This window comes from Physcomitrium patens, chromosome 23, assembly GCF_059467195.1.
Source record: "Physcomitrium patens ecotype Gransden chromosome 23, ASM5946719v1, whole genome shotgun sequence".
Classification (NCBI taxonomy): Eukaryota; Viridiplantae; Streptophyta; class Bryopsida; order Funariales; family Funariaceae; genus Physcomitrium; species Physcomitrium patens.
In genome coordinates, this window is record NC_143432.1 from 12,539,485 (window position 1) to 12,641,225 (window position 101,741).

General features: G+C 34.1%; 4 protein-coding genes and 1 long non-coding RNA gene across 13 annotated transcripts; 4 read left to right on the forward strand and 1 right to left on the reverse strand.

The window, feature by feature from the left end:
* Nucleotides 1-44,059: 44,059 nt before the first annotated feature.
* On the reverse strand, nt 44,060-53,190 carry LOC112276167 (dynamin-related protein 3A). 2 transcript variants are annotated; one of them, XM_024507251.3, is made up of 23 exons: nt 53,053-53,190; nt 52,811-52,923; nt 51,981-52,210; nt 51,386-51,619; nt 50,893-51,175; nt 50,539-50,567; nt 50,258-50,359; nt 49,983-50,051; nt 49,574-49,633; nt 49,085-49,198; nt 48,526-48,574; nt 48,209-48,318; nt 47,929-48,021; nt 47,411-47,503; nt 46,917-47,054; nt 46,529-46,630; nt 46,222-46,326; nt 46,055-46,103; nt 45,648-45,814; nt 45,290-45,436; nt 44,966-45,018; nt 44,716-44,815; nt 44,060-44,340 (listed from the first exon to the last, which is right to left on the reverse strand). In XM_024507251.3, exons 3-23 carry the CDS (start codon nt 52,143-52,145, stop codon nt 44,317-44,319), a joined length of 2,286 nt encoding a protein of 761 aa, XP_024363019.1. In that variant the 5' UTR covers nt 52,146-52,210; nt 52,811-52,923; nt 53,053-53,190; the 3' UTR covers nt 44,060-44,316. The 2 variants fall into 2 exon arrangements, with proteins under 2 accessions (XP_024363019.1, XP_090102646.1); XM_090246520.1 differs by having other exon boundaries at nt 50,539-50,589.
* A 17,736-nt stretch (nt 53,191-70,926) lies between these two features.
* Nucleotides 70,927-71,862, forward strand: LOC112275672 (uncharacterized). Its single transcript, XR_002967789.3, has 2 exons — nt 70,927-71,206; nt 71,318-71,862. It is a non-coding gene; the product is annotated as an uncharacterized LOC112275672 (long non-coding RNA).
* Nucleotides 71,863-73,418: 1,556 nt separating this feature from the next.
* Nucleotides 73,419-82,182, forward strand: LOC112276257 (filament-like plant protein 5). 4 transcript variants are annotated; one of them, XM_090246597.1, is made up of 12 exons: nt 73,419-73,557; nt 75,266-75,767; nt 75,964-76,201; nt 76,491-76,807; nt 76,923-76,994; nt 77,240-77,453; nt 77,722-78,054; nt 78,416-79,011; nt 79,272-79,790; nt 80,057-80,277; nt 80,497-80,596; nt 80,825-82,182. In XM_090246597.1, the coding sequence occupies exons 2-12, from the start codon at nt 75,636-75,638 to the stop codon at nt 81,545-81,547; spliced, it is 3,465 nt and encodes a 1,154-aa protein (XP_090102723.1). In that variant the 5' UTR covers nt 73,419-73,557; nt 75,266-75,635; the 3' UTR covers nt 81,548-82,182. The 4 variants fall into 4 exon arrangements, with proteins under 4 accessions (XP_090102723.1, XP_024363173.1, XP_090102722.1 ...); XM_024507405.3 differs by lacking the exon at nt 73,419-73,557 and adding an exon at nt 73,589-73,850; XM_090246596.1 differs by lacking the exon at nt 73,419-73,557 and adding an exon at nt 73,624-73,857.
* Nucleotides 82,183-92,679: 10,497 nt separating this feature from the next.
* Nucleotides 92,680-96,140, forward strand: LOC112276261 (uncharacterized). Of its 2 annotated transcripts, XM_024507411.2 has the most exons (4): nt 92,680-93,060; nt 94,095-94,198; nt 94,311-94,381; nt 94,947-96,140. In XM_024507411.2, the coding sequence occupies exons 1-4, from the start codon at nt 92,900-92,902 to the stop codon at nt 96,066-96,068; spliced, it is 1,458 nt and encodes a 485-aa protein (XP_024363179.1). In that variant the 5' UTR covers nt 92,680-92,899; the 3' UTR covers nt 96,069-96,140. The 2 variants fall into 2 exon arrangements, with proteins under 2 accessions (XP_024363179.1, XP_024363180.1); XM_024507412.2 differs by lacking the exon at nt 94,311-94,381 and having other exon boundaries at nt 94,963-96,140.
* Nucleotides 96,141-96,895: 755 nt separating this feature from the next.
* LOC112276258 (uncharacterized) lies at nt 96,896-99,691 on the forward strand. Of its 4 annotated transcripts, none has more exons than XM_024507409.3 (4): nt 96,896-97,760; nt 97,983-98,186; nt 98,322-98,714; nt 98,881-99,691. In XM_024507409.3, exons 2-4 carry the CDS (start codon nt 98,040-98,042, stop codon nt 99,637-99,639), a joined length of 1,299 nt encoding a protein of 432 aa, XP_024363177.1. In that variant the 5' UTR covers nt 96,896-97,760; nt 97,983-98,039; the 3' UTR covers nt 99,640-99,691. The 4 variants fall into 4 exon arrangements, with proteins under 4 accessions (XP_024363177.1, XP_024363176.1, XP_024363175.1 ...); XM_024507408.3 differs by having other exon boundaries at nt 97,015-97,597; XM_024507407.3 differs by having other exon boundaries at nt 97,091-97,760; nt 97,993-98,186.
* Nucleotides 99,692-101,741: the final 2,050 nt, after the last annotated feature.

Below are 101,741 nucleotides of genomic sequence, written 5' to 3' on the forward strand. Positions count from 1 at the left end.
TAATTTCATAGAAAATATCTCTAAAAGACAAAAAAAAAAAAAAACCATCTATGATTTCTATGTGCATGATGTTGTGATGTAATATGACTATATGGTGAAAATATAATCAAAAATAGATTTTTAATTAATACTCGATTATCTTATTTCAATAATAATTCAAAATATTTAAACATGGCTTTTATAAAAGCCTCTTAGTTTATTTTCTTGTCTTGATAGTTAGTAGGTTAAAGGTTGATTAGTAATTTTATCTTCTAGGCTGTAGAGACTCTTTTATTACCTTAGAAAGACCATAAATTAGTAAAATCAGATTAAAAGAAATAAATAATTAGCATGGTTGATACTAAGGTTAAGTTGATGATAGAATTGGACTATAAAATCCATAAGATAGATTAGATTGATACTCGAGGGTCGACCATTTGTGAGATATGGTCAAAATTAGACCTCCTGCCACTATAACAACGACCTAGGGCAAAATAGGATTTTATTTGAAGATCAAAGATTAGAATTCAAGAACTAACTAAGAGCTTATTTTAGAAACATAAGACTTGTTTTGATAGGATTTGTTCGGACTTAGCAATTGTTGTTCAAAATCAGGATTTGTATTGGTAACTTGAAATTTATGCAATTCAATTAGAGCTAGTATTCTTAACTAGTTCATAAAAATGGTATCACATCTATGATAAAAAAATTTGATAGTACTTGGTTGATTGGGTGTGCTAAGTGCATGTAAAAATTTATAAAAATCTAACAATGTGATAAAGAAATATCTAGGTTTTGGTACAAGAAAGTATCAAAAATTAGCAATTTGGAGTTGGATAGAATTTCTATGATATTTGAAGATTTGCCAATTGAATCAAGGTGAAATTTGGCATAGTATTAGAAGTCTTAAAGATCAAGCAATATACCAATTTTGAATTGAAGTTAATAGTTGGAATAGAAGAAATCATTACTGGAACATTTGCATTAACTTTCAAGTTGGCAACCGATTAACATTAGTGTGGTTTTTGGGCGTTTTCTCATGATTTGTAATTTGGATTGGAATGAATTCTTTTTGAGCACATAAAAAACTTTTAATAGTACTTATATGCAAAATTTTGCTCCAAGTGGATAATTAAATTAGAAGCTATGGTTTGCTAAAGTTGATTGATTAGAGTTAAGGTTTGTAAAGAAAATTCAAAATTACCTAATTATGAAAGTAACAAGGCAATTGGAGCTTATGTATGGTTGAGATTGCTAAGAAGAGTGTTTTTGAGTACTTTGTATTGGAATTAAGCACTTTTGAATTAAAATTCAAAATACATTCTTCTTATAAGAATAAAACATATTATGATTTTTGGATACTTGTAAAACACAATCCCACTTTCCACAACTATATACCTAGTGCATTTTCAAATAGGACAACACATAGTATGACATAAGTGGTGAATCTGATGTAAAAGTTTGAAGTGGAAGGTATTGGATTGTATTTGTGGTTATTTGAAATTGATGGTACATGAAGGCAAGAAGGTTGAATTTGAAGTCTTTATTGGAGCTTTGGATGGAGCTTTAAGTAGAGCTTCAAGTCCATTTTTTATTGGTGAACAAGGTATGCACTTTGATCCAAATAGTGCAAAAATATTTCAAGCATTTACATTATTTATGCAACAATAATAGGACAATGATTGCAAAGAGGCTTTGGCAACCAAATCATTACAAGCACTGGTTAACAATGTTGACTAAGTTAATGAGAGATATTTCCAAATATTTAAGATGTTATGTCTCAAAAATAGAATTGAATCATGTTTTTGAGAAGGAGATGATTCAATTATTTGAGCTTGTTATGGTACTAGAGATAAGAGAGCATATAAGTCTATTATAGAGCAATTTAAAAGTTCATAGGAGATATTTTTACATGCATTGAAGGATGAATTTTTTTTAGAAGATATTGATTGAATTATGAATAAATAATTCTTAAAATAGATTAAATGACCTAATAAGAATTTAAAAGCTATAGAATTATTAAAAAAATTTAAAAGGTAATTTTTTTGATTATTAAAAATAGAAAAGTTAACATTGGGACCAAACAAGGTTGAATTATTTCTTCAAGCTACTGATAGAAAATTACAAGAAAAGTTAGAAGTTCTTTTTAAAGACAAAGAAGAGGATGAAGGATTAACAACAAAGTGGAGGGCTGTTGAAGTTGCTATTGGATTGCTTGCTAAAAGAAAAAAAAGAAAGGATAGGCTTGGTACTTAAAGAGTGGTATAAGTACCAAGGACTCCAATGCCTACTACATGATTGATTATGCCTATTATCAAACATCTACTAGCTATACCAAAAAAAAAAGATATGGGACTTAAAGAGATTGTACGTGGAATGTAGGATCTTCAAATCAAACTAATAAGGCTTGAGAAGAAGACTTCTACAAAAGTTCAAAGGCTACTTTTAAAAAAAGACATGTACAAAGATGTATTTGATATGATGATGATTTTCATTCTCAAAAAGATTGTAGTGAATTTAATGAAATGGTGTAACAAGACATTTTTTATTGAAAAGATGGAAAATTTGCATTAAAGGATACTGGTGATCCTCTCTAAATCAACTTTGATAAAGGAGGAATGAAAGCATTGATTAAGGATTATTTGGTAATATATGGGATTGTAGCAATAAAAGGTGCTTATTATGGAACTAAGATGGATAATGATGGAAAACCAAATTTTATTGGAAATGTTCAACTAAGTGAATTTTGGTCTTTTGTCATTTTTACAATGCAAAAAGAGAAGCTATTATACAAAACTTTGTTAAAAACTGCTGTGATAATTTGTAGTGCTACAAGCTAGGAAGATCCTATAGAAGTTTTTTTAGTACATGCATATATTATTAAAAGCCAACATGAAGCTTTAATGGAAGAAAAGAGGAGAAAAAATGTTGATGATAGAAGATAAGAAAATTCTTTCAAAAGGCAAACTTGAAGAAATAAGACTCATAAAGCAACTTCACAAGAATTACTTATAAAAATTACTTCAATTATATTGGAAGAAAAAAAAAAGAAAATAAAAGATAAAGATAAAGATAAATTGACAACTTACAAATTACTCTTTGATATTGAAGTAGCAACAGATTTAAAAGAAGTGCTTGAGGAATATGTGCTCAATGCTAAGGTTGAGTTTATATTAAAGGAGATTTTAGAAATTATCAAAAAAAAATTCTATGATATTTTTATTAATAGTATTAAACAAAAGAAGCAACTAATGGAAGAAGTTGGATGAAGTCATGCTATTGATGCATGCATATATGAAGATGAAGAAGATGAATTTGATAATTGTTGCAAACAATTAGCAAGTGAGGAGAAGAGTCACAATCAAAGAGTATGTTTTGATGATGAAAGTAATAAAGATAAAGAAGTTTCAAGTCATTGTATTTGGAAGCATTAAGCTAAAGCAACTATAGAGATACTAGTGAAGGTTGGAGATATAGATGAGCCAGTTGTTACCTTCATTAACTATGGTTCGGAGATAAATCTTATGTTTAAGAAACTTTATATAATACAAACATGGCTAATTGATATGGAGCATGGATGGATAATATATGTAGCTAATAATATAAAAGGTGAATTATATGGTGTTTGCTTAGATGTAAAAATTTGAATTAATGATATTGCAATGGAACAAAATTTCTTTATTTAAGATGTAACGTCTTATCTTCTTATTTTGAGGTAACCATATAGTATTGCAACTTAGATGGAAACAAAGATACTTGATTATGATTCAGCTTATGCACAAATTTGTGATAAGGATGGAAGGAGGGCAATACAATTTTTGACAGTGGCTCTAAATCATAAGTAGAATTGAGATAAATTGAGAGAAAATCCATTGCCAAGGATTGTTGAAGAATTCAAGGATTTTTTTGGAGATATTGCTATAAAGCAAGATTATGTAGGTACAAAAAGAGAGGTACTCTCGCAAGATGTAGGTGCCTTAGATGCATGATTTATTAGCATTTTTGAAAATGGAAGTATAATATATAAGAAGATTAAGGACTTAAAAAGAAAAAAAAAATTAATTATGTACTATTGAAAAAGAATTGTGTGGATTAGAAATATTAGAAGATAATAAAAAGATTACTAGTATTTATGAAGAAAATGGATTGAAAGATCTTTTGAAATTGATTGCATCTATTAGATTAAGAAATAATGATAAAGTTATATAAATTCTTTTAAAAAACGTTTATGATATGATTGAATCTTTTTAAGCACTAGAGGTTATAGTTGAGACAAAATATAAGATAGTAGATAAAAAGATGAAACTTGTTGGTCAACCTTTGCTAGAAGATTGTAAAGAATAGATAGAAGAAGCATCAAGAAAAAAGAGCTTAAGAAATCTAAAGAATATTAGGCATAATTTTACTAAAAAGACTTTTGAAGAATTGAAGATTGATTCTAATGGTTCTTTGTTGCTTGATGAAGTTGTTTGCTTCAAAAAAATGTTGGCAAAATGAGATAGATTATTAGCCTTTGAATCTCACAAAATTAGGTGTGTGGATCCAAATATTATAACCTCTATGGTTATTTTCACTATATCACATATATCTTAGAATTTAAGGCCAATTCTAGTACCAAGGGCATATTTACCAAACTTAATAGAATTATTGAAAGAAAAGATGAAGATAAAGATTTTTGAACCCTCTTTTGCACCAAATTCTGGTTGATAGTTTATAGTGCCTAAAAAAAATAGATCAAGATGATTTATTCAAGATATGTAGCTAATAAATGCGATAACTATCACGAATGTAAGAATTGGATGAATAGTGGATAAATTTGTTGAAACATTTGTAGGAAGGACAATCTATTCAATGGGTGATTTGTATTTAGACTATGATCAATTTCAACTTATAGAAGAGAATAGAGATATGACAAAAATGAAAACACCACTTAGACTAGTTAGAATGTATACACTTCTTTAAGGTGCAACTAATTTAATTATACATATGATGAATGGAATGAATAAGGTATTGAGGGATTTTATTTCTAAAAATACTATGTCTTTTCTAGATGATGTTCCTATTAAGAGGTGCAAAGAAGAAAACAAGGAAGAAACTTTAAGTAAGAAAGGGTGTCATAAGTATATTGCTCATTATATACAAGATTATTAAAAAATATTGACTCAGCTTGAGGAAGTTCATCTTACATTATTAAGTGTGAAATTTATATTTGGAATACAAGAGGTCATAATTATTAGACATTTATGTGGATTTTATAGAAGAAAACCAAATCTAATCAAAGTTGATATAATTGAGAGAATAAAAGAGGATTATAGTTCTTTAACATAGGTTTGTATGTTTTTAGGTGCATGTGTATTTTATCGTATTTAGATTCTTCACAACGTCCACAGAGCAAATTCATTGTATGAACTCTTATAAAAAGACTATTGGTTTAAATGGGAAGAAAAGTATATTAAAGCAATGCAAAGATTAAAGAAATTATTGACATCACCTCAAGTGTTGAGAAAAATTGATTATAAGTGCAATAGACATGTGATTCATAAAGTGGATACTAGTCTAATTGCCATTGGATGGACTGTAGGTCAAAATGATTTGAATGGATATAGATTTTTAGTATAATTTGGAGCTAAGGTTTTAAGTAGTCGCCAACATACATATTCATAGGTAAAAAGAGAACTATGGGGAGTTGTTTCAGTTATGAAAGCTAAAAAAGATTATTTGAATAGGATAATGGTGGTAATTGAAATAGATTGCTTATATCAAGTCATTAAATCTAGAATTCAAGCATGTTGCGAAAAAAGACAATTTAGTCGCAGATATGTTATCTTGAGCAATATGTGATAGAAAAGATGAGATGTTTGAGGATATTAATGATGTGGATACAAAATTTTATTTAGTTGCACAATTGAACAAGAAAGATAAGCCATTTCATAAAAAAATTATGAAAAGGAGTTATTGGATATTAAACATCATTTGAGTACATTAATCAAGTATGCTAATTGATCAGTTGAAAAATTTAAACAAATCAAGAGAAAAACATATATGATCATATTACAAGGAGGATTTCTATGGAAGAGACCAAAATCAAATATTACAATGCCACTACAAGTAGTAGGTATTAAAAAAGAACAACAAAGACTACTCAAGAAATTTCATGATAGTCTGTGGGTAGAGCATAGAGGAATTTGGGCTACTTTTGTTAAATTGAAGGAACGATATTGGTGGAAGAATATGCAACAAGATGTAGCTTCATTTATAGAATCTTATGTAACTTGTCAGATTTATTCAAATATACAACATCGAGATGGTTTATATCTGACATACCTTTTGGCTATTTATTTTAAATGAATTGTGGATTTGATTATTATGTCAATGGAACTATGGAAAATAAAATATTTAATTTTGGCTTGTGAAGATTTATCAAACCAAGTAAAAGACAGGGCATTAAGAACAAAGTCTATAGAGACAATTTGGAGGTTTTTACTTAAAGATATTATTTGTCACTATGAATGTGTAGAAAAAATCACTACAGATCATAGAAAATTGAATATCCATGAAGCTTGTGAATTCTTTAAGAAATGTGGAATTAAATTATCATTAACTTCTTCTCTAGATTATAAACAATGTCTATATTATATATCATCCACCTTTAGTCGATCGCTAATTACCTTGAAATAAGCATCTTATTGTATAGCTTCCTTCCATTCTACCTCTTTAGTTAGATCTAAAATGATACTACTAATGGTAGTGACTTCTATCTTGTCTTTCAATTTGTCTTTCAAGTCATGTTTCTATGATAAACTATTTGACATAGTATGTTATTGCCTTTGCTTGGATTCAAGCTGGATATCAAAAAGTTACAACTATTCTTTCCAACGATGATGCCATGATTTCATATTTTTCACATACAAATCATGCAACAAAGATGGATGGTTAGTCCAAACAACTACTCGTTTTCTCAATAGATAATGTCGCTACATCTTTATGGCATGTACAATTTTTAATTTCTCTTGATCACATGTAAAGTAATTACACTTAGCTCTTTTAAGCTTGTGTGATTCATACACTATAAATTGAAGGCCCCTACCAAAGTCTTGTTGAATGACTGTTCCAATAGCAAATTTGGAAGCATCAATGTCAAGTGTACAAGAGAGATTAAGATCATATGGTTGAAATATTGGAATAGTAATGAGTGCCTCCTTTAACTTATCAAAGGCATTTTATTGCTCGAGTTTCTATTTAAATTGGGCACTCTTTTCTAATAGGCTTATTAATGAGGCAGTAATGTGAGCAAATCACCAAACAAAATGGCAATAGTATCCAACAAGGCCTAAAAATAAGTGAACTTCAGAAGCATCTTTAGAGATTGGCCAATCTTCCACTGCTTTCATCTTATCTTACTCCATACATGCGTCTTTGGAAGACACCACATGCTCCAAAAAGGTGACTTCTGACTTTTGAAGTTCACATTTTGATTGCTTGCAATAGAAACAACATTCTTGCATTCAATGTAGCACCTCCCGTAGTTGTTGCTCATATTCTTCAAGGATTTTATTATATATAAGGATATCATTAATGAAGACAACTACATATTTATTCAAAAGATCTCAAAATAATCTGTTCATGTGATCCATCAAAGAAACTGAAACATTGGTAAGACTAAAAGATAAAACTACCTATCCAAAATGTTCATGTCACATATGAAATATCGTCTTTTTTACATCCTCTCTTGCAATAGATGTTTGCCAATAATTCCTTTAAAGATCCAATTCATTAAAGATGATTGCACCTCAAAGTTGATTAAGAAGATCATCCATATATAGAAGTGGATATGCATTTTTAACAGTCTTTTTATTGAAACCTACATAGTTGATGCAAAGGTAAAATCCACCATCTTTCTTAGGTGCAAAGAGTACAAGTACTTCCTATGGTGATGTGTTTTTTCAAATGAGTTCTTTTTCTAAGAGTTTGTCTAATGTCTTCTACAGCTCTTTAAGTTCTTTTGGTGCTAGGTGATAAATTGGTCGACTTGTTGGTTGGGCTCCAGACAACAGTTCTATTTAGAAAGAGGCACCTCGATTAGAAGGTATGCGACTAGGTAGGTCAGTTGGAAAGACATTGTAATATTTACGTATAAATTGCTTTGCCTGTTCTATTCCTTAAGCTATCTTATTTACTAATGATGCAAGATTTAAAACCACCAAATATAATAGTTGCTTATGTTGTAGTTACTTCTTTATAAAGGTCATTCCTACAAATAAGACTTTGGTTACAGATTATTTTTTCTCTTCACTTGATGTGGAGAAACAAAGAATCACCTTGCATCCTCCATCTTTGAAAGAGATTGTCCTTGCTATCCAATTAACTTGCTAATTTTTCATCTGAAGCCATGGCAAATGAAGGATAACATCATACCTTAGCTTTGTCACCTTAAATCTCTCTCTTAAGATGTAGGTGTCTATTAATCTCAAGGGTTCTTTTTTACACATCTCTTTCAATATATTCTCTTGGTTATATACAAGGTATATACTTCTTCCTTTGATTTCTTTGATTTTAATTCTAAGTCAATTGCCGATTTTAATTGAAATGTAATTTTTTGTAGAGCCGCAATCTACAAAAACTTGACATGGTTGTCTTCTTAGTAGTCCCATCAAGTGTATTAATCGACTCTTTTTATAGTTGTTTGATACTATGTCATTTATCTCTGAGAAACAATGGCTACTTCTAGTACTAGCCCTCGGCGCCTTTACTAGAGAGCCCCATTTTTTTGCTATGATTTATTATTGACTTGGTGAATTTTGAGACTATGAATTTGCCTTCTCTTGCTGGTACTTATACTTTGATGTTTTGAACAACCTTTGATCTGATGGCCTGACTCCCAACAATAGAAATGTAATTCTTTTTGTGATATCAATGATCTTTGTACGACATCAATCTCCATTGGCATTGGTTGTTGTGCTGTAATATTAAATAGTGGCATAGAACTTTGTGCTATAGGTTGTGTTCTACAATTTTGGAAATCTATAGCATCGACCCTCTCTGCAATCCAAATTACCTCTTTGAATGTTTGTGGATTCTTTAGCTCTACTTCTCACTAGACTCCAAGTTTCAAACCTCATAGGAATTAATCCATGATCTTTGCCTCCAAAATATTGTCAATTTGGAGACATAGAAATTTGAATTGGGAGACATAAACTTGCACCAACTTAGCTTATATAAGATTTGCCAACTGATTGCGTGCTATCTTTTTTACATTGATGGACCAAAATTGATTCCTAAACTTGGTTTCAAATTCCTTTCAATCACAAAATCCACCTTAAGTTTCATAACTTTGAATTCAATGCCCCCACCAAATGGCTACCACATCTCTCAAATAGTTGGCTACTTATATGATTCCTTCAATGGTATTTGTCTCAGATAGTTGGAGGTATTGTCGCATGTTGAATAGCCATTGACATACAACTTCTTGTCTTGAAGTTTTAGAGTATGTACTAGACTTATTCAATTTCAACCTAGTAGATGTCAACTCTCTTGTCCTCGAGGCTTCTATTTGTCCTTGCAAAGTAGTTATTTAACCTAAGAGGTGTTGTATTTGAATCTCTATTTGGGATTGCTCTACTATATCTCTCATATTGTAATTTCTCCTATGGACTCTACTATTGTAATGCCTTCTCACCTCCTGATTATTATTTTTTTTAATTTTTTTTTAATTGTATCTTGTAGTAGCCTCAACACAGTATCCAATGTGACTACAATAACTGACCGTGGACTAAATGATGACTTTTGACATGCTACTAAAAATAAATAGTCTAAAACTTGCTCTAATACAAATGAAACAAGACTAAACTCTCTCAAAAATCCAAGATCCTTCTAATCTATAACAACATAAGGCCTTATCACAAAATAGGACAAAAAAAACCAAAAAAAAACTAAACGGAATTAAAAAAAATAAGAAATGAAAGACAAAATTGAGTACACAAAAACAAAAAAAAAACAAATCTGAATACAAAGATGCAAAACCAAACTTTACTAATTAAAAGGGTCCAAAGCCATACCTCACTAGATGCCCCAAAAGGCCCTGACCAATCCTATTTATATCTTATCCTATCATCCTAGATCTTCTAGAATATTTCTAAGTGGTGGATTCTATTTAGACAATCATCTTAAACTCTTTTTTTAGAAGATTTTGTGATGGATCTCATCTAGACAACTGACCTAAGTATTTTCTAAAAGTTTCTATAGTGGACTCCACTTAAATAACCACTTTAAATCTTCTTTAGAATGTTCCATAGTGGATCTTACTTAGTCCACTAACCTAACCTCAATTCTAGAAACTTGCATGGTTTTAATTATCTATATAATTATCTTATCTATACCATGTTACACCATATATAATAATAATTCATGATAATACCACGTATTCATTAAGGGAGTAAGATGGTATTAGGTTGAAGATACCTGTTGTTGAGAAGCAAGTGAAGATTTTCAAAAGACGAGATGGAGAAATTAATATGAAAGATCATGCTAAAGATATCAATATTTTTGAAGAAGATAATTGTTTTGAAGTGGATAGTGAAATTAGTAATGAAGGATTTGATGCACAAAATGAAGAGATAGTATGATGCCAATTATGACATATAGTTCATTTGGAGCATGCTGGAGGATGCGTATGTTAAGAGAGGATAGATGTTGTGATATAATATAATTATATGGTAAAAATATAATCAAAGACAGATTTTTAATTAATACTTGATTATCTTATTTCAATAATAATTCAAAATATTTAAACATGGCTTTTATAAAAGCCTCTTAGTTTATTTTCTTGTCTTGATAGTTAGTAGGTTAAAGGTTGATTAGTAATTTTATCTTCTAAGCTGTAGAGACTCTTTTATTACCTTAGAAAGACCATAAATTAGTAAAATCAGATTAAAAGAAATAAATAATTAGCATGATTGATACTAAGGTTAAGTTGATGATAGAATTGGACTATAAAATCCATAAGATAGATTAGATTGATACTCGAGGATCGACCATTTGTGAGATATGGTCAAAATTAGACCTCTTTAAGAAATAATAAAAATAAAAATCATAACTAAATTTTTTTTAAATCCTAAGTAATTCCTAAGAAATTTTTATCAAATCTTTAGCCAAATTCTAATCAAATCCTAAATCCAAAATCAATTCTATTACAATCCTAAATCTTAATTTAATTTTAATAAAACCTTCAATTTTAAATTAAATCCTTAAAAGAATCTTAATATAATTATAATTTGAAAAAAATTACTAATCTATATTTTACCAAATTAAAACCTCAAAAATTAATAATTTAACCATAGATTTTGATAAAAGAAATTTATTCTTTTCAATTACTAAGTTGAAAACATGAATAATTTTTTTGAAGAAGATCAAACTTACCAAATAAAAGATGAATCCTAAAATTTACTTGGGTATTGGCTAGCTTCTTTTTCTAAACTTGATGCTAATTTCTTACTCCTAATATCTCATAATTTTACTATCTAATATTTTTAAAAATTTACTTAATTATTAAAAATCAAGTCTATTACTATCAATCAAAATTTTATTTCAATCTAACTTACAGATTGTTGTAAAACTTTTAAATCTTTACTAATCTTTTAAACTCCAATTTTTGAGATTCTAATATGTTTGAATTTTAGTAATTTTTAAACAAACTTATAGATTAAATTCAACCTTACAACAAAAATTTAATATAAATTAAACAAAAAAAAATGATCACTTAATAAAAAAAATTCAATTGTAGATCATCTATTAGTTTGACAAAATTCTTCAAAGTATAAATTCTTTATATTTTTCAAAAACTCAAATTCACTACAAAATAACTTTAACTTTGTAAATCCTTTACAAAATCATTACAAACTCAATCACTTAAAATTAATGCTCTAAGAATCTTTCTCTATTTTTATTTTTTATTCAAACTATATTCTTTGATCAACCATATAACCACAATATTATTATAGATGTATAATTTTGTATCTAAGGATTTGATTTCTATCTTGATTTATAATTGATCTTCTCTCGATATCAATTTTTGATTTTTTTAAAGTAACTTTTGTTAAAAACTACTCTCAATTCTTTTTTAAAGTTTTTAATATTATATATTTTTTTGATATACTTTATTTTTTTGTTTATAGCCATATAAAGAGGCATCATTAGCTTCTACATTATTAAAAATGAGCTTTTACTTACTTTACATATATATAAAGAGGCAATATTAGCTTTTACAAGATTTATTATCTCTTTGATTATTATCTATATTTTTAAGATAGTTTGTTGTAGTATTTTCAATTGAACTCTTCTATAATATAATCTTTTTTTTTTCTTTCACCTAATAGCTATGTTACAATACAACAATAGTTCCTATTATATTTGAACAAACTTGTTTTTTATACAATGTCTTTTTTGGTAGCCATACTCTTCATTTTGTGATTATATTACTTCTTTGGACAATATTGAGTAAAATATTTAGATTCTTTATAATATAAGCATAATCTTTGTTGAAAATGTCAAATCTTTTTTTCATTTGTAAGAAATTTAAAATATTTTTTATCAATTTGTATAGGTTTTGACCTTAATAAATAAGTTTCTAAAAACTTTGATATTGGTTTCGTGACTTGATTTCTTATTGTTCATGGTGTAGTTAAAAAAATTTATTTTTATATGCAAAGACTTAAGTAATAAATTATTCTAATAATTTTATTTCAATATTATTAATAATAGATCTTTAAAATTATCTTTTAATCCATATTAAAATTCATTAATGAGAGATTTATCATTTCAATATATGGTGCAAGTCTAGTTTTAAAAATCAATAACATATATGATATTTAATTGTGATTATTTTTGTAAATATTGGAATTTTATTTTTACTATCATTTTTTAATTAGTTTCTTGAAATATCATTGTAAATACTTCTAAAAATGGATTTAAATCATATAGATATTAAGAAGGATGTAACTTTAAATAGAACTTGACTTGTTGTAGAAATCTTCAAAAAATTGATTTTCTTCTATTAAACTTCTTTGACATCCTAATCTTTACATCTTTTATATTTGTAGTAGCAAAACTTATTCAATATTCAATTACTAAGAATTCCGACCATGCTAAGTTTATTGCCAAGCTTTGTTTATTATTTGGGATGAACTTCCAATGCAACATTGTTATTGTCTTAAGACAATTGATTGTTCCTTTAGAGACATTTGGGATAATGATTGCCTATTTGAAAGAGCTACAATAGTTTTTTGTAGGGATTTTTGCCAAAAATTGCTAATGATTGTGAAAGAAATTCAAAAAGAAATTATAACATCATCTTTTTAATGTTCAATACTTTGGCCTTAAATAAAATTTATACATTAAAAAAGAATATGAGGTTGAATTTAAAACCAATTCAAGCAAATATCAAGTTTTCTAATTGGCTTCTTTACATATAGAATGCACATACACGTTGTATATATGGATGGTGGTGCATTTGAATTCTTTATAGTTATGTTATTATTGACTATTGTTTTTATTTGCCACTTGCCAGTTTAGAAATGATACAAACTTATTATCTAATAATATAATTATACTTTCTAATTACATGATTATTAATCAAAAATTAATATCCTCAATTGATATTGTTTATTAAAGATTGGCAAAATATAGTATAGCAAATGATGTCTTTTTTAGAGATAAAATTATTTTATCTACATGGAATGAAGATAAAAAAAGGATATTAATTAAAAGATTATGGCCATATTTTCTAGAGAAGAATAATAGTATTTAAGCACCAATGAAGTTGTTATCAAAGATGGTATTGACAAAAATAATGTTTATTTTGTCAAATTCATCAAGTTGCTTAATCTATCTGGAATGGCCAGATCAATGCTTTGTCTTAAGATTGAAATTCTAGTGAAGATACTAAGAAATATTGCTCTTTGTCAAAGACTTTCCAATAGAACCTGATTGATAATTATATGACTAATCAATCAAGTTTTTGAAGCAAGAATTCTTAGAAGAAAATTTGCTAGAAACTTGGTATTCATTTTGCGGATTACACTAACTTCTATAACAAAAGAATTTATGGTCATTCTAAAAAAAAAAGCAATTTCCAATTTGTCTTGCATTTGCAATAACAAAAAATAAATTCTAAGGACAATCAATGAAGCACATTGATTTGGATCTATGACAATCTATTTTTTTCCATGGTCAACTTTATGTAGTATTTTCTTAATGCACTTCTTCCCATTTTATCAAGATTCTTCTTCCTAAAAATGATAATTTAAATTCTATATTAAATATTGTTTTTTCTTAAAGTTTTAATTAGATGAATATTAATGATTTATTTTTTATATTTTGTATTTTAATTAATCAATTTATTAACTTTAATACATCTTTGAATGTCTTAACATACTTTTATAAATTTTTAATGTAATTTAATGTTTTTTTTTATATTTTCACTAGTATTTCTTTGAATAAAATTAACTACTTATTTTGCATATTATCTGTGATATCTGCAAAGGTTTACCTATCCTACTTCATAGCTAAAAGCTCCATTGTATAGTTTATTTCTTTCAATTTGTATTGTATTTGTATTTGAAAAATATTCTTTAGCTCATATCTTTCAAAAATAGCTTCATTTTAGTCACACTTTCCATGACAACTACACGGGTTCATCTAGTGTGTAAGAGTGAGTGAATGATTGTGTTGCGTGGCCTTGGACTTGGACGTTGTGTAGGAACTGCCACCATCACGCACCTCTAAGAAATTGGCCATGAAGTCCACGGAACTGGTGGCGACATCCTGCATCTGTGGAGCATCCATCGCCAACTGAGCCATCGCTCTCCTCAACACCAAAAAGGTCCCGAATGTCAAATTCAACACTAGGCACACTCTGGTCAATTTAGACCCAAGCGGCCGAGACTGAGATGGACCCACTTCAGGATCGTCACCAACAATGCTGAAAGAGGTCACTGGGTCCATGAGTTTAGAGGCATGGAAGGACGAAGCGAGCGAGGGAGCAGCAAGGGAGCAGCGAGTGAGAGAGAAGAATGAGAGGTAGAGCGAGAGCAGATGCAGAGAGATACGTACAAGTGTGGTGATTGTGCAGTGGAGTCAAAAAAGTGGAATACCTCATGAGATTACGTATACGATCAGGTGGTAGAACCAGGGTGGTGTGAATCTGTTGCTGACCAGGTTGCCCTTGAATGTTGCAGGAGGAGGCAGGGATGGTGCGCAGCCCCTTCCGAGACCAGGAGCGGCATTCAATCGGGTGGCCTTTTTGTGCACAACAGTGAAATCAGGCTTCGGTCAAGTGCTTGTGCGTGCTGCGGACGGAGGGAATGACGAATGCCCCCCCCCCGGACAGTGACCTCATCCGCTGGGAGGATGAACGATGGGACTGACGCTCGGATGCAGTGATGCCACCTGCGGTTCCTTTCACGAGAGGAGCTTGCATTTACTGGTCCCCATTTAGACTCTGGTGGAAAATTCGCAGCGACGCGTTTCTGAGTGTCGTCCCGACATGCGGGTGTCAGCAAGCCTGTCTTGACCAACCAGCCTTAACTCCCAAGTATTCTTCTGCATGGAGAATGGAGGAGAATCCTAACTGTATAAAGGAGTAGAATGGCGTGCAACATACCACAACATTCAAGGGCAACTCATTCTGCGGTGAGCTCGACGTCTTTAGCTAAGTCGAAGCTTGTTAAAAAAAAATCTTTCGGTAGGGTAGTGATTGAGTAGAAAGCTAGCATTTCGATCGCCAGCGTTTGTTTGTGTAGTGGAGTTTGGAGTTGACTCCTGCCGAGAGAACTTTGTCTTCTGCGATCGCCGAAGCATTCATTCACATAGCTATAATCCAGCATCTGTATACATTGTGAATACGGTAGGAGAAGTTTGTGATCTTTGGCGACTTCCGCGAGCGAAAGTAAACCTGCAAAAGAGTTTGAGTGACTCCCCTGCCATTTGAAATGGCGGATTTCGAAGGAGATGGTGGTGCCACAAAGTGGAATCCTTCCTTATGCGGCAGTGATTTTGACTATGAAGGAGATGGTGGTGCTACAAAGTGGAATCCTTCCTCATGCGGCAGTGATTTTGACTATGAAGGAGATGGTGGTGCTACAAAGTGGAATCCTTCCTCCCGCCGCTGTGATTTCGACTGTGAAGGAGATGGTGGTCTTACGAAATGGAATCCGTCCTCACGCAGCAGTGATTTCGACTGTGAAGGAGATGGTGGTGCTACAAAGTGGATTCCTTCCTCATGCAGCAGTAATATCAATTACGCTGGTGATGGCGGGTGTTCTCGATGGAGGCCTCCCTCGTGTATCGAAGAAGGTGATGGAGGCTCTTCGAAATGGAGGCGAGAAATCTTCTTCTGAGACCCTCACCATCACATCGATCCACTTCGAGTATTTTTGTACACATTGAACAGCTCATTACATTGGCGGGAGCGAAAACTACATTCGAAGGCAATAGAAATATTGTTTTTATTTGATTTTCCTGCGACGTTTTTAGTTTAATTATTCAAATATTCATTAGTTGGTATCGATCAGCTTATCAGACAATCCAACTCTCCTAATAGACCATACAGAACCACTACTCCGGACCCTCGTGGAGCTCCTAGAGGGCGGCCTTAGGTAGATTACGACTCATTATTTTGAACCAATCAATTTCCCGATTCAGTACTGTTGTAAATAGACCATGATTAATGCAGTTCACCGCTTCCTTGTTTAAATCTGCCTCCTCACCGACTATCATCCATCAGGAGCACTTCCAGTTGCAAAGACTGTCACGTCAGGACTAACAAATCTGCACGTGCATGTGATTTTTTTTATGAAGTTTGTTTGTTAAGAGATTATTGTACACGGTTCTTTGAATTCAATCAACACTCCAAACTCGAAAGCTTAATTGTTTCCGCTCACTGAAAAACTATAATCGATAGATCATGATGTGGTCGTTTTTTTTACTACAAGTCATGTTTCAAATCAGGTTAAGCCGATGCTTTCACTAAGTGAGTCGACACGGGGCTTACAGTTGAGAGTGAAGAGTGAGAATTTGTTATCGAATCCAAAACTTCACGACCTCTGGAACGTAATTAATCAAGGTTCTGTTCGCAGCGGATTGAAATGCCTGAAACTTAACTGTCGGTAGTGGTACTCCTTTATGTTCTCTTGAGACTAACCCAAAATCAACTTCAGAACACCAGTGCTTCTATTTTTCTCGTAGACCCCGAAGTGAAAAGAAACTGACATCCAGAGGAGCACGATTCACAAAAGGTTGTTGAAACATATAGCGGGAACAAACTGTCGAAGAAACGTCACAAAGTCGGCAGAGTCAACAGAGGTGAACAGTAGAATCTCCATTAATTGCACAGAGAATGCTATGCTCTTGTCGGAAGGAATTCGGGTAATCCTGCCTCGCAATGGATCGGGTTTATCCGGAGGAATTCACAGGTACTGCAAAACGGCTTGATTTACTGTTAGCAAAGGGTCTAAGGGTTAGTACTGTGTGAACTCGTTCAGGCTAACATCTCGTGTCTACGACTCTGGTAGAAGTTTGGGACAGGAAAACGCAAATGTCTGTAGAGTTTAAAATAAATCACTAATCTCAGAAATATCTAGTTCACTGAGGTAGCGGCCATGAGTTTTACCAGTTCGATTTCAGTAGAAAATTGTTAGAATAATAAAGAGTGACCGTGAAGTAAACTTTTGGATTGGCTGTCAAGGAACATTTAATGCCCTGAATTCAATCTAACCACAGTCTGGGATTGGGATTCAAGAGTCGAAGGTTGTAACCCCTTAAAAGTCTTCACAATTAATCTTCGCAGACACCGCTAAGGCAACGGATTAGATGCAACCGATTTGGATGCTCAGGGTCATATACTATTGCAGCGTCTGTATGGGCTCAAGGGAAGACTTTGGGACCTCGATAGTGCAATAAAATCCCCAGATTGTATTGCGTGCAGTGTCGGAAACCTATTATTTCGTTGAGAGAAGGGGATTAAAAGATACGTTCAAGGCCACCCTCTCTCGAAACTGCTGCGATGGAGCAACCGAGCCAATATCGGACCCAGTTCATACTCAGAGCTCGAACTCCGAGGTCAGAAGCTAAGTCAGGCTCAAATCCAAAATCTCTGTATAGCTGGGAGCCTCTGTTTGTATCATCAGCAGTGTCTGAATGTCTGTCTGTCTGCTAGCACTTCGAACTCCCAGGTTGTGTCTGTACTCTCAAAAAGTTCAACTGTTGCACACACCATGTAGCAAAGCTGGGTCCTTCACTCCTCCTTTAAACTGATACGAAGAGTAAAGTGGCAGATTGGATTGCTGAATTCAAGCCCATTCTGAGACAAGATTCAAAGGTGCCCACCTGGAACCGAGGTCAGCACAATCTTCTGTTGCCGGATCCAACTTCAGAGTGTGAGCTGAAATCAGTTCAGAATCTCTGCAGATGACGGCTCATTCATGTCGGGGTTGGAGTCCCGGAGTCCACGGGAAGCTTGAAGTTTTTCTCATGCACAATCAGTATATAAAACAAATCCTCAGTTTTGTAAAGCAATCGACAAGTTGTAGTGAGTTGTTAACCTTGAGGTTGTGCTTTTCAGGACAATCACATACTCTCTATCATTTTTTCTGTCTTCAAACAAGTATTTTATTCTTTTGAAAATCTAGTAAGTTGTTTAGATTTTTTTTTATTGTTTTTTGTTGTTGTTGTTTTTGTATATAAATTCTTTTATAACTACTAAATCTATAAAATTACAATCATAATATTTTAATTTTTTCTTGTAATTTAAGGATATCATATAATGCAACATAATGAAAAATTAAATATAAAAATTATTTGGTTTTTTCAAAGTACCACAAATATAAGTATATATATATATATATATATATATATATATTAAAAAATCGATATTATTTTTAGATTTTAATTTATTCTTTGCATTCAAAAGTTCTAAATATATTTCAAATATGTTTATTTTTTATTTTATTATAATAAATTTTAAATTACATATAAAATATTTTTTAAATTATTAGAGAATAAAATAAAAAAATATTGATTAAAGTTGAATAAATATTTTATTCTTTTGTATTAATAAAACATACAAATCAATGCATTCTAAGCCTTTAAAACATGTATAATTCCTAATTATTACTTACTTTAATAATCCGTAGTTTATTTCTTATCTCTAAAATAAGAATTTTAAATTTTAAATTTAGAATAGTTAATACATAGTGTAATCTTTGTTATAAAGAATGTACAAGTTTCTAGTATTATTTAAACATTCTTTTTTTCTATTTATTTTATAGAAATATGTAATAAATAAATAAATAAATACCAAAAAAAACAACAAAAATCTATTTTATTATATAAAATTAATTCAATACTTAGAATTGATTTATAATGCTATTAATATCTATAATTTTAAAATAGTCAATCATATTAGTTGAAACTAAGAAACTTTACTTGATTGGCTTTATTTTTATAAAAATTGATTAAAAGTCTATAAGAAGAAAATGTGAGGTAGAATATACTTTTGTCCTATATGTCATGAACAATATTGTGTCTTGGAATTTGCATCAAGTTCTTAAAAGGTGTTATTTGGATAAATTTAAGAAGCCATGATGGACATTCATGTTAATGCCTATAAGTTGTTTTTAAAAAGTTAGTTTTTTTTTTTTTTTTTTTTTTTTTTCCGTTTTTTGCTTTGGTCAAATATGAAACATGAGTTATTCAATCTAGAATTAGTTTAAAAATGGTCCACTTTACACCATCTCCAAAGGTCAAGGCTTTCAAAAAGGAAATAACTTTAATTTATTGAACTAGAGATCTTTATAAGACTTTTACACCAAAGTTTCTTAAAGTAGGTTCTTAGAAGTGAAGATCTCTCATCTTACATTCATTCACATACCATATATTTTATATGCTTATACCATCAAGTTGCATATACCTAAGCAATTATTACTTTTACATCATTGTAATTTTATTAATTCTACTTCCTCTACATAATTATAATTACTCAGCTTTATAAACTTTTGTCTTGAAACTTTTTTTTTAAAAATAAAAAATATCACTAATTTTTTTAAAAAAAAAAAAAAAAAAAAACAAACAAACAAACAAACAACAACAACAACAACAACAACAACAAAAAAAAAAAAAAAAAAAAAAAAAACATCTGTAACTTCTATTTGAACAAAATTTGACTTTTACCATCGTTATAACGATGTCAGATTGCAGTAAAAAGTATGTCAAAAGTTGTCAGATTGAATCCCTCGTTTATAAACCCCAAATGTCGTTAAACTACCAAAGGATGCCAACCTGACCAAAAAAAAAAAATATCTCTTATAAGTTGTCGGACAGAACCCATCTGCAAAACCCCAATCCTGTCAGACGGATTGTAGCACTGGAATTTGGCATCTCCTGAAATAATAATAATAATAAACACATAAATAAAGATAGAAAGAAGGAAATCCGTATGGTAGGTCGATGCTTCCTTTGGGGCACTCAGTGGGGCAGCACCTGTCGGTTCAAAACCGGAACCAAAGTAAAATGTGCATGTGATCAGTCAACCCGGCGCCCCTTTTAACAACCAAAACTGCCGCGTCTCCGACATCCACACCTTATTCCTGATCAAAAGTTGCAGTTTTAACTACGAATCATGCATCGTGACGAAGGAGAACCGGAAGAAGCAGAATCAGATGACGATGATGATGAGGATGATGATGATGCTGTTTTCCACTGCGTATGTGTAGGCGATGGGGCCCGAGGATTGTTTGAGTCATGGTATGTGACGACTGTGTCGTTGTGGAATTCGATATCAAATGTCTGCAGCAGTGTGATCAGATTTGTGTCGAAATAGCGAGGTTGGGTCTCAACATCGTCTGCACTCGTGAAGTTGAACGCGTGTGTAATGGTTTCGAAACTGTGTGGCACGTCTTCGATGAGAGATTGAACATACGAAGATATGACTTGGCGTGAAATCCAGCATAAGGTACTGTGTTATATTCACAGAAAAAATAGTAGAAAGAATAAGAAGAATAAGAAGAGAGAATGCATCTTTTCGAGTCATGCTTGGGGAAACATGATCCTGGTGGAACCCCCGAAATCTCCAGAAAGCAACCAATCTTGTCGCTTTAAACGACGACCCATGTATCTTGGCACGCAAGACAAAAAGAATGTTTCGGCACGTACTGGCCTTGCTTTAATCAGCGTAAAATATTCTTGCGCCCCAAGGAACTGGATTCCTATTTCGGTACTTGGTTCTCTTGCAGGGAAATTCCTGCTGTCTGTAGGTTTGAAGACTGCCTTGCTTGTCATGCTCCTTCACCCAATTGACTTAATTCTCGCAGGAAGTTCAAAACAATAGCGGCCCCACTTTCTCAGACCCCATTCCAAAACGCCATGTGGTGGACCAACTATTCTCTTGGGAAGTGTTGACAATAGTGCTTTTTTCATTGAATGATTGGCTGCTACAGTCAGTTACTCAGTGGCCCATCGTAGTTTCCTGGTTCGCTGGTTGACTGTTTCTTAACAATTGATAGTATAGTAGCTGAAATTCTCAAGAAAATTCCTTCAAACATGGTCTTCGAAGCTCGTGCCTGGATTCTAAGCTGCAACTTCCCAAGCAGTAGTTGTGTAGTTGATACCTTGATAAACTAGTTTAGAGCTTCTCCTCGGCATCTTCTTGAACAATTTCCCCGGGACTTTTGCTGCAAGTGCCAGAATTGCGAGCTTTAGAGATTGACGTTGTTGACACTGGGTGAATACTTGCAGAGCACAGAACGCTTGTTTACAAGTGGAGGATCTCGATTTTTCAAGAGACGCTCCACTTGTCCCAGCACAGCTCATATCGCGTTGCAATCGCATATTCAACTGAAGTATTTTATGAATAATCAATATCACCTGTTAACTACTTTTTGAACAGTCGAATTTCTTCAGTTCCACGCGATTAGCTCTGACGATTTTCCACCAAAGCACTCTGTCGAAGGAATACATGCTGCATCCAAGCTCAATACCACGTAGTCTCAGGATGTAGACATTCTCTCACTTATATAAAAGGAATTCCTTTGCAAATGTAACACAACATTCCATTCCTGATATTGCCATCAAGCGATCACTGAAGGGACGCTTCACAACGCTAGTGGAAAATTTCAGCTGCTGCTCAACAGACCAACTGCTGGTTTCGACGCTCTTTGAACCTGTTTCCAGCAAAGTCTACATTGGGTTTAGCTATTAACGAGCCATCGGCTTGGCTGTGATGGGTGATGGTGGAGCATCGAAATGGAACCCTCCGAAACACCAACAAACTCTGGGGGACGGAGGGCCGTCGAATTGGCGACCTCCCCCGGCGAAACGTGAAACGATCATAAACTTGGAGCAATACTTTGAAGATATCGTCCATTGAAAGAGTCTAAATTGATGCTGAGGAGGCTTCTACGTTTGAGACTTGTACATGAGGGGAGCAATCACTGCTTCAAGCAAGGCCAGCAGATTCAATTTCGCCGTTCTTTAGCAGCTGGGTTGATGTCTTTCATTATTTGTTGCCATCAATCCTTACCCTGAAGGAGGCGCACGAAGTTTACGCTGCAGCTATATTCTAACTCTTGTAGATAATTAGAAAAACGACTGATTCATTGTACAATTAGGTGCGAACCGGCAGCTTACGGTTAAACATGCACAGCAACATACTGCTATCAGCAACAAAGCGTCGTTTCAAATGCGATCAACCCGAAGAGGTTCCAACTAAGGTAGTTCCATGCTGCGTTAGTTTATGTTAATACGTCTTTGGCACCACTGTCATTTGTACATAGGCTCTGTCAAACTCAGAAATTGAACTGGATCTTTGTCAGCCATGAACTAAGAGGCTGATCATTTTGTTATCCTGGATTCAACCAGTGCGACTGAGCTAATTATTAAATTTTTCTATGATTATTTCAGGGCAGGAGGCAGCTCGCTGCTCGCTTTCCCTCCAAGACCTGCATGAGTGAATACATTTTAATTCAATAAGAAATTAATCTTTCATTATAGATTGACCTTAAAATTTTAAACCCAACACTGTTATTTCTGATTCATCATGAGTTAATAAGAGTTGTAACAAATTGATTATCTTTACTGAATAATTTTATATCTATGTGATAGATTAATAAATATTTTTCAAATGATATCATTTACTTTATATTCATAAACACAGATAATCTTCAAAAGATTACAGCCTTGAAATCTTTAAAATCATATGTGGATGTACTTAAAGGCATATAACTATACATAAATGTACTAACACTTGTTAATATTCAATTTGTGTACTTTCAAACACTATACACATTTTATTATGTAAAATAAAGGGTACATTCACCGAAAATAGGTGTGAATTGGATGATATAGAAACTAGATATATTCATCTATTTGAGAAGGATGACATCCTAACAAGAAGATGGAATCTTAATTAATGGATGGATGATGGTGCCACCAAAAAATCCTAATCTTAGATAGATGAATATTGGATGAATAGTATCAATATCTCCTCTTAGACTTGGTCTTAAGTAAGTATATAATTTGTATTCTTCTAATTATTATTCAATCATTTTTATTTTTTTGTTCTTGGTTGTTTTAAGGTGCACTATCATTGCTCAAGTTGTCTTTGATTAGCTAACTAGTTAACCACTGAAGAAAGAAACTAAGAATTGATGTAAAAGGATATATGATCAAGTTGAATTTTAGAAAGATTCACTTAATTTGTGACTTATGTTACTAGATTTCCTTTTGATTTTGGTGATGATGTAATTATATTGTTGTTGAACTAGTATTCTTCTCTTTGCCTTGTTCATGTAGTTTTTTTAAAAAAAAACAAAACAATCTATCAGGATAGTCTAATTATGAAAGTAAATGAAAGTATGGCAACAGATTGACTTGTACATCCAAGTTGTTGGAATAATCGAAAAGTCAATGTCCTATCTTTTTAAAGGCAAGATATACTATGCATTCTTTTGAAATTAGACATAATGAAAAAATCATATGCTACGTCATTCTTTGTGGTAAGAAAGCCATACAATTTTTTAAAAGTGGCTTGAAGATAAAGAAATATAAGTTATTGAACTGCAACTTTCATGTTCATGGTAAATGATTTGGCAAAGAACACCCTATTGCTAAACATTTTTGAAAAGGTAAATTTTTTTGTTTGTTTGTTTTGTTTTTTTTTGTTTTTCCACTGATATTTCAACCAATATTTATGTATGCAAATTGATATTTATATATATTAACATTCAAAAAGATAATCTACTTATAGTAAGTAGTTTTTATTATAATTTTTTTTTAAAAAATGACTAAAATAAAAAAAACTAAGCAAGTATGCAAGATTTTGATACTTATTTTTTGATTTAATAATAGTATTAGGAATAATTTTAATAAAATTATTAATAAAAACATTAATTAAAAAAATAAAACCAAGATTTTTTTATTTAAAAAAAATCAGAATTCAAGATGAATGTGTTTATTTGTAAATATTTAATGAAGATAATCTTTATGTCCCAACAACTTAATAATAGAGCTCTAATTTAATTTGATCTAATGATTTAGTAAATAAATCCATTGATTATTTATTAATATTGATGTAAAATAGTATAATTTCACCTTCAAGTATTTTTTATATATAAAATGATAATAAATTTTAATATATATTTTTTTAGCATAAAATACTAGATTTTGTTTAAATTTAATTGCTCCTTAATTATTACAATATATTTCAATATTCTATGTAGTTGAGTCATCCAATTTTAAAGTAATTTTTCTATTTCATAAGAAATTAGAATAATACTTCTATTCTAAAATTTAAATTTAGTAAGTAATTAATGTACCAAGACAACTTCTTGTGCACCATCATTGAGAGTTCAATATTTGGATTTTGTCAAGGATTTCAATATTATTAGTTAGTACTTACCTTGCTAGCTAATTGATCACCCTCCTATTGTAGATATGTATGCTTCCACTAACCTTCATGTTCTTGAATAAAAGCCCCAATTGGCATTTGTATACCTTGTTACAATACAAGATCTTTCTTTATGATAATAAATTCTATAATCTATAGTATGTTTTCAATATAAAGTAGGATATATTTTGCTTCTTCCAAGTAGGTGTCTTTTGGTTTGGACATAAACTTGCTCTAACTATTCAATGCATAAGCAATGTCTAGTCTTGTAATAATTAGAAATATGAGTTTTTCAACTAATTTACAAAAAAAAGTCACATTGCATAAGGTAGATTTTGTATTATTGACTAGAACTAATCCTTCTAGTAGTGGTGTGTATGCAAATCTAAATCCTAATATTTTGAATTTCTTTAAGATATTCTCTACATGTTTTGTTTGATGAATAAAAATTCCTCTTGATATTCTTTCTAAATATTGTTGAATGATTTCAAGATCAATCATAGCAAGCATACTTTGAAGATAATTTTTTAACCAAATAATAAGTTTGTTGTTACTTCCAATAACAAATAGATTATCAATATATAATATAAGTAAAACAACATTACCATTATTGTGCATATAATACTTATTTGTATCAAAATTATTTTTTGACATATGTATATAAAACCATTTGATTGAATCATGGACACTATTCAACTTAAATATCCACTTCAATAACATAAGACACTTTCTTTTAGGTAATTCTTTCAATGTCCAAGTATCATTATTTATGATAAAATCTATTTTTTTTCTATTGGTATTTTCCAAACTAGATAATTATAAGCTTGTATAAATTTGATTTTTTACCTTGTGAGTAGACTTCTTCACGTTTTGTAGAATGAGCATTGAAACTTTTCAAATTCAATTGATACATGCCATAATCTTTAGTTGAGATATAAACATGATAATTATCTAATTTGATGTTTGTTTTCCTAGATCTTTTGGAATTGCAAATAAGAAGGGCCATTTCGAAAAAAGAATTAAGATTTTGTTTATCAACACAATTTTGATCTATTATTCTTAGTATTGAAATGCTTCTCATAGACTCATTCTTTTGTATATTTTTTGCTAATGTTGTTATTGTCTATTTGGTAGGAGGTGGATTAGAAAAAATATATATATTATTATATTATCAGATATTATATTATGATTAATGAACAAATCAAAGCTTCTTTTTAATAATCTCTAATTTTTCTTCATTAAATATAATATTTCTAAAAATATTTATCTTTTATCTAAGAAGATCATAACAATAATATGCTTGATTTTTTTAATCATAGCATATGAATAATGTTCATAAAGCTTTTGAATCTCACTTATTTTTATAAAAATGTTAAAGTCTAACTTATTGTTATAGTATATAACAATATATCATAAAACCAAAAATTTATAAGTGAGATAGATTAGGTTTATGTATAGTAAATGCTTTCTTCAGAATTAAACATCTTAATGCTATAGTCAAGGATTTATTTTGTATATAATTTACAATTTTTGCAACTTCCTTCAGTAGATATTTAGGTACTATTATTTTGATAATAATGCTTCTTACTCCCTCTAAAATAGACCTATTTTTTCTTTTTGCAATATTATTTTATTGAAGATAATAAGTTAAAATAAGTTATTTCTTAATCCCTTCTTGTTTATAATATATTTGAAATTCTTTGAATAGATATTCACTTCTATAATTTGTTCTTAAATATTCTATTTTTTTGCTCAAATTTTCTACTAATTTTTTATTTCTTTGAATTTATCAAATATTTCTACATTTATTTTAAATAATATAATTAAGTCTTTTTGTGTAATTATTAATAAACTTTAAGATAAATCTTTTTTTTTTTTTTGATAAAATAGATAAAGGACCACATAAATCAGAATAAACTATTTCTAATTGTCTTGTTATAAACCAAATTCTCTTCTTATGAACATGTTCACTATATAACTTCTCATACATACAACTTTCACAAACTTCTTTCTATAAGAGTAGTTGTGGTATTCTACTAACTAGTCTTTGGTTAGATAAGTGATACAATGACTAAAAGTTAAGATTAATAATCCTCTTATGCCACAATCAAAATATATCTTTAGCAAAATGAAGTGTTTTTGGTCCATGTACCTTGTTTATTTTTATTTATGCTTAGAATATTGTCTTCTTTTAACAATGAAGTAACCAAGAGTAAGTCATTTTTTTTTGTGATGCAATAAAGTTTATTCCTAACTTCAGTAGCTTATATATAATAATTATTGAATTATCTTTATTAAATACATAACAAGATGTGGAATTTAATAATATAATGTATCCTAAATTTGTAAATTTTTTAATTGTTAGTAAATTTATTTTAAGATCAGAAACATAAATAAAAAATTTGACTTCATTTATTTTTCTAAATGAATTTTCAAGAGATATATTTTTCTATCTCTTGAAGGGTTTTCCTTCCAATGGTTTTAAAATTAAAAATATTTAATTCTTCTATTCTTGATAGCAATTTTTGATTTCTAATTATATGTGAACTTGCTCTAGAGTTCAAAAATCATTTGTTGTTAGAATCAAATACATTAAAAAAAGCATTTATTATTGCTACAATTGAAAGGTCTATTGAATAATATTCTTCATCATCATCTTCTACTACATTAATAAGGTTTTATTTTATTTTATTCTTAGTTGTTGCAATTGTAGTTATTCAATTAGATTCTCCGAGTTCTTGACATCACATTCTCAAGCAAAATGGCCTAGTTTGCCATATTTGTGGCAAGTGACATATTATTTTGATGCTTGTTCTAACTTAATTGTAATATTGTTTATTGTAGATAGGTGAATTAAACCAACAATGTCTTTATCACATATGGTAATACCTATCATAGCTAATTGGTTAATGTTGTTCTCGTTGTGTTCAAGCTTCAGTATACCAAAGCAATTGAACTAATAGAGGTAGGTTCAAACACGAGGAAAGACTGGTTATATGGATTGGGTCTGTTAGTGTCATAATTGATTGTATTCTGGCTATCTGAAATCAAGTATCAAACTACAAAACACCAAGGCTTACTACTTCCATCTTGATTCAACACTTAATCCATTCTACAACTATCAATTCAATAATACTTCTCTCGATCACAATTCTTCATAAGCAAATAATAAAGAAAACAAAGAAGTAGTACCAAGCTTACCTTGGCTTACGACTCTCACAGTCTGGCTCTCGACTTACGACTCTCATAGTCTGGCCCTTGGCTTACGACTCTTACAGTCTGGCTCTCGGCTTACGACTCTCACAATCTGCCTCTCAGCTTATGATTCTCACAATCTAGCTCTGATCTTTCTTTCCTCAACCTCTTTATCCTACCAAAAAGATGATCCGTTGGCCAACGGATTCCAAAGATTATGATCCTTTGAATTCTTAACCATTTATTCCACTAACAACCTACTGTTACTAACTAAACTGCCTAACCATCACTCTAATTCTCAAAGTTATCAATAACCAATCAGTAACTTACCACAAAGTTTATTTACATATTCTACATAGCTCCACTCTTAATTATGCAGCGTCCTCACAAACATTATTTACCCTCAACTTATAAAGACGTAGCAGCGTTGGCTTCTTCAATCAATGGCGTTGGCTTACCATCCTTTGAATTCTTGACCTTCTCCTCTGCTACATCTTTGTCGTCTGCCTCGGTGTTTGATGGTTCTCCATCCAGACCTGCCATCAGATCTTCATTCAATAAATCCAATTCTCGTACCTGAGACTCAAGTCGGGCAATTTAGTTGTCATACTCCTCTAACATCTTCTGCCATTCTTCTGTCGGTTTCAAAGGTATCTCCGAAAGTGTTGTTGCTAAAACTGGCATATTGGTCCGCACTAAATTATTGGCCTTCTTTGCTAATGCGGCTAGTTTAGTCTACAACATCGTAACCTCTACTTGCAGCCGTTCTTGTTATTCCTTCCAATCGGTCTCCATCCTTGCTTTCTCAGACACCATGTTTGCCATCTTTTCCTTAACCACAAAAGAAAACATGATGCTTATCAAGAGCCCCCCTCCTACTTCTTACTATGGTCCAATCAATTGGGTCGACTCCCCCTTTTGTAACAAAAAATCCGTCTCGGATTTATGTATAGTAAAGTTTAAGCCGATTACCATTGATCTGTGTCATAAATTTAGTACCCATAAAATCTTCCAATTATATTGAACCATTTGGAAATCCGTCAATAACTCGATATGGCCTATGCCATCGAACTTGAAATTTTCTTGAAAATTTTTTAAATTGACTATTATAAAGAAATACCAAATCATTTGGCATAAAAGCCTTTGGTCTAAGCTTACTATCATAATAAGTCTTCCTTCGTTTTTGTGTAGTTTCCATGATCATTAATGCATTGGCTCTAGTTTCATCTAATTTTTCCAATTCTTCTAAACGGTACCATAATGAATCCTGACCTCCCAATCTATTATCTATAGCAGTTTGTAAACTTTGGACTTCCAATTCAATAGGTAATATTACTTCCTCGCCATAAACCAATTGAAAAGGGGTAGCATTGGTAGTAACTTTATATGCAATACGGTATGCCCATAAAGCTATGAACAACTTAGTATCCCAATCTGTTCCCGCTCCTGAAACTGTTTTTGTTAAGATTTTACATAAAATTCCATTAGTCTTTTCCATTTGTCTATTGGCTCTAGAGTGATACGGTGTAGTCTTTCGATATTTTATCTCATATTTAGCCATGAGTGCTTCAATTGTATTATTTATAAAATGAGTTTCTCGATCACTAACCAATTCTCGTGGACAACCGAACCGTGTAATAATATTTTCATACGAAAAGGTTGCTACTGTACTTACACTATCGATTTTCATAGCTACGGCTTCAGAGCATTTTGTTACATAATCCGTTGCTACCAGTATATATCGTTTTTGTCTATTTCTCGAGGCTGATGTAATTGGTCCTATAAAATCACTTCCCCATTTTTCAAAAGGCACTTGAGCCAGAATTGGTACCAATGGCATTGCTGAAGTTCCAATAAGTTGACCCATTCTCTGACATGGATCACAATGACAGACGAATTAGTGGACATCTGCAAACATTATTGGCCACCAATAACCAACTTGTAAAGCTTTATGAGTTGTGCTATCCCCCGTAAAATGTCGACCACAATTGTCCAAGTGACAACCTTCCAATATAATACGCACTTCAGTCTGATAAATACAGCGTCGCAAAACTCCATCCTTGCCTTTTTTATATAAAGTTTTACCAATCATTGTATAAAGTTCACATTTTAATATTAAGCATCATTTAAGTTTTTCATTGAAATTGGGTGAGAAGGTTTGAAATGTCAAGTATTGAATTATTTCACTATACTCTGGAGTAATTACATCTACCGTAAACAGTTCCGCATCAGATAGTGCATCGTTAATGGGTTCATTACCCAATATATTGGATAACTGAGATAAATGGTCCGCATTGGAATGTGATTTTCTTGGTCTTACCTAAATAATAAAGTCAAATTCTTGCAAGAGTAAAATCCATCGTGTAATATGACCACTCAATTGAAGCTTATTAATCATATATTTTAAAACATCATGGTCGACATGGAAAATAAATTTATAACCAAGAAAATAATGTCAAAACTTTTGTACGGAATAAATCATCCTCAATGCTTTTTGTTTGGTTATTGTATAATTTCTTTCAGCTGCTACCAATTGACCACTTACATAATAAATAGGATGATCAAAACCCCAGTGATCTTTCTGGCTTAGCACAGAATCAATTGCAACATTAGATGCATCCACATAAACTTGGAATGGTTTTGTCCAACAAGGTGCCACCAATATTGGTGCTGAAACCAATTTCTGTTTCAATGTTTCGAATGAAATTGTACATTCCTTTGTCCAAAATGGACTGGTTCCATCAATTGGTGGTTTCTTTAAGAGATTTGTCAAGAAAAGACATATAATTGTGAATAGATAGATAAATCGTCGATAATAATTGACATCACCAACAAATGCTCAAACACCCGTAACAGTGTTTGGTTGCTTTAATTCTACTATAATCTTTATTTTATCCAGATCTGTAGCAATGCTTGCCATCGAAACTATATGATCCAATAGTTTACCAGAAGGCACACCAAATTGATACTTTTTTAAATTTAAAGAAATTCCATATTTGGCACATTGATTCAAACATTGATCAAGACATTCTAAATACCTGGCTCTCGTACTAAATGTACAAAAATCATCTAGAAATATTTCCATTAAAATTTGTAGATAATCTTAGAACACTTGCATCATTACCCTTTGAAATGTAGCTGGTGCATTACAAAGCCCAAACGACATAACCTTATAGGCAAAGGTCCCCCAATCCGTAGTAAAAGTAGTTTTTAATTGGTCTTCTTTTGTAATCTTAATTTGATTATAACTGGAGAATCCATCAAGAAATGAATAACATTCATGACCAGCAACAACATCCAATATACTATCCCTGAATGATACAGGAAAATAATCCTTCTTGGTGGCCACATTTAATTTTCGAAAATCTTGACACATGCAAACTTTTTCATTCTTTTTTGGTACCATAACAATTGGTGAAACCCATTCATTGAAAAGAACTGGATAGATAAATCCAACCTCCAAGAATTTACCTAGTTCTTCTTTTACCATAAGTGAGTATTTTAGATTAAGTTGATGTTCTCTTTGGCGTACTGGTATAGCATTCTCCTCCAATATAATTCGATGCTCATAAACTTCAACTGAAATTTCTTTCAAATCTGCATACGACCATACAAAAGTAGTTTTATGCTATAAAAAGTAATCTATCCAAATTTCTTTCTCCTTGCCTTTTATACTGTCGTAAATCTGAATGATTTGGGGAGCCTCCCCTATACATAAATTAATTGGTTGACATTGTGGAATTTTAGGAGTCTCTAGAGTAATGTTCTGCTCAATTCCAAAATCTTTCATAAAATCCAACACATTAAAACTTTCCAACTTCAGTTCAATAGTACTAACATGATTAACATCCTGTCTATTCATTCAATATGCAATCATATGATCAGAATTGTCAATAATATCTAGAGGAACTAAGTACTCTCCCAGTCCCTTGTACTGGTAGTTCATTCTAGTGTGCTCCACAACTTGCCTTGTATCAACATAAATTGGAACAGGTACACTAATTTCTTCTTCTATAGATTCATCTTCACAATCCAACATGAATTATGAACTAGCAACTTAAGTTTTTCCATGATATTGGACAGGGTACATTTGAAGCACAATTTTATCATTATCTTATTCAATTGTCAATGTACCACGACCCTAGTCATTTTGAGCTTTAGCTTGATACAACCATTGTCGCCTCAATAAAATTGGGTATGACAATATAGAGCTTCGCAATCGAAGAACAATATAATCAATTTTGTAGGTAATTTCATAATTACTGTATCAATACTTCGTAAAATATCCATAGGTTTAACTCGACTGGAGTCAACTATTCTCAAAACTATTGTAGTAGGTAATAAGTGATCCAAATCCAACTCCTCTATTGTAGAGACATTCATAAGATTTACACTAGATCCTCTGTCTACTTGCATTCTTGATAGTAACACTCCATCAATTGAGACATCAATCATTGGTGCACCTGGATCGAGATTCAAACTTACTTCTCGGATTTCTTTATTTCGAGATCTGTGACGAATTAATGAGGAATTCAAGATAGTTTGGCACTCAGGTCCTACCGCCAATAGTTGTTTCATAGAGATCGTGGGCTGTATGGTGTCCAAATCTTTTAGAATATCATATGGTTCTGTATTAGTAGTAATTTCCAATTTTTATTTCTTCTTCACAGTCCTAGATACCAACGCAGGTAAATTGGTTTTTTTTATATTGGAAATTGGTAAAGCTACTGGAACTAAATTTGACGTAGCTTATAAAATTGTTTCTTTCAATGGATAAGATTGTTCTCCCAATTGGGTTGATATTGGTTCCTTGGAATTCACGCCTTTGAGAGGATCTTTCAATGGAAAGGATGTTTCCTGAAACTGTATAGAGAACGGAACACCTTGACACAGAATCGAAGCCTTCGTAATTGGTATTTCATTGGAGTGCACAACTGATTCAAGTCTTATACTGAGTAAGGGGCCCATGTCAGGACCTGGATTGGATGTCCCCGTAATTAGATCCAATTGGTCCTTCGCTTCAAGTTCACCAAAATGTTGAATTGGTCCTTTTCCCTTTTCTTGACTTCTTATAAGGACAGCTTGGACTACTTCTACCTGATGAATTGGTGAATCTTGAGGACCTTGATTTAAATCCTCCATTTTTCCTTGGCTTTGGATCTGCTCATCTTGATTATTGAAATTGAACGGAGCATAAGAATGCTGATAAGTATGTCCCGACTGCTTACAATTTGCACATACTAGTGCATAATCATCACTAGCTCTAAGATTCGGACATTCACTGGCATAATGACCAATCTGTCTGCAACGAAAACAACGAAGTGGTCTTCTTGCACCCCCATCCAGCATATTGGGTGTCTCCACCCCGATATATATCTACTAGGCTTGTTCTATATAGGGTTAAAAAATGATCCTGGTTGTCCCGTTTGTATGGAAGATACTTAATTCGATGTTGCCGGTGGAGCATATTGCTGATACCTCTGCTACTCCTTCCCCTAGTTTTGGGGATTTGATGCAAACCCCTAATTAAAATTGGAACTTCGAAAGTTATTGAATGTTTGATTTTGTCGATTAGATCGATTTTCATTCCATCCATATATATTTCTCATTTGAACTTCATTGACTTCCCATTGAGCCGGTGGGATCATGGTCTAATTACTGAATTGTTGTTGCTTTTGTAAATGTCAACAATTTTGGGTAGGGTGCTTTCCTCCACAAAATGTACATTGAACACCCGTTTGTTTGGGTGATGGACATTCCGTATCAAAATGACCTTGTCCCTTACAATTATTACACCATACATAAGATTTCATATTAGAAGGGTTATATCGTTTCTCCTTATCTTTAGCCAAATTCACTGCCAATTCTTCCATCTTCTTTGTTAGATTTAATAACAAGGCTTCATTTGGATCTTTAACAGCCGCATTTGTGAACAACTCTGATTGTTGATAGGTTGGCGATGTAAAATAAGGTGTCATTGTTATTGGCACTATTGCTTGGAGTGGTGTAGCATTAATTGGTTGTTACAACATAACATTCTTCACATTGGAAGCAGCCATTTGTGGATAATTATCCATCCACACATTTTTCGGTTGTATTTGTTGGCTTCCTGAAAATAGAATCATTGTGGCTCTTTTTGTTAATAATTGGTTATAATGACATTCTTCCTACACCTTTGCTCGTGCCAACGATGCCTCTACCAAAGCTGGTCGAGCTTCTTTTATAAACATTTTCAATTCTGGTGGATGCAAACCGTTAATTAATATCGACAATATAAATGTATCTAGCATTTGATTATTTGACCATTTACGAATTATATCCGCGATCCTCCCATAATATGACTCTACAGATTCCTCCACAAACATCTTGCTATTCATAAAACTTTCTCGAAGTCGATCTTCAAATCCAATTGGTCTAAAATGGGTTAAGAAGGCATTCCTCAAGGCCTCCCAATTGAGAAATCTACCCACTGGTTGCCGAATATACCATTAAAAGCTGTATCTTTTAAAGTTGCTAGCAACCATCTCAACCAAATGTCTTCAGTTCTACCATTATTAGCCACGCATGCTGTCAAGAATTGAGATATATGGTGATCGGGATCAAAGCCCGACCAACCACTAAAAGTAAGTAATTGTCACGGCCATAATCATGTAAGCTAATAATTACATATAGAAATAGGTAGAAGTAAGTAAAAGTAGATAAAAGTAAGTTAATTCTATAATATTTAATATAGAAGCTTCCTAGAAACTCCCTAGACGCTGCTTTGACTTCATAGGTGTCTTTAATTGACTTTTTGGATTAGAAACGTGGTCAACAAGTTGGCCATGTGCCACACATGTTGTTAGCTTGAAGATCAAGCTAACTATGTGGCCCACACGTAAAAAAACTTGCCTTGTAAGTCAAGGCATGTGTCCTACAAAGTCAACACATATTGGAGGTCCTATAGAACGTCGCCATGTAGCCCCTAATTAGATAGTATATATAGAGACAAGAGTGAAGGCTTCTTCACTCTTGTCAACTCCTTTCTTGCTTCTAGTCCAGGTTCAAGAGTCTTTAGTTTCTTGTCTTGTGGCAATAGCCATTCCAGTTTCCTTTTAATATACCTACTTGTTTATATTTTGACTTATTATATCGAGATAGCCTTTTTGTGTATATTTTCTCTCATCGAGTCTTTATCCTTGACAGATTGACAAGAGTACACTTACAATATCAGAGCTTTGTTTTTTCTTGAGTAAGAGTGGATTACCTCTTTCTCTTGACAAGACATAAGCGTATTAGAAGTTTGCGGATTATCCACTTCTAAACTGATATTGTTCTTAGTATCTTCTTTGTTATCAAGTCTTTCTTTTCTTTTTTCTTGAGCAATATCAAACAAATTTTTCTTCTTAGTATCATTATGGCAGAGCTTGTTGAAATGAAGAGTACAATGGCACAAATGCAAGAGCAAATGAGGGAGTTAATGCTTGCGATGCATCAACTCAATTCACCAACACAGGAAAGAACAAGAATAGCAGAAAGTGGAGATATTGAGATGATCGGAGCTACTTCAACATCTACAACAAATCACGTTCCTTCTCCAATTGTACAACACCCTATAAGCACTAGAGAACCAAGAATTGCCTTACCTGAGAAATTTGATGGTACGAGATCAAAGTTTCGAGGGTTCATCAATCAAGTACAATTGGCAATTGAACTTCAACCACAAAGCTATCCAACTCCAAGATCACAAGTCAGGTTTATTGGCACTCTACTTTCTGGTTCTGCATTATCGTGGTTTTCGTCTTTTCTTGAACAACGAAATCCAATATTGGACAATTTGGAAGCTTTTTTGGCAGAGTTTCGATCTATGTATGGTGAACACGATGCAACTCGTGTTGCAACAAATAAGATCCGAATTCTGCAACAAGGAAATCGCTCAGTAATAGTATATGCTTCACAATTTTGACAACTTGCAATTGACATCAAGTGGGATGATGCTGCACTCATCACTCAATTTCTTTATGGATTGCAATACGAAGTAAAGAAATTGATGCTCAACTTACCTGATTCTCAAACTTTGAGTCAAGAAATCGATTTTGCGGTAAAATGTGATAATCGACTTTTCGAATTTTGATCCGAGAATCATTCACGGGAACCTCAACGTTATTACTCAATGGCAACATCAACATCTTTGTCAAACGTACATTCAGAAGTAGAAGACATGCAAATTGACGCAGTACGTTTTAAACCCCTAACTGAGCAAGAAAAGATTCGTCGTCGTCAAGAAGGATTATGTTTATATTGCGGAGAACCTAAACACACTGCTCAACATTGTCCAAAGAAACGACGCAACTATAAAATGAGGGGTACGACGGTCAAAGAAGACAACATGTCGGAAAACGGATTCGTCCAGCTACAATAGGGACCGTGCAGCTGGAACCTTGTACAATTCCTAATGAAGGTCCTATCCTCTCCTCAGAACCCTCTCCTTGTTTTATAATAGACTTATATTTAGGACCTAAGAATTACAAAGCCTCTGCTTTATTAGATTCGGGAGCCTCAGCATGTTTTTTAGATGAACAATTTGTTAAAAGTCGTAAAATACCCTTTGTACAGAAACCTAAACCAGTATATGTAGAAGTCATAGATGGTCGTCCCTTATCTTCTGGAGATGTCACTCATGAAACTCATCCTATAAAAGTAACAATAGACGGTCATGATAGCTACATAGCTTTTAACATAATTAAATCCCCGTCCAATCTAGTTATTTTAGGTTTATCCTGGCTAGAAAAATATAACCCTCGAATAGATTGGAATTCACGTAAACTTGACTTTTCCAAAAGCGTTATTAATAGTTCTACCAATCAAGTAAAAAATTATAAGTCTAGTATAGTAAAACCCGTACTGATAGGTGCGAAAGCATTTATACACGCAGCAAAAAAAGGATCAACTTTTGCTATTTATGCTGCACCTATTTTTGAAAACGTAAAGACTTCAATTGGCATTCCAAGTCAATATCAGGAGTATTAAGACGTTTTTGAGAAAAAGAATGCAGATATTCTTCCTGAGCATCGCCCATATGATTGTTCAATCGACCTCAAGGAAGGAACTCAGCCACCATTTGGACCAATTTACAGTTTATCGCAAGATGAGATGGCTGAACTCAAGACATATATTGACGAGAATTTAGCAAAGAATTTCATACGCCATTCAAAATCTCCAGCAGCAGCTCCAATTCTATTCGTAAAGAAAAAAGATGGATCTTTACGAATGTGTGTTGATTATCGAGGACTCAACAAGATCACAATCAAGAACAGGTATCCATTACCTTTGATATCAGGACTCCTTGACCAGTTGAATCAAGCTAAGATCTATACAAAAATAGATCTAAGAGGAGCATATAATCTAGTACGGATCAAAAAAGGAGATGAATGGAAGACTGCGTTTCGAACTAGGTATGGACATTTCGAATATAATGTCATGCCCTTTGGACTCACGAATGCACCAGCTGCTTTTCAACATCTCATGAATGATGTATTTCGTGAATTCTTAGACAATTTTATCGTCTGCTATCTAGACGATATCCTGATCTATTCTAAGAACGTCGAAGAACATGAAATACATGTTCGTCAAGTATTACAAAAACTTAGAGATGCAGGATTGTACGCCAAGATGGAAAAGTGTGTATTTCACACTACTCAAGTTGACTTTTTAGGATACATCATTTCAAATGATGGTCTCATGATGGATTCTAAGAAAGTCCAAACAATCATGGATTGGAAGATTCCAAGGACAGTAAGAGATGTCCAATGTTTCTTGGGATTTGCCAATTACTATCGGATCTTCATCAAAGATTTCTCACGAGTTGCAGCTCCACTTACACGCTTGACTAGTAAAGATAAATTCCAATGGAATCAAGAAGCGGAAGCAGCATTTGAAGCCTTGAAGACATCGTTTGTCTCTGCACCAGTCTTATATCGTGTTGACTTTTCCAAGGCATTTTTTATGGAAACAGATGCATCAGATTTTGCCTTGGGTGCAGTTTTATCACAAATGGGAACAGATGACAAACTTCATCCGATAGCTTTTCATTCAAGAAAATTCTCAGCAGTCGAGATCAATTATGAGATCCACGATAAAGAACTTCTTGCGATCATGGATTCCTTTCAAGAATGGCGTCATTATCTAGAAGGCGCTTCTAGTCCAGTCACTGTGTATACAGATCACAAGAACCTCGAGTATTTCATGTCAACACGCGTGTTGAATTGTCGTCAAGCTCGTTGGAGTATGTCTTTGTCAAGATTCGAGTTCATTATCACTTATCGGCCAGGAAAACAACAAGGTTTGTCCGATGCATTGTCTAGACGTTCTTATTTTGCACCAAAAGAAGGAGATGCAGCTTTTGAGCAACAAAGAACGGTCCTCTTGAAACCGGAGCAATTTCATCTCCGAGCAATGAAATCAACATTGACTGTTGATTCAACTTTTCTCAAGCAAATCCAGTCCAATATGTCCTTAGACCCTCTTGTTTATGATATCGAGAATAATTCTTCCAAGTCTCATGATCCTTCTAAGTTCGAGTTCAAGAATAATCTATTATATTTTGAAAGACGCCTATATGTTCCAGAAGGAGAAGCAAGTTTATGTGTTCTTCAAGCACGTCATGACTTTCCAGCAGCATGGCACTTTGGATATAATAAGACTTTGGAACTCATATCAAGAGATTTTTGGTGGCCACAAATGTGGAAGTCAGTCAAAGACTTTGTACAATCATGTGATATTTGTTCAAGATCAAAAATTCCTCGTCATCGACCTTACGGACTTCTTCAGCCATTACCTATATCAGAACAACCATGGTCTTCTGTTTCTATGGATTTCATCACAGATCTTCCAAGCTCAAGATCTTATGATTCTATATTTCTGATAGTAGATCGTTTCACCAAGATGGCACATTTTGTGCCATGTACAAAATCTATCATAGGTGAAGAAACAGCTAAGCTTTTCATTGATAATATCTATCGCTATCATGGATTACCTAAAGATATCATATCGGATAGGGGAACTCAATTTGTGTCGAGATTCTGGAGGACTCTTTTCAAGATTTTAAAAGTGGACATAAAGCTATCTTCAGCTTTCCATCCTCAAACTGATGGACAAACAGAGCGCGTAAACCAAGTCTTGGAGCAATATTTAAGGTGTACTATCAACTACCAACAAGATGATTGGACAACCCTTCTGCCATTGGCAGAGTTTGCTTATAATAATATGGTACATTCTTCCACGCAACAAACACCTTTCTTTGCCAATTATGGCTATCATCCACGACTTGATACTTTTGATTTTTCAAAAGTTGATAATCATGCAGCAGAAGATATGGCAAATCGGTTGTCAAAGTTATATGCAATAATGAAGACGCAATTGAAGGAAGCTCAAGAACGACAAAAGATAAACGCAGATCTATATCGTAAAGAGCAACCACAAATCAACGTGGGTGATAAGGTATGGCTACTCCGTCGCAATATCAAGACTACTCGACCTTGTGACAAGTTGGACTATCGTAGGCTTGGCCCTTTTTCTGTTTCTGAACAGATCAACCCAGTTGCATATCGGTTACATCTACCGGAGTCAATGAAGATCCATCCTGTATTTCACGTGTCTCTTCTTGAACCATATAAGACAGTGGATATACAAGGAAGAAGACAAATGCTACCGCCTCCTATAGAAGTAGATAATAATGAAGAATTTGAGGTGGAAGAGATATTAGACTCAAGGCGGCGCCGAAATAAGCTGGAATATCTTGTTCATTGGCGCGGATATGATATTAGTGAACGCACATGGGAGCCATCCAGGAATCTAGCAAATGCATCAGCTAAAGTCAAAGTTTTTCATCAACGACATCCATCAAAACCAAGATGAAAATCTCTCTTATAAAAGAGACAAGATTGAGGCAAGATAACATTCAATTTTTTATCCTTGTTTGTAACTTCTTTACATTTGTGACGCTAATTAGATGGAGAGCCAACAACCAGCGGATTCAACTCAAGAACCTTCGTTTGCTGACCTGCCGGACGAGACATTACGATTGTCACAACCTTCAAGACGACGTAATCGAGATGAAGATCTTCAAGAACGACATGTTCTTCCTCGAATAGATGGTGAGATACAACGCGTTTGGTATCACGATTTGGGAAGGGACTCTCGATGTTTGGTGATTTCGCTAGAGGTAGGAACAACTCCTGATGGTGTTCCGAATATTCTATTGGAAGGAAGTTACGAAGGCCTCAACAATGATCAAATAAATGGGTGGTCTTCCCGCCCTGGTATGGGACACTACCGATGGTTGAGAGGCCCTATCAATCATCTTCGAAGAGAACAGAGATCAGAGTATGTGGCGAATACAATTCGTCGCATCATAGATTTCCTCAACATATGATGACCGCTCCTCATGGAACTCGTCTCTAGAAGGGAGGATAATGTCACGGCCATAATCATGTAAGCTAATAATTACATATAGAAATAGGTAGAAGTAAGTAAAAATAGATAAAAATAAGTTAATTCTATAATATTTAATATAGAAGCTTCCTAGAAACTTCCTAGACACTGCTTTGACTTCATAGGTGTCTTTAATTGACTTTTTGGATTAGAAACGTGGTCAACAAGTTGGCCATGTGCCACACATGTTGTTAGCTTGAAGATCAAGCTAACTATGTGGCCCACACGTAGAAAAACTTGCCTTGTAAGTCAAGGCATGTGTCCTACAAAGTCAACATATATTGGAGGTCCTATAGAACGTCGCCACGTAGCCCCTAATTAGATAGTATATATAGAGACAAGAGTGAAGGCTTCTTCACTCTTGTCAACTCTTTTCTTGCTTCTAGTCCAGGTTCAAGAATCTTTAGTTTCTTGACTTGTGGTAATAGCTATTCCAATTTCCTTTTAATATACCTACTTGTTTATATTTTGACTTATTATATCGAGATAGCCTTTTTGTGTATATTTTCCCTCATCGAATCTTTATCCTTGACAGTAATGGTGCCACATTTGTAGTTCGGTCTCCTACTGCTCCCATTTGTACCGCAATTGGTACTTCTGGCACTCCCGTGGCCATTGGTGTTATCACTGGTCTTCTTGCTATTTGAATTTGAATTTTTCTTTCTTTGGTTTTTCTTGGACCTGCAATTCCTTTTTGTCGTTCCCATAGGATATTCCTTATGCATAATTGCTCCTGTCTTTCTTTCGCTTGTCGATTAATTCTTTAATAATCCTCCCCTTCATGATTATCACTCATAATCTTTCATTCTTTTTGGCAAAATCAATACTGCCTTGAATTATAAATCACATATTTGTAATCCTAAAACTAGTTCTTTTCACGTTCTCATTCAACATATAATTCCATCGTCCATACAATCAATTTCTAACATTTCATATTGTTATCATTTCTCCGACAGTGGTGCCAAAATGTTGTTTTCATTGTATTCAAGCTTCAATATACCTAAGCAATTGAACTAATAGAGGTAGGTTCGAATACGGGAAAAGACTAATTATACGAATTGGGTCTGTTAGTGTCACAATTGACTGTATTCTACCTATCTGAAATCAAGTATCAAACTACAAAACACCAAGGCTTACTACTTCCATCTTGATTCAACACTTAATCCATTCTACGACTATCAATTCAATAATACTTCTCTCGATCACAATTCTTCATAAGCAAATAATAAAGAAAACAAAGAGGTAGCACCAAGCTTATCTCGGCTTACGACTCTCTTAGTCTGGCTCCGATCTCTCTTTCTTCAACCTCTTTATCCTACCAAAAAGATGATCCATCGGCCAGCGGATTCCAAAGGTTATGACCCTTTGAATTCTTAACCATTTATTCCACTAACAACCTATTGTTACCAACTAAACTGCCTAACCATCAATCTAATTCTCAAGGTTATCAATAACTAACCAGTAACGTACCTATTCTACAGTTAAGTAAAAAATTAGTTTCTTGCAAAAAATTGCCTGAATTCTTTTTTTCTCGTAAGCAAAGTGCATACAACTTTTTTCTCAAAATAAGCTCTTTATTTGCATTTTGTACATCATACAATATCTGTAATTGTTTCCAAATAGCTTGTGGTTTAAGAATACCAATAACACAAGGAATAATAGATTATTGTATTATAGAAGTGATAATACAATAAGCTCTAATATAATCTTGAATTATAGAGACTAATGTATTTGTCTTGGTTTGATCTTATTATATTGCGGTAGAGTTTGCAAGTGCACATATGTTGGTAGATGAATTTGTAGACTATTTAGTATTGATAGGAATAGATGCAGATGTTTCAATCAACTTCCACAAATTTTCTTACATCAATATCATGTGAATTCTATAGCTCCATAGCATGTAGTTAGATGCTCTCTCTAACTTCATATAATCATTGAAGTCTCTCATAAGTAGGTCCATAATTCTATATTGTAGATAGTATACACAAAGACAATACTAGAAAGAACAAACTTTCTCTATTTTCCTTGAATAATTCTGCCTATTCAAGAAATAAACAATTCTACAATATTCTCTCAAAAGCCTAGTTCTAATACCTTATTTATATTCAATTTGTATACTCTCAAGCATTGTACACATTTTATTGTGTGAAATAAAGGATACATTCACCTAAAATAGGTGTGAATTGGATAATATAGAAACTAGATATGTTCATCTATTGAAAAAGGATGAAATCTTAATAATTAGATGGAATCCTAAGTAATGGATTGCTGTTGGTGCTGCCAACAAATCCTAATGTTGGATGAATAGTGCCAATAACACTAAACAAGTGGAAATGATCCAACTTAAATATCCAAATATACCGATTTGCATATACAATCTCAAGAGAACAGAGATAAGTTTAGTACAAAGACACAACACTCAAAAGACTTAAAACCTATCTATAGACATTCATGTGTTGACCTAATGAGAAACAAAATTCATTGGAGCCACAATGTCCTACTACAATCACTATCACTTTGCACACCACAAACACACCAACAAAACTAAGAGAATTAAATCTTAGAAAGGTTCCATGCCACACCATTTCATACACAATATAATATCCCATTAAGATTTAATCCATGTATAAATTTCGAACATCTGTTTCAATTCATGACATCCTAAGAATCATCCTGAAAGCAACTAGAGTGAAATTTGTAGACTACCCATTAGAACAAAGCAGCGAATAATAGAAAAAATAAAAATGTAGAAACATGCTTTAATACAACCGGTCCTTAAACTCGCAGGTTTTCAAGCAGTGGTTTGTGTGAGTTAATGGGCTTGCAGTTCATTGACACGAATTCAAAGTTGGGATAAAACAGTTGCAAGGTTTTTTGAGGCAGCATGTTTACATTACATGTTTACATGGAGAAATAGAAATAATTTGTTCGTCCTCTAGGGAAAAAAATGTTATGTCATCTCCCAGAAATTCTTTAGATATTCTATTGACGTTCAAAACAACATCTAGAACTTGTCAACTTCTAGACAAGTTAACTATCAGAGGCTTAAGTAATTGAGATTAGGACATGCCTACATTTGCAGCAAAAGTATGTTCGATATGAAAGGACCTTATAGATTTCGAATATCTTGGTGAACCTAAGAGATCTGAGCTTATTTGAGATTCATCACAACCACCATCGATGAAGGCATACAACGCTGGAGTAATCGCACCACATCTTGAAGAAAGAATGGGTAGTCCTGTTGAACCAAAGATGGAGGCAGATTGTGATGCCGCATGGAACTCTAATGGAAGTTCTTCCAAGATCTGGCCACACATCCACAAACATCCAAAACTCATATTCTGCCGAATGCCCTACTTGCCTAAACAACAACCGTATCCAGGACCAGTGAAGGACCATTAGTTTGAAAAGCCTACATTTTAAGTTTCACCACATGACTTGAAACGAAACCAGTCAATTTCACAATGAACGGGAAACGTCGTCTGCATGAAAATGAAACCATGAGGCTTTAAAAAGCTCTCATATGTTCTAATCAAAATTTAGTGGCCATGGGTTTTGACAAAGCATTCTGATTGGTGAAGACCCCAATCAGAACTTTAAAATAGGATACAAATAAGTTGGATCTGGATAATGTCATTCAGACACAATTGTTAAAGAAAATCTGATATATCAAATTCTAAGCTACGTTTAATACTTTAAAAAATTAGCCTAAAGAAAAATTGTTGTATTGACTCCAAGAGTCAATAAAAATTGGTGTCCAATTCCTGCAACCAAAGCGGTAAAGGTCAGTCAGCAATGGCATGACATCCATCCACATGTCTGCCACACGGCTTGCCTATAATTTCAATCACATATCAAACGTGAAGGGTGATGTTACTAGTTCTAATCACGAATAGCTACAGATCCTATCAATAAAACTACTGGACCAACAACATGGCCTGCATGGTAATTAAATCAAGCTGGAAAATAAAGCAAACCCAAAAAAAAACAAAAAAACACAAACCCCACATGTTCCTTTCAAGGAGAAAATGAATTTATATCAATTCTATAGTTGGTTATTCGAAGATCGAAAAAACCTGATAGATCATTTATATTATTTGCAAAACAAAATTATTGGAGAAAGCGGGAGAACTTAATACCCAGGCACCCTGCTGTAACACTCGTAAAATTTCTTTACAACGCTTCCTCTTGACTGCAATCTCTTCCTTTTCTTGGAGCACCTCTTCAAACAGATTCTCCCTAAAGGAGATTGTCACAACAACAGACTTTGATGTGAGACCAGAAATATCCCAGCAGATATCAATAAACAACATCCATACAGAAAAACATGTATACGAATGAAATACAAAATGATTTAACCAAACACAAGTTCCCAGAATGTTAAATCACCTGTACAACTTTCGAATAAATACACTATGCAGTTCCCTTTTCACGTGATTAACCTGTAGTCTCAACAAAACAAAGTACATGAAGCTTAAAAATTCGGCAAAGACGAAAAGTTGTCAAACCACGAAAAGGAAAACAGATAAATAAGTGCCTCCAAGTCTAACTCACAAACAGAGCTACAAAACTCAACACCAAAACATGCTTCTATTTTTAAAAAACCTGAAAACACTTTCTTGTAAATTGAAGTAACACTCTTGACACACACACACAAATAAACAAAAAAAAACACAAAAACAAAAAAAAAAACAGGAAGAGACAATGACAAACCAAGAAATGCATGATAGCTTTCGGCACCAAATCTTGAATGTTCTTCCGCACAATATCATAGTAGGACTTTAGTAACAGCCGAGTGACAGCAATTTCCACGCTCTCCTGCTCGCCTTGAGCATCACTCGCTCTAAGAGTAGCTGGTGGCTGTTGGACATGCACAATCATGTCACAACTCCACAACTCTATATGTTTCAATAAAAAACTGGTTCTACAACAGTGGTACTTGGGATAATTCTCAAGAATGCAAACAAACACCACCCTCCATAAAATTGGGTATTTCTCCACTTCATCGAACCAACGACTTGAACTTGCATACGACCACAAAAAATTGCAAATTCAAGGTAAAGACACCCACCTCACGCAGCTGAATGCCTGAAAAGGAAGGTTCTAATGAACCTTGTGCAAGTTCAGAATAGATTCGAACAGGTGCGTGCTCCTTACTGCTGCCATTCGCAGGTTGACGAGCTTCACTGCTAGAAAATATGGAGGATATTCCCCAGGCACTTCCAGATGTAGAACTACCTGGACCCGCAAGAAAAGAAATTTAACACCAGTACTTGCGATACTAGTGATGTATTCCAACAGTGAATCTAATTCATAGATAGCGGTTCCCGAATCTACTATGTCGCAAGTTACTAACATAATCAAGCATTTCCATTCTGTAACATGGCTAGTAGTATCATGTCCTTAGCAGTATGCTAACACCTCAAGGACTCTTCACAATCAACAGGCAGTGGACGCTTTAAGTATACAAACACTTACTGGGAGTAGTAGCCTTCTCTTGAGGCACAGTTGAAGGCCTTGGTGTAGCCTGCACACCAAAACAAGAAGGATCTTTCTACTTACAGCGAACTGGTCCAACAGCAAAGATGCAGATCTCCACGAACTAAAGATTGGTCCACAGAACATACAATATGAGAATGACATACCTGTTCATTGGAAGCAAGTGATGCGGCATTAGTTCGAGCCAAGATTGCACGTGCCTTGGCTTGCTTCTCTGGCAAGGACGGAGGCCGCTCCAAATCATGCAAATCCTACAGACCCATGATGGTAATACATGTAAACAATAAGGTCAGCTATTTCAGTTGTTAATTAAAGGAGTGAACCAAAAGACCGGCGAAAGATCTCAATATGATCCATTTCTGTGGTATTGAGATGCATTCAGTCAGATGGTGACATCATGATATGGCTGTCAGAATATAAACCAAAAGGGTCGAAATGTTTACAAAGAGCAACCTTAAGAACCAATGCCTTAGCACTCCGTTGCTGATTCAAAGCCATCTCCACGGCCTTGCTGCCACCTATAAAGCCAGGATGCGACGTGTTGATGTAATCCATCTGCCAGGAAGGCCACACACCCTTGAGATCAACACATCCGACAAGCTCATGATGCATCGGCATAATTGTAGGTTTCAATCCTACTTCCTTGCCATGTCTCTGTCGGAGATTCAGAAGATTAGAACTCTTGCCATATACAACAAAAAAAAAAATATTAATCTTTTAATATACCCAAAAGTAATCTTATCATTTTATTAAGCAAAGAACGAGATAGTTTCGTAACCAAATTCATACAACAATACTACTAACAGCCACAACATAGGTCCACTAACAAAGCTTCACTTACCTCCATTTCAATCAGATGACCAATCATGGTTTCTGCAGGGGATAAACCTTCACGAAGAAAACTTCCTACCACTTCCTCGATGCGCTTTCGCAAATGTGGAAACCGTTGCAACTCATGTGATTCACACCTGTGTGAAATCTGCATACAGCAAACTCCACCATATCAAAAACGTCTTCATGATTAAACAAAGATTCCATGTATATGAACAAGGCATTACGCACGAAGAGGACAGAAAAATTCTCTTGATAATAGAAAAAATATAACTATCTACCGTGATTGGTACAAAGCATTGTGTACATACATGTGCAATAAATTATAAATATTCATTTTTTTATTTGTAAATAAATGTCTGCGGGAAAGAGAGTTAACACGACAAACTCCTACAATCAGTTGAAGTTTTTCTAGTACACATTGTGACAACTAATTCTACGAAACCAATCACAATTAGACTTCAAGTATTTGAAGCTATAACAAGAAGGGACTCCAAATAATACCTTCACAAGCTCATCGTAAATGAAGCGAGCACACTGTAAACTAGGCTCCAGTAACCGAGCGATCTGTCGGCGCACTAGCACCTCAAATGGTACCTATACAAACCAAACGACAACATCTGAAACACGAACAGATATTGTCCTAAAATACTTTCACAACCGTAGAGATAGACCATCAGGAGAAGGAGGTCAAATTTCAGGACATAAGCTCTCCTAAATAAATACTTATTCCTTCAAAAAAGATTCATCATACGCCCTGGATTTTGCATAAAATGTTTCCTCGACTATTTAAAACCTGACGAAACATGCAAGTGCTTTCAACAAAAACCTAAAAGAAACGACTTGCTCGAAGGTTTTCACATTTTCAAGATACGAAATACAGTGCAAAGCTCAAAAATATACTTCTTAAAACCCTTTATGTACTCACACCAACTAAAAAGATCGGATACAAAGCTGGAAGTCAAAACTGCTGTCACAAGGCCAAGGTTACGATGTAGAGGATAAGGTGAAGGCAATCATACCTCAGGTACGAAAAGTACGTTTTTGGGCCCAGATGCATTTTGTATAGCTGTTCGTATATCACTATCGTGCAAACCATCGCATGGATCTACCTCCTGTGTTGTCAAAAATTCGAACAGTCAAATGTGCGAGTCACATACAGACTCCACACAACTACTTACAAAAACACGTACTCAGTGACATTTTCATAAATACCATGTGGAAATTTGAAAGCATCACCTGAATCAACTGCAAACAGTTCATCAAATTCAAGCCAATCGACATTCTCAAAAGTATGATTACCTCCAAACTTCTCACAAAAATAGCTTGAAAAACATAATGGATGCGCGCTCCTCCAGAAAGCTCTGTGGTTGACATCTCTTCATTCTTTCCATCAACAACAGATTGAAAGCCTGAAACCATCAAAATCAGCAGCAATAAAGCGACTGCTTGATGTTATTAAAACGAATTAGGCCTTGTATAATGAACAGGAAAGACAAAATAAAAATATATCTTGTTAAATTATTTGTTGCAAAAAAGCATGATTCTGTACGAAGTAATATTCAAACCCCTGCCAAGGAAAGAATACAGAACCAGCAAATACAGGGAGATGCACACACCGTGAGAATACTTTGTGAGAATGTTCAGCAGCAATGCCCCTTGCCCTGACTGTACAGCACACAAGTCCATCTCAGTAGTCAGCTTCTGACCAAGGATTTCACATTTTCAGATGCAGGCGCACTAGCACATACAAGAACATCGAACTCAACAATCAAACAATGTTCTAGGATCGTGATAAATTCAACAAAAAATACACCACAAAACTATTCAGAACTCTGCTGCGTACACTAATAGGCGCAGCCATCACTCAAACCCCCACTAGGTGTTGTGCAAACAGTTCATGAAAAACATTCAAGCAACTCTTATGAATAATTTTCTCTCGATCATAATTATAGTATCAGTCATTTAGATCATCAACATTTGTCTCAAAAAGCACAATCGTATTCATGGCATCCTCAGCACTGCTATTTGAAACAGCTGGCATACTCAGTCGGACCAGAGTAGAACCATATTACGAATGAGACAGTCAGAAACGACGAATAATCATTTAACTAAAACTAAATGCAAGCACGGATCTGAAGGAACATCAGGACAATAAGAGCAGAAGTTCAAAGATACCTTGGATTCTGTGAGCTCCCCATAACTAGCAAGCTCTTTTTGAATATTGATCATCTGAGTGCTGATGCGCGCTTTCAAATCAGGAAGTATTGCTCTAATGTGCTGCACTAAAATCTGCCAATCATCGAGTGTAAGTATCACAAAAGTTAACACTCAAAGAAGCTCAGCATTCAAAATGAGAAAGACCAAACTCAAACTCATTGAGACTAAAATACATACCAAGATATTGGGAAAATTAAACGCAAACATACTGGTGCAATCACTGTGCTCTGAAAAACTAAAAGTAAAACTACCGAACGATAAGATCTATAAAAATCTTGTACTCCTTTTTGAACACAAAGGAAAATACAATTCTTGTTTCGAGACCAAAGACCATCATTGTTTACATCATTAAGCTAGGAAATAAGCACACGGACATCTGGGAACTTCACTCAAGAACCATATATCACCCAAATATCATCAAATAAAACTTCAGTTACAGGATAGTACCGTATTCAACCTAATCGCCAGCTGAGGAATGCCACATCTGTCAGCCAAACTATGATATACCTGTAAACATACAAAAATCTTATATCATCATTCATCCAAACAACTATCGTACAATATGGCGCAGGGTTACCCACAGCAAGGTTAAATTGTAAGGAGATATTCGAACGTAAGAAATTCAAATATTGAAGTGCAATCTTCTCCTATGGTACATGTAATATCGAAATATTCGTGAAAGAAACTGTTGATTAAAAAAAAAAATTAAAGAAAAATACTTGAGTACCATAAGCTTTTTTCGATCTGAACAGCATGATATACTATCACCATTTTAGTAGACATCACAGACTTCACGCATTCCCACTCATAAACAATTCGGATCATGGCATAAGTAAGATACGCAGTGTACACTTACAGGCTTACTTCTGAAAAAGCTCTCTTCAAAGACAAGAGCATCTCGAATGCTCTTGTTTGCGATAACATCCTACAGGAAGAAAACAAGAAACCCATGAGTTGAAAATTCTCAACTACTTGCATTTCGTCAACACGGAACATCAGGCAACGCAATCAAAAACCACAGCAATGGCTTGATATAACACAAAGTTTTGCATCATCTCCACAATCTTAGCATGTAGAGCCAGATGTGTTCGTTACATACACAAACATCAATCAAAAAGCAAGTAGAAGTACCTCTTGGCTCCTGTTTACAACCCCAATATAGCCAAGTCGTAATGGAATGACATTTCCTAGAAGAAAATTCCGCGCATCTGTTCCTCTATCCATAATATCCAACTGCACATTCAAGTTAACCAATCAAAGAGCTCAAGATCAAGACACTTCGAAAAGGATAAAAAAATTGAAAAAATCAAAAGTCAAAAATCAAAAGCAAAACTTATTTCAACCCTTCTTAATGTGGGAAGGAAGCACCAATGCCATAGTAGGGACAAAAGAAAATAGAAAAGTCAGCTTACTTTGGTAATAACCCCAATGGTTCGAGATCCTACAAAAGAAAACCATGCACACTGTGTAATAGTTACATGATGACAACTACTCAACTTTCAATCCATGACGGAAATATCTATTTTAAATAAATAATAAATAAAATAAAGACTACGAAGCTTGACAAGAGAATCGTTCGATGCGTATATCCTACAGGCTGACATAAGATACATTTCACCTTGTGCATGCCAAGATCCAGATTCTCACTAAAACTTTTTTCACTCTAACAGATCTTGTACAACACTCACAGTAGCAAGCTAAGTTGATGAAATACAACTTTTGTTGATGCAATAAAAATTCGATTATACGAAAGAAACAAATTATACCATCAGGATCAGCGATGCGCGCCATTTGAAGAGCGTCTGAATTTGCCAGATCCGCATTTGCTGGAGAGACAGCCAGGATGATGCAGGTGTCATGCTTAATATAGGATAGAATCATAGTCCGAACACGGGCCTCAATGTCATTGGGTTGATCACCGACAGGTACTTTGGTAATTCCAGGAAGATCCACAAGCGTAATGTTCAAAACATTAGGTGAAAAAATTTTCAGTCGAATCTGCTTTTCAGAAATCCCCTTGTTCGTTCCAAGCTCCCTGTCAGTTTCAGCCTGCAACCCGAGAAGTGGCACCTCATTTAGTACGCCAAGAATGAACTCCAACGATACTCAATTGTCTTTGACAACGAATAATTCGTGCAAAAGAAGCAACAATCGAACAAAACAGAAATGTTGTAAGACACACACAGCCCATGAAGTATTGTATCAAAACAACATTTTTGAATATCCTTTTTCTTGGAAAAAATTTAAAACAAACTTCACCTGAATCTCTTTACGGATTGCTTCGAAATCCGTAAAACGCCGGCCAGGGATATGTAGAAATTCGCCCCATTCTACCAATTCCGCCCGATCCTCAGGCCTTCGTGAGGTCTGCACCAGCTGTAGGACAAGAGGCCGTCGAGTGCATACATCTGAACCTCTTGGCAAAAAATCACGTCCTACTAGAGCCTCCAATACACTGGATTTTCCACTGCTTTGACTCCCAACTACTGCTACCTGCAAATCAAAAAAATAAATAAACATAAATAGAGAGAAAATAAAAAGTAATATCGTGTGCTACAGAAATCGTACTCAATCATGCACGTATTTTTGCAAACTGTTAAGTATCATTTCAAAAGATACAATGTAACAACGTTCAGTGCTTGATGATCAAATATCCTTTGTCGTCACTGAATATTGTTTGTATCTACTAGACCTTGTAGAACGTTTCTAAACACTCAAGTGATTCAAACAGAGGCCATGAAGCCGGAAATGGTGCTGCGCCAACGTGACAAAGTACACCCAAGGCAAGAAAAAGTCAAGTGTATCCGATTAACATACAGCTGGTGATCAACGATAAAGGAACATGCATGCTTACTTGGGGTAGATCGATAGTGGAAGCACTACCCAGCTGAGAGAATATGTCTTGGAGCTTGTTAACCAATGGAATCACGGCTTCTCCCAGAAACGGAAAGGCATCTGATGTGGGAGATGGCGAAAGTAACCTGGACGGTGATCCAGGAACCGAACCTGCCGGCTCCATAGCTGCAGGATGCGCCGTGTTGGACGAATTACCTTCCTTAAGAATAATCAGACTCCTCTGGAGAGCTGGATGAATGGTTTGTTACAGATTAGTTCTAAACGCGGGCTTAATTTTACACCCTCGCATTCTGAAGGACACGGTGAAGTATGTCATTCTAGACAGAGTTGTTACAAATCTCTACAGCTCATAGACATCTTTCTAACCATCACGTCCGCAACTTCCAGCTCCAGCGGAAAACCAGAATTCACCATAATTCATAGTTCTCGGTTCAAACACGTGATCGTAACCGAAGCATACAGATGCTAGAATTACATTCAAACGATAAGAAAAAATATACATTTATTCTCTCACTGACAATTTGCAAATCGAAACAGCACTTACAATTCAAAACAATAGGCACTCAACGCGCAATTACGCCGCGCAAAACCTCTCATCTAAGCTTCTAGACATCAATTCCAATTAATCAGTAACCTCTTCAATAGACCTAACGCCGAGAACCTACTCCAAACTCGCTTCCGGAAGAAAATAAACACAACCAAATCAAAACCAGGCTACTAAAACTAACCACCAGAATCCGGCCAAATCCTCTCTCAGGCCTCGCAATTCTCCTACAGACCAAAGTTAAATCGCCAAGAGAAACGCAGTAGAATAGTCGATCGACAAACCTGGCTGGGATCGGATTCAAGAGCTCCCTCCTCCTTTGAACTGACTCCTTCTCCTTCCTCCTCAAGCAAAACAGAGTGGAGCTCAACGCTTCTACGAATCCCTCCCTCTCTCCCTGTGCACACCACACCGCTAATTAGGGCTTGGAAATCGAGGTCTCCGTTCCAAATTTACGAACGAACGAACGAACGAACATTCAGATCCAAAGTACTGAGGTGGCGTCCATATGCCTAGCTGGACTTACATTGTCCACGTGGACCATTTTCCTTGTCATAAGAGGGAGCTGGATGCTGACTCACAACATCGATGGTGGGCTCTGTTCTGCACGTGGTCTCATTCACACTTGCGGATGCAACTGGTCACCGGCAGTAGCCGGTTCGCGCGGAGGTTGCGAGGGGTCAGCGCCCCTCCTCACCAATACAAGCGTCGACGCAAGGCATGGCTGCTGCTGGGTTGCTGTTGCAGAGTTGCTACAGCAAGCAGAGCGAATTAGGGGTTGGAAGGAGTGGGGGGAGAGATCATGATTTGGGATTGCAAGGGTACGCACTTACTCACTCAAGGATGCATGCAACCTCTTCCCTCCTCCTCTTCCCCGGCGGAGGAGAACAGTACAGAGAAAAAACAGTACAAAGCACAGCTCCCTCATAGATGCCCCCCACCTCAAGAGTCTGTGCCAGCTTGCTCCCTCCACGGCATAGTATCTATACCAAGTACATGGGGTTTCAATGACAGCCCAAGGACTGATCCTGACACTAACCCACTTTCTTCACACTCATGCTAACTCTAGGCCAAGGACCCCGCGAGAAGGAGAAGGAGAGAGAGAAAGACAGGGACAGAGACAGAGAGAGAGAGACTGACTCTGCACACTCGTGGGCTTCCGTTTCGCAGTTTTCTAGCACGGTGTGTTTGTGTAAATCTGCCAATCCCAGGGTGTTGACCTTCCGCACCCTCCCCCAGCTCTCGCATGAGGAAGCTGCCAGTGCTGATCATCAAGTTCAAACACTGCAACTCTCAAGGAAGGATCACGTTTGCTATGGAATCAAGTATTAATCCATTTTTGGCAATATTGTGTTTGTGTGTGAGAGAGAGTATGAGGGACACTTGTAGGGATTCACAGGTTTCAGTGATTTCAGTGCTTTCCGGCCACGGGGAGTCGTATGAGGGGTATAATTCCATCCACACGAGGCCCTGGAGGGTGGTAAACAACCCCCATGCAGATGATCATGGAACAAGTGGCCGCATGCTAAAATTATGCCAGTTGGGTTGTACACACAGCTTTAGGGTTAGGATTTCAATGATGAGAGACGTGTATGCTACGTTTGCATGTGCGCAATTTGATCGTATCAACGTACTACCCTCTTCGGAGCGTGAACTGGGTTCTGCCAAAAAGCAACTCTACTCTCTGCCTCGGAGAATCTTTTCGTAGGTCTGTTTATTTTTTGTAATTCTCCTTGAGAAGCAATATTTTGCTTCCTATATGAGACTTTAATGAACTAACTGGTGCACAGTTTCTAAGTAAGGGCTTCATAAATACACATGGACCATTGTCTTAAGGGATCAGTCAATCAATCGAGCTTTGAAGCACACAATCAATGTCTTGCTTTGCAGAATCATTACAGACTGTATAAAGCATTATAGACTGTATAATGCTTTGGACTCAGAGTCTCTAACTGACTCTTATGACCTTTTTAATGTGAAAGGATTCAATTCTGCATTGACTGATTGTTTAATTCTGTATGTTTTTTTATTTTTTAATAATTAATATATTTCTTTAAATATTAATATCGCCTACTTCATGATAATTATTTAACAATTCATTTAATGAAAAAAACAAAAATAAGTTATTTTTTCGTTTTACTTGTCTGAAATAGTTCTTAGAATTAATAATGATGATAAATCGCACCTGATCCAACAAGTAGGTTTCTGTAACATTTGTATGTGTCAAAACAAAAAAATTGTGTTTGTATTTTATTTTTTATTTTTATTTTATTAATGACAATATATTTGGCAATTCTTGATTTTCTTTTATTTGCACTTGTTTTTTGTACATAATGACTTTTGCATTGATATTTTAACAATAGAAATTTAAAATGGATCCAAGTTACTGTATATTTATTTCAATTTTCTAATTATCATGAAAATAAAATTGAGATGATCTCAATACACATAAAAATTAGACAAAAGTTCATAATCTTGCACTTCTTGTCCAATCATCATATATACAAATCATAAGAGCCTTGGATATTTCATATTGGCACGTATTTTGAATTTTCACTAAGCTCATTGAAGCATATGTTTATTAAGATTTCGTTTCAAGATCACTTATCGATCCAAAAAATAATAAGATTTATCAAACGCCCTTTTTAGATGTTCTTATCTTGCACTAAAAAAAGGAGAGGCAATTTTTGATCAATAAAGAATGATTCTTTTGAAGTCAAAGTATTTTCATCTTTAAGCAATGAAATTAATACTAACTGTTGATTCAACCTTTTTCAAGTAAGTTTAATCAAGTATGTCCTTTGATCTTCTTATTTGTAATATTAAAAATATTTCTTCTAAGTCTCATGATACTTCTACATTTGAATTCAAGAACAATTTATTTTGTTTTTAAAAACAATTACATATTCCAAAAAGCAAAGCATAATTATACATTCTTCAAGTTCCTTACTACTTTGTTAATTATAGTTATCATCCACAACTTGATATTTTTGACTATTCAAAAGTTGATAATCCTAGGGCAAAAGATTTGAAAAATCATTTATGTGAACTACATATAACAATGAAGGCACAATTAAAAGAAGTTAAGAACAACAAAAGATCAATGCGGATGCCTATTGTAAGGAACAACATCAATTCTACATTGGCAACAAGGTATGGTTACTTTGTCACAATATCAAGATAAGTTGTTCTTGTGATAAGTTAGTTTATCTTAGGCTTGGATCATTTTATATTTGTGAATAAATAAATTCTATTGCTTATCAATTACATGTATTAGAGTTTATGAAGATCTAACTCATATTCCATATATCTCTTCTTGAGCCATATGAGACAATGAATATCTCAAGAAGAAGTCAAATACTACCTCTTCATATAGAAGTAGATAATAATCAAGAGTTCAAAGTGAAAGAAGACTTAGACTTAAGGCAACATTGAAATAAGTTGGAATATCTTATTTTTTGGCCTAGATATAGTATTAATAAACATACATAGTAGCCATCAAAGAATCTTGCAAATATAATAAAGAAGGTTGATATTTTTCATCAACAACATCCATCACAATCAAAATAAAAAATAGTAAATGTTTGCTATAAAATCTATGAAAGATAGCATTTTACCTTCTAACCTTATTTATAGTTTCTGTGTGTTTGTCACAACTTTCCAATAATTGGATATTTTGGATACAACAAGACTTTATAATTAATATTAAGAAATTTTTGGTGGCTTCAAATGTAGAAGGTAGTCAAACACTTTGTACAATCATATCATGTTTGTTCAAGATTAAAAACTCCTTGTTATTAACTTTATAGTCTTCTTCAGCAATTGCTTATTCCGCAATACCTATGGTCTTTAGTTTCTATGGATTTTATCACAAATTATTTAATCTCAAGCTAAAATAATTTTACATTTATGAAAATAGAACATTTTACCAAGATAGCACATTTTTTACTATGTACAAAATCTATCACAAGTAAAGCAATAGCTAAAATTTTTATTGACAATATTTATCAATATCATCGATTATCCAAGGATATTATATTGGATAGGAGGATTCAATTTATATCAAGTTTTTAGAAAATCTTTTTCAAGATTCTAAAGTTAGACATACAACTATCTTTGGCCTTTAATACTCAAGATAATAGAGAGATTAATTATTATATATGACTTGATATTTTTAACTTCTCAAAAGTTGATAATCTTGGAGCAAATACTAAAAATCTTGACTATTTAAATTAATAAATTCATATTCAAGCCATTAATAATAATAAAAATTCATAAAAAAAAATTTATATACATATATATATATACTTTTATTTATTTTATATACAAGAAAATATTATTAAAGTAAGTTGTATATATAAAAAAGTGTAATATTAAACAAAATTTAGATTTTTTTAATATGTAGAAATTATATATATATATATATATATATATACTTTCTAAATTGCTCATAACTTTGTGTCGGATCTTTGTATAGTTTTTTAATAAATTTCAGAAGTCTTTCAAAAACCTCCATAATCTAGTATAGCGACCTAAGACATTTTATAGCCTTCACTTGGTTTTTATAAAATATGCTTCAGATATCATAATATGTTATCAAACTTAAAAATAATGTAAAATATATTTTATTTTTAGTAATAAAAATATTAAAAGAATCTATAATTTTCTTCTTCCAAAAACTTTTACAAATGATTTATACTTTAAAAATTCTTAATTTTACAAACTTTGATTCATTTGTCCTTATCAGATTAAATTGAAAAAAAATGACATTTTTAGACTTTTCTTAAAATAAATAAATGATTGTGATTATTTTAGAATAATATCATATTTATAAATCAAATATAACAAAATTCCTGATTAAAATTATGTCTTATAATAGAATTCAAAATATAAAATATGTATATTATTTTTTATTGATATTTTTTGGCCATACACAATTTAGATTGTTTCTTCTAATGAAATATTGTTGAAAACAATTACATCAAGAGAGAAGATTCTTTCTCATTACAAAGAAATAAAAAGATGAAAAATTGTGTTAAAAAAATAGGTTATCTTTTTAGTAAAATATCAATTGTAACCAAAATTTATATTTGGACAAAATTACCATTAATATTACTATTGAAAATATATTTCAAAGGATTGCTATAACAAGTAAGCATGAGCAAATCACATAATGTTAAACTTAATACTAATTTACCATAAAATTATTAGAATTTAAGAAAACATTTACATGATAAATATAAATAGAGGATGATTTGTTTTCTTTATACAAAATATTTTATATAATATTGTTAAATAATAAAAACTAGAGAGTAATAAACTAAGTATAAAAATAAATTATATTTAACAGTAAAAATATAATTAAATTTATTAAACTAATTATAAAAAATAACATAAGTTACAGTAAAAATAAATAAAATTTATTAAATAAAATTCTATTCATCGAATAAAATAATTTTTATATTTTAAATTTTTAAAAAATATTTTTAACTATTTAGAATTTTTAATCAAATTATTTTAATATTATGTTACAGTAAATTTCATCGTTACTTCAAAATAAGATATAAATTTCTAAGATATTTTTTAAAACTATTTTTGAATTTGAAGAACGCTTTGTCACGGACATACTCATGTAAGCTGGTAATTACATATACAAATAGATAGAAGTAAGTAAAAGTATGTAAAAGTAAGTTAATTCTATAGTATTTAATATGAAAGCTTCCTAGAAGCTTCATAGACGCTGCTTTGACTTCATAGGTGTCTTTAATTGACTTTTTGGATTAGAAACGTGGTCAACAAGTTGGCCATGTGCCACACATGTTGTTAGCTTGAAGATCAAGCTAACTATATAGCCCACACATAGAAAAACTTGCCTTGTAAGTCAAGGCATGTGTCCTACAAAGTCAACACATATTGGAGGTCCTATAGAATGTTGCCACGTAGTCCCTAGTTAGATAGTATATATAGAGACAAGAGTGAAGCCTTCTTCACTCTTGTCAACTCCTTTCTTGCTTCTAGTCTAGTTTCAAGGGTCTCTAGTTTTCTTGTCTTTTAGCAATAGCCATTCTAGTTTCTCTTTCAATATACATACTTATTTATTTATATTTTGTTATCTTTCTTTGAATGAAGGCTCATTTGTCTCGATTGTTTTTTCATCAAGTTCTTGTCCTTGAAAGATTGACAAGAGTACACCTATAACAATAGAGCTTTGTCTAATCTTGATTAAGAGTGGATTACTCCTTTTTCTTGATTAGATATAAGCATATTAGAAGTTGCAGATTACCCTCTTCTAAATTGATATTGTCCTTAGTATTTTGTTTATTCTCAAGTCCTCTCTTTTATTTGTCTTGAGCGATATTAGACATCTTCTCTTTTCTAAGTGTTATTATGACAGAACTTGTTGAAATAAAGAATGCAATGCCACAAATACAAGAGCAATTGAGAGAGTTAATGCTTGCGATGCATCAATTCAATTTACCACCACAAGGAGCAACAAGATTGGTAGGAAGTGAAGATATAAAAATGGTTAGAGCTGCTTCAACATCTGCACCGTTGTATACTTCACAATTTTGAAACCTTGCAACTGATATCAAGTGGAATGATGTTGCACTTATTAGCCAATTTTTCTATGGATTACAATATGAGGTAAAAAAATTAATGCTCAACTTACCTGATCCTCAAACATTGAGTCAAGCAATTGACTTTGATGTGAAGTGCGACAATCACCTTTTTGAATTCCGATCTGAGAATCATAGAAGTGGACGTCAACGTTACTATAATTCAATGGCAACACCAACACCTCTTCAACACATACATTCGGAAGTAGAGGATATGCAAATTGATGGAATACGTTTCAAACCTATTACTGAGTAAGAAAAGATTCGTCGTTGTCAAGAAGGATTATGTTTATATTGTGGAGAACCATAGCACACTGCTCAACATTGTCCAAAGAAACGACGCAATCACAAAATGAGGAGTATGACTATGAAAGAAGACAATATGTCGGAAAACGAGTTTGTCTAGCTACAATAGGGACCATGCTACTGGAACCTTACACAACATCTAGTAAAGGTCCTATTCTCTCCTTAGAGCCCTCTCCTTGTTTTATATTAAATATTATTTTAGGACCTAAACATTACAAAGTCTCTGCCTTGTTAGATTCGGGAGCCTCAGCGTATTTTTTAGATGAAGAATTTACTAAAAGACATAGCATATCTTTAGTAAAGAAAACTAAACATGTTCATGTAGAAGTCATAGATGGTCGTCTATTGTCTTCTGGAGATATTACTCACGAAACCTTTCCTATAGAAGTAATAATCAATGGTCATAATAGTTTTTTAGTATTTAATATCATTAGATCTCCCTCTAATCGAATCATTTTAGGTTTATCGTGGTTAGAAAAATACAACCCTCAAATAGATTGGATTTCCCGAACGCTTACTTTCTCTAAAAGTATAACTAACAGTGTACTTAATCAAATAGAGAGTCATAAGTCTAGTTCAATTAAACCCGTATTTATAGGTGCAAAAGCTTTCTTGCATGCTGCTATGAAAGAATCACCTTATATTATTTATGCCACACCTGCTCCTACTAGTGAAAAGACTTCAAGTGGCATTCCAAGCCAATATCAAGAATTTCAAGATGTATTTGAAAAAAAGAATGCAGATACACTCCCGAAACATCGTCCCTATGATTGCTCAATTGACCTTCAAGAAGGAGTACAACCGCCATTGGGACCAATCTACAATTTATCACAAAATGAATTGACTGAACTCAATGAGTATATTGAAGAAAATCTAACTAAGAATTTCATACGCTATTCTAAATCTCCGGTAGGAGCTCCAATTCTATTTGTGAAGAAAAAAGATGGATCATTGCGGATGTGTGTTGATTATCGAGGACTCAACAAGATTACCATCAAGAACAGGTATCCACTACCTTTAATATCTGGACTTCTTGATCAACTGAATCAAGCTAAGATCTATACAAAAATAGATCTTCGGAGAGCATACAATCTAGTACGCATCAAAGAAAGAGATGAATGGAAGACTGCGTTTCAAACTAGGTATGGACATTTTGAACACAACGTCATGCCTTTTGGACTTACAAATGCACCAACAGCTTTTCAACATCTAATGAATGATAATTTTTGAAAGTTTTTGGAGGATTTTGTGGTTTTTTATCTAGACGACATCTTGATCTATTCTAAGAATCCAGAAGAACATGAACTTCATGTTCGTCATGTGTTACCAAAATTAAGAGATGCAGGACTCTATGCCAAGATAAAAAAAGTGTGTATTCCACACTATTCAAGTCAATTTCTTAGGTTATATCATTTCAAATGATGGACTTATGATGGATCTTAAGAAAGTTCAAACTATTATAGATTGGAAGATCCCAAAAATGATAAGGGATGTCCAATGTTTTTTGGGATTTGCCAACTACTATCAGATCCACATCAAAGACTTCTCTCGAGTTGCAACTCCACTTGTTCGTTTGACTTGTAAAGACAAACTCCAATGGAATGAAGAAACGGAAGTTGCTTTTGAATCTTTGAAGACACCATTTGTTTCTGCACCAATCTTGTATCATGTTGATTTTTCTAAAGCATTCTTTATAGAAACAGATGCATCAGACTTTGCTCTGGGTGCGATTTTATCACAAATGGAAACAGATGACAAACTTCATCAAATAGCCTTTCATTCAAGAAAATTCTCAGCAGCAGAAATCAATTATGAGATCTACGACAAAGAACTTCTTGCAATTGTGGATTCTTTTCAAGAATGGCATCATCATCTAGAAGGTGCTTCTTGTCCAGTCATCGTGTATTTGGATCAGGAGAACCTCGAATATTTTATGTCAGCATGCGTATTAAATCGTTATCAAGCTCGTTGGAGCATGTCTTTATCAAGATTCGAGTTCATCATCACTTATCGGCTAGGAAAACAATAAGGTTTGTTCGATGCCTTGTCTAGACATTCTTATCTTGTACCAAAAGAAGGAGATGGAGCTTTTGAGCAACAAAGAATGGTTCTCTTCAACCCTGAGCAACTTCATCTTCGAGCAATAAAATCAACATTGACTGTTGATTGAACTTTTTTTAAGCAAGTCCAGTTAAGTATGTCTTCAGACCCTCTTGTTCATGACATCAAGAATAATTCTTCTAATTTCATGATTCCTCTAAATTTGAATTCAAGAATAACCTACTCTATTTCGAAGGATGCCTATATGTTCCAAAAGGAGAAGCACGTTTACGTATTCTTCAAGCTCGTCACGACTTCCCAGTAGCAGGACATTTTGGATATAATAAGTCTTTAGAGCTGATATCTAGGAATTTTTGGTGGTCTCAAATGTGGAAGGCAGTCAAAAATTTTGTACAATCATGTGATGTTTTCTCAAGATCAAAAACTCCTCGTCATGGACTTTTTAGACTTCTTCAGCCATTACATATTCCAGAACAACCATGGTCTTCTGTTTCTATGGACTTCATCATGGATCTTCCAATCTCAGGTTCTTATGATTCTATATTCGTGATAGTAGATCGTTTTACCAAGATGGCACATTTTGTACCATGTACAAAATCTATCACAGGTGAAGAAACAGCTAAGCTCTTTCTTGACAATATCTATCGCTATCATGAATTACCCAAGGATATTATATCAGATAGGAGAACTCAATTTGTATCAAGATTTTGGCGGACTCTTTTCAAGATTCTAAAAGTGGATATAAAAATATCTTCGACATTCCATCTTCAAAAAAATGGACAAACGGAGCGTGTTAATCAAGTTTTGGAGCAATATTTAAGATGTTCCATTAACTACCAACAAGATGATTGGACAACTCTTTTGCCATTGGCAGAGTTTGCTTACAATAACACGGTACATTCTTCTACAAAATAAACACCTTTCTTTGCTAATTATGGTTATCATCCATGACTTGATACTTTTGACTTTTCAAAAGTTGATAATCTTGCTGCGAAAGATTTGGCGATTTATTTATCAAAGCTACATGCAACGATGAAGGCACAGTTAAAAGAGGCTGAAGAACAACAAAAGGTCAATACGGATGTCTATCAAAAAGAACAACCACCATTCGTCTTGGGTGATAAGGTATGGCTACTTCATCGCAATATCAAGACCACTCGTCCTTGTGACAAGTTAGACTATCGAAGGCTGGGACCATTTTCTATTTTTACATAAATCAATCTAGTTGCATATCCTTTACGTCTATCGGAGTCAATGAAAATCCATCCAATATTTCACGTGTCTCTTCTTGAACCATACAAGACAGTGGACATACCAAGAAGACGACAAGCTCCACCTCCTCTTATAGAAGTGGACAATAATGAATAGTTTGAAGTAGAAGAAGTCTTAGATTCAAGGCGGTGCCGAAATAAATTGGAATATCTTGTCCATTGGCGCAGATATGGTATTAGTGAACACACATGGGAGCCTATAAAGAATCTTGCAAATGCAACAAAGGCAATGGAGGATTTTTATCGATGATATCCATCAAAATCAAGATGAAAATCTTCTTTATAAAAGAAACAACATCTAGGCAAGATAACATTCTACTTTCAATCCTTGTTCGTAGCTTCTTTGTAGTTGTGACATTCAGGAGATGGAGAACCAATAACCAATGGATTCGACTCAAAAACCTTTATTTGTTGACCTGCCGGATGAGACATTATGATTGTCACAACCTTCAAAATGACGCAATCGAGATGAAGATCTTCAAGAATGACATGTTCTTCCTCGAATAGATGGCGAGATACAACGCGTTTGGTATCACGATTTGGGAAGGGACTCCCAATGTTTGGTGATTTTGTTAGAGGTAAGAACAATTCCTAATGGTGTTCCAAATGTTCTATTCGAAGGAAGTTATGAAGGCCACAACAATGATCAAATAACTAGGTGGACTTTCCGCCCTTGTATAGGATACTACTGATGGTTGAGAGGCCCTATCAATCATCTTCGAAGAGAACAAAGATCAGAGTATGTGGCGAATATAATTCGTCGCATGATAGATTTTCTCAACATATGATGATCGCTCCTCATGGAACTCGTCCCTAGAAGGTGGAGTAATGTCACGGACATACTCATGTAAGCTGGTAATTATATATACAAATAGGTAGAAGTAAGTAAAATTATGTAAAAGTAAATTAATTCTATAGTATTAAATATGAAAGCTTCCCAGAAGCTTCATAGACGCTGCTTTGACTTCAAAGGTGTCTTTAATTGACTTTTTGGATTAGAAACGTGGTCAACAAGTTGGCCATGTGCCACACATGTTGTTAGCTTGAAGATCAAGCTAACTATATAGCCCACACATAGAAAAACTTGCCTTGTAAGTCAAGGCATGTGTCCTACAAAGTCAACACATATTGGAGGTCCTATAGAATGTTGCCACGTAGCCCCTAGTTAGATAGTATATATAGAGACAAGAGTGAAGCCTTCTTCACTCTTGTCAACTCCTTTCTTGCTTCTAGTTTAGTTTCAAGGGTCTCTAGTTTTCTTGTCTTTTGACAATAGCCATTCTAGTTTCTCTTTCAATATACATACTTATTTATTTATATTTTTTTATCTTTCTTTGAGTGAAGGCTCATTTGTCTGGGTTGTTTTTTCATCAAGTTCTTGTCCTTGACACACTTTTAAAAACAAACAACACAAAATATATTAAGATTTTAAAAAAATATCACAAAAATATATATACTATATTATTATATATATAGTATTCAATTTTTAGTATTTAATATATAGAGAAAAATATATATATATATTTATTCTAAAGGATGTTACTTGAAGTTTAAATACAAAATTTTAAAATAAAAAAATATCTAAATAAATTTAACATATAAAATATTTTATGTAGTTATCTACCACTTATATTGAAATCACATAATCATTTTAGATATGTTAAACATTATAATATTTTTTAGTCTTCAAAATACATGTGAAATTTTTGACTTGTGACAAATTATATATAAAAATTATTAATTAGAATTATTTTAAGTTTTCTAAATAAAAAATTACCTTTATGTAATACAAAGATAAATAAAAATATCTATTCAAAAGTGTCATGTCTTTTAAGAAGTTGGCATAAAAGATACTATTCAAAAGAATAATAATTCTAAAAAATATTTTTAAAATTAGATTAATTTTAAATATTAGTATTACTATTATAATATAAAAACTAAAAAAATTATATTTTTAAACTAACTGTGATTAATTTATATTTTTAATAAATTATAAAGTTTTTTTCTATGAAATAAAATATTTTTTAAAATTAAAAAAAATCAACTTTAATAATAAAATATACAAAATATGGCAAAAATTTAAAACTAAACAAAATTATTTTTTAGTCACAATCATATATATTTATTCCAATAATTAATTATATGATAGGGTAGAAATAAATAAAAATAGATTAATTTCATAATAGCTTCTAATAAAGCTTTTTATAAGCTTCATAGATACGATTTTGATTTTATACATATTCATTCTTTGTTTAGTAGGTTAAAAACTTTGTCAACAAGTTAACCACGTGTCACATGTATTGGTAACTTGTAGAACAAGCTAACTAAGTAGTATACATGTAGAAAACTTGTCTTGCAAGTTAAGATATGTATCTTGCATAGTATTGGAGGTCTTATACAACGTTGCCACACGACTCCTAGTTAGAAAGTTTATATAGAGATAAGAGTGAAGGTCTCTTCACTCTTGTCAATGTCTTTCTAGTTTTTAATCTTGTTTTAAGACTTTCTAGTCTTTTTGTCTTTGGTAGTAGCCATTCTAGTTTAATATTATATCATCTTTCAGTGATTATATTTTTTTTGAGTGATGCAAGTGTATTGACCTTTTATTTCTTTGAGATTGATATCCTTAACATTTATTCATTTAAAGAACTCATAGTATAATAAAGTTGATTATTTTTAATTTAAAGCATATTTATAAATTCAATATATTCAAAATAATTTCATTCAATGTAATGCATTATTATTTTGATTTCACTTTGCAATAATGTATCATCTTAAAAACTTTCAGATAAAAACCATATTTATTTTTATAAATTATATTTAGAGCTTAACAAAGTTGTTGTGATGTAGAATGAATTCTTTATTTATGATGAAAGCTATGGTATTTATTTTTATGAAATATTATATTTGATTTTAAATATTTAATAAAATAAATAATCTATTTATAAGATACTATTAAAAATAATTTTTAAAAAATAATTTAGAAAAAAATAATTATTTAAAAAAATTACAACATACATTTTAAATATTTTGTATGTAATTTAAATATTCAAAGTTTTATAATCTCTCTTGAAACAAGATTGAATTCTCTTAAGGATCTAAAAATCCTTCTAGTCTGTAGTAATATAAATTCCATCACAAAGTAGGACAAAACAAACCAAAACAAAATTGAATAAAATTAAACATAATAGAATATAAAAGAAAAAACAGAGTAAAAGGAAATAGATCTAAATAGTACAAAATATACAAACAAAACTTCATTGAAAAAAAAGGACTCAAACCACATTTAACCGAATGCCTCAAGTGGCCTTTGTAAGTCTTATTTATACTTTATCCAATTAATTTTGAAATTTTTAGAATATCCCTATTGGTGGCCTCTACGAAAATAATCACCACTCTAGAAGATTCCACATGTGGATCCCACCTAAATAACCGCCCTTAATTCTTTTAAGATTTTTACAGTAGGCCCCATATAGACCACCAACTTAGCCCCAATTCTAAAAACTTCTATAAACTTTTCAAAAACGGCCCCAATTACCTATCTCTACACGTCAATAATATAATTATCTTATCCATGCCTCATTACATCTTTGCTCTTATATATTTTTGTAATAAAAAATTTATATTAAAATTAAAATTTTATTTTAAATTTAAGAATAAATTTTTGTAAAAAAATATGTTTAAATTGGTGGTTCATAAGCAAGATCTAAAATTATAAGGCATCAACTACAAAACACATTCAAAACAACTTTTCTTTTAAAGTAATCTTAGTAATTGATAATAAAATATATCACAATATAATAATTATTTTTTACGATATATATTTGATTTTAATATTTAAAAATATATATCAAATTATTTTTTTAAATGGTTTGAGTTTATATTATGATAATACTTAAAATTATTAACTTATATTTTAAAGCATATTGTATGAAACTTGCAATATAAAAAAGTATATTATTTTTAGAAATTTATGTAATATATCTAAAACATCAAGAATAGTTATTTGATAATAAAATATTTCCAAATTAATATGTACAATATATATAACAACTTATTTTTTAAAAAATAAATTTGAACATGAATAAACTATTAAAAAGATGAGTTTGTAGATTTATTTGTATTTTTAAATTTTTCTATATATATATATATTAAAATAATTTATTTTAAATTTTAGCTACAATTAATTTGCATATATATTTTAAATCAAATTATTTGGTAAATTCAATTGTAGAAGATTTTATAAATTATTTAAAAAAAAATTATAAAGCTCATTATTTATCATTAAAGAATTTAAAATAAATTATTAATTCTAAATAAAATTATTACAAAATCTATAATAAAAGATAAAAAAGAATCAATTATAAAAGATAAAAAAAATTAAAATCTATTAAAAAAATTTGAGTACAATGTTTTAATCTTAGTAATTAGGACTATACAAATTCAATTTCTAAATTAATAAGATAAATTTATATAAGATTTTTCTATATTATTTATTTATTTATTTAAAAGTACATTGAGATAGACATAAGGTATTATTACAAATTATTTTAATCTAAAAGGATGTGATATAAGCAAATTTAACTTAGTAACATCATACAATCTAACATCATTCAACCTTACCAATACACAAATAAAGATTTATAATTTTAAGTACTACTATCCTCAGAACTCAAAAATTACAATTTTGATAAAATAAAAATTATCATAATAATACCATTTGAATAATTCTAATATAAAATTTTTATATTATACCAAATAAGTAGCATTTTCAAGAAGTATTTTTATTAAGAAGTGCAAAAAATATTCTATGAAGTAAATTGAAAGATGCAACAAACAACTTAGTTTCTTTCAACTAAAGATCTTCTAAATTTAATTTTTTTATGATTAATGTTTAAATAAAAAATATTGTAGAAATATTTTTAGATGTTAAAACTTCATACTTTTGACTATAAATTTGGACCAAATTAAGACTACAATGAAATTCTCTCATATCACATAAATATCTTCGAAATATAATAAATTTATATAAATTTTGATTATAAATTTTTTACAAGCATATTTAGTATAAATAATATAAATAATATATATAATTATATATTTTACCATTATTATATAGTTTCTTCAAATTTTACAATTTAAAAAATATTCTTAAATTGATTAGTTTAAAAATAAAAGAGATTTATTACTTTTTATATTTTTATTAATAAATAACCTTATAAGTATTAAAAAAATAAAAATTTGAATGTATTAATTTTTTATTATTCAAGAGTTTTAAAAATCTTATAAAATATCCATGATTTTTTTTAAATACATCTTTTTTCATGGCTTTAATTTAATTTATATACAATATTTTTTAGACTTTTATAGTTTTCCATTGATTGCAAAAAGTTTTTTTAAAAGATTATATATGATTTTTTTTTTATCATATTATAAACAAAAAATATATATTTCTACCTAGAATTATACTCTGTTCATGCAATATTATGCTCCATCCACCATATTAATGTTGTTGGTGTTGTAGTTTTGTAACATGTTCAAAGGCAACTTTTCTTTAATCAATGTCTTCATGAAGGAGCCCTTTGTTTTTGTTGGAATTGGATCAAATATAATAGAGATAGTTTTCAACATCAAGATCCAATACATGTGCCCTCACTACAACTTGCAATGTTGAAGTCTCAAGAGAGTACAAATATTTTTTCTAAATTGCCTAAGAAAAGCTACTACTAAAATACAACATATTACATAACCACAACAACAATAACAATCATGGTGGTGTTTTGGATGCAATAAAATGTTGAATGGAAATAATAAAACTTTAGACAAAAATAAAAAGAATTTAGGTTAAAATATCTATTTTCCTTAAATAAAGGGACAAGACAAAGATCACTTTAGTTTTTCTAATAAAAATTTAAAAATAATAAAAGTGTTGTCTGATTTTATTTTGGTAAATATATTTCTAAAATAACAATTATTTTCCTCATTCTTATTAATCATATTGTGTTTAGTCTTTCTAGTTTTCTTAAGATTATATATATATATATATATATATATATATATGTTTAAATGTTAAATTATAAGAATATCCAACTATAATAAAAATCTATAGATTCTTTAATTATTAGAATATTAATTTTTAAAATATAAATATTCTTGAATTCTAAAAAATATCTATTACATAGAAGTTGAATGTAATACATGTATGGACTACAAATAGGTCTATTTTTAGAAAAATACACTTGTAAAAGTCAAAAAATTACAAAGATTGGATCTAATAATTTAATTGAAATATACATATATGTTAAAATATGTATGTAAATATGTATTATATATATATATATATATATATATATATTGATACACAATATTTGATGTAGCTTGTTTAGTATTAGCCTAAATTTTGATTGAAAATCTATACCAATCTTCTTATAGTTAATTCAAAAAAACATTGTTCATAGTCCTTATATGTATGGTTCAATTATAGTCATTAATCTACTAATTGAGATATTTTTTGATTAGAATCATCAACTATTTGATAATGAAATTCTTTCTTTGATGTCACTCCCTTACCCTTGAGAGCATGTCAAATCCCCAATGCATTCTATCACCTTGTGGATGGTTGTGGATGGATGGATGCATGAATGAATGAATGAATGAATGAATGAATTAAGTGTTTCATGATGCAATGCCTGCAAAGCCTTCATGCCTTCAAAAGAGAGGGATGTGGTGGTGGAGAGAGGGAAAGTTGGGCTCCACTGCTTGTGAATAAGAGCTCATGATACCTGCTTGTGCTGCTGGCTACAAGTCAGGAACACACACACACACACATTAAATAATAAAAAATAATAACAACAAAACATGCACAATCACAGTGGATGCTACTGGTAGCAGCAGAAGCTTTTTGTTGCCACTTTTTAATTTTATCTATCCTTGAAAACCTTCTGAGTGAGTTCTTAGGCTTCTCTATTATTCTGATATGAGGAATGTTGCATGAGAGCTGATTTAGACATTTGCTTTATTTTGGCATGAGGTGCCATTTTATTGCTCCCATCCCAGATTTTCAATTTGCCCCACAAGGCCTGATTGTCAGGCAATGATGCAAATCAGGACAGTTTTTTCTTTACCATGACAAGGTGATAGTTATGTTGGGGTTTTGGAACAATAATAATGGTGAGTAGTCTTTTCTTTTTTTGATCAACTCGGGTGAATCATTCAAACCCATGGAGCCCCCAACTTGCATCATGATTCACCTCATCTTTTCAAGGTTTGGTTGTGCCATCAATTCATTCTCAGCCAGTATAAAGAAATATGTCTCCACTGCTCACTTGAGACCTTCCAGAATCACATCTTCTTTGCACCTTTCAAATCTCACAGTCAATCCTTCCCACAAAGAGAAAGATTTCATGCAGTTGCTGCGAATGTTGTTGAAACAATGTGAGTCAATGTGAAACCTTTGCTGGATGGGAAGGAGTTTGGTGTTTAGCACTAAAATTTTGAGTATGGTGTATGCTTTTATTCTTACATTGGATTTCTCACATGGGCTTGACTAGAAACCAGAGAACTGCAGTTTTTTAAAATGTCAACTTCATTTTAAAAGACATGTGTACTCAAGCAACCCAAAACACAGCTCAAAGCTTCAAGTTTTGAATGAGCACAAGCACATTCACACAAAGAGGTAATCAAATACACACTAATCTGTCACTCAAACACTTTGAGCTTTTTTGTACCCTTGCCTCTAACAATGTATAACACAGTATTTATAATGAAGTATAGGAGCTATTTTTGAGTATGTTCCACACTTACTGTGTGTGTATATATATGTATTAAATTGCATTTTCTTTTCATTTGTGTGGGGTTTATTTACTCACACACATTAAAGATAGTTTATGTCTCAATTTGATATTTGTACTATAAAACACACACACACACATATGTATATATATATATATATATATATATGTTGAACTATGGAAACAAGAAAATAAATAAAGCAAATAAACTCTATCTGGAGGGAACAGGGAGAACCCAAAAGTAGCACCTTCCTTGAGAGGAGCACTGAGCTGGATATTGCTCCCCTAACCCCATTACCTCATAGGTAGATGCCACTTCAACAAACAAACACAGAGTCGAGCAGAATATGGAAAGGGAACCAGCAGCAGCAGGAGCATGAGGGACCCATCTACAACCCAGTAACCTTCTTGGTGCAGCTGAAGCTAAAGTGAGAGCTATCCATCCAATATGGACTGGCTGAGGTTGCCTTTTTCAGCTGGCTAACAAACATAAACACATAAACACATAGACATGCACACTCACAGGCAGTGTGTGACCTCATCTCATCTTATCTCATCTGGAGCTACTACTGAAACCACCCGAGAGCTAGAGAATCGAGGATTTAAAAAGCGTTATATCAAAGGGCCAGTTCACCGTAAGTTGTCTACAACAGCAGCATTTGTTTTTGTTTGTCTTTGTTTGTTTTTTGTTTCTCTTTTTCTTGTCAATTACAGGAGGGGGGGGGGTCTGAGTCTGGGGCCAGCAGCTGCGGAGTCACGACGCAGGTGTCAGATCATAATAGAGAATGTAGAAGTTCCAGGAAGGAACTGGAAGTGTGGAGCTGGTTGGCGAGGAGGTTGTGGTCACGACTCACGCATGTGGGTCATGAGCCTTCGTGTTGGAGCAATGTCAGGGAGACGAGGAAGAAGAAGATGATCAGTTAGGGTTTTGGTACTCTGGCATCTGCCACTTTCCTCTGACACTACTACAGTTGCCCTTCCTCTTTCATGCCCCCATGTGTGGTTTGCCTCAGTGCAGACGGTGTCGCAGAGACGGTAACTTGGTCTTGGCCTACAAGCAGCGTTTCTCACAAGCTTTGAGAAATCTGACAGGGGTTCTTGAGTTGTGGCCGTGGCCCTTTGTTTCAGTTCTACGCACTAGAGGCCATCATTCGAGTTCCGTTAGACAGCTCCCTGTAAAGAGCAGTGAGAAATGGTGGGGAGGGGTCCATGCTTCCATCACCGCTTTCGCCTCTTGAGTGATATCTTGAATAAAGCAATTTTGTCTGTGATCAGCAGCATTACGAACGTATCATTTCGTATTGATCACACAGCTTGGTCTACGCTCAACGTACATGTATTTTACGACAGTATGGCTTTCGCATTCTACAAAAACATTTCCAGCGTTCAACATCGAATATTTTGTGGGGGAATCCAAAAACGGCTTGTCCCCTCTGGACAATCATATTTCCAGATATTCGAAAATCTAGGCATTAGGGGTTGCGTTTGAAGTTGGGTGCTCTGCTGGGCTGTGACCTCTCAGGTGTTCTGACTTCTATGAATGCTAAGGGTTCAAGCAGTAGCACGAAGCTCAAGGACAGGTGTTCACTGAGGAATGTTTTAGGGTTTTGTATAATCATCTGTGGAGCATGTTCCGGAATCTTGACTAACTTTGTAATTAAGAGTTCGTTCGTTGTCTGTCAGCCCCCCCCCCCCAGTTGTCAAATTTCAATACAAAAGAGTTTCGTTGCCGCAGGGTTTTTGAGATTTCCGTGTCAGACGAGTGCACCAACCTCCTTTTTTAACTGACTGGACAGAGGCGGATGACTTGAAAGTACGGAATAGAAGCGGAGTTTACAGCATTCAGCCTCACGGACAGATTTTGGAAGGCTTGTACTCTGGGCCGCATTATAAAAAAATGCCAATTAGGGTCTGGCACAGGTTTACACAGAGACAAAAAAATCTAGAAGAAGGTTGAGTTGACCTCCATGTTCTTTATGGGGGAAATTATATATATATATATATATATATATATATATGTGTGTGTGTGTGTGTATATATAATAAAACCAAAGGAAATGCCCAAGCTGCCCAATCTGCCCCATTGTTTTTAAATATGTGGTGGGTACTTCATTAGATGAGAGTTAAACAACAATCATTCCGGCTTTCAGCAGCATGATCCAACCATACACAACCCAGCTGCCCATGACCAAATTAAGAAAAGAAAAAAAAAAGAAAAAAAGAAGAAATAGGAGGGCTTCAACAGCCCTGCTACATGATTGACAGACAACCTTATTATCCAATTTGGAGGCCCCCCTCAGCCCAGCTGAATAGAAAAGAAAAATTAAAAAAAAAAAGAACTAAAGAGAAAATTCTGCTGCCCAAATTTGGTAATTTTACTATCACAATCACTTCGTGCTTCTATCAACCTTTTGTGACTGAAAGGATACAATAGTCACGCCAAAGGCCCCTCCTAGTTATAACCATGATCAACAGACGATTTTAATCATAAACTTATTTATCCCCCCCCTCTCTTCACACATCCTCATTCATCCAAGTGAGAAACTAAACCACAGCAAAAGACCCCATGTCCTCGATTCTCATGGGCCAACCTCAAACCAGCTGTTTGAGTGCATCCATCTTGAACAGAAAAAATATCAACTTATTCTCTATTTATTATTACAACATGCTTCCACGTTTGTTAGAAAAATAAAAAGAAACGAAGAAATAAATGCAAAACAGAAGCCCACACCACTACTACTTCTACTACTACTACTACGGTTTTGGCTAATTACAACAAGAGTCTCTCACTCTCTCGCTCTCGGTCACTATGATTAATTCAAAAGTTGATGGCATCGTTCGTAGCTCCCAGAGCGCTCGGTGACGTGCCAGGCCCTTTGCTTTGTCTGCAGACAGCGACTCTCAAGACTTTTGCAGCTTCCGGACAAACGGTGTCGTAATCCTCGCCACAGCTGCTGCTGCTGCACCTAACTTAGGCTGCTGCTATGGTGATCAAGGCTCTCTCTCTCTCTCTCTCTCTCTCTTTCCACTGCAACAAGATCATTCGACAATGTGTTGTGTTATATTCACTCCCCTGTGTTTGTACGAGGGGATTCTTTATTAACCCCCCACCTTCACCTCCCTGCCTGCCAGCTTCGCTGTAGTTGTTGATGTGGTCTTCGACACAGTTGGTCCCCAGCATCTGAAGAGAAAAATTCATGTGCAAAGCTCCCAAGGCGCATCATGTGAGGAGGGGGCGTGCAGAGCATCGGCCTCTGAGCTTTGAGGATTTCGTGAGAGAGTGCGTGGTACAGACATTGGGCTGATTTTGTTTTTATTTGGGTTTGTTTGGAGGAGATTGGTTGTTCCCTGGGCGCGGGAGGATCAATTTGGTGTTGTGTTGTGTGTGAGTGTGAGTGTGTGCGTGCTGGATCAAGCAAGTCCATCGAGGAGGTTTGTTAAAATGCTGGGAATGTGCGACGTGGATTGGCTCTGGGGTGGGAGATTTGGTATAGATGACTTCAATGCGATTTGATCCTAGTGGGAGGCGCTTGAGGAGCAGTAGAGTTTGGATTTTTCTTTCCCTGCTGGAGTTGAAATCGGGTGGAGGGTTCGTTTGTCCTACATTTCTTTAGAGAGATTACTTGCATCGACGTTGCGCTTGAAATTTAGATACGCGTGGTAGAGCGACTGAGAAATGGGGACAATTCTTTTAAGGACGTGACCGCCACTGCGTGATGACGATTATTCTCGATTTGTGCCCGTGATGTTGGGTCAAAATGAGACAGAGGCAGTGGTTGAGAAATGGTGTCTGTAGACCTCGTCAGATTGTGCTAATCGTGCGAGGCTATGATAAGAGCTTTGCTTGTGGGAAAAGTTAGTTCTAACTGTTGCAGTATCCTATCTTCAGCCAGTTGTTAATTCCTCTGCTGCTAATGGCAATGGACCAACGTCCACGCTTCACTGAAATTTCGGATGACGCGCATACTTTAAGGGACGGTTCGAAGAATGGCGCACTTAAGAGACCTGGTGCATGATCTGTAGTGCTCTGTATTCTAGGCCTCGAATTAGTTGTCATTCTGATTGCAAGTTCGCGCTTCCAGGCTTGAGGTGGCTGTGGCTCTGATGCCGCTCTTGTCGTCTGTCGTTCAGTCCTTCGAGGAAGCGAGAAATCATGCACACGACAGTCTTAAGCTCAGTGTATCACAACTTGAATGTCACGGCTACGAAGAGGTTTTCATGGATCGCAAACGCTAGAATATCACTATATTTTCTGTTTGTTGTTCATAAGCATGCTGAGTGTAAGCCACTTGCTGGCAGACCGACTTTGACTCTGATCTGGCGAGCCAAATATAGATCACTTAATAGCCATGTACTTTGGGAAAACCTCAAGCTTTTATATCTCATTAGTTGTTTCTATGAGTCTTACGAGTGCTAAATTCGGCCCTGTCCATCATGCGCGCGAGTTGGGTTTCTCCGGGAACTGTTCACCCCAAAGTTTTCTTTATTTAGATATTGCTGTACATTCGGAGAGTGTTCAGTTTGTTGGCTTACTTTCGAATTTCTTGAAGGAACCTCTGTGGTGTACGTGTTGTTCACTGTGAGGCTCTGGTTTACTTTTTTAGTCATTCCATCCAAATTTTGCGTATATTCTTTCGAGAGGCATTCTGTTGTTCAACTCTAATCCCTTCTCACATGAATGACCTTTTGTCACAGGATCGAAGGCTAGTCGAAGACGAGAACATTGGATCTGTACGAGTGTATGATTGGGCGGACGAAATATCCAGCCACCAGACACTTGTCTTTGAGCATCTGTTTCAAGAAAATTAAAACATGCCTTTTAGAAATACATTAGAACCTATTGTGACAATCGCGTCCGCACGAATCCTTTTCTAAGTGGCCTCCTCCAAATCTCTACCATTTGAGTGAGAAACATTTTAGAATCAAGAATATCTAGGATGAAGAGAATCGGCCAAGCTTGTGAAAAAACCGACGACATTTCGGATGCCGCAATCGTGAGAGAGAGTTTTTGAGATCTAGGAGTAGAAGTGCTACATTTAGATAGCTTAAACAACTATTTTCGGCAATGGAGAAGTCTGCCGAGAAGGAAAGCTCACGGCGGAGCTGGCCCTGGAAAAAAAAGTCACATGACAAAATATCTGCTGCACCGGATCTTGGACCCTCTCCAGTCCCCTCTAAATCATATGACAACCATCAGGTTTGAAATTTTGCCCGGAAGTATTATTGTAAAGTAAAGTGCCAGGTTGCTGGTTTGATCTTTCTTCCGTAAACTTCAAAGCAGCTAAATAGTTTCTCGACTACTTTCTCGACTACTTTCTCGATTGTGGCGTATTGGTAACTTTTTGGAGATGTTCATTCACCACCTGAATGTAATGGACATGGTGATGATTCAGATATGGGAGTGTCTGCAAACAGACGTGCCAAGCCATCAGCGACAACCTTCACCAATAAAGGTCTCAGGGTTGCAGGACCGCAATCGAATGGCTGTTGATGAGGTGAAGGCACATTGGTTGCAATCAGAGGAGAGAGCCAAAATTCTCTCGGAGAAGCTCTCTAATGCGCTTGCTGATATTAATTCGAAAGATAATGTTGTTAAGCAACACGTCAAAGTTGCTGAAGAGGCCGTGTCTGGTATATTCTTCTCAATTTTCGTGGGAAAAGTAGCATAGTATTCTTTAGTTCTCTCTATTATTTGTTGTTTAAGTTGCCAGGTTATTCTCAACGCTTTTCTATTGTCGGAGACCTGTAACACAATTAGATGGATACTGGGCAGGATAACACAGGCCCTATGGTAGATTATATCTCACAAGTCGAGTGATCGTCTATAAGTTTCAATTTTTCCTTGTATTACCGGTTTAAAATTGAACTTTACTGAATTGAATCATGGAAAAATTAGAAACGTTTGTCATTTTATTTTCAGGTTGGGAGAAGGCCGAATCAGAAGCAGTGTCATTAAAAGCACAACTTGATGCAGCACTACAGCAGAAACTGGCCACTGAGGATCGAGTGGCACACTTAGATGGGGCTTTGAAAGAGTGTATGAAGCAGCTCAGGCATCTTAGAGAGGAAAATGAACAGCGTGTACATGACACCTTGCTGAAGAAAACACGAGAATATGAAAAGCTCCGATTGGAGATGGAAGCAAGGCTGGCGGATTCTTCCCACTTTTTAGCTCAATCCCGATCTGAGCTCCTGGAAGCAAGAGCTGAAGTTACAGCTCTTGGCCATGCCTTACAGGTGAGAGGTTTAACGCTTGTGTGGTCAAATCTCAAGCACAAATCATGACATGATGGTTGCGATCATTCAAGTTCAAAGCTAACTATATGTGTCTGGATTTTGCCGAAATCTTCAGGAGCGTTCGCGTAGTGTTGCGGAGATCAGCGAGGCGAAAGGGCGAGCTGAGACCGAGATAAAAGTGCTGCAGGTGTGCATTGGAAGTACTAGAGCAAATTATTATATTGCATAAGACTTCGATTTTTTACTCACTCTATGCTGGTGTTTTGATGTTACATGGCAGATTTTCTCACAACTAATTGGTCATTCTCTAACTGAAGTGATGATAATCCTTGGAAGATTCGATAAAGTTAAAATAGCTTACAACTCGGATCAGATTTTCTTATCTTACTACGATTTTTGAATGGGAATCGGCCTGACTTGTGTTCAATCTAGGTGAGACTGGAGACGTTAGAGAAAGAAAACTCTCAACTGAAGTATGAGGTACATGTCCTTAATAAAGAGCTCGATATCCGAAGTCAAGAAAGGGAATACGAACGTAAAGCAGTGGACATGGCCTCTAAACAACATCTCGAGAGTGTGAAGAAAATTGCTAAGCTCGAGGAAGAATGCAATCGCCTTCGTCTCTTAGTCCGCAAGAAGCTTCCAGGCAAACCTTCGTCCTCTTTTCATCTTGAAGGCTTTTGGTTGCGTAACTAAATCTATCGCAAAGACTATGAATTTAACACGTCTGTACAAGATTATTGCATCTTAAAAGAGAACTTAGCAACCTATTTCTGTGGTGTGTCGAGTATGAACTTGTCACAGAAGTGACATTGTGGGAACCTGATAAATTTCAAAGTTTGTCAGGAACAGATGACTCGAACAACTGATTTTGTTTGACATAGACATTTAGCTAATTTGAGTATATCCTGCAGGTCCAGGAGCAATTCAAAGAATGAGAATGGAAGTGGAGGGTGTAGCTAGAGACCCAGCTGATAGGAGGCGCAGGTCGATGAGCCGTAGTGGTAGCCAATTGGATCTGCTAGCTGTTAACGGTGCTATGCAAGACGATGGACAAGATGGGCGCACACAAGAAGCGCAAATGTTGGCCGAGCGAGTGGTAGCTATGGATGAGGAGATGAAGATGCTAAAAGAAGCACTTGCACAACGAAATGGGGAGCTCCACTCTGCTCGTCTTCTGTGCTCCAAAACCTCGACCCAGCTTTCCGCTGTGGAAGAAGAGCTCAAAATTGCTAAAGAACAAAGTGGTATCAATCTTCTTATTTCCTCTGAAACGTCGTTAGTTTTTGACTGCTCAATGAGGCAGTTATTAGAACTGGTACCCTGTGTACTTTGGAAACAAGTTCTGCGAGTTGGCAGTGTGTTATTGAATTGGTTGCTAGAGCTAAATATTTTCGTGTAGTGACTCAAACCTCCATTTTGTTGCATGAGTCTTCAAGATTCTCAGGCAGCCGTTCAAAATGAGAAGGGAGGACTAACTGAAGCTTTTCGATTGGAACAGTTTCGATACCACTCTGGTCATCAGATTAATGAATAAATATTAGCATGCCTCCATTGAACGAAAGTGAGAGTTGATTTGTTTTTGTTTTTTTATATTTTTCTTTGCAGAAGCGTCGAAAAACTCTAATAGTCAAGCAAGCAACTTCTCCCAGGAGCTCACAAGCAGGAAGAGCGGCTCATTGTTTGAAAAACCCAAAGAATCTGTCAAAGCTAGGGACTCTCAAAACTTTGAACTTATGGATGACTTTGCGGAGATGGAACGCCTTGCCATGAGCGTGACCCTAACTGAGCCTCAGAGTGCCATGTCCATAACGCCCAACAAATTAGTCAAGGACTTGGAAGAGGCCTTGGCGTCGAGGGCTCGGGAGCTGGATGCCAAGTCACAAGACTTGCGAGTGGCCGATCAGATGTGCCAAGAACTGAGGGCGAAGTTGAAGGAAGCTGACAAGGAACTCGCTGCACTTCGTTCTCAAAAGGCAACCAATGAAGCCTCTATGGTAAGTTTGCAAGAACAGCTGGATCTGTTATCTCAGCGGGAACGACGCAGAAGTGGTAGCCAGTCCAAGCGGCTGTGTGCTTACACATTGAAAGACATCGTGGGTAAAGCTAAGTTTAACGACGATGCAAGAACAACTTCTGAAGCTAGCTCGTTTGAAGGAGTGATGTTTGATGAACAGTCCTCGATTTCAGATGCTGAATCAAAGGTGAGAAACTTTTGTTCCGACGCATACTGTGCATGATCGTCTGGAATAAAACATGTCTTCTTCATAACTTAGTTCTCTGTCGCGATGCTCGACACTCGATGTTATTAGAAATTTATCGGTTGATCAGGGTGCTATTCAACTGTTTTTGTATGGAAACAATCGCATGATGATAACTGCTTGAGATGTAACAATTAACGGATGTCTAATACTTACTCTTTACTTAAATATCCAGGGTTCTTATGATGTGACCTGTTTTGCAGGCCAGCACGGCGTATTTGGAGCTCTCCATTGCCTTACGCAAGATTGTTCATGTAGTGGAAATGCTTGCTCAGACAACTGGGTACGAATACACTCCATCTCTCAGAGGCGTGTCGAAATCCACAACCAATGAAATCTCGCTACAACTGGATTGGAAAAACCACGATTTAAATGTAATCATGCGCAATCTGGCGAACGTTAGCAACAAGCTTTTACGAGGAAAATCTGATGTTATTGACTTTTTAGTGGAGGTGGGAATAGTTTTAGAATACATTTTGGCTCTCAAGCCATTGAGGAGCATTTCTGGAGAAAGAACTGAAATCTCTAGGGAATCAACTAATAAGGATCCGAAGTTAATGAGGGATCAGGGCGCAAACTTGAATGCGGAGCTTGATCGTCTCAGATTGGAGAAGGCCGACATCTCCTCCCAATTAGACAAGGCTGTTGAACAGGTTGAATCACTCAAAATGCAACTTCAAGCTGACAAGCAGCTGCTAACACGCGAATGTTTACAACGTCAGGTACATACAAAGTCTTTAAGTTCGTCATGATAGATGTCTTTGTTCATATTTCTTCGCACAATTCCTTCGTAAATTTAGCTAGCAAATTTTGAACTCAAAATGAATCGGTTTTTAGTTCTGTTTCACGATTCTATGCAGCAATTATGCTCTGGGGGGTAAGTTGAAGAATGAATTGATCTTGGAGGTAACCTGGTACTGATTGGCTATGTCCTTCACAATGGACGTTTCTGCTTTAAAATCGCAAATATTTATATTTTTTATAACAGCATGGAGGTGATTTTTCAATCCTCAAAAGTAAGGAGGACGACATGATTGAAGAGGAGCTAATGAGTCTATCACATTCAAATCCTGCATTCCGAGATTTAAGTGGAGAGCTCACAAGATTGCGGGATAGAGTGGTTGACTTGGAAAGGGAGCTGCGTGGGGAAGTACAGCGAAACCAGAGCGTTGTTGCCAAGCTAGGAAACGTGCAACATCCGGTTAAGAGGTAACAGTGTTAGTTCTCTTTGAGTGCAAGATTATGGGAGAGCGAAGTTAAATGTCTATCTGTTTTCTGCCACTTAGTTTCAACATTGGAAACTGGACATAATTAACCCTTGGGGAATGAACGGACCAGTAGACTTGTTACTAATAAATCTAGACTCTACCATGGAAGATGCTCTCTTCACAATGGTGACCGAAAATTTGTGTGATAAAACTTCGACAGGGAAGGCAATGCCGTTAGTAGAGAGATGTCCGTTGGATCACACGGGGATTCGTCCAGTCACTCAACTTCCGAAGAAGACGAAGATACAAAATCTGTTAAGGTACCTTACTTTGGCACCTACCTTAGCATTGGGAGTTTGCTCCAACAGGAACTTGAAAGGTCTAGATGAAGCTGAATGCAATGTGCATCCAAGAAATAGTTAGTCTACTTGCGTAAGACAAAAGATTGGACTTGAGAAGGCAGACTTAATATTACACCCAAGTTTGGATAATGTTGTTGCTTGGTTTACAAATTGATTTCTTTTCTTGGGTGTATCTACATTCAACAGCTGTTAATTAGCCACTCCATAAAACACGAGCACGAACGTGACGCCCAAGCAGCAGCCTTGGCGGAGTGCCAGAGAACCATTCTAGCGCTAGGAAAGCACATCAAAGGCTTGGGGACAATTTCTCATGGCCAAGAAGAAAGAGAGACGTCCCCAAAATCTATGCAACATTCCATATCTACTGAAAAAATGACACACACCATGGAACACCGTCCCTGGTTAACAGAAGCAACCGGAGATGTTCAGCCTCCATCTTCCGACCTGACCAACGCTTCTGATCTCACGACAGCAGGGCTTCGAGAGCATGCCAACCAGTGGGTTAGCCCTAGCCCTCTTCAAGCCCTAAGTGGCCCTAGCTCTGGTGCAATTCGTACTTCGAATTCTGGTTTAATCTATCCTCAATCTATGCGAGCCAGCGATTCAAGTTTCTGTAATCGTGGAGAACAAAGTGGAAATGGACTTGAAGTCGAACCTCGGCAATCCGCACTAAGAATTCCCTCGCCGGCTCAGTCTGAGATTTACACACAAGGACCAGGGTCTATGCCAGGCTCCCCTTCCCGGTCCTCTGCAACTCCATCCTGGGCCTTGAGAAATCGCCCAAGGGAAGTAAGTAGCGAGGCACAAGGGGATTCTGATGCATCAGTGGAGAAAGTGCGTGAAATTTCCAGCTTCAGCAGGTTCTGCTCAAGGTCACGAAGTGGCAGTATAAGTGGGTCATTTGGATGAAGCTGAGTGGCATAACCCACTATACTTCGTGTGGTCACTTCTCACCATCTAAACATAGCCCAATGTGATGAACCACACGGTAAGCTACATGCAGATGCCCGCGTTGATCATTGCAAAACGGGTGCAGCTCAATCTCAAAGTTCGATCAATTACAGGGGAGGCGACTTGATGTTGCATTAATTTTTAATCCACAGTAGTGTGATTGTAAAGACCTGAATGACTTCCAGCTGAGTGCTCTAATTTGAAGTTGTTGCAGCTGGTTACTTCAGAAAAACAACTCATTTTATGGTGTTCCACAAGGATTTTGCGCTTATGAGGATGTGGTCGAGGCAGGTTGTGTTGGAGCTACTTTTGTTGGTAGGTATTCCTAATTTGGTGGTGTGCAATGCTATCTAGAAAGCAGAACTAAACTAGCAGGAAGTACCATGGCATTCAATTTAGGCAGTCATCACATGTAATTAAGAGAAAGACTTTTCAAACCCCTTCCAAGGTGCACTGGAAGCCGCTGCTGTAGGCAGTCCAACGGGCAAGTCAGGTACTAGGTAGTGATATGTACAATTAAATGTACCAATAAATTCTTTCGCCGCATTGAGGCATTTACTTGAATAGATAAATTGGATAATACTCAAAATAAATTCTTAACACCACGACAAGTGCTGCACTTCACATCTCAAAAGGAAGAAGGCCTTGCTTCTCAACGATACAAAACAATTTGCTCTAATGACATGTTGAAACCTAGTCATTGAAGAGAATACTCAAGGTTCTGGATTGATATCTTACATATGGCAGGCGTACTGCCTACCAACCTCCTCTGTCTTAGTGGCTTCAAAATCACAATCAATCTAGATACACTTTTAAGGGTAAACTATCAAAATTTTATTGGATTTGATTGCATTTCCTTGTCTCTATAATAAGACCTTTTTTTGCTAGTAGTTCACAATATGAGGGTTTACAACAAAGATGGCTCATGTCTAGAAGAGCCGTTGTGATTTGTTATTAAGCTTAAGCTATTAGATTGATGTTTTGATTTGGCTATAATTTGAAAGTACATATTAATGACAAATTGAACAAATGTGCAATGTTGATCATTTGACCTTATTATCTAGGTATTGCTATTGTTTGTAACAAATACTTATAATTGATTATTGGACTTATTGGTATTAAAGATATGAATCTCAAAAAACTAAAAGATTAATACACTCTCGTGTCATTCAAAAAGACTAGAAAATTACTTAATGGTGGTATAATATTATATTACAATGACTATTACTAAAGACAAGAAGACTAAAAAGTCTTGAAACAAGACTAAGGACTAGAAAGATATTGGTAAGAGTGAAAAAAGTTTTATTCTTACCTCTATATATACTATCTAACTAAAAGCTACATAGTGACGTTTTAAAGAACCTCTAGCATGCATTCAACTTATGAAATAGGTATCTAACTTATAAGATAAGTTTTTTATATATGTACCATATAATTAGCTTGTTCCACAAGCCATTAGTATATGCAACATGTGACTAATTTATTGGTTAAGTTTCTAACTTACCAACCAACTACAAATATGTTTAAAGTCAAATATGCATTTCTAAAGCATCTATGAAGCATTGCCATAAAATAATATCAAATCTACTTACATTTATCTTCTACCTCATACTTCTTATCTAGATATATATATATATATATATATATATATATTTGTGACATTATTCCTCCTTCTAGGAACAAGTTTAATAAGAAGCGGCAATTATATGTTGAAGAAGTCCAAGCTGCAGCAAATTATATTTGTCACATACTTTGATTTTTTTTCTTTCATTAAAAGGTGGTTAATAGGTTCTCTTAGCCATCAATAGTGTCTTATACCAATGCAAGAAGACGACCTTGTTATTTGATTATTATTGAGGTCTTTGTAACTTACTTCAAATAAAACTTTTACAATATTATTTGGAGTGGTTCCTATCTCTAATAATATTACTAAGCATTGAGAGTCTCTTTCAAGGTTGTAATACTAAACAAGTTGTATTTCACTATTTATTCAAGGAAGAACATGTCATTTTTGAGGGTCATCATTTCTATTGCATTGGCTTGAAGGTTGTGACAATTACAATGTCTCATCTAGTAACTCAACAAATGATATGGGATTAATCTTCATAGATTTTGGTGTGATGTGATAAAATAATTATATGTTAAAAAATAAAAATATGGATGTTATTATAAAAGAGTCTAATAAAAAGATGTAATAAAAAAATAATAATAAATTATAAAATGGTAGTAAAAAGTTTAGTCATAACACTACTTTTTGTAGAAGAAAATTTTATTTACTTTGTAGAGGCATAAATAATCTAATTAAAAGTAAATTAAATAAGAAATTGATATAAGTTAATTTAAGAGAGAATTAATAATAGATTAAAGAAAAAATTACCTCAAATTACCAAAACTTGATACTTAGAAAAGACCAGTTATCAACTTAGATTGAAATCAGATCCAAAGCACAAAACCATGTACTTATGGCAGCTCCAAGGTTCTTTTGTCAATTAGAAAAAAGAATTAGAGGGTAAAGTTAAAGAAAGATTTTTGAATATTAAATTTATGATATTTGGATAAATATAGAGAGTTTAAGAGATTTTCAAAGTTAGTAATGTATGCAATAGATTTGGATTTTAAGAAATAAAAATAAGTTTATAAATTTCAAGATTTTGTATGTTTTATAGCATATTTATAAATAAAAATTGGAAAGTTTCTTGATGTGCTTATTGTGAATTTATCTAAAAAATTTGAAGTCAATTGAGCAATTAGATTGAAGCATATGAGGATTTTTGTGGGTTATGGTCTCAAAAATTTGAAATTTAGGAAAAGTGAGTGATAATAAGATCTAACAATATCTCCTAGTTTGATTGAAGCAAAATTTGGTGAGAGCAATTAAGACTTAAATATCTATATACAATCCATATTTTGGAGCAATTTAATAATTCAACAAAGAGAAATTGGTTTTAAAAGATCAACATTCAAATTGGAAAAGGCTCCACGATTAAAAATTACAAGTCTAAGTTTTTAAAATTTGATATTTGTATTATTAAGAGGATTATTTTAAATTTAGATTAATTTTTTTAATAGATTCTATAAAGTCTTTTGAGAGGATCAAACATAATTAATATATTAAAAAATTTAAAATATAAAGCTAAAATAAAAGATATTTATGTAATTTTTAAAAATAACTTCTATAATAGATTAGCTCAGCAAAGATTACTATAAGCTCAAAAACATTTAAAAGAGTTTAAAGAATGAAGAGACAAAGATCAACATCTAAGATTCAAAATAAATAGAAAGTAAAGAAGATACAAAAATCAAAGCTTTCTTTAAATCTACTAAATAATGTAAACTTTAATTTCAAATTTTATAAATTTTATAATAAAATAAAAAATATTCAACTAATAATCCATTGATTTATTAAATATTATATTATTTATATTATTTTTTTATATTTAGTCTAAAATAATTTAATTTTATATTTAAAAAAATAGAAAACTTTTAAAAAAATATTTAAAAAAAAGTTTTAGAAAATAAATAATAATATTATAAAATCAATCAAGTTATAAGGACTTCTTAAAGAAATAAAAGAAATGGCATCAAAAAAGTATTAAGTCTAAATAGAATAAACCTAAAACTTTCTTAAATTAATTAGGATATTTTTAGCATTAATTATTATCAATAATAAAGAATACAAAAATTATAGAGAAGTTTCTTGATAATATAGTAAGAGAAAATATATTAGTAATTTGTGTCCTTATCGTAATTATAGAAGCAAACTTCTTAGATTTGGTTGTAAGGTTGATCTATTTGTTTCCTTTAATTGTACAACTTTTTACTATAGATTCTGAACTTCTTCCATAAAATTAGTATTCCCATGGTTGGCACTAGTGATGCATGAAATTTTCACTCTAAGAGTATTGATAAGTTCATGAAGATCTGTAATAGTTGAAAATCTATTCTCACTTCCACCAAATATTTCAACAAGCCCTATTTTATGGAGACTAATGCCTCAAACTTTGCATTATGAGCAATCTTGTTGCAATATGGATAAGATGGCAAACTTCATCTAATTACATTCTATTTTAGAAAATTCTAAGCAGCAAAAATCAACTACAAAATCCACAATAAAGAGTTACTTGCTATCATGGATTCTTTCCAAGAATGGTGCCATTTTCTTGAAGGTGCCTCTCATTAGATGAGTATATATATAGATCACAAGAATCTTGAATACTTCATGTTAGTACAAGTCTTGAATCGTCACCAAGTATTTTGAAGTATATCTTTTGTACAATTTGATTTTTGCATCATGTATCAATTTGAGAGCCAACAATGATTATTTGATGCATTATCATAACGTTCCTACTTTGAACCAAAAGAAGGCGAGGCAACATATGATCAATAATAGGCAATCTTATTAAAGCCTGAGCAATTTCACCTTCAAGCAACAAATGTATCAATGCCTAAGGATTTATCATTTCTTGATCAGGTTTGTAAAACATCAACAATGGACCCCCTTGTTCTTAATATCAAGCGTCTTGCCAACAATCTTTGTGAAGAGTCTTCTAAATTCAAGTATAAAGACAATCTCTTATTCTGTGAAGAATGTTTGTTCATTCCTAAAGAACTAACTCACTTACACATTCTTCAAACATGCCATGACTTCCTTGCAGTTGGATATTTTAGATTCAATGAGACCTTGGAACTTTAATATAGAGACTTTTGATGGCCTAAAATATAGAAGGATATTAAGAAATTCATACTATCATGTGATACTTATTCAAGGTCAAAGAACCCTCAACATCAGCTATATGGACTTCTTCAATCCCTTCTGATTCCAAGACAACCATGATCATCTATTTCTATGGATTTCATTATAGATCTTCCATCATCAAGCTCATTTGACACTATTTTTATAGTTGTTGATTGATTGACCAAGATGGCACATTTTATGCCTTGCAAGAAGTCAATTACTCGTGAAGAAATGACAAGACTCTTTATTGATAATGTCTATCGTTACTACGGATTGCCAAATGATATTGTGTCTAATCATGGACCACAATTTATATCAAGATTTTAGAAGGCACTCTTCAAGATTCTTAAGATTGATATCAACCTTTTTTCTGCCTTCCACCCTCAAATTGATAGCTAAACAAGGCGGATCAATCAAATTCTTGAGTAATATTTGAGGTACACCATCAACTATCAAAAAGATGACTGGACTTTCTACTTGTCATTGGCGGAGTTTGTATATAACAATAAAATCCATGCATTTATGCAACAAATGCCATTCTATTCAAACTACGTTCATCATCCAAAGTTGGATATGATAGAGCCTATAAAGTCAACAAATCCAATAGCAAACGAGTTTGCTATGTAGATGGCCAAACTTCAAGCAACTATGAAGACTCACCTAAAAAGGGCTCAACAACGTTATAAGTTACTAGTAATTGAATTGAAGAAGGAACATTTTCTATTCCAAGTTAGTGACAAAATGTGGCTTCTTCAATAAAATATAAAAACCAACATGTCATGTCATAAGTTGGACTACCAAAGGCTGAGACCATTTGTGATTCAAAAACAAATCAATAATGTAACTTATGACATTACCTTCATCTCTGAAGATTCATCTAATCTTTCATGTTTTACTTTTGAAAAGATATAAAGAATCAAACATACCAAGTCAAAGACAACCAATACTTCTTATAGTTGAAATCAATGATCATATTGAATTTGAAATAGAAGAGGTATTAGATTTAAGAATAAGATATAGAAGGCTTGAATATCTGGTCTATTGGCGCGGATATGATATCAATGATTGCATGTGGAAACGAGTTGGCAACCTTATAAATGCACAAATGAAGGTTCAAAAGTTCCATCAATGACATCCATCCATCTCAAAAGCAGCAAAATAAAGAACAGTAGCTTAATAAGATGGCTTCATTATGAAGATTTTTAATTCTTACCCTCATAAAAAAAAAAAAAGAGGTAATTTTTTCAAATATTTAGAATAGTTAAGTCAATAGTTTGAGTTCACGACTATAGCATGTTTATATTCTTTTGATCTTGTCTATTTTATGTGATATAGGTAGTCAAAAGATAGACCAATATTGCTTTTTGGAGACCTCAAAGCTAGAAGAAGAGGTGATATCACGGACATATAATTGAAGAAGATTTGAGAAGGTTCTAGGAGATTCTTGAAGATTCTAAGAAGGTTCTTAAAGATCTTAGAAGATATCAAAAGATTCTAGAAGATTCTAATAGGTTCTAAGAATGTTCCAGAAGGTTCCAATAGATTTCAAGAAAGTTCTAAAAGGTCACATGAGACCCTAGAAGGTTCTAAGAGACTTTAGATGATTTAAGAAGTTGTCAAAGAAGGAACCTGAGCTTGCTTTGTTTCCAAGCCTCATAAAAACTTTTCAAGAAGCTTTCTAGGACCTAGTATATATAGGAGTCGAGGCTGAGGGGATCCTCACTCTTGACAACTCATTTCTTATGGTCTAGTCAGGACCTTCTTGTCTTGTATTCAGTTATTGTTCTAATGTTGAACTAATTCTATTTCTTAGTCTTGAATCTTTGTCTTATATATGATCCCTAATACATTATTAGATTCAAAATCTTCAATTTATTTTGTAAATAAATTTTTTATTAAAAAATAAGAAATAACTTTAATCAAGAAAACTAAATCTATACATATAGAAGTCATAGATAGTTGTTTCTTGTCTTCTGGAGACGTTACTTATAAAACTATTCTTTTAGATATAGCAATTAAAGATTATAGTAGTATACTAATATTTAATGTAATAAGAGCTCCATCTAATCTAATTATTTTAGGATTATCATGGTTAAAAAATATATAATCTTTAGATAAATTAGATTTCTTATAATCTTAATTTTTCTTCTTATTTAATCCAAAATTTTAATAGTGAAATAGAAATAGATAAGCCTAGTACATCCATACCCTTATTAATAGGTACAAGAACTTTTATGTATGTGGTAAAAGAAGTGTCATCTTTTTTTATATATGCCACACCTATTTTTTATAATTGAAAGATATTAATTGATATTTTTAGTTGGTATTAAAATTTTTAGGATATTATTTAATAAAAAAATATAGATTTTTTTTTGAGAGCATTAATCTTATAATTGTTCAATTGATCTACAAGAAAGAGCTCAACCACCATTCAGACTAATCTACGGCTTATTACAAAATAAATTGGCTGCACTAAAAGAATACTTTGATAAAAATTTGGCTAAGAATATATGCCATCCAAAACTTTTAGTAGAAGCTCATATCTTATTTGTGAAGAAAAAAGATAGATCTATACAGATGTGCATATATTATCAAGGACTTAATAAGATCACCATTAAGAATAGGTACCTCTTACTTTTGATTTCAAAACTTCTTGATCAACTCACTTAAGCAAAGATCTATATAAAAAATAGATCTATAAAGAACATATAACTTGGTCCACATCAAAAAAAAAGATGAATAGAAGATTATTTTTTGAATTAAGTATGGATATTTTGAATATAATATCATGCCTTTTAGACTCACAAATGCACCACCTGCTTTTTAATATCTCATGAATGATGTCTTTTGTAAGTTTTTTGATGATTTTGTTATTTGTTATTCAGATGACATTCTAATCTATTCTAAGAACATAGAAGAATATGAACTTCATGTTTATCATGCATTACAAAAACTTAGAGATGCTAGATTATATGCAAAGATAAAAAAGTGTATATTCTACACTATTCAAGTTGATTTTTTAAGATACATCATTTTCAACAAAGAATTAATGATAGATCCTAAAAAGGTCCAGACTATCATAGATTAGAAGCTCTCAAAAATAATCAAAGATATATAATATTTTTTAAAATTTATCAATTAATATAAAATCTTCATCAAAAAAATTTCTTAAGTTACAAGTCTTCTTATATGTTTGACATGTAAAGACAAACTTGAGTAGAATAAAGAAGCTGAAACATCTTTTGAAGTCTTAAAGATAATATTTACTTTTGCACCAATTTTATATTATATTTATTTTTTAGGACATTTTTTATGAAAAAAATTGCATTAAACTTTCTTATAGGTATTGTTTTATTACAAATGGGAACAAATGATAAGCTCCATCAATCCTATTGCTTATCGATTATATCTATTGGAATCTATAAAGATCCATCCTATATTCTATATATTTCTTCTTGAACCATGTAAGACAATGAATATCTCAAGAAAAAGACAAATGCCACTTCCTTCCAAAGAAATAGATAATAATCAAAAGTTCGAGGTGGAAGAAGTATCAGATTCAAGGTGGCACCAAAATAGATTAAAATATTTTATTTATTGGCATAGATATGATATTAATAAATTTACATAGAAGCAAAGAAAGAATCTTGCGAATGCAACAAAGAAAGTTGAGGTTTTTCAATAATGACATCTATCAAAATCAAGATAAAAAAATAAAAAAATCTTTGCTATAAAAGAAATAAGATCCAAGAAAGATAGCATTCTACCTTCTACTCTTATTTGTAACTTTTATATATTTGTGATGCTAAGGAGATGGAAAACTAACAACCAACAAATTTAATTTAAGGGCTATCATTTGTTGACTTATCAAATAAGACATTACAATTGTTACAACCTTCAAGACGACATAATCAAAATGAAGATCCTCAAAAACAACATATCTTTTCTTGAATAGATGGAAAAATATAACATATTTAATATCATAATTTTAGAAGAAACCTCTCAATGTTTGGTGATTTTATTAGAAGTAGGAATGATTCTTGATGGTGTTTCAAGTATTTTATTTGAAGGGAGTTACGAAGGCCTCAACAACAATGAGATAACAAGGTGGTCTTTCTGCTTTGGTATGAGATACTAACGATGGCTAAGAGAACCTATCAGCCATCTTCAAAGAGATCAAAGATTATAATATGTAACAAATACAATTTGTCACATCTTGGATTTTCTCCATATGATGACCACTTTTCATGAAACTTGTTTCTAGAAGAGAGGTAATGTCATGGACATACATATTTATTCTAATATTTATCTATATAATTAAATAGAAGTAGGTAAAAATAAAAATTTTCATAATAGTTTTTAGAGATACTTCTTAAAAGCTTCATAGACACTGCTTTGACTTTATATATGTTTGTAATTGATTGTTAACTTGGAAACTTGGTTAATAAATTAATCACATATTGGTAGCTTGTGGAACAAGCTAACTATGTGGTATACACATAAGAAACTTGCCTTACAAGTTAAGATATGTGTCTTGTAAAGTCAATATGTTTTACAGGTCACATAAGACATCACCATATATCTTCTATTTAAGAGTATATATGGAGGCAAGAGTAAAGCCTTCTTCACTCTTGTCAACACTTTTCTAGTCCTTAGTCTTCTTTTAAGATTTTTTGCTCTTCTTGTCTTTAGCATTAGCCATTCTAGTTTAATACTATATCATTTTTGAATGATTTTTTAGTCTTTTGAAGTGACACAAGAATATATTGATATTTTAGTTCTTTGAGGTTCATACCCTTAATAGAAATATTGTTTAATATTTAATTTTCAATTGGCTATGCTTAGTCTAAGATGGTAACACATTTAAAATTTAATTCTTTTTTGTTATTTTTTGAAATAAGACATAAATTTTTATAATAAGTTGGAGAATTCTATCTTATAAGTATTTATATTAATTCTTATATAGCAATCAAATTTCATAAAAAAGAAAAGAAAGATGCAATACATATAAAATCTATACAATTAAAAATAAAACATTTTATCAAATAAAGAAGTGGACTTATGATTTTTAAAAAATCACTACAACATAACTATCAATTTTCTTTGTTAAATAAATATTTAAAATCTCTCTATAATAATTCTTTAAGATTTTTAAAATAGTCCTTAAATTAGATGCATATGGAATTGGACAACTTCTATTATGTATAAATCAATTACTACTTTTCAATAGTAGAAACTTTAGAATTGTTTTAAAAAACAAACAATATTTACAAAAGAAATCTTTATAAGATTCAATTTTTTAGCACAATGTAATTCCTAATTTTTTCTTTTTTTCTTTGGATATCTTAGATGTAATATAATATTTTTTTTGATTTAACAATAAGATATAGAAGGATCGACAAATGAGGAAGCTTATATAAGAAAGCTTATATAGTCTAGTCTCATAAAATACAAATGTATGTTATGAAATTGAACAAAAGACAAGTTAAAATGTTGACCAAACAAAAAAAAAGATACTATTATGAATCTAGGATAAATTTTAAATGGAAAATAAATAAATAAGACAATAGAATAGAATTTTAAAATTGTACAAAATGTTTTAATGATTCAATGAGAACAACTAACCAACAATTAACTAGTAAGTAGAAAAGCTAGTGACTTTGCTTCAAATTTCCTTCGAATTCTAACTCTTTAGGAATTGGATACTAATGTTACTACTTAACCAATACTAATCTCTAATCAATCCCTATTGTTGCAAAAAATAAATAAAATCATACATAAAAATTTGTTTGGTTAATCAGTCAAGTAATTCAAAAACACAGCCTGGGATGCTCCGAGCGATGTCGAATGGCTTCAGAACACTTCGAACGGCCCCAATCTGTGTTTTTTTCTCGACCACTGCAAAGGTGACAACTTTCAAAAATTCGATGTCAAATGCATCGTGAATGGTGTAAGTAGGCGCGAGCAGAGCACTTCGTAAGCCATGTCAAATAGAATTCCGGATTCGAATCTCAGATAAGGTATTAGAACTGTCACAGTGACGGATGGTTGCAGAGAGTGCAAAGGAAATGGATGCATTCAAAAACCCACATGAGAGATGGGTTTGCTAAATTCATCCAGTGACGATGTCGACACGAAGCGTAGAAACCAAGACGCAAGGTGGGGAGGAGGCAGAGAAAATATTGAAGGAAAAGAGGAGGTGGAGCGGATAGGAAAGGTGCTTACCTGGAGGTGTTCACCGAATCAGTAGCCAGGCCCAAACCTCTGGACCCAGACGTGTGGACTAATGCACAACCTCGAGAGGATGAGGCTCTTATTTAGTCGCGCCGTAGGGTTTAAGGGTGCTTTTGCTTTTGCGAGTGCTGCCTGCCTTCCTCTCACCTGGTGTAGGGAGGAGGGGTAGGAGCAAGTGCGAATGCTGGAAATGGGTTTAACCTCGACTCCAGTCCGATTTACTCTGCTCCTCTGAGGTTTTCTATATGTGGGTTTGTGTTTTAGTTTTAGTTTTAGTGTTCTGGAGGTTTTAGTTTTTGGTAGAAGGTATAGTGGTGTGGGTTTAGTTTGGTTCTCGACAGATGGCAACAGCGCTGACTTCAGCGCAGTTGCAGCGGCCCCAACATGAGGTCGTGGACGGGGTGGTGCGCCGGACCAGGGATTACAGGACCTCCGCAATGAGAGTGCGGCCTGCGGCATCCTTGCTGGGGTGCCGGCCAAAAGGCATCACCTCAGAGTCCAGGTTTGTGAGAGCCTTCCGTTTAGATTCGTTGTGTTTTAACTCAATAATGTGACTTCTCTAAGTTTCTCATGTAAGGTATGGACCAGATTTCCTGAAGTAGTGAGAGGTAAGGTTTTTCTCCTGCTTCTTATCCATTGTAAGCCTGCCATTAACCCATTTAAAGCAGCTATTCGTGAGCGCAGGAACTAAGGTGTATACTGTTAATGTGTGACTTAATCTTTTCTATGACGGCTTCCAACCTCGTCAAAACTGCGTTGTCAAAAATGGCAATGGCTTTGTTTTAGAGTGCTGATGTTTATGAATAGGGTTTAGAGAAACTAAATCGCTTTGATTTAGTTGGGACCGTCTTAGAAAAAGTCCTCTTGTAGTCAAAGTTCAAATGGAAGTCACTCGAGTACAGTTATGCAATGTGTTATTTTTGTTTTTTTCATGCTTTCTTATCGTTTGACTTTTGATTGGAACTTTTGCTTCAAGTTGCTTTAATCCTCTACTTTGCTGGCTCGAAATTGTGACAATCCTGGTTAGAAGAGATACACGTAGGTCACCTGCAAACTTCAATGCCATGATTGAGGTCTTCCTGCACAGCATTTAGGATACAACCCATCAAAATTTTCTACAAGAAAGTCTGCGAAGCTGTACTTTATTGACCAGACTTGAAGCGAGCAAATTTTATTGTTCGACTCTAGAATCGTGAATTTTGAGGATTCTTGTCGTAAGTGAATGGGAGATGGACGATTTAGGGATCGTACTCTGGAGGTCGAAAATATTGAATGGTTGTGTCTATATTTTCCAGATTTACTTCTGACTGTTAATTGAATGGTAATGTTATGGTTATTTTCTCAATCAAAATAACCCGGGATTTCTAGTATTAAGATCAAGCGACTATGGATGGTGTTTAAATCAGCTTTCATTTTCTTGACTGCTTCCGTAATTCTCAGCGTGCTACATCTCGTATTTTGGAAGAGACTACGCTGAAATGTATCATCACTATTATAATCATAGACCCTTAGTGACAGTCGCTTGTCTCTACGCAGAGGGAAGATATACAGAGTTTCTCTTCTCAGGACACTTTATTCCACAAAAAAAGGACACATTAGGGCAACGAGCGAGGGCGAGCATGATATCACAGATGTTCAAGGTAATACATGATGCTTTCCATACTTCTGAGTATAACATGTGCGTCTCATATGCACTCATGTACTTTCCTTGAAGCATTTGTTGAATGTTTCTGAATCTGTACCACTTTTCAGAAACTGACAAAGTCAGTGGAGAGTGGTGGCAACCTGTCCTATCCGCCGTGCATGATTGGAGCAAAGAGAAGGTATCGCTTGCTCTTAAAGCCGTTTGTTTTGGCTTACATTCAACTTGAGCCAATGACCAAATCAATTCAATCTCGATTATCTTACATATGAGCTGTTAGCAACTATGGTAAACGCCATGTATCTAAACGTAGTTGGTGTCTAGTCTACATTTCGCGTTTGCAATGACTGCTTCTTTGTTGATCTTTCCTCTGTTAAACCAAATTAACTTTATTATTTTTTGTTTCTTCTTCGCTCCCTTTTGTTCGTCTGCTTTGGGTCCGATTGGTGCAATTCAGTGTGAAAAGTCTATGACAATTAAGGATTAGATGATGTTCAGGTGCATAATATCGTAATAAGGATTAGATGATGTTCAGGTGCACAATATCGTAATATCGTAGTTGCTCTCAACTCTCAATCCTCTGGTGGCTGTGGGTAGAGAGACCGTACTGTATAGATTGAAGCCTGCCGCCAAGTATAGAATTTCCACATCGATGTGGAAGTTCAGGGCAGGAATAAGAGAGTTTCATCAGGAGATGATGTTTTAGGTTTTTGTTGGCCACTGAGGCACCACAATCGTTGATGCAGCTTTCCGGGCTCGCAGAGCTTGCAGATGGGAGCCTGTTCTTCTCTTTTAGCAAGTCCACACCCTCCGCCGATGCTGCAGCTCAACCAAGGATACAGCACAGTGAAAGTGCCAACGTAAATGTACCGGCGCAGACCCCGAAACCTGAAGCTCTACCAACGATACAGCAGAGCGAAAGTGCCAACGTGAATGTACCGGCGCAGACCCCGACACCTGAAGCTCTACCAACGATACAGCAGAGTAAAAGTGCCAACGTGAATGTACCGGCGCAGACCCAGACACCTGAAGCTATACCAACGATACAGCAGAGTGAAAGTGCCAACGTGAATGTACCAGCGCAGACCCCGACACTTGCAGCTCTATCACAGCGACATCCATCGAGCTTCCGGAAGAAGTCCCCCATTCCTGCTGCTCGTAGCCGGCGCACTGCTTCGAAAGCGGAAGTGGATACTGCTGAACTTGTTGCGGCAGAGGACAAGGAGACACCGATGGACAGCACAGTGAGCAGCATATCTGCGAGGCCTGAGAGGCCTGCATCGTCATTCTCGAGGAAGTCGCCAATTCCAAAGAGCCGAGAACGCAGTTCAGTGTCGAGCTCCAAGAGACGGTCGTCAGCTGAGGTGACTTCATCAGCAGAAGCTCCCAGCAAGCCAAAGTTCACGAAGAGGTCGCCAATCTCGAGGAATCAAAACAGCAGTCGAGCGACGAGATCCGAGAAGAAGAGCCATTCTACTGAAGTAGCCCCTACAGAAGTGGCTCCTGCTCAATCTGAACCTGTAGTTTCTGAAACTGAGAGTGATTCACCAGTCTCTCCTGAGCTGAAGGAGATTTTGAATGACGGCAAGCAGACGGCTGGGCAAGATGCAGAAGAGGATGTGGAAAGATGTAGTGTTTCTGTACCAAAGAAGAAATCGTCGAAGCCATCAAAAGTTGTGATTGAGGATAATGAAGTAGCTCAAAGTGAAGCCGTCGAGAATGGTGCCGTAAGCAAAAACCTATCGAGTTACAAGCTTCCAGAGCTGAGGAGCATGGCAAAGGCGAAGGGATTGAAGGGATATTCGAAACTAAAGAAGGGAGAGTTAGTAGAGCTTATAGCTGCTTCTGAGGTTCCTGAAAAGATTTAAAGCCTGGAATGAAATTGTAAAGATGAATGTAGTGTTGAACTTGCGAACTAAATCCAGTATATGTTTGGGTCATTTTTCTCCATCGTTTTTTTGTGGCAGTTGATGATGGATGTACATGGCAACACTTAACCAACAGGTAGAAAGGACACCTGCCGGTGAAGGAACGTACTTAAATAGTTCTTATGACATACAAACATGTATTGGTGTGGTATTGATGATGACAGATATCTTGTGAATTTTAATTCCACTGCCAATGTGGAATATCCTGTAAGCGTTGATATGTAGCCCAAGTTGCAATCATCGAGACAGTGCATTGGTAGCGGAAAGTCTTTCTGATCCTGTCACACACATTGGATTCTTCTACTTGATGTAGAGAGCTTTCGTTCAATAACACATCTGGAACTGACCTTGTTTGAAGTGCTTTGAAGATTGCTTAGCGACTGGTAATAAGAGAAGGATGACTTCGTCAGGCTAACAGCTCATGAAAACGAAGCAATTAATGGCTGACAATACTATTTAAATTTTGGGTGATTTGAGACTGGCAAATTTTACTATTACAATTAATATCAAATATTAGGGAAACTTTTGTGAAAGAGCTTGCAACCTGTCCTGTAGTACTTGAGACAACTCAAGAAAGTTAAGTGATTCAAATAAAGGACAAACAATGGGCTTCAAAATAGATTTAATGTGTCAATTTATGTATATCTGAAAACCTAGATTTTGAATTGCAACACCAAAATAATTCTTAAAATGATCGAAAGGAGAAGAAGAAACTTCTATATAAATTATATGAAGTGCACGTCATACTCCTTCAGATTTCTCATTACTATATCCTCTGTGAGGTAAGTCTTTAACTTTCCCAAATCCGGGTTTCACTAATGGTGTGGCTGTGATTTCTTCTTTAGTTTTCTAGGGGCACGGCTTTCCTTGTTTTATATTTTGAAGTCATCCTTTCGTTTCCGTGAGAAACCCTAGATACTCTCAGAAACTGCGACTGTTGTATTACTTTATGAGCGAGAGAGGGAGAGGTACTCGTAACGCTTGTCGTCAGTGGCCTCCAGAATATGACCAACTCTGCGACCACTGACAAGCTCCTTGCTGAGGTTCTTTTGTTGAGACTCTGAAGATCTTGGTAGAGGCACAGCACTGCTCAGGAATCAAGTTTGTAAGGGTGGGCTTGGAGGTGACGGCGGTATTGGTTGTTTTTTAGAGTGGGAGTGTAAGTTTTTGAATAACTAACTGGAAGTTGTTACTAGACAAGAGGCGGGGAGGGGGAGAAAGAGGTAAGGATGATGATTATGGCAGCAATCGCCGGGCCGCACAGGGCAGGATTGCTGGCTTATACAGGGAATGGGGTTGAGGCGGAGAATTATTTTAATGGGATTAGGCTAGTGCAAACGGTTAAAGTGGGTTCGAGTGTCCAAGATAGAGTATTGCGGCAGCGCTGCAACTTGATTAGGTTAGCAGGGTTGAGCGGCTCGTGCGTGCAATCGGCGCGGCAGTGGTTCCGAGTAACAGCTTTTTCCGAGGTTGCCAGCTCCTGCCTGTATCCCTCTTTTAGCTTGTTACGCAAAATCACTAATTCCTTCCGCAGATTGTGTTTCATTGGGTTTAGAAACCCAGTCCTCAAAATTTTAAACCACGAAGTGTACCGACTGTATCATCGCCGAAGAAGGATTATTCCTTTGTTAGGTCTGTACCTTAGCAACTGCGAGCAATTGCACTAAATAGAAGGCATCAGAATTCTATGATATTGGCAGTGTCTTGTACTTGTTTAAGCTTTTGCAATCAGGATTCATCTCTCTCTCCCTTTCTCCCATTTGTATACCCGCATTGCGTGTACTGAGGAATACACTCAGAATGTCTTCAGAGATTTGCTTCTTCTTTGAGCTGAACATGTCCCGTTTAATGTAGGATGGTTTAGCTATAGATAGGGCGTTGGAGGCTGTGGACGAATCTTCAGGTGTGACGATGAAGGTGAAATTCCAGCTTCAAAGGGAATGCCAATTTGGACAGCAATTCAAGGTCGTTGGCAGTGGCTCTCACTTCGGTGACTGGGACCCAAGTGCTGCTTTACCCTTGAATTGGAGCGAAGGTCATTTGTGGACTACTGAAGTGGTGAGGACCTCTCTTCTCTATTTGATTGGCGGATTAAAATTACAATTAAACACTAAGGTAGTGGGTCCCGTCTTTAGCTTTATTCAAGACGTTACGGACAATAAATGAAGAAATTCGGATGCATTGTGGTGACAGGATATACCTAAAGATAGGAAATTTGAGTGGAAATATATACTAGTATCCACTGAAGGAGAAGAGACTGAGTGGCAATCTGGACCCAACCATGTGCTAGAAACAGTACCTGGAGCCTCTTCACTTTTAGTGTCGATACCATGGGAAAGAATTCCACACTCTGCAGATTCCACATCTGATCAATTTCAGGAGGTACAACGCTGTGAGCATCTTGAGGGTCAAGATACCGCATCTGATACTGAAGATTTGGATGCAATTGGTAAGGATTCTAAAGTGAATACTTCAGTTGAGAAATTGACAGAAGCGGCTGCTTCGGCTGCTGGAGATGTCCTCAAAGCTGGGATAAAGGCAGCAACCATTGTAGCGGCGAGCTTGGACGCTACACCTGTTGAGGAGGTGAGAGGAGACAGCAAAAAGACCACCATATAGCTCTACAACTTGTTACCAGGTTAGGGAATTCAATACCACAACAGAAGATTAAACAAGGAACACAATTACTTGATTAGAAGATGATGTTTTAGGTTTTTGGCTGGCGACTGAGGTACCACAATTGTTGATGCAGCTTTTGGGGCTCGCAGAGCATGCAGATGGGAGCCTGCTCTTCTCCTTCAGCGGGTCCACAACCACCGCCGATGCTGCAGCTCAACCAACGATACAGCAGATTGAAAGTGCCAACGTGAATGTACCCACACAGACCCTGACACCGGCTGCTCTTCCACAACGGCATCCGTCGAGCTTCCAGAAGAAGTCCCCCATTCCTGCTGCTCGCAGCCGGCGCACTGCTTCGAAAGCGGAAGCGGATACTGCCGAACTTGTTGCGGCAGAGGACAAGGAGACGCCGGTGGACAGCACAGTGAGCAGCATATCTGCGAGGCCTGAGAGGCATGCATCGTCATTCTCGAGGAAGTCGCCAATCCCAAAGAACCGAGAACGCAGCTCAGTGTCGAGCTCCAAGAGACAGTCATCAGCTGAGGCGACTCCAGTGGCCAAAGCTCCCAGCAAGTCAAAGTTCACGACGAGGTCGCCAATCTCGAGGAATCAAAACAGCAGTCGAGCGACGAGATCCGAGAAGAAGAAGAGTCATTCTTCTGAAGTAGCCCCTGCAGAACTTGTCTCTCCATCAAAGACTGCGAGTGCTGACACCGAAGTTGCTGAAAGTGAAGCTCTTGAGCATGGTGCTGTAAGCAAAGACTTATCAAGTTACAAGCTTTCAGAGCTGAGGAGCATGGCAAAGGCGAAGGGATTGAAGGGATATTCGAAACTAAAGAAGGGAGAGTTAGTAAAGCTTATAGCTGCTTCCGATGTATCTTCAGAGATTTGAAGCCTGCAACGAAGTTGTAAAAAGGAAAAAACCACTTACATCTTTTCACTGAGTAGAAGGTTTCGATACAGCCTTGGATACATCAGTTTTATGTCATTTTGTCATTTCGGATGTTGCATGGGGTGGAACTCTGCTTGTAATGTCTACAAGTCTTTGTAATTTCTGGGTACCAGCGGACACTTCGTGGACATTTTAAGAACATGAGCCTGCTAATTCATATCTATGTTTCTCGAATACACAATTGGATAGACCTTGTGGTGTCTCATCCTATGGCGTCTGAAACATTAGCTGAAAGTGTGAGAATTAATAAAATAAAATGTTAAAATAATAAAATAAACGAATTGTATAAAAGATCCCAAATAGGCCTTACACACTTAGATAAAAATTTATTGACAAGGAAGATAGAAAATACTTTTAAAAAATATAAATAAATAAAAAGAAACATAATTATTCATAAAATATATTGTTTTTTTTCCAATGAAAGATTTAATAACAAAAAAACGTAATAAGTTTTATCTTTACTTTAAAAATTAAAATAAAATTTAAAGATTATCTTGAAGTAATATAGTCTAGATTTTGACTTTTGATGTGTTCTATAGATTTAATCTAAAATATTATTTTAAAAATTTGATTAGAGTCAATGATTTATTCTCATCATACTATTAAAATACAAAAACAGAAAAAACTCAAATTTAAATTAGGTAGAAAATATCTTCATTGTAAAATCTTAATTGGATGTAAGTTGGATCCACAAGTGTCTATTGATGTGTCATGTGCTTGTTCTATATATATATATATATATATATATTTAGTTTCTCAACTTCTCAATTTTTTAAAGTTATGAGAAGCTTCTATAATAGTTTCTCAACTTTAAGAAACTATTATAGAAGCTTCTCATAACTTTAAAAAATTATCTATAAGCTTCATGGTCTTTGTTAAGATTCTTCATGATAATCTTGTTAGTGAGTATTTACTAAGGGAAGATTGATACTATTTTGACTCTTGTCAATGTCTCTTTAATATTCTAGTCTTCGCTAAAGACTGTTGGCTTTCTTTGTGTTAGGCAAAAGTTACCACAAGAACATATTTTTATAATTTTACTTCTTTAAGATTGTAAAATTACATTAAATATAGTTTAACAAATTTCTACAACTTGTGCCTTAAAAAAAATTAATGATGTTACAAAAAAATTAATTTTGTTACAAATAATATTATAGATTTGAAAAATTTATACTAATATTAGATTTTTTAAGGTTTTAAAAAATAAGCCAAAAATAAGATATGTCTATATTGTATTATAAGTATTGAAATTCTAAGATAATTTTAAAAAAAAACAGTAAAACATTTACACATGATTAGAATACAAGATAATAAAATGTTAAAATAATTGTATTCTATTATTATTTTTTAAATTATAAATATAAATATATATATTTCTATTTAAATCTTAATATATATTTTATTAAAGTGTCACTGTAAATGCTAATGTATTACTTGTCATAATAATATTTTTATAAGTAATTTATCTAAAAGTAAATATATCATTATTTGAAATGCTGAAAAGAATAAAAAAAGAATTGTTAAATAATTTTTACAAGATAATTGTGATTTAGCAAAATTTGAACAATAATGAATTAAAGAAGATAATTTCTTTAAAGGAAATTTATATATAATGTCATAGATAATCTTGCTAAATCCTAAAACATGACTATATTTATTTAACTGAGTTTTTTTAATTTTTAAATTTTAAAGTAAATTTAATAAAAAAAAGTATAGTAATTTTTAAACTAAAATATAATGACATTTTGGTTTTCATTGTACAAACCTTAGATTCAAACTTATTTAGTAAATAAGTTAAGTTGGTCATTTTAAATATACATTATGTTAACAAAATTCTAAGTAAATTATAGTAAATTATATTTTTTTAATTTTGATAGTTAATTAACCACAAAATAAGATTTTAAAATATTATAGATTTCTTTTTAAATTATTTTTAAAAAATTGATTATTGTTATTTTGATATTTTTAATTAATAAAAAGTCGTGTCAAAAAAAGCTGCACATGTAAAACCGTAATGATTCATACCAACAACAGAAACTTGC

Bases quoted from the DNA above. Each gene is read 5' to 3' on its own strand.
- LOC112276258 (XM_024507407.3), top strand. From the start codon at position 97,358: ATGATGATTATGGCAGCAATCGCCGGGCCGCACAGGGCAGGATTGCTG. The intron at 98,187-98,321 runs GTGAGGACCTCT...TTGTGGTGACAG, and splicing joins ATTTGTGGACTACTGAAGTG to GATATACCTAAAGATAGGAA. The intron at 98,715-98,880 runs GTGAGAGGAGAC...TTGTTGATGCAG, and splicing joins ACGCTACACCTGTTGAGGAG to CTTTTGGGGCTCGCAGAGCA.
- LOC112276257 (XM_090246597.1), top strand. From the start codon at position 75,636: ATGGAGAAGTCTGCCGAGAAGGAAAGCTCACGGCGGAGCTGGCCCTGG. The intron at 75,768-75,963 runs GTTTGAAATTTT...GTGATGATTCAG, and splicing joins AATCATATGACAACCATCAG to ATATGGGAGTGTCTGCAAAC. The intron at 76,202-76,490 runs GTATATTCTTCT...TTTTATTTTCAG, and splicing joins TGCTGAAGAGGCCGTGTCTG to GTTGGGAGAAGGCCGAATCA.
- LOC112276261 (XM_024507411.2), top strand. From the start codon at position 92,900: ATGGCAACAGCGCTGACTTCAGCGCAGTTGCAGCGGCCCCAACATGAG. The intron at 93,061-94,094 runs GTTTGTGAGAGC...GTCTCTACGCAG, and splicing joins GGCATCACCTCAGAGTCCAG to AGGGAAGATATACAGAGTTT. The intron at 94,199-94,310 runs GTAATACATGAT...ACCACTTTTCAG, and splicing joins TGATATCACAGATGTTCAAG to AAACTGACAAAGTCAGTGGA.
- LOC112276167 (XM_024507251.3), bottom strand. From the start codon at position 52,145: ATGGAGCCGGCAGGTTCGGTTCCTGGATCACCGTCCAGGTTACTTTCG. The intron at 48,022-48,208 runs GTAATCATACTT...TTGACAACACAG, and splicing joins TTTTTGTGAGAAGTTTGGAG to GAGGTAGATCCATGCGATGG. The intron at 46,104-46,221 runs GTATGTCATTCT...TTTGGTGTGCAG, and splicing joins CACTTGCTTCCAATGAACAG to GCTACACCAAGGCCTTCAAC.